Here is a 144179-nt window from a genome sequence, read left to right on the forward strand (position 1 = left end):
TACAGTCATTTTTTTGTTGGAGAGGGGCGTGCTTGGGGAGGATTTCTATGAGAAGAATCTTCCTTGGGAGGGAAACTTCTGTGGAGTGAATATTCCAGGGGAAATGTTACACTTGGGGGAGGGGGTTGACAGAATTACTATTCAAAATTATTTTTAAATGTTTTACATTATCTTTTCTAAATTTTATATGCAAAGATGTTGCGGAAAATTAACCAGGGGCTTTTTTTCCCGAGTTTTGTTTTCTGAGAAATAATTTACAAGGAAGGGGGCATATTTGGAGTGATGGAGAGACCTAATAGAGATTAAAGTTTTTTTCAAATGAAAGAATGCTCAGGAGAATTTCTCAGGGTGGATCGTCCACAAACAATTTTAAAGGGAGAGGGGATTCTCAACGAGCATGAAATTTCTACACATTTCTGTGAGGGGGAGGGGTATATTTCATACAGGATGCGCCATATTTACAGGAATTATTTTGAAAAAAGAAAAGAAATTATACCATATATGACGGGTTGCCCCATCCTTATTACCTTACTCTTTACGCTAAAGTTTGACTATTTACTAGAATTGAAACACGATAGCCGTTTAATTAGAATAGGGACCTTTTTTAAAAGTTTTTTTTTATTGTTTTAAAAAATAGAGTTGTGAGAAAGAGTCAAACTTTAGTGTAAAGAGCGGGGCATTGAGGAGGGGACAGCCCCTTTCATATATGGAATAATTTCTGTTCGTTTTAAGTTTTACGGTCGTTCCTTACTTTCCGCTAAAAAAAAAACCGAACAAAAACTCAAAACGAACACAAATTACTTTTCAGGAATAAATGAAACCAAAAACGAAAAGAAATTAAATAAACAATCATAGCCAACAAAATTATAACTGGATCTAATATAAACGAACAATTAAATATTAAAACTAGTAAAACTTCAATTAAATATGGAAATTAAACTTCACCGCTAACATTAAAGTGCCTATCCCCTTTCAAATTTCCTTAACTGCGGCGCTCAGCATAGGAGACTCAATCTTGCAGTTGAACTATGCGCAATTACAGCAGTCCCATGCATTGATGGGGTTTTAACCTCCCGGGATGTCGGTCCAACTCCTAAGAAACATAATGGAAATGAATAAAAACACATTTTGGTTCGCTTTTTCATGCTTCCGTAAAATATACCCCCCTAAACAGAATTCTTGGATACAGTCCTGTACAGAACCCATCCTTGTAAAAGAAGAGAATCTCTTTTTTACATGGTCAGTGCTGATATGCCTTCTTTTTTCTGCTCCTTCATGTTCATGTAGTTCAACAGTTCATGTAGAACTGTTGATATCCAAAAAATTAAAATAATTCTTTATAGCATTGGAGCAGAAAACTTGGATTGATTTTAACTTGCCAACGATACCAATTAAAAGAGAAAGATTAACGTCTAGAGTTTGAAAATTACATTCCCCTTCTATTTTTACAAAATAACTAATCTAGAAAAATTACACAAATTTTTTTCAGGTTGAATCAGGGTATGGGGGAGGTATACATTTCCGAAGGGGGGTACTCTGAAAAATGTTTTATGTCTAAAATTCCCTTCACAAAGCGAAGTTCGATCCCTTAGTATTGCATGTCCAAACTGATAACAGTAGAAAAAGATTATTTGAGAAAAATATACCTATATTATTCCAATTCACTCTGTCATACTTGAAGGAGACATTTCGTGAAGCACGCTGATCGTGAAGCGCTGGTTTTGCGTGGAATGCGACTAATTTAAGCAATAATCCTTAGTATATTTACGTCAATTCTATTTTTGGGACTGGTTAAAATAAATATATAGAATAGCGTAAATAAAGAGAAGTCAGTACGTTACTATAAATGGAAGCTTTTTAAACGTAAAGAATAGGACGGTATCTTATTCAGCGTTTTAAATAAAAATATAAGAATTTGGAGCATTATTAGAGCTTCGATTAAATTTTGGAAGCAAAAATCAAATTAATAAAATGGTTTGTTGAACAGACCCCCCTCCCCACCCCAATCCCTTCTGACTTTCATGATCAAATTATAACCGATTTGGCCTCTCTAGTTACAGTACAATATTATTATAAGATCACTAAGTCTTTTTTTTCTCAATTTTTGTCAAAAACAAGAAAGTCTAATAATGAACTGATTGATTTTAAAGAATTTAGAAACCATGAATATCAGAAAAACATTGAACTGATCAAACGTGTGGTGTGAAACAAGAAGTATAAAACATTTTTTTCGTAGTTTTTCCGTTAATAACGATAACCTATTTTACTTGATTAAATAAAAAACAAGTTTTTTCAACTGAAAGTAAGGAGCAACAGTAAAACTTAAAACAAACAGCAATTATTACGCGTTTGAGGTGGGTTACCCCCTCGTCAACACCTCGTTCTTCGCGCTAAAGTTTTTAGTACTTATAAGATAACTTCTTATTGTTTTAATCAAATGACCCTTGTCTTTCAAGAGTAGTTCTTAAGGAATTGGAACAAAATCAAAAATTTTGCGCAAAGAGCGAGAAGTTTAGGAGGGGAAAACTCTTCTCGTATGCGTTATAATTTCTGTTCGTTTTAAGTTTAAAATTTTTAACTGGAAGTGATTTCGGTTGAAAAACTTTTTACCATTTTTTTATTTAATTTCTGATCGTTTTTAAGTGATGCCAGGAAATCTGGCTCCAACCCCACATAATAATCCCCCTCCACACGGAATTATCTTCTAAGAAATTCAGCCGCGGTGAAAATTTACCCTGGACAATTACCTTTAACATCTTCACGTGTAAAATTGAGTCGGCAAAGAGAAACCAAGACATATAAAAACGATTTTGTGTAGGAATTCTGGCAAATTGCCCCATTATAAGATTTTACCTCAGAATTTCACCTCCTTGAAACTTCCCTCTCAATGGAAAAGCCCTAAAAGAGAAAATTAGCCCCCCCCCCAACACCTCCGAAAATGTGCGCATGCTTCCGAATAACAAATACTATAAGTAAACAATGGAGAAATTTACAACTTAAAAACCTTCCCTCTAGAGCTGTGGGGGTCATATTATCTTAGAAGGTATAGTTGTTGGGCCTTTCAGCTATGCTGAACAAAATGGTTCTCTTATAATTTTTATCGGATGAATTGTGAGAAAAAAGGACGTGGGAGATGACCTAGGTACCCTCCAATATTTTTTTTCACTTAAAAGGGCGCCAGGATTTTTAATTTCCTTTCACATGAGCCCTTTTTCGATATTCTAAGAACACTGGGTCGACACAATCACCCCTGAGAGAAAAAACAAAACAACCAAATAAACACGCATCCATGATCTTTCTTATGGCAAAGAATAGGAAATTCTACTTTGTGGTAGATAGGAGCTTGAAATCTCTACAGAAGAGTCCTCTGTTATGCTGAATCTGATAGTGTGATTTTCATTAAGAGTCTTTGACTTTTCAGAAATTTTTTCCCTCTTTTTTTAAATTGGGCAAATTTTATCAGGCTCCTACATTTTGACGGTTAACATTAAACTTAATGAATCTCATATATTTGGAATCAGCATAAAAAGCCAATTGTTTTGATTCATCTATTATTATCAAAACCCGTTTTTTTAAGCTTTGGTTACTATTGGTTGAGCCGAGTCGCTTCTTACGTACAGTTCGTTACCACAAACTGTAAGTACTTTCACTGTTAGGGATTGTGTGCCTTTTTCAAAAATCAAGCAAATTCTTTCAGGCTCGTAGCATTTTGATAAGTAACTCAAAACTTAAAGAACTTGTATATTTGAAATCGACATAATAAGCCACTTCTTTTGATGTATATATAAATACACACACACATATATATATATATATATATATATATATATATATATATATATATATATATATATATATATATATATATATATATATATATATCATGAAAAGAGAAATCACCAATGCAACAGCACAAACACAAGAAAAAAAAAAAAAAAAAAAAAAAAAAAAAAAGAGAGACAGAAGGAGAAAAGGAAGACTGTTTTCCTAAATTAGTGATTAATATAGACCAGCACTTGAATGAGGCCTTAACCCTACTCATCCATACAATCACATAGGTCAAACAGCATAGCCACACACAATCAACCATAAAGAATATATATATATATATATATATATATATATATATATATATATATATATATATATATATATATATATATATATATATATATATATATATATATATATATATATATATATATATATATATATATATATATATATATATATATATATATATATATATATATATATATACACCGTACATATATACACCTTACCTTACCGATATGTTTAAAAATTAACTCTTAAAGTTTATTTTGCCTGTGAAACACACGATTTTGTGACAAGCCCCCAGCTCTAACTTGCATCGAAAAGATAAGCTACTTATGTCACTTATACCATTCGATTCATTATTTTCACAATCATCATTCACCAGCCCATAATTACGATATTACTATATCTTTTCTTACAGAATGATCTGAATTCCTTTCGAAAATAGGGTATTTGTTTCCATTTTTACACTCTTCAACACCCTTTTTAATGCATTTTTCAATCAAAGAGGACATGCACACTGGATTATGAAAAATAATATGAAAGTTGAATGTGAGCTCCCAAAAGATAAGCAAAATTTTGTCTTACGCTGATACATTCATATCATGGGACTAAAGAACAATAATAGAACAGTAACTTTCAAAGAACATAACCTTTAAAAACGGCTAATAACATTAAAATGTGTTTGCTCAAGATTGGCAATGATAGTCCATCTGCAAATAATCAAAGCTGTTTCTAATGAAGAAATAGCAAAGGTAATTTTTATCGATTTTTTAATTATCATTTCATTTGTCTAACAATAGCAAAAATTCCAGTAAATTATCCATGAGCAATTTCATCGATAATTTCGTAAGCATACTATATTTATGAGTAACTTATTTGGACAGTACTAAACTTCGGTCTGTTAGTAATCCATTTATTTTTGCAATCAAGGAGCCATTAAAACGACGGATTTGCAGGACTTAAACAACATACTAGAATATTTTCTTGAGTGTTAACTATATTGGCAGTGTAACTTTTCATAGTTTACTGTGAAAATCTTTAAACTAAGAATAAACGAATTGTTTGGTTCGTAATTACAAATTTTTAATCAAATATAATTTTACAAAGAAACTTTATTTTGTTCAATATATATATATAAAAATAAGTTGTCTGTCTGTGTGTCTGTCTGTCAGGTGACGTCATGTTTCTGTGTCGACTGACGTCATGAAGCTAGTTGTCGTCATTTTTGCTATGACGGTGACGTCATTAAAGATATTTAAGACATATATGTTCACGTAGAAATCTATTAATGTTTAAGTTTAAAATGACTGATGAACTTACAATGACAAAAGCCGATGAAGATGCTCAAAGAGTCTATGCCAAAAAACTTGCTTCTGATAGAGAAAGTCAGAAAAGAAAGCGTGCCGAGGAATCAAAAGAACAGCAAGGAAACAGGCTTGAGGCTGATAGAGAAAGAAAGAACAGAAAGCGTGCCGAGGAACTACCAGAGCAACGCGAAAGCAGACTTGCTGCTAAAAGAGAAAGTGAAAAAAGAAGGCGTGCCGAGGAATCACAAAAACAGCAAGAAATCAGGCTTGCTGCTGATAGAGAAAGTCAGAAAAGAAAGCGTGCCGAGGAATCACAAGAACAGCAAGAAATCAGGCTTGCTGCTGATAGAGAAAGTAAGAAAAGAAAGCGTGCCGAGGAATCAGAGCAACCTGAAAGTTATCGCCTGGCATTCAAGTACAGCCCAGTCGATGAATATAGCTTGAGTAGATGTGTTCAAATCGGGACAATGTCTAAAATTTGTCCCTATTGCAAGGCCTTGAAATTCAATGGTGAAACAATGGGAATGTGTTGCGCCTCAGGAAAAGTTAAACTTCCTCTATTGGCTGCACCACCAGAGCCATTGAAGACTTTCCTTACTGGAACTACGTCAGAATCTAAACGTTTTTGTCACAAATCAGAAAATACAACTCATGTTTCCAAATGACGTCGTTTGGAGCCCAAATCGAAAATCCAGATCAATTTATGTCTACTTTCAAAGTAAAAGGGCAAATTTATCATAGAGCAGGGTCCCTTCTACCATTCTCAGGCGAGAATCATAAATTTTTACAATTGTACTTCATCAGTGATAGAAATTCTGAATTGAATGCACGTTGCGAAATTTCTCCCAACGTTAAAAGGACAATCGTTTCCCAATTGCAACATCTTTTCCACGAAAATAATAATTTAGTGCGTCTGTTCAAAATAGCCATCGATTTGATGCCTACTGATACGCATAAAATTGTTATTTCCGCTGACAAAACGCCTCCTGGCCAACATGTGCGTAGATACAATGCTCCAACTATCGACGAAGTGGCAATCGTTATGGTCGGTGATCATTTTTTACCTCGATATATTATTCTTCATAAGCGAAACGCTCAGTTGTTAAGAATTGCTGAAACTCATCGATGCTAGGATGCCCTACAATATCCTATCATTTTTTGGGATGGAGCCGACGGCTATCACTTTAATATTAAATTGATGAATCCAGCCACTAACAAAGAAATGAATAAGAAATGCAGTGCAATGCATTATTATTCCTATAGACTAATGATTCGGCAGGATGAAGAAAATTATATTTTAAAATGCCGTGAATTGTTTCACCAATTTGTCGTTGATATGTATGCTAAAATTGAATCAGAACGTTTGCTATATATCCGCCTGAATGAGACCAAGTTCCGCTCTGAACAATACATTCATTTGCGAGATGCAGTTATAAATGACGGTAATACCACAAACGTTGGAAGATTAACAATTTTACCTTCGTCATATGCTGGTAGTCCCCGTCATATGCATGAATATGCTCAAGATGCTATTGCGTATGTTCGTCTCTATGGTCGTCCAGATTTATTTATTACATTTACATGTAATCAATCTTGGGACGAGATACTGCAGCTTTTACTTCAAGGACAATTGGCGGTTCATAGGCATGACATTACGGCCCGTGTCTTCCGTCAAAAGTTGAAATCACTGATAAACTACAGAGTAAAACTTGAAGTGTTTGGGTCAGTGCGATGCTGGATGTACTCAGTGGAATGGCAAAAACGAGGTTTGCCACACGCACATATATTAATCTGGCTACATAAAAAAATTACTTCGAACGAAATTGATGATTTGATTTCCGGTGAAATACCTGATAAAAATGTCGATAAGGGGTTACATGATATTATTGTAAAAAATATGATACATGGACCTTCCGGTGCACTGAACGAAAAATCACCATGCATGGCCAAAGGAAGGTGCACAAAGCAATATCCTTGACTTTTAGTATCCAGCACAATTACTGGCAATGATGGTTACCTACAATATAGAAGAAGATCTACTGAAGATGGTGGTAAAACAGCAATAATAAAGAAGCGTAACGGTACCACCATCGAAGTAGATAACCAGTGGGTTGTTCCATATTCCCCATTATTATCAAAAACAGTTAATGCACACATAAACGTTGAATACTGTAACTCCGTAAAGGCAATCAAATACGTATGTAAATACGTCAACAAAGGCAGTGACATGGCAGTTTTTGGCCTGCAGCCCGAAATAAAAGATTTCGACGAAATCGTACAATATCAGGCTGGAAGATACATAAGCAGTAATGAAGCTGTTTGGTGAATTCTTTCATTTCCGATACATGAACGTAGTCCAGCTGTTGTTCACTTAGCGGCACATTTACAGAATGGTCAACGTGTTTATTTCTTGGAAACCAACGTGCAACAAAGAGCCCTGAATCCACCGGATACAAAGTTAACCGCTTTCTTTTCGCTTTGCAAAAATGATTCTTTTGCAAAAAAAACTGCTGTATACTGAGGTGCTTTCGTATTACACGTGGAATACTAAAAATAAAGTATTTGAACGTCGAAAACAGGGTAAGTCAGTCGACGGCCAACCTACCATCTTCAAAGATACCACGATAGGAAGACTCTACACCGTTCACCCCAATCAACATGAATGCTTCTTTCTACGCCTGCTTTTGGTGAATGTACCCGGTCCGACATCCTTTGAGTATTTGAGAACTGTAAACGGTACTATACATGACACTTACCGTAGTGCATGCCAAGCTCTGAATTTATTGGAGAATGACAAACACTGGGATAACTGCATCAATGACATGTGCGAAACGTCAACCCCAAGTCAAATTCGTGCATTGTTTGGCATCATTTTAACAACTTGCTCTCCATCAGCTCCTACAGAGTTATGGAAAAAATATAAGTCAAAAATGTCCGAAGATATACTCCATCGAAAACAGTTAGAGACGTCAGATATGACTTTTGATTTTACATCAGAAATTTATAACTACACTTTAGTTATTATAGAAGATTTGTGCGTACGTATGGCAAACAAACCTCTTCAGGATTTGGGAATGCCTTCACCTAACCGTATCGCTGCTGTTTCGACATGTGTAGAATTGGATCGTGAACAAAGTTACAGTACGAGTATGTCGTATGTACAAAATAACATTTCCAAGTTAACGTCGGAACAAAAAGACATTTATGATACGATAATGCATTGTGTCGGTAACAACGTTGGAGAAATTTTCTTTTTGGATGCGCCAGGAGGTACTGGTAAAACGTTTGTGATAAAACTGATTCTGGCATCAATTCGATCAAAAAAAGATATAGCGTTGGCAATTGTGTCGTCCGGAATAGCCGCAATATTGCTGCCTGCTGGAAGAACTGCTCATTCCGCTTTGAAATTGCCTCTGAATTTGCATTCTACAGAAACTCCCACGTGCAATATTTCCAAATCATCTGGGATGGGTAAAGTATTGCAGCAATACAAACTTATTATTTGGGATGAGTGCACAATGGCACACAAAAAATCGCTCGAGGCTCTGGATCAAAGCTTGAAAGATTTGAGAGGGAAGTCGAAACCCTTTGGCAGCACATTAATATTGCTTGCGGGAGATTTCAGGAAACATTACCTATAATACCTAGATCAACTCCTGCAGACGAAATGAATGCTTGCCTGAAAAATTCTAATTTATGGGCACACGTAAAAATATTAAAATTAACTACAAATATGCGTGTCCGATTGCAAAACGATGACTCTGGTCAAACATTTTCAGATCAATTGCTGGCAATTGGAAACGGAAAGCTCCCAGTAGACTCAATTTCGGGACGTATACAACTACCTGCCGATTTCTGTAATTTAGTGACGTCCAAAAATGAATTGATTGAAAAAGTATTTCCGAATATTCTAAAAAATTATTAAAATAATAAATGGCTAAGTGAAAGAGCGATTCTCGCACCCAAAAATATAGACGTCCACAAAATCAACAATATTGTTTTGACCAAGATTCGAGACCAGGCAGTCCTTTACAAGTCAGTCGACACAGTTTTGGAATCAAATGAAGCGGTTAATTATCCATCTGAATTTTTAAATTCCATAGATCTTTCAGGGTTTCCACCACACGTGCTACAACTAAAAATAGGCGTACCAATAATACTTTTAAGAAATATCAACCCACCAAAGCTTTGCAATGGCACGCGACTTGCCGTAAAAAAAAACAATGGAAAACCTAATAGAGGCCACAATCTTGACAGGGCCTTTTGAGGGTGAGGCTGTTCTTATTCCTCGCATTCCCATGATTCCAACGGATCTGCCTTTTAAATTTAAAAGATTGCAATTCCCAATTTGATTAGCATTTGCAATCACCATTAACAAAGCTCAAGGTCAATCATTAGAAAAATGTGGTATAGATCTTAATACTGATTGTTTTTTCCATGGACAGTTGTACGTTGCATGTTCGAGGGTCGGTAAACCTGACAATCTATTTATATGCAGCGACAATTGGACAGCGAAGAATGTTGTATATTCGCAAGTTTTACGCAGTTAATTTGTATTGTATCTATCTATCTATCTATCTATATAAAAACGAGTTGTGTGTGTGCATGTTTGTTTGTTTGTAAAAAGAGCGTTTGTATATGACGTCATTATTAGTACATACGGCTTTGTATATGCACAGACAATGGGAAAGCCAAGAATGTTGTATATTCGCAATTTTTACGTAGTTTAACTCCTGCAGACGAAATGAATGCTTGCCTGAAAAATTCTAATTTATGGGCACACGTAAAAATATTAAAATTAACTACAAATATGCGTGTCCGATTGCAAAACGATGACTCTGGTCAAACATTTTCAGATCAATTGCTGGCAATTGGAAACGGAAAGCTCCCAGTAGTGGGAAAGCCAAGAATGTTGTATATTCGCAATTTTTACGTAGTTTGAAACACATATATAAATCTATCTATATTCACAGGTGGGACACAGGGACACAACTACAATGGCGCGTAACTAATATGGCACGTAACGACTTACGCGCACGGGGGGCTTGGGGGGGGGGGCGAAGCGCCCCACCAACTAGCTGTTGGGGTGGCGCGAAGCGCTACCCCAACAGCTAGTACTGTATAAACATCGTCTTGCATACGAAGATCAATATAGGATTTCATTTTCAACATTAGTATTATAGTATTATTATAGTATTTAATCGATCATTATAATTAACTATAAATTAGGATCATTACGATCATTAGAAGAAGAAACTATTGCATATATTGGACTTAGCTAGCTGCCTGATTTTTTGAGGTTCTTCTCTTATTATTCTAAAGAACAAAAGGCCGTAGACTTTTTCCTGTTTGTAATCAGGGTTTACATAAAGCATCAGTTTTCATAATTTTTTTATTCATAATTTACATGTAGCTGTAGGTTTTTTTTTCCTGTAGTTGTTGGCTTAGTTGATCTTTAGTCAAAGGCGAAAGATTAACTCGATATGAGGCGAGGCCAGAACTATTAAAACTGCTAGAGTTGACTTGAGTCTTTAAAAATAAATTCTAGTAATTCATTATCAGTCTTTTAACAAGGTTTGAAAGCAATAAGGATTTCAATATACAATCAAGTAAATACGGGCAAAAAAAAAAAAATCATAGGATGAGAAAAAATAATTCAATGAGCAGCAATTCATGGACAACTTTAATGACATGGTACTAATTTGTGCTTATAGGCCATCTATTCTTCAGTACAGTCTTGCTCCTACATAGCTAGTAACAGAATAGAAATATAGAATAAATAAATTAAATGGAAAAATCAAAAGGATATATAACAATAAGGCTGAAGGAAGTAATAATTTATTTTGATAAAGTCTCACTGTTTCGTGTCTGTGTATTTTTCTTAAGTGATTAAAAATTCGGCTTTTGTGTCCATATTTGAAGCAAATTTAGTGATGTCACAATTTAACTTGCATTGCTAACAAGTAGCATATATGAATACCAGTGGCTTTAATTGGGGGAGGGTGATTATTTCTACAAGATGTATTTCCTGCATCGCCCCTCTTAGATTCAAACAATCTTTTTGTGGTATTATCACTGAAAAGGAGCTTGTTTTTTTTCGTGTTTTTGTTCAAGAAATTGAAAAGACATCGAAATTCTCCTCCGAGAATTCTGAAAAATACTCTTTTGCCCCCCCCCCCCCTCCCAGGGCAATGCACAGAATATTGTTTTGAAGGGATGGGTATGAAAAAAGTTGAAAAACTCATCGGAAATTTGTTTAAATGCATTGTGTTACGTTTTAATGAGTTGAACAAAAATATGGGAGGGAGGAACTGGATCCAGCCTTGCTCCCTAATTTCCTTGAATTAACGTTCTTGATGAATACCAGGGATGTTTGACGGCGGAGTGATAATTTTCATTACAAAAGAGCTGGTTTTCTTGCGTATTTTTGTAAGAGAAATTGAAAACATGAGAGAATTGTCGTCTCTGGATTTTGAAAAATACATTTCTCTGCCCCTCCCCCCTTAATTACTGTGAAATTAACACCATTCATCAATGCTATCTCTGAATATTGTTAGCTAAAGGGCCAAGATCATATATATTTGATTTAGGGCCTATCTTCTCTGATTTTGTTTTTTTGATGACAGTTATATTCAAGTCTTGATTGGAAAATTTTCCGTTTAGCATTAAAATTCTAACGTCCCTGAAGGCTGTAAAATCTAAGAATGGAGACAATAAACTAGAAAAATTCTGTAGTTGTCTTAGTAAGTGTAAAAGAATTAAAACAAACTATTACGCATGGGGTACGGGCCCTCAAAACCATTTAAGAAATAACATGTTTGACCAAAGAGTAGACAAAACTGCTAACAGAGGAGAAACTTATGTTTATTTTTGTGAGGAAAAAAAACTACAAAAACCAACTGGTGCAGAAATATGCCTTTTAGAACGATCATGGTTAATTCGTTGTGATGTATTATCAATACGCTCCTGGTTTGATGTTCGGTGAATTCTAATTGCCAAGCCATTCGCTTTGATTGCATTCCGAATGGTTAAATTATTCTATACACATCCCGCAAAGAATATCTCGATTATTTGTTAGCTAAACAAATACCAACATAAAAAAATATCCCTAGTGTGGGGTTGAAAAAGAATCAATTTAGCAAGGATCCAAATGAGGTAGAAAGGAATAACGTGGAAGCACTTTTCAAAAACTGTGAAAAAAAATACTAGTATGAATTCTAAAAAAAGATGAGTAAAAATAACTTTCTCAGAATAATCGTAATAACTCAGAATAACTTCCATGCTCAAACGTTATCTAGCCCCATACTGTTAATTATTGTATGGGCTTGGTAAATATTTGGGAGAAACTTGCTATTGCCGACTTAGGACTACTTTTTAGGCGAAAAGATGGCCAAAGGAGGTTTAATAGAGTAATCAAAGCTATAACTAATGAAAACCGGTTAAATACTATAAAAAATCAGCACAAAAATGACCAAATAGTACAAACAAATCGGGGAGATTACTCATGAAATCTGATAGGTTTTCAAGATCGTGATTCAGACAATCGAAGGTAAAAAAAAAAATATGCTTTCAGAGGTGACGTGATGCATAAAGACCAAAGAGAAAGGGCTATAAATTATGCCAATACCCCCCATATATGAAAGAGACTGAATAAGTGGGTAACTTTGTCAAATAGCTCACAATAAGTGAAATATTAAATTAGAAAGTCTGAAAATACTGTATAAATTTTGATACTTCAGGGGAGGGGGGACTTGGTTCGTCGACAGTCTGCTTTAATATGGCAAACAAACAAAAAAAATTTACCGACTGTCGCAAAAATTACAGAGACACCTGTAAAAACCCTAGCATTTCAAGGGACCATACACCAATGCTTATGGTTGTGATTACATGCTCTTAAAGTTACCATTTCAGCTCTGCTTATGCAGAGCCAATGCCCCAGATTCTTAGACGGGGAGAAATATGGTAAAACAAGGCCTTAGTTCAATTTTGTTTAATGTTTCTGTACCGCTTCGATTTTTTCTAAACATTCTAAGATAGTGTCTTCCTCCTTCCAACGCAATTTGTTGTCATTGTTATATATACTATGGTTAACTAAGTCCCTGCCATTTTTAATTAACTACAAAAACAATCCGGAAATGTTAAGGAAGACAAAGGGCATTTTGATTAGCCTGAAAGAGGATTTTCAGAATCTTCAAAGCACCGCTGAACACAGCGACTACCATTTTTTTAAGGTCTTTAACCTTATTTGCAATTAAATAAAACTGAGTGGGTTTCAAGGTCTGAAAAAATTATAATTTCCGTATATAAGCACCTGAGTAGTATCTTTTTTGCATTAGAACTGAAACTGCTTTTAAAGAAACTTACCGATTAAAACTACCAATTATGATGAAACTATTTGTAAGTCGTCCTTTTTTCAATGGTTGCTTACACTTTAAAAGAAAAATTGAAAAGCTGACGCTTTAAGGCTGTTTTAAGTTTTCATTTTATCAAAAAATTCTATTAAACTATGACATTTATTCTATAATACGTTGACATATCTCCTGTCTATACTCATGTGTCTTCTGTATTTATTATATGTCTTGTTTTACTAAATTTCCAGGGAATAATTTACATTAGATATTATTTAGAAAATTAATAGTTTATTTCCATTAATATGTCTTCAATTAAAATGAAAAAAAGGCTGAATAGTGGGGCATTCAATAAGAACGTCTTTTAAAGTAAAATACAATATATACTTATTGCAGAAAAGTTGATTACATCTACATCATCACTAATCAGTTTCTCTTTTTTAGGTTTTCCTCTCTCTGTTCGCAATTGCTTTCTGTGCACCAGCTGAGGAAAAAAAGGAGGCCACAGACATTCAAGGAAGCGAATCATTCCTTCCAAGCTATGGCTTTGGCTACGGTGCTGGACTTGGCTACGGACATGGTGGACTCTATGGAGCTTACGGTGCTGGACTATATAGAGGAATTTACAGTCCTTATTATGGTGGTTATGGCTATGGCCGTGGACTTGGCTACTGGTGAACTTTTGAGGCCTTTTGTATTTTTTTGGTTTTAAATAAACTTTGATGTCAAAATTTTATTATTTTTCCTAAGACAAGAGTGACGGCAAACTCTTTACGTATTGATTTAGTTTTATACAGTAAGACTTAATATTTCCCTATATTAAGCAGAATCAAGACAGATATCCAGAAAGTTTGCTTATGTACATTACCACACATAGAAATAAGATAGCAGGAAGGGTAATGGGCTAGTTGATAGGGAGCGACACAGCAATAAAAGAGATACTTTGATGGGCGCTTCAATTCTTCTACTTCCTTGTTAATGTTTACATATAAAAACTAATACTGACGAAGACCAAATTTTCTCTGAAAATTTCAACTTCATCCCAAAATCCGGACTACATAGAGGCATTTATAGTCCTTATTACGGTGGTTTCGGCTACGGCCGTGGACTTGGCTACTGGTGAACTTATTGAGCTCCCTTGTAATTGTTATATAAAATAAATTTTGAATGTCAAAAGTTTTTTTTTCAAGAACGAAAGTAAAGACTGACTTTTTTGTATTTTTTTTTTTTTTTTTGTTTAAAATTATAAAACTTGAAGTTCCCTATTTTGCGCAGTATTCAGACATAAACTGAAAAGGTTAGGTTTTCTTCACAGTCAGACAAAAGAAAGGTAGCAGGAAGGTTAAGGGGCTAGTTGATAAGAAGGTACAACTGTAAAAGAGACGCTCTGAGGGGCAGTTGTGTCCCCTCTTCCTTTTCGTTAAAGTTTATACATAAAGAAATATAAGCGAAATATAAAAAGCTCATTCATTTTGCTCACACTTTCATCTAGAATGCTAAAATCATCAGTAAAATCTAAGTCCAGAAATTATTTTCCTCTCCTTTTGATCCTGCACTCTTTCATTGCCTTTCCCGTGTTCCTTGAGACTAAGTCCATCAAAATGATTCATATAAAAGAGGATAGAACACAACCCTGATTAACTCCTGATTTAATACGCTACCCGCTGCAAACCTTATTTCCCACCTTAATCGCAGCAGTGTAAATAATTCTCATGCATAGCACTAATCACTTTAATGGATTTGTTCGGTATACCATACAAAGATAATACCTTCTACCTTTGTCAAACAGTTCGTGGTAACGAACTGTAGTAAGGAGCGACCCGGCTCAATAGTAGCCAATACTTTAAAAAACGTAATTTTTCATAACAATAGTTAAATCAAAAGAATTGCATTTTAATGCTGATTTTAAACATACATGTTTCATTAAGTTTAGACTCACCCATCAAAAGTTACGAGACTGAGAAAATTTGCCTTATTTTAGAAAATAGGAGGAAAAACCCCTTAAAAGTCATAGAATCCTAACGAAAATCACAGCATCAGATTTAGCGTAACAGAGAACCCTACGATAGAAGTTTCAAACTTTTATCTCCAAAAATGAGGAATTTTGCTTTTTTTGCAACAAGACTGATCACGGATACGTGTTTATTTGTTTTTTTTTGCTTTTTCCCCCCTGGGGCTATCGTATCGACCGAGTGGTCCCATAATGTCATGAGAGGGCTCATTCTAACGGAAACTGAAAGTTCTAGTGCCCTTTTTAAGTGACTTAAAAATTGAAGGGCACCTAGGCCCCCTCCCACGCTCATTTTTTTCCCAAAATCAACGGCTCAAAATTCTGATATAGCCATTTTATTCACCATGGTCGAAAAACCTAATAACTATGTCTTTGGGGACGACTTACTCCCCCAAAGTTCCCGTGACTTACTCCCCCTAGGTTGCAAGTTGCAAACCTTGACCAGTGTTTACATACAGTGATGGTTATTGGGACGTGTACAGACGCTTTCAGGAGGATTTTTTTCGGCTGGGGGAGGAGTTGAAGGGAGGGGGTTATGTGGGGGAAATGTTCTTGGAGTAATTTGTTATGGGGAAAGAAAATTTCCATGAAGGGGGCGCAGGATTTTTTTATTATTTTTTTAAAGAACAATGAAAAAATAAATATGAAAAAGGTTTTGCAACTAAAAGTAAGGAACAGCATTAAAACTTAAAACGAACAAAAATTATTCCGCATATGAGGGGTTCACCTCCTCCTAATACCTCGCTCTTTACGCTAGAGTGATTTTATTAATTTCAATTATTTATTCTACTGCCTTTGTGATTCAGGGGTCATTCTTAAGGAATTCGGACAAAATTTAAGCTTTAGTGTAAAGAGCGAGGTATTGATTAGCGGGGAATCCCCCATATACGTGATAAAAACATGCAAATATATAAGTTTGTTACGTAAGCCAATTCGTAAGTTACGTATATTTTTACTAATAAAAACGTTCGTAAAAATTTAAAAAAATTTATTTGCCTTTTAAATAACCAAAAAACTGGAGTGTAACTAGGTCTACTCCCTCGCTCCTTTTTTCTCAAAATCGGCCGATCAAACCTATGAGAAAGCCATTTATCCATAAAAATTAATGAGTACGCAAACAGAGCCAAATCAAAACATGCATTAATTCAAAAACGTTCAGAAATTAAATAAAAAAAAAGTTTTTTAACTGATAGTAAGGAGTGATATTAAAACTTAAAACGAACAGAAATTACTCCGTATATGAAAGGGGCTGTTCCCTCCTCAACACCCCACTCTTTACGTGAAAGTCTGACTCTTTCTCTCAACTCTACTTTTTAAACAATTAAAAACTTTAGCGTAAAGACCGAGGCGTTGAGGAGGGAACAGCCCCTTTCATATGTGGAGCAATTTCTCTTCGTTTTAAGTTTTAAAATCGCTCCTTACTTTCAGTTAAAAAAAACTTTGTTTTTTTTATTTAATTGATACAAAGATTAACAGAATCGAATACCTGCTCACTATCTATAGAACTAAGGACTAAATGTGTTTGATAACTCAGGCACTTCTCAATTATTAATCTAAGAGTGAAAATTTGGTAGTTGCAGACAAAATTGCAAGCTATCAAAGTCGTAGCAGGTAGTTAAAGTCTCAGTCGCAGATGATAGTATTCAATGTTGCAAATAGTCGCAGCCATAAGTGGACGAAAACGCAAGGATATGCAGTTACAAGTAGTCAAAGTTATAATCGCTAGTTTTCGCTGTCAAAATTGGTTGCAGCAGCAAATAGTTGCAGTTGCAAGTAGTCAGAGTCACAAGAAGATGCAGCCAAAGTCGAAACCCTAAGTAGATCAGTTATAAGTAATCGCAGTCGTAAGTGGTCACAGCCCTAGTGATAATAGTCGTAGTCAAAGTGGCAGGTATTCGTAATCACAGTCGCAAGTATTCAGAGTCATAATTAGTCGCGGTCACCAGTAGTAGCAGTAGTTTTGTATTAGTAGTAAGATTAATTGCTATATCTCCTCAACATTTCCAGAAAGTTTTACCCTAATAACTTTAGCCTTAGCAGTAGTGATAGCAGTAGTAGCAGTTTGTTTAATCTCCAACAATCTGAATGCGCATAGTGCATTTTCATTTAGTTCTATATCCCCAGATGATTCCTTATAAGCTTCTGTCTTTTAACCTTAGCCCCAGTAGCAATAGTAGTGGCAGTAATAGCAGCAACGGTAGTAGCAGTATGCATAATTTTGGTTAGCTCAATGATTCTCTCAACATAACATGAAAGTTCCAGCTTTATGCTCTAATTGCTCTAAGCCTATCCTGAGATAATATTAATACACCTTTTTGACCACCTGCATGCACATAACGTATTTTGATCTAGTTCAACATCCCACTCAACGCTCCCTGCAAGTTTCACCTTAATACCCTTAGCCTTGGAAGTAATAATAGAATAGTAGTAGCACTATTCGAATTGGAATCAGTGGCAGTAGTACCAACAGCAGTAGCTCTAGCAGTATGCACATAGCACCTTTCGGTTAGTTCAAATTTCCCCTCAATGCATCCCGAAATTCCCAACTTAATGCATTAGGTCATTTCTGAGATATTACTGGTATACCTTTTAGACCACCTGCATCCACATAATGTCTTTCGATTGACTTAAACATTCCCTGAAAATTTTGCCCTTTTAACCTTAGTAATAGTAGCAATAGTAATAGCAGCGGTAGCAGTTACAGTAGCAGTATACATACAAGTCGTTTGATTAGTTCAATATTCCTGTGAACAAGCCTGTGAATTTTCAACTTAATTTCCTAAGCCATTCCCGAGATATATTGCCTGTGCGCCCTTTTGATATCTTGCTTGCCCTTAGAAGCAGCAGTAAGTCTGCATGTAGTAGCTGTGGCAGAATATGCACACGGTGCACTTTTCATTATTTAAACATCACCCAAAACCGGCCCTGAAAGTTTCAACTTAATGCAATAAGCAAATACTGAGATGTTGCTGATTCGCCTTTATGATAACCTGGATGCATATAGTGTGTTTTGATTTGGTTTAATATTGGTTCATTATTTGGTTTAATTTTTTTTTGAGGGAGGGGGGCGTGCTTGGGGAGGATTTCTACGAAAAGAATCTTCCTTGGGAGGGAAACTTCTGTGGAGTGAATATTCCAGGGGAAATGTTACACTGGGGGGGGGGGGTTGACAGAATTACTATTCAAAATTATTTTTAAATGTTTTACATCATCTTTTCTAAATTTTCTATGCAAAGATGTTGTGGAAAATTATCCAGGGGCTTTTTTTTCGCGAGTTTTGTTTTCTGGGAAATAATTTACACGGAAGGGGGCATATTTGGAGTGATGGAGATACCTAATAGAGATTAAAGTTTTTTTCAAATGAAAGAATGCTAAGGAGAATTTCTCAGGGTGGATCGTCCACTTGCAATTTTATAGGGAGAGGGGATTCTCAACGAGCATGAAATTTCTACAAATGAGTTTTCTGTGAGGGGGAGGGGTATATTTCATATAGGATGCTCCATATTTACAGGTATTATTTCGAAAAAAGCAAAAAAATTATACCATATATGACGGGTTGCCCCATCCTTAATACCTTACTCTTTACGCTAAAGTTTGACTATTTACTAGAATTGAAACGCGATGGCCGTTTAATTAGAATAGGGAGCTTTTTTAAAAGTTTTTTTTTATTGTTTTAAAAAATAGAGTTGTGAGAAAGAGTCAAACTTTAGTGTAAAGAGCGGGGAATTGAGGAGGGGACAGCCCCTTTCATATATGGAATAATTTTTGTTCGTCATAAGTTTTACGGTCGTTCCTTACTTTCCGCTAAAAAAAAAAAAAAAAAAAAACGAACAAAAACTCAAAACGAACACAAATTACTTTTCAGGAATAAATGAAACCGAAAACGAAAAGAAATTAAATAAACAATCATAGCCAACAAAATTATGACTGGTTCTAATATAAACGAACAAATAAATATTAAAACTAGTAAAACTTCAATTAAATATGCAGATTAAGCTTCACCGCTAACATTAAAGTGCCTATCCCCTTTCAAATTTCCTTAACTGCGGGGCTCAGCATAGAAGACTCAATCTCGCAGTTGAACCATGTGCAATTACAGCAGTCCCGTGCATCGATGGGGTTTTAACCTCCCGGAATGTCTGTCCAACTCCTAAGAAACATAATGGAAATGAATAAAACACATTTTGGTTCGCTTTTTCATGCCCCCGTAAAAAATGTATTTTAAGTAATAAGCTACCAGAGGGAAGCTGAGACATATTTTTTGTACTTAAAAATGTAAACGACAATTCCGACACACTAAGAGAACCAAACCGAAAATAATAGTAATAACAACCATAATGCTTCTGAAAACAGAACTATTTCTTTTTGGAGTTGTAAAATATTATTTTGTTCCTTTTTTTTGTGTTCATAGATTTATCTTTTTCTTCCTACTTTTAGGTTCCTACTAACTATTTTTTACTGTTTATAGTTATATCTTATAACAGATTTTTCATTGTCGTTTCTTTGCCACGATGACGTGTTGGATATATTATATTTCCCATTGAGGCTTATAGTGATTAAATAAAAAAAAGTCTTTTAACCTGAAAGTAAGGAGCGACATTAAAACTTAAAATGGACAGAAATTACTCCGTATATGAAAGGGGCTGTTTACTCCTCAACGTCCCGCTCTTTACACTAAAGTTTGACCCTTTTTCAAAACTCTACTTTTTAAAACAATAAAAAAACTTTAGCGTAAAGAGTGGAGCGTTCAGGATGGAACAGCCCCTTTCATATACGGAGTAAGTTCTGTTCGTTTTAAGTTTTAATCCATGTAAAGATCATCAAACGTAATCCCATCCCCTCGACCCCCCTCCCCAACCCAGAAAAATCCACCTGAAAACGTCTTTACACTTTCCAATAACCATTACTATATGCAAACAATGGTCAAAGTTTGTATCTTACATCCCCTCCCCCGGGAACTGTGGGGGATTCAGTCACCTCCAAAGACATAGTTATTAGGCTTTCCGACTATACTGAACAAAATGGCTATCTCAAGATTTTTATCTGTTGAATATGGGGAACAATGAATGTGGGAGGGGCATAGGTACCCTCCAATTTGTTTGGTCACTAAAAAGGGCACTAGAACTTCTGATTTTGCCTGAATGAGCCCCTTCACGACATTCCGGGACCAGTACGTCAATACAATCAGCCCTGAGAAAAAGAAAAGAAAAGAAAAAAAAAAACACACTCCCGTGATCGGTGTTCAGGGAAAAAATACAAAATTCCACATTTTTGTAGATAGCAGCTTGAAACTTTTACAGTAGGGTTCTCTGATACGCTGAATGTGATGGTGTGATTTTCTTTAAGATAATATGCCGTTTAGGGGTGTTTTCCACTATTTTCCAAAATAAGGCAAATCTTCTCAGGCTCATAACTTTTGATAGGTAAGATTAAATTTGATGAAACTAACATATGTAAGATCAGCATAAAAATTCAATTCGTTTGATGCATCTATTAGTATCAAAATTCCTTCTTTTAGATTTTTGGTTACTATTGAGCCGGGTCGCTCCTTACTACAGTTCGTTACCACGAAGTGTTTGACATAATGCTGACACATATCGAACTGACATTCTTTTAAATTTCTCCTTCCTTAACCTCTTCTCCCTGAAAGTTCCCTATTCTCCCTGAAACTCTATTACCCAATCCAACTGAAATATGTTGTACTTAGAAAATTCTCAGTTGATTTACCTCACTGCTTAGACATTAAAAGATTTTATGTCCAGGGGTACTATAGTACAAGAAGGTTTAGATGGATTGGAAACATAACATTTTAGGTACCCTCCTAGAAACCAACAAATTTTGTTGCTCAATATACCCCCTCCTTTCCCCTCAACGGGACCTTAAAGATTTATCTTCAACCCCCAGTCCCCCCTGATGTATTTCGCATAGTGTATTTGATGACATTGGTACACATAAAAAAGGAAAGGAAGCGGCACTAGACTTAATCCCATCCAGCGGTGCTGTTTACCTAATTTCAATTGTTTTTTTTCGAAGCAACTTTTTTTTATCATGGGCAGCACATAACCTGTTTCTTTCTTCTTTTCACCAAAATACTTCATACGGAAGGTTTTGTCGCATAAACTCCCGAAGGAGGCTCGTTCGATTGGAAATTGAATTATTTAGTCCGGAATTTCGATTTTCAAAGGTATGGTAGGCATTGATGACCACCTGTGTTTCTTTTAGTTGTCTCGGTGGTTGGACATAAGACAAGCCACGGCTTGTCTTATGTGATTATTAAATATTTTTTTTTTTTTTTTTTTACAGAAATAAAGGAACGACATTAAAACTACAAACGAATAAAAATTATTCCGTATATAAAAGGGGCTATCCCCTTCTCAACGTCCTGCTCTTTACGCTAAAGTCTGGCTCTTTCTCAAAACTTTAATTTTTAAAACAATAAAAAAACTTTAGTGTATAAACTGGGGCGCTGAGGAGGAGACAGCATCTTTTATATTCGGAATAATTTATGTTCGTTTTAAGTTTTAATGTCGCTCCTTACTTTCAGTTAAATAAAATTGTTTCTTTCTATTTAGTTTCTGAACGTTTTGAATTAGTGCAGGTTTTGAAGATTGCTCACCATGCATAAATATTTAAAACGAAATTTACATATAATTTTATTTTTTCAAACTAATAATAACCTTATAATAACCTAAGTTTGATTTTGTTGCAGTTTTTAGAATAATAAGCTCTTTTAAAAGTAAATAGCGTAAGAGCGATTTATTTAGGAGAGGCAATACCCCTCATATAAGTAATATTTTCTGTTCGTTTTAAATTTAAATGTTGCACCTTACTTTCAGTTGAAAATTGTGTTTTTTATTTAATATCTGATCTTTTTTAAAATAATGCTGGGAAATCTGGTGCCCCCTTCATCGAAAATTTTACTTCCCATATGGAAAATCCTCCATAGAAGGATCCTTCCACTTATCCTTCTCTCCTCGAACCCCCCCCCCTTCCTAAAATATCCCCCTGAAAAGTCTGTAAGCTTTCCGATAAACTATACTAAATGTAAATAATGGGCAAAGTTCACAAATAGAAGCCCATTGGCCAGGTATTGTAGGGTAAAAAGTCTTCTTAAAAAACAAAGTTACTGGACTCTTCGATTATTCTGAATAAAATGATAATCTCAAAAATTTGATCGGGCGACTTTGGGAAAAATGAGCTTGGTAAGGGGCCTGGTCAACCTTAATTTTTTTTTTCGCTTAAAAAAAACACTAGAGCTTTTAGTTTCCGTTCAAATGACCCTTCTCGCCATATTCTAGTACCATTGAACGATACAATTACCCCTGGGGAAAAAAACAACAACAAATAAACACGCATCCGTGATCTTTTTTCTGGCCAAAGATAATAAATTCAACATTTTTGCAGATAGGAGCTTGAAACCTCTGCAGTGAGGCTCTCTGATACGCTGAATCTGATGGTGTAATTTTGATTTTGATTCTACGACTTTTAAGGGGTGTTCACCCCTTTTTTGCAAATAAGGCAATTATTCTCAGGCTCGTAACTTTCGATGGGTAAGACTAAACTTGATGAAACTTTAAATTTGAAATAATCATAAAAATGCAAATTCCTTTGATGCATCTACTGGGATCAAAATTCCATTTATTTAGAGTTTTGGTTACTATTGAGCCGGGTCGCTCCTTACTTCTAGTTTGTTACCAAAACCATAGTGGTGGACTCTAGGGAGGCTATGGTGCTGGCTTAGACGGATTGTTTTATAGTCCTTATTACGGTGGTTATGGCTATGGCTGTGTATTCAATTATTGGTGAACTTATTGAGCCCTTTTTAACTTTTTGATTTGAAAAAAACTTTGATGTCAAAAATATATTATTTTTCCTAAGCCATGAAGGCAAACTTTTTATGTATTTATGGAGTTTCATACTATAAAACTTAAAGTTCCCGTATATCAGGCAGCATCCAGAAAGAAATCCAGTAAGTTTGGTTTTGTACCACATAGAGAAATAAGATAGCAGGAAGGGTACAGGGTGAGTTGACAGGGGGGGGACACGGCAATGAAAGATATATTCTGAGGAGCACTTCGATCCCCTTACCTACTTTTTAAGTTTTATGCATAAAGGAAAATACTGACAAAGACCAAAAGCTCTCTGAAACTTCCTAATTCATCCCCCAAGCCTTTCCCAACATATTGCAGATCCATCATTTTGATAACCTGGCTGCACACAGTGGTTTTTTTCAATATTTCACGATTTTATACAGAATATTTAGGCCAAGATTTGATTGGGATGTTTTTAGTGGGTGGCTACGTAGCAAATAAGGCACAGGAAGGGGGTGCTGCCCTACAATCCTTTTGATTCTCAAAAAAGGGGAAGTGAACTGTTTATTTCAAATCTAAAGCCATTTCTAGAGTTAAGACCACCACTTCCATACAAAATCGCAAGAAACAAAAAAAATTAGCACAAAGTAGGCACCAAGCTCTTTCATCAGGCAGTACTAGAACACTCTTTATGGTGTTAATTTTATTAACACCATATACCACATACACCACATACACCACAATATTTATTAATGACCATTTGTCATTTACTTCAATTATGGACAGTCAAGAGGTCTCAAATATAGAAGCTATTGGTGTTCAAGTTGATACCAAATGCAGAAATTGATCACAGCAATATGTGCATACAGTAAATATTTCGGCGCAACTGGAGAATTTTTGATAAATACCTTTGGCCTGTCTCTATCACTACTCAATTGGATATTCAGTATAATTTTCACATATCCAAAGTAACTTCTACTATACATTGTATATTGTCCTATCTTGCAAAACCAATTATAATATAACTTACATACGTCTATTGTTGATATTACAACCCATTACGCTTCCATGATTGTATTTTTTCTCATCTTCATCTAATTTAGAATAAAAGTTCGGAAAAACATGGGGGAGCTACACAACTCTAATGTATCAAAACTTAAACACGCCGTTCTTATTCAAAAAAATCGAAACGTCCAAAAAATTGTCCTTAAATGAAATGATTTAAAGTGAAATGATTTTTCATGGCGTAAAACTAACTTAGATCAACATCAATTAATAAATGAAAACCAAAATGAGCACAAATTATAATAAATAAGTAAACCAAACTTAAAACGAGTAGAAACTACGAAAATTATGGCTGATAACCCCTCCCCCCATTTGTGGCTCTTAAGGAAAAGAGAATGATACGCACTTTTCTGAAAACAATCCATATTTTACACTGTGTGTTTCTATTTCTCATATTCTCGGGAAAAAAAAATCACCATCACAACCAAAATCAAACAGATCGTGGTAACAAACTGTAGTAAGGAGCGACCGCCTCAATAGTAACCAAAACTCTAAAAAACGGAATTTTTATAACAGTAGTTACATCAAAAGAATTGCATTTTAATGGTGATTTTATTTATATAAGTTTCGTTAAGTTTAGACTTACCCATCAAAAGTTACAAGCCTGAGAATATTTGCCGTATTTTAGAAAATAGGGGAAAACACCCCTTAAAAGTCATAGAATCTTAACGAAAATCACACCATCACATTCAGCGTATTAGAGAACCCTGCAGTGGAAGTTTCAAGCTCCTATCTACAAAAATGTGGAATTTTGCATTTTTTGCCACAAGACAGATCACGGATGCGTGTTTATTTGTTTGTTTTTTTTGCTGTTTTTTTCCCAGAGGTGATCGTATCGACACATTGGTCCTAGAATGTCGCTAGAGGGCTCATTCGAACCAAAATTAAAAGTTCTAGTGCCTTTTTTAAGTGACCTAAAAATTGGAGGGGACCTAGGCCCCTTCCCACGCTCATTTTTTCCCAAGGTCATCCTATCGAAATTCTGAGATTTTATTCAGCATAGTCGAAAAACCTAATAACTATGTCTTTGGGGACGAATTACTCCTCCGCAGTCCCCGTGGGAGGGGCTGCAAGTTACAAACATTGACCAGCGTTTACACATAGTAATGGTTATTGGGAAGTGTATAGACGCTTTCAGGGGGATTTTTCTTGATTGGGGGAGGGATTGAGGGGAGGGGGTTATGCGGGGGGATCTTTTCATGGAGGAATTTGTCGTGGGGGAATATAATTTCCATGAAGGGGTTGCACGATTTCTTAGTATTTTTTAAAGAACAATGAAAAAACAAATATGAAAAAGTTTTGCAACTGAAAGTAAGGAGCAGCTCTAAAACTTAAATCGAACATAAATTATTACGCATATGAGGGGTTCACTTCCTCCTAATATCTTTCTCTTTACGCTAAAGTAACTTTATTAATTCAACTATATATTCTACGGCCTTTGTGATTCAGGGGTGACCCGGCCTTTGTGACTTAAGGAATTGGGACAAAATATAAGCTTTAATGTAAAGAGCGAGGTATTGACAAGGAGTGAACATCCTCATATATGTAATATAAACATATGAATATAGAAGTTCGTTACGTAAGTTACGCATATTTTTACTAATAAAAACGTTCGTAAAAAATTAAATTTCTAGTTGCCTTTTTAAATAATCAGAAAATTGGAGGGTAACTAGGCCTACTCCCCCGCTTCTTTTTTCTTAAAATCTTCCGATCAAAACTATGAGAAAGCCATTTAGCCAGAAAAATAAATTAATATGCAAATTTTGTTTTAATTATTCATGTGTGGAGAGCCAAAATCAAAACATGCTTTAATTTAAAAACGTTCAGAAATAAAAAAAAAAACAGTTTTTTTTAACTGAAAGTAATGAGCGATATTAAAACTTCAAACGAACAGAACCTACTCTGTATATGAAAGGGGCCGTTCCTTCCTCAACGCCCCGCTCTTTACGCTAAAGTTTTTTACTGTTTTAAAAATTAGAGTTGAGAGAAAGAGTCAAACTTTAGCGTAAAGAGCGGGGCGTTGAGGAGGGAACAGCCCCTTTCATATACGGAGTAATTTTTGTCAGTCTTAAGTTTTAATATGGCTCCTTACTTTCAGTTAAAAAACTTGTTTTTTTTTCTGAAAAGGAACAAATGAATGCGGATTGACAGTTAAATATATAAATACTGACATTTGGTTCTGAACGTCTTAATAATCTTGGATTTATCAAAGTTAAAAATGAAAACATTTGAAATGTATTTTGTTTTCAGTAAAGTTTAAGTTATGTTCTGGTCTTCAGAAGACACGGGGCGTCAGCCCTACTCTTTTAATTCCTGCTCGTTTTAAGTTTGACTCGGTCGTTTATTGTAACTTCTGCTGATTTTGGTTTTCATTTATTGATTGATAAATTTTCGAGCTTAAAACTACCATAAGATAGTTTTACGCTTGAAAAATTATTTTACTTTATGTCATCCTCATATTTGGCTTAATGTAAATCTTTCCCTTTATTTGAAAAACTTCTTTTGCGGAATTTCTTTTATAAACTTAATATCTGTTCGATTTTAATTGACATGTTCCTATTGCCTTTTGTTTAATTAAACATACCATTCATAGTTCCCTGAAAGTTGCAACTTTATTCCCAAGTTATTCGTAAGATGTGCCATTTGACGTCCCGCATGAATAGTGTGTTTTGAATTAGTTCAAATTTCCCCTCAGGATTCCCAATAATTTAGCTTGACATCTGCGAATTCCCTCCCCCCCCCACTCGACACTCCCTGAAAATGGCAGCCTGATACCCAAAGGTATTGCAAAGAAATAGCGGATGTGTCATTTTTGATAACCTGGCAACCCACAGTGTCTTTATGGCACTTGGTATTTATCGAGTGACATGTAGTGATCGCAAATTCTGCCAATCGCTGTCGGTCTGTCTGTCTCGGTTTTGTTACTTTAGGCACTTCCAGGTAAGTTAGGAAGATGAAATTTGGCAGGCGTATCAGGAACCAAAACAGATTAAATTAGAAATTAATTAAATTAGAAAAAAGTGGGGGGACGGTTATATCGGAAAAATTAGAAAAAATGAGGTATTTTCAACTTACGAATGGGTGATCGAATCTAAATAAAATTTGAGGTTTGGAAGGATATCGTGTCTTAAAGCTCTTATTTTAAATCCCGACCGGATCAGGTGACATCGGGGGAGTTGGTGTAGGGAAACTGAAAATCTTGGAAAACACTTAGAGTAGAGGGACCGGGATGAAACTTCGTGAAAAAAATAAGCACAAGTTCTAGATACGTGATTGACATAACCAGAACGAATCTGCTCTCTTTGGGGGAGTTGGGGGGAGGGTTAATTCTGAAAAATTAGGAAAAAGAGGTATTTTTAACCTTTGAAGGAGTGATCGGATCTTAAAGAAATTTGATGTTTAGAAAGATATTGTGTCTCAGAGCTCTCATTTTAAATCTTGACCGGACACGTTGGCATTGGGGGGCTCAACCTAAAATCTTAGAAAACCCTTAGAGTGAAGGGATCGGGATGAAACTTGGTGGGGAAAATAAGCACAAGTCCTAGATACGTAATTGACATAACCGGAGCGGATCCGCTCTCTTTGGGGGAGTTGGGGGGAAGGGTTAATTCTAAAAAATTAAAAAAATGAGGTATTTTCAACTTACGAAGAAGAGATCAGATTTTAATGAAATTTCATATTTAGAAGGACCTTGTAACTCAAATCTCTTATTTTAAATCCCAACTGGATCCAGTGTCATTGGGGAAGAGCGGAAATCTTGGAAAACGCTTAAAACGGAGAGATCAGGATGAAACTTGGTGGGAAGAATAAGCACAAGTCCAAGATAAGTGACAGACATAACCGGAACGAATCCACTCTCTTTGTTGGATTTGGGGAGGGGGAGCAATTCAGAAAAATTAGAAAAAATTTGGTATTTGTAACTTACGAACACGTGATCAGATCTTAATGAAATTTGATATTTAGAAAGATCTTGTCTTTCAGAACTCTGATTTCAAATCCCGACCAAATCTAGTGACATTGGGGCGATTTGGAGGGATGGAAACCGGAAATCTTGGAAACTGGAAATCTTGGAAAACGCTTAGAGTGGAGAGATCGGGATGAAACTTGATGGGAAGAATAAGCACAAGTTATAGATACGTGATTGATATAATTGGACCGGATCCGTTCTCTTTGGGGGAGCTAGGGGTTGTTAATTTGGAAAAATTAGAAAGATTGAGGTATTTTTAACTTGAGAACGGGTGACTGAATCTGAATGAAATTTGATGTTTAGATGGAATCATGTATCAGAGCTCTTATTTCAAATCCCAATCAGACCTGTTGACATTGAGGGGAGTTGGAGAGGGAAAACGGGAATCTTCAAAAACACTTATAAATGTCGTAGATTCGTGATTGATGAAATCGGACTGAATCCACTCTCTTTGGGGGAGTTACGGGGTGGAGTTCAGTGCCATGGCGAGTTTGGTGCTTCTGGACGTGCTAGGACGATAAAAATTGGTAGGCGCGTCAGGAAGCTACACAAATTGACTTGATAAAGTCGTTTTCTCCGATTCGACCATCTGAGAGGCTGAACGGATAGAAAAAATAGGAAAAATTGAAGTATTTTTAACTTATGAGTGGGTGATCGGATCTTAGTGAATTTTATATTTAGAAGAACCTCGTGACTCAGAACTCTTATTTTAAATCCGAACCAGCATTAAGCCTTTGATTTTCCTTTTAAAGCAATCTATAAATTCTTAGAATGTTGCTAGAGCTCATACCATACGAGCCAGATCATTCCACATTGTAAAACAGTTCATCCTTGGGTCGTAAACACAAACTATCCAGTCTATAGTTCAGTTCAGTTCAGTTAAGAAAGTTCACTCCTCCCTACGACATACAATGGGAATTCAATATACCCATTCCCCCTTGTTTTCTTCAGCAGTGCCTGAAAGTTGGAACTTTATCCCCCAATTCACTCTGAATATGTCATAAATACGCCATTTCGATGACTTGAATACACTTAGTGTCTTTCGACCAACCTATGCCCATACCCAAGTCTAAACTCAAAATATAATTGAACCCCCCCCCCTTCCATCAAGTCTTAGCTATGTCTCTGAAGCCTTTACGAATTGAAAAAAAAAACGAGAGGACCTAGTCATATTTGATTTACTCAGATATGCATGTGACAGACTATGCACTTGGATAAATCTGGGAATCTTCCCCTAGAGATTGAATCTAGAGAGAGAATCTTCCTGAGATTGTAGGTATGACGTCAATCCTGGAGGCATACTTATTAGCCCTTTTGACTTTTTGAGTAAAATGACTGTCTATAAACTGTAAGGTGATATACAGGGGTCTATAGAGGCTCGGGTAGCAAAAAAGGGCATAGGGGGGAGGCTGGATCCTGGTAAGGGAGGGAGGCTAGATTTCCTACTATGAGAAAAACATTAATTACTGGCTAAAGCACAATTTATTACGAAATTGGCAAACATCCTTATATTTCAAAGAGCCACACCCTGATTCCTATGTGTTGCCACAGATTCTTAGAAGAGGGAGAGATGTTGCGCAACACAAGCTTAAATCAGTTTTTATCTAGTGCTTTTAAAATGCTTACTTTTTTCAAACACTCTAAAAGCTTGTTTTCCTTTTTCTAGTATATTTTGTTGTAAAAGTTATGAACTTGGCGCTTAACCAACTGCTTGACCTTATTTACAATGAAATAATATAGTGCAGATTTCAAGGTTTCAAAGGATGAAGATTTCTAAATATAAGCAACTAAAAAATATCGTTTCTGCATCAGAACTGAAACAGTTTTCAAAGAAACTTGAGATTAAAAATATAGACAATGATGAAACTATTTGTAAGTCATCCTTTTTTCAAAAGTTGTTGATGTTATTAAAACAAAATTAAATTGCTGACTTACGAAATTATTTTAATTTCATCTTATTCCAAAGCTTATTTCTTTTTGTGTCATTTTTATCATGTCTATATATGCTACGTCTATAGGTATTTTGTTTTTATTATGTTTCCTCATTTAATAAATTTTATAGGGATCAATTTTGATTAATACTGACTAGTAAAACGTAGATATTTCTTTCCTTTAATGGTCTTTTCTGTATAATAAAAGAGAAAAATAGTACACGAGTAGTAGAAAGAATAATAGGAAAATAGAAGAAGAAAAAGAAGAATAGTAGGGCATACAATGAGAATGTTAATAAAATGTTGATTATGATATATATTTTTTACAGAAAAGTTGATACATCCACATTGTTACTAATCAATTTCTCTTTTTCAAGGTTTTGCTCACCCTTTTCTCAATCTCTATGTGCGCGCCAACAGAAGAAAAAAAGGAGGCCACAGACATTCAAGGAAGTGAATCATTCCTTCCAAGCTACGGTTTTGGCTATGGTGCTGGACTTGGGCTTGGATACGGTGGATTTTATGGTGCTTACGGTGCTGGATCATACAGAGGCATTTACAGTCCTTATTACGGTGGATATGGTTATGGCCGTGGACTTGGTTACTGGTGAACTGATTCAGCCGATTTGTCATTCTTAAATGTGAAATAAATTTTTATATCAAAAGTATTACTATCTGTAGAAAGAGAGAGAATGCAGACCTTTTTTTATTATTTATTTATTTATAGATTACAAACCTTAAATTTTCCCATCTCAGGTAGTATTCGAATAGGAATCTAGAAAGTTGTTTTTCTTATTTTTATTGACACACATAAATGTAAAATAGCAGGAAGGGTGCGATGTGTGTGACTTGAAGTAGAGACAGATGAACTAGTACCAACGTGAAGGGTTCGTTTTCCCCTACATTCTTGTTAATGTTTACCCACAAAGAAATAAACACTATAGAATATATAACTCCATTAAATACTTTAAAATATTGCCAAATGCTAAAGAATGACAGTGATCACACAGGAAGTGAGAACAATAGACGCTTATATTTTTCCTATGTGTGAAATCGGGTTAAATTGAATAGAAACACGTATTTCAGTTATTAAGGCATAGTCCATTATTGAAAGTTAAAGCGGGGAGTTTTTCGTTTTCGTAAAATAAAATCTAGACAAAAAATATACAGTCCACTATTAATACTTACTAACTTTTGAAAGTTGTATTTTAAAGAAGCTTCCAGAGAGAAAGCTGAGACACGTTCAATATTTAAAAGACATTTCCGACAAAATTAGAGAAGAAAAGAGCAATAATAATAATGGCTAAAAGTTTCGAAAAACAGCTGCTTGCATTTAAAAAATATTACTTTGTACCTTTTTTGAGGTTTAAATAACCTGATTAATCCTTTTCTTCCTTGTTATAGGTTCATACTAACTATTTCCCTACAGCTTGTTGCTATGTTTTATAATGGATATAGTTCTGACTTTAACCAGTTCATTGTCATTTCTTTTTCACAATGACCTGTTGAATAGGCTATATGTCTCATTGAGGCTTATTGTGCAAAAACATTGAGATATACATCGAACAGATATTTTTAGTGGACTTATGGTCCACTTGCCAACATCCCTGAACACTCAAAATATACCTCTCCCTAAAACTCTTTAACCTCATACAACCCCGAGATTTACTGTTTTAAATTTTATCTGGTTATTTACCTCACTATTTAGACGTAAGTAGATTATAATGCCCATTGGAGACAATAGTACAAAAACGTTTAGGCAAATCACAAACATAAAATCTTAACCCCTTCCCCTTAGAAAACAACATTTTGAAGCTCCCAATCCCCCCTGTTCCCCCTTGACAGTACTTCAAACTTTTAACCTCAACCCCCATGTCACTCTCAATATATTGTCAAGGGTATTTTGATGACATGAGTACAAAAAAGGAAAGGAAACGGCACTAGACTTAATCCAAACCAGCGTTGCTATTTAAGTGTTTCAATTTTTCTCCTATTTTTCTTTTTACAACAACTTGCTTTACCCCGGGCAGCGCAATACCGCTATCTGAATAAAGAGCGAAATGGGCTCTCTACTATATACAGCTTATTTCTCTCTTTTTTTTCACCAAGATACTTTCTTTGGAAAGATTTGTCGTAGAAACTTCAGAAGGTGGCTCGCACCATTGGAAATTGAAAGTTTTAATATCCTTACCAGAGTCAAAACAGACTAAGGGGCAATCAGTCTCCCTCCAACACCCCTTTTTACTGTGATCAAATCTAATCAAAATTTTTAGATAGCCATCTCGCTTAGCATGGTTGAAAGGCCAGATGAATATGCCTCTATGAATGGCATGACCCCGCAAGGCCCTTGTGGTAAGGGTTGTAAGCTATTCAATTTTCCCTTTCTAATATATAGTATTTGTTGCTGGTAAAATGATGTAAATGATAAGGGGGTGTTCTATTGACAAAGAAAAATGACTGCCGGTACGCTACTACTACTGCAAATACTTCTACTGCTACTGCTGCTACTACTACTTCAACTAGTGCTGGTGCTTCAGTTGTGATTACCAACAAGGTTAAAGCTTTTCAGGTAAAGTTTTTCACATATCAAACAGTTCGTGGTAAAGAACTGTAGTAAGGAGCTACACGGCTCAATGATAACTAAAACTCTAAAAAATGGAATTTTGATACCAATAATAACATCCAAAGAATTGTATTTAAATGCCGATTTTAAATATATAAGTTTCATCAAGTTTAATCTTACCCATCAAAAGTTACGAGCCTGAGAAAATTTTCCATAATTTAGAAAATAAGGGGAAACAACCCCTAAAAGTCAAGCTCCTATCTACAAAAATGTGGAATTTTGTATTTTTTGCCAGAAAGCAGATGACGGATGCTTGTTAATTTGTTTGTTTGTTTTTTTGTTTTTTGTAGTTTTTTCTCCCAGGGGTAATTGTATCGATCTAGTGGTCCTAGAATCTCGTGAGAGAGCTGATTCTAATGGAAATCAAAAGTTCTAGTGCCCTTTTTAAGTGACCAAAAAAATTGGAGGGCACCTAGGCCCCCTCCCACGCTAATTATTTTCCCAAAGTCACCGAATCAAAATTCTGAGATAACCATTGTATTCAGCGTAGTCAAAAAATCTTATAACTGTGTCTTTGGGAACGATTTACTCCCCCAAGGTCCCCGTGGGAGGGGCTACAAGCTACAAACTTTGACCAGTGCTTACATATAGTAATGGTTATTTGGAAGTGTACATACGTTCTCAGGGATATTTTTTGGTTTTGGGGGGTTGAGAGGAGGGGGACATGTTGGGAGAATTTTCGATGGAGCAATTTATCATGGGGGAAGAAAATTTCCATGATGGGAGCGCAGGATTTTATAGTATTTAAAAAAAAAAACATAGCAGAATTAAAACTTAAAACAAACAGAAATTATTATGCATATGATGGGCTCAGCTCCTCCTAATACCTCACTCTTTACGCTAAAGTATTTTTTGTAATTTCAACTATTTATTCTACGGCTTTTGTGATTTAGGGGGTCATACTTAAGAAATTGGGACAAAATTTCAGCTTTAGTGTAAAGAGTGAGTTACTGACGAGGTGGTGAACCCCCTCATATATGTAATAAAAACATGAGACTAAAGAAGTTCGTTACGTAAGCTAATTTATAAGTTACGTATAACTTTTACTAACAAAAACATTGGTAAAAAATTAAAAGTTCTAGTTGCCTTTCTAAGTAACCAAAAATTTGGAGGGCAACTAGGCCTTCTCCCCCGCTCCTTTTTTCTCAAAATCCTTCAATCAAAAATATGAGAAAGCCATTCAGCCAAAAAAATAAAAAAAACAAATTTCGTTTTAATTATTCATCTGCAGAGAGTCAAAAATCAAAACAGGGATTGGTTCAAAAACGTTCAGAAATTAAATAAAAAAAACAATTTTTTGTAACGGAAAGTAAGGAGCCACATTAAAACTTAAAACGAACAGAAATTACTTCGTATGAGAAAGGGGCTGCTTCCTCATCAACCCCCTGCTCTTTACGATAAAGTTTTTTACTGTTTTAAAAAGTAGAGTTAAGAGAAAGAGTCAAACTTGCCTTTTCGCTAGTTTAACATCCCCTCACTATGCCCGAAAAATTATCAACTTAATACACTAAGCCGTTCCTTCTATTTTATTGATGCACCCTTTTGACAACCGACAAACGCATAGTTTGTATATATTTAATTCATCACCTCCTTGAAGTTTTTCATGAAAATTCTGTCTTATTACCCTCACCCTTAGTTAAACTAATAGACAAGCAGTATTTCTTAGCCGGTCCTGAAAAATTCCTGATACGCCCTTTTGACAATCTTTTTGCACATTCTGCGTCTTGATTTCGCTTTAGTTCTCTGTAAACATTTCTTCAAAACATTTTCTGCCTTAACACCCTTAGCATCATCAGTATTAGTAAGCATTGGTGTGGTAGTTAGAACAGTAGTAGTTTTAGTGGTAGTAGCAGTATGTAAGATATTGCCTTTTGGTCAGTTAAATACCCCCTTCACTATTCCCTCAAATCTTCAAATTAATTCCCTAAGCCGTTCATCAGATATTGCTGAAACAACATTATGCATGCTACCACTGTCATTTCAACTACTGTTATTGTTATAATTACTACCATTACAATGAACAAGGACATTAAGATGCAACTCTTTGGGAATAATGGGGATAACATTAAACTAAATCAAAGCTCACTATGTACTTTCAGGTTACCAAAAGTCTATGTCAGCATTATCCTAGGAATAGCTTGGGGATTAAATTGAAACTTTTAAGGCATCTTGAGGGTATATTGAGCTAACTCAAAAGGCACTATATGCATACTACTGCTAATAGAATTGGTGCTAAAATCATTACTACAAGTACTACAATTACTACTGCTTCTTCTACTATTCCAATGACTACTACTACTACTACAAATACTATTATAAATATAAATACGTTCTGAGACCTAGCTATGCAGCTAGGTCGATGTAGAAATTGCTAGGTCTGAGACCTAACAACGTATTTATTTATCCAACTTAATCGTGGAAAATCAGTATTTGTGGATTATTTAACATTAAAAAAATAGATTTATAATGAAACAGTAAGTTTGAGACCAATGTTTTGAGAAAATAGTAGGAGTACCATAAAAAATTCAAATGATCTTAATGAAAATCAAACTATTAAGATTCAGTATATCAGAGAACCATTTTGTAGAACTTTTAAGCCTCTATCCACAAAAATGTGGAATGTTTATATTATTTGCCAGAAGAAGATCACGTTTGCATCTTTAGTTTTAATTTTTTGTTTACTCTATGGGATGTAGAATCAAAACATCAATCCTACAAGACGGGGAGAGGGTTCATTCAAACGGAGATTGAAAGTTCTACTGCTCTTTTTAAATGACAAAACAGGTTGAAGGGCGATTAAACCCCTCACACGCCCCCTTTCCCCTAAATATATCTGATCAAAATTTTGCGATAGCTGTTCTCCTTAGTATTGTTGATAGGTCCTATAATTATGTCTTTGAGGATACAATAACCTCCTGCAGCCCCTATACCTTTTAGAGAAGTCATGCTACCCATAGATTATGCAAGTGGAGCATTTTCTCAGCTGAAGAATATTTGGAGATGTAGAAACTACTCTCAGAAGTTGAAATTGCGGTTGCTTTGGAGCAATGAGAGCCTTGGAGCCTTTCATAGAATGCTGAGAAATGACTACTCGACTATACAAGTGCCTATGTAAAATCTTTGCAATACATTGGACCGACAGAATAATCAATGCTCAAATAAGGACAGGTACCGAACAACCACCTGTGACCGACAAATTTGGTGCATGACCTATGAAAACAAGAAAGAAGATAATAAATGAAAAGACAAAAATCAAAGAGGTGAAGAAACGAGGATTTTGTCAGCCAGTAGCAAAATATGAAAAACAAGCAAATATTTCGACTAAGACTTCCGCCAAGTCGTCCTCAGTGCTCAAAAAAATTAAAAAGAGGAAAAAGAAAAAAAGAAACAAAGAAGAAACAACAACAAATTCCAACCTTCCTAAGTGAACTGTACGAGAGGAAAAAAGACACTGTCAAAAAGTTACCAATTAGATTGAATAAGTATCCTTTGCCTTGCAACAGATTTTGCCTGTCTACAATTTTGGTTTACATTAGATATGTGGACAGGTTGTCTTAAATTAGACTGGGTGAAAATATTCATGGAGTCTTTTAACATTAAAGTGTTATAAATTGGGCTTAAGAAAATATCTCCCGTGTCTCTATTTATAGCCACATATCTATTTATATGTTTTTTTTATTCTCAATTGCCTCTTTAAAAGATTGCGGTAGGCAATTTACGGTAGATATTAAAGTTGCCTCTTCAAAAAGAACTAAATGGTCAGGATTTTCGTATATATGCTGGGCGAGAGCTGAATCAAAGTTGTCATTTTTATTTTCAAATCTCAGGGACTCATCTATCGAAATTACGTGTTCATGCAATCGTTCCCCTTGTTGTTGATGGGTCCTGCCAATGTAAAATTTTCCACATGAACACGGGACTCTGTAGACACTACTACCTAGTATAGGGTCCGTTTTATTCTTTCCCGAGTTGAAAAAATGTTCAACTTTTTGCTCAGTTTTGAAAGAAGCAGAGAGATTATGTTTTTTTTAAATTTTTCCAAGTTTGTCGCTGAGTTTCGAGACGCATGGTAATGTAGTGAAAGTCTTTTTCCCAATTGCCAGTGTAACTGGATCAAGGGGGACGGGCTCCCTATTTTCCTGTTTTACCTTTTTTAATCGTCTATCTATTATATTTTCAATGAGATTGAATCCTCGTTTTTTCACCTATTTGATTTTTGTCTTTTCATTTATTATTTCCTCTATTATAAATAGTACTTCAAATACTACTACGATTACTAATTCTAATATTGAGGCTGAAGGGGTTAAGGCTAAGCTTCTGGCAATCTTGAGGTGCATGTTGAACTAAATTGAACTAAATTTAGTGGATGCAGGTTATCAAAAGGGTGCATCAGCAACATCCCAAGATCAGCGTGGAGCATTAAGTTTAAACTATCAGTGCATAATGAAAGGGGAATATTGAACTGAATCAAAAGACACTTTTTGTATACATGGTGTCAAAGGAGTGTAACAGTAATGTCTCGGGAACAACAAAGGGTAGTAAGTTGAAACTTTCAGCGCTAATACTATTGTTACTGGTTGTTCCATAAAATAGGCTAAAAAGATTTTTTCAAGGAAAAGTTGACGAGGTAGGTTTATATAGTTAAACATCTCATTATATAATGTCTCTGGAAACAGCTTTTAAAGTTTTATTTTCCTGGAAATTTTGAGGGTATGTAGAACTAAATCAAAAGGTACAATGTGTATCCAGAATGTCAACAGGGCGTATGTGCAATCTCCCGGGAAAATCTTCGAGTGTTATGCTGAAACTTTCAGAGCATGTTACTGCGATGTTGGACTAAACTAAAAGACACTATACGTATTCAAGTGTACCATAAGGGCGTGCTTGTGATATCTCAGGAATAGGCAAAGGTATTGAGTGAAACTTTCAAGGCATGTGAAAAGGGATGTTTAACAGGATATGGTTGTTAGAAGGGCACATCTGCAATACCTCTGAAGGAGCAAAGGGGATTAAAGTGAAGCCTTCAGGGTGTGTGGGGTGTCTGTTGTACCAGATGAAAGCACATTATGTGAATTTAGGTGGTCAAAAGGATATGACACAGATGAAACATTTCAGAAATTTATTAGGGTTTCAAGTTAACAACTTCAAGGGAAGTTGAGGAGGGTGTAAAATTAAATCAATATATACTATGTGTATCCTTATTGTCCAAAGGGCACCTCTACAATACACTAGGCAAAACTGAGGGTATTACTTTGAAACTATAGGGCATGTTTTTAGCAATGTTAACTATATCAAAAGACATTATGTGCATCCAATTTTGTCCATAGGGAACATCTGCGATATTTCGAGAACGGTTAAGGACATTCAGAAAAAAACGGTCCAGGTTTGTTGAGAGGGAAGTTGAATTAGATAAAAACAAACTATGTAGCCTTCATCCAAGGTTATGAAAAGGGCATATCTTTCTTACCTCAGGAAATGCTAAGGGAATTAAGTTGAAATTTTCAAGGCATGTGGGGGATGGCTGATTATTAATTTTCTGTACTCAAGGTTGTGACATGTTGGGGGGGGGGCTATAACCATTAAGCACTTTAGAACCCATAATATCAGGGTTTTTTTCAACTCAATATATTTTAATATTTTCCCAATTGCCCATCCATCCAAATCATTATACTCCGACTATTATTGAAAATTACTGCAAAAATTTTATTCATTATATAAATAGTCAAAATCTGAATTCGTAGAGAAAAAATTCAAGAAAATCTAAGATATCCTTTCTTAACCATTGACAGAGGCCATGTCTATTAAAAACAAACAGAAAATTAAAGTTAAATGATTTTTTTATGCATGAAATGACAATAACTTAGAATCAATAAATTAATTAAACCCAAACAAACAGAAATTACAATAGTCAACCTCAAAACGAGCAGAATTATTGCAAAATGGAATAGGAATAAAGCTTCCTGAGCTTTTTTCAAGAACTTGATTTGTACTTTACTCAAGACAAAACACATTTTAAACGTTTTTTTTTCTTTTACAACTTTAATAAGTATCAAATTTTTGAGGTTTTCAGGATTCAGCTTTGCTTAGGCAGAGTCAATACCAAACGCTTTTAAACTGGAGAGGGGAGAAGAGCAATACACAAGTAAGCAAGGAAGTAAGTAAGACGGCACTAGACCCTTAAGGTCCAAACCGGCGGTGCTGATCTCCGTTTCATGGCCCTTCAGCCAGGAAGTGCAATGGGGGGCTGGGGGCCAACCATCCTGTGCTTTCTTACACCCTTCCTGCTTACTTTCCCCAGATTTCTCCAGGTACCCATTTAGAGCTGGGTCGACTATGGTTGACCTTACAGAGTCACGCCACTGGCCCCCGTCCCAAACTAAATACACGAGATAATTAAAAATTTGAATAACCGTCCATACGACCAAAATCGAGGCAGTACTAGTTTTTTGGTTTTGTTTTCTTTAGGTTTGATAGGATAAGTGTACAAGAAAAGATACGCGTCATTCACACCGGACGCCAAGAATTGGTTGGTGAGCCTCTACCACTGGACGGGTGTGGATGCAGAACTGCCAACTTCATTACTAATAATAGTAACTTTTCTTCGTTACCACTTAAAGAAATATGTTCCATTGAGGACTTGGGGCATGTCCATACCACATTTACTTTTTTACTGTTGGGTGTTCGGTATCCATTATAAAATCATTTCCAAAAATAAGTTTTTAGACAGCTTAAAAACAAATATAGGCTTGTATTTTCCAAAAATTTCTGTGGAAATCCCCTTAAAACTCTTCTTTTGTCTGGAGAGTATCCCATACCTCCAGCCCCCAGTTTTGAACCCTTCCTTACCCCAGTCAAAATGCTTAAATTATGCCCATGCCTTTTTCAAATATTCCGAAGGGGTGTCTTCCTCTTTGCATTATAATCAGTAGTCATCCTTAGGAATATTAAATAAAAAAAACAAGTTTTTTAAATGAAAGTAAGGAGCGACATTAAAACTTAAAATGAACAGAAATTACTCCGTATATGAAAGGGGCTTTTCCTTCTCAACGCCCCGCTCTTTACGCTAAAGTTTGACTCTTTCTCTTAACTCAACATTTTAAAACAGTAAAAAAACTTTAGCGTAAAGAGCGGGGCGTTGAGAAGGAAAAGCCCCTTTTATATACGGAGTAATTTCTGTTCGTTTAAAGTTTTAATGTCGCTCCTTACTTTCATTTAAAAGACTTGTTTTTTTTACTTAATTTCTGAACGTTTTTGAATCAACGCATATTTTGATTTTGGCTCTCCGCAGAGGAATAATTAAAACAAAATTTGTATATTTTTTTTTTTTGGCTAAATTGCTTTCTCATAATTTTGATCGAATGATTTTGAGAAAAAAGAGCGAGGGAGGAAGCCTAGTTGCCCTCTGATTTTTGGTTAATTAAAAAGGCAACTAGAACTTTTAATTTTTTACGAATCTTTTTATAAGTAAAAGATATACGTAACTTATAAATTAGCTTACGTAAAGAACTTTTGTATGCTTATTTTCTTATTACATATATAAGGGGGTTTGCCCCCTCGTCAGTACCTCGCTCTTTACACTAAAGCTTAAATTTTGTCCCAATTCATTAAGAATGACCCCTGAATCACAAAAGCCGCAGAATAAATAGTTGATATTACTAAAAATACTTTAGCGTAAAGAGCGAAGTATTAGGAGGAGGTGAGCCCCTCATATGGGTAATAATTTCTGTTGGTTTTAAGTTTTAATGCTGCTGCTTACTTCTAGATGAAAAAAAAACTTTTTCATTGTTTTTTTTAAGTAATGCTAGTAAATCTTGCGCTCCCTTCATGGAAAATTTCTTCCCCCATGACAAATTCCTCGATGGGAAGTTCCCCCAGCATATCCCCCTCTTCTCAACCCCTACCTTCATTCACAAAATCCTCCTGAAAACGCCTGTACACTTCCCAATAACCATTACTATATGTAAGCACTGGTCAAAGTTTTGAACTTGTACCCCTCCCACAGGGACTGTGGGGGAATAAGTCGTCCCCAAAGACATAGTTATAAGGTTTTTCGACTACGTTGAATAAAATGGCTATCTCAGAATTTTGATCCGTTGACTTTGGGAAAATAATTAGCGTGGGAGGGGGCCTAGATGCCCTCCAATTTTTTTGGTCACTTAGACGGGGCACTAGAACTTTTTATTTCCGTTAGAGTGAGCCCTCTCGCAACATTCTAGGACAACTGGGTCGATACTATCACCCCTGGGAAAAAAACAAACAAACAAATAAACACGCATTAGTGATCTGTCTTCTGGCAAAAAATATAAAATTCCACATTTTTGTATATAGGAGCTTGAAACTTCTACAGTAGGGTTCTCTGATACGCTGAATCTGATTGTGCGATTTTCGTTAAGATTCTATGGCTTTTAGGGGGCGTTTCTCCCTATTTTCTAAAATAACGCAAATTTTCTCAGGCTCGTAACTTTTGATGGGTAAGACTAAACTTGATTAAACTTATATATTAAAAATCAGCATTAAAATGTAATTCTTTTGATGTAGCTATTGGTGCCAAAATTCCATTTTTAGACTTTTGGTTACTATTGAGCCGGGTCGCTCCTTACAGTTCGTTACCACGAACTGTTTGACTAAGGTTAAATAACTGTCTATTGTTTTATTTTAATTCCCAAAACAATCCAGCAATGTAAATGAGAACAACAGGCATATTGGGTAATCCGGAAAAAGATGAAACGCAATTGAAAACAACAATTAAAATTTAGTTTTTCAAGTTCTTCAACTCTATTTACGATAAAATAAAATTGCGCATTTTTCAAGGTTTCGGAGAATAAGAATCGTTGAATATAAGTACCTGAGAGGCACCTTTTTCTGCATCAGAACTGAAACAGCTCTCTAAGAAACTTAATTATCTGAACACCGAAAATGATGAAGATATTTGTAAGTCCAACTTTTTAGATATTTTTCCTCTCTAAAAAAATGAACTATTGACTTTTAACGTAGTTTCTAATTTTTTTTTTTTTTCCCACTGTCCATTAAATTCACGCATCTTATTTTTTATTTTAATAAGCTTTTCATATTTGAGACTCAAATGTCTTCACAATGCAATCTTGATTACGGCTAAGGATGTAGACATTAGGCTAAACCAGTTCTGGGAAAAAGACGGACTTTTTAATTATCTTCTTTCAACTTATTGGTAAAATACTACATTCTCTATTTCAAAAGGTCACAATATTTGCACCCAAAACGGGTGTTAGAATAAGAAAATGTGTACGAACCAAGCAAAGGAGAGAATCATTCCAAAAATTAAGGACTGCTCCAATGAAATGTTCATAAATGTCAGCACCATCTAGTATCTGGTAACACTTGGAATTTTTTTTTAAATCCTTGTAATCATTTTTATGTCAGGATCTGAGATCAGACACTTATTACTAAACTAACTTTACCAATGGCTCTAATTAAAATGATTATCCTAATAATTACATGGAAAAAATACCAAGTGCCGTCAAGCGCTAGATGGCGTTAATAGTTCCTTTGTTGATACTAACAAAAGTCTCCACTCTTATAAGTTACAAATACTGTTTGCCAGCAGGCATAGATGAAACGCTAGGGAATTAACCTTTTTGCTAGAAATGCCAAAGGGGTGTTAACCATGTAGCATCCATATAAGTGATCGTGGCAAAATGTTGGGAAAAGGGGGGATAACTAACAACACTTCTTAGCACCAATTTCCTTACTATGTTGTTACGTTTCCATCACACTTCGCAAAAACCTGTCCGTCTTAAGAATACCAAACTGATATCGGAATAAATTAAAAAAAATTTCAATCAATTAGATGCTTAGAAAAAGAAAAATTTATGTTAAAAGAGGGAGGTAATACCAGTAAACCCTCCCCCCTTGTTCTGTTTTTTTTAAGTTAGTCCTGGTTATAATTAAAGAAATTTCACTCAGTTTTTTTTTTTTTATAGAAAAAGGGAAACACTATACTTTTCGGTGTCTAGAGTGGACGTATACCATCCTACTTTATAATCCATCTCCTTTTAAGGTATTCTCATTGAAAATGTCTCGTTTTGTAATTTTCATCTGAATAAATAAAAAAAAATTGCCCCCCTCCTCTTAGATTTGAAAACTTATTTCAACCTAAATATTTGTGAATTAACGCCACTGATTTTCAATGTAAAGACTTTATTTTTTTATCTCTAAAGTGAAAATTATTGTTTACACAATTGTTGTTGTTGGCAGAGCGATTAGTTGGTACATTGGACTTGCAATCGCAACAAGGGTGCGTCGTCATTCTTTTTATTTGCAGTGGGGGTTGGTAGTGTGACCGCAACCTCAGCCTTCAGGAAACTGTGGAGCTTAAGGTTAAACTTGGAAAAGTATTTGACCCAATGGTCTCAATAACATATATGCTACCAGAATTAAACGCTTTCAAACAATTAGTAGAATAATTTAAGTGCTGTATTTTCCCCCTGGTCGTTCCTTTTGATGGGGTAGTTCTTAATAATTTGTCCTTGAAAAACTTGAACTTTTTATTTCCCTGAATGCAGGGAATATAAGGAGATTCATTTTTATTGCAAAAAAAAACCTGGTAAGGTCCGCAGTACGACTAATTAATTTTACTTTTTAGGTTTTTCTCGCCCTTTTTGCAATTGCTTTCTGCGCACCAGCAGAAGAAAAAAAGGAGGCCACAGACATTGAAGGAAGTGAATCCTTCCTTCCAAGTTATGGTTTTGGTTACGGTGCAGGACTTGGTTATGGTTATGGTGGACTTTATGGAGGCTACGGAGTTGGATTAGGAAGAGGCCTCTACAGCCCCTATTATGGTGGATACGGCTATGGTCGTGGCCTTGGCTACTGGTGAACATATTTAATCCTCTTTTTGACTTTTGTTTTCAAATAAATTTTCATGTCCAAATTACATATTTCTTTTGTATCAAACAATTCGAGGTAACAAACTGTAGTAAGGAGCGACCCGGCTCAATAGTAACCAAAACTCTAAAAAATTGAATTTTGATATCAATAGCTACATCATAAGAATTGCATTTTAATGCTGATTTTAAATATATAAGATTCATCAAGTTTAGTCCTACCCATCAAAAGTTACGAGCCTGAAAAAATTTGCCTTATTTAGGAAAATAGGGGGAAACACCCCCTAAAAGTCGTAGGATCTTAACGAAAATGACACCAGCAGATTCAGCGTATCAGAGAACCCTGTTGTAGAAGTTTCAAGCTCCTATCTACAAAAATGTGGAATTTTGTATTTTTTCCCAGAAGACAAATCACGGGTGCGTGTTTATTTGTTGTTTTTTTGTTTTTTTTTTCCCAGGGGCCATTGTATCGACCAAGTAGTCCTAGAATGTCGCAAGAGGGCTCTTTCTAACGGAAATGAAATGTTCTAGTGCCCTTTTAAAGTGACCAAAAAAATTGGAGGGCATCTAGGCCCCCTCCCACGCTCATTTTTTTCCCAAAGTCAACGGATCAAAATGTTGAGATAGCCATTTTGTTCAACATAGTCGAAAACCATAATAACTATGTCTTTGGGGATGACTTTCTCCCCCACAATCCCTGGCGGAGGGGCTGCAAGTTACAAACTTTGACCAGTGTTTACATATAGTAATGGTTATTGGGAAGTGTACAGACGTTTTCAGGGGGATTTTATTTTGTTTGGGGATGGGGCTGAGGAGAGGGGGCTATGTTGGAGGATCTTTCCTTGGAGGAATCTGTCATGGGGGAAGAAATATTCAATGAAAAGGGCGCAGGATTCTCTAGCATTATTATAAGAAAACAATGAAAAATAAACATGAAAACGTTTTTGCAAATAAAAGGAAGAAGTAGCATGGAAACTTAAAACAAACAGAGATTATTACGCATATGATGGGTTCTAAAAATACTTTAGCATAAAGAGCGAGGTATTTAGGAGGAGATAAATACCTTGCTCTTTATGCTAAAGTATTTTTAGTAATTTCAACTATTTATTCTACGGCCTTTCTGATTCAGGGGTCATTCTTAAAGAATTGGGACGAAACTTACGATTTAGTGTAAAGAGCGAGGTATTAACGAGGGTATAAACCCCCTCGTATACATAATAAAAATATAAGGTTATGAAAGTTTGTTACGTAAGTTAATTCTTAAGTTACGTATATCTATATATATAAAAATAAGTTGTCTGTCTGTGTTTCTGTCTGTGGATCAGGTGACGTCATGTTTCTGTGTTGACTGACGTCATGAAATTAGTTGTCGTCATTTTTGCTTTGACGGTGACGTCATTCAAGATATTTAAGACATATGTTCACGTAGAAATCTATTAATGTTTAAGTTTACAATGACTGATGAACTTACTATGGCAAAAGCCGATGAAGATGCTCAAAGAGTCTATGCCAAAAAACTTGCTGCTGATAGAGAAAGTCAGAAAAGAAAGCGTTCCGAGGAGCTACCAGGGCAATGCGAAAGCAGACTTGCTGCTAAAAGAGAAAGTGAAAAAAGAAGGCGTGCCGAGGAATCAACAGAACAGCAAGGAAACAGGCTTGAGGCTGATAGAGAAAGAAAGAACAGAAAGCGTGCCGAGGAATCAAAAGAACAGCAAGGAAACAGGCTTGAGGCTGATAGAGAAAGAAAGAACACCATCGAAGTAGATAACCAGTGGGTTGTTCCATATTCCCCATTATTATCAAAAACATTTAATGCACACATAAACGTTGAATACTGTAACTCCGTAAAGGCAATCAAATACATTTGTAAATACGTCAACAAAGGCAGTGACATGGCAGTTTTTGGCTTGCAGCCCGAAATCAAAGATTTCGATGAAATCGTACAATATCAGGCTGGAAGATATATAAGCAGTAATGAAGCTGTTTGGCGAATTCTTTCATTTCCGATAAATGAACGTAGTCCAGCTGTTGTTCACTTAGCGGTACATTTACAGAATGGTCAACGTGTTTATTTCACGGAAACCAACGTGCAACAAAGAGTCCTGAATCCACCGGATACAACATTAACAGCTTTTTTTTCGCTTTGCAAAAATGATTCTTTTGCAAAAAAACTGCTGTATACTGAAGTGCCTTCGTATTACACGTGGAATACTAAAAATAAAGTATTTGAACGTCGAAAACAGGGTAAGTCAGTCGACGGCCAACCTACCATCTTCAAAGATACCACGATAGGATGACTCTACACCGTTCACCCCAATCAACATGAATGCTTCTTTCTACGCCTGCTTTTGGTGAATGTACCCGGTCCGACATCCTTTGAGTATTGGAGGACTGTAAATGGTACTATACATGATACTTACCGTAGTGCATGCCAAGCTTTGAATTTATTGGAGAATGACCAACACTGGGATAACTGCATCAATGACGCGTGCGAAACGTCAACCCAAGTCAAATTCGTGCATTGTTTGGCATCATTTTAACAACTTGCTCTCCATCAGCTCCTACAGAGTTATGGGAAAATATAAGTCAAAAATGTCCGAAGATATACTCCATCGAAAACAGTTAGAGACGTCAGATATGACTTTTGATTTTACATCAGAAATTTATAACTACACTTTAGTTGTTATAGAAGATTTGTGCGTACGTATGGCAAACAAACCTCTTCAGGATTTGGGAATGCCTTCACCTAACCGTATCGCTGCTGTTTCGACATGTGTAGAATTGGATCGTGAACAAAGTTACAGTACGAGTGATCTATTGTCGTATGTACAAAATAACATTTCCAAGTTAATGTCGGAACAAAAAGACATTTATGATACGATAATGCATTGTTTCGATAACAACGTTGGAGAAATTTTCTTTTTGGATGCGCCAGGAGGTACTGGTAAAACGTTTGTGATAAAACTGATTCCGGCATCAATTCGATCAAAAAATGATATAGCGTTGGCAATTGCGTCGTCCGGAATAGCCGCAACATTGCTGCCTGGTGGAAGAACTGCTCATTCCGCTTTTAAATTGCCTCTGAACTTGCATTCTACAGAAACTCCCACGTGCAATATTTCCAAATCATCTGGGATGGGTAAAGTAAAGCAATGCAAACTTATTATTTGGGATGAGTGCACAATGGCACACAAAAAATCGCTCGAGGCTCTGGATCAATGCTTGAAAGATTTGCGAGGGAAGTCGAAACCCTTTGGCAGCACATTAATATTGCTTGCGGGAGATTTCAGGCAAACATTACCTATAATACCTAGATCAACTCCTGCAGACGAAATGAATGCTTGCCTGAAAAATTCTAATTTATGGGCACACGTAAAAACATTAAAATTAACTACAAATATGCGTGTCCGATTGCAAAACGATGACTCTGGTCAAACATTTTCAGATCAATTGCTGGCAATGGGAAACGGAAAGCTCCCAGTAGACTCAATTTCAGGACGTATACAACTACCTGCTGATTTCTGTAATTTAGTGACGTCCAAAAATGAATCGATTGAAAAAGTATTTCCGAATATTCTAAAAAATTATAAAAATAATAAATGGCTAAGTGAAAGAGCGATTCTCGCATCCAAAAATATAGACGTCCACGAAATCAACAATATTGTTTTGACCAAGATTCGAGACCAGGCAGTCCTTTACAAGTCAGTCGACACAGTTTTGGAACCAAATGAAGCGGTTAATTATCCATCTGAATTTTTAAATTCCATAGATCTTTCAGGGTTTCCACCACACGTGCTACAACTAAAAATAGGCGTACCAATAATACTTTTAAGAAATATAAACCCACCAAAGCTTTGCAATGGCACTCGACTTGCCTTAAAAAAAACAATGGAAAACCTAATAGAGGCCACAATCTTAACAGGGCCTTTTGAGGGTGAGGCTGTTCTTATTCCTCGCATTCCCATGATTCCAACGGATCTGCCTTTTCAATTTAAAAGATTGCAATTCCCAATTCGATTAGCATTTGCAATCACCATTAACAAAGCTCAAGGTCAATCATTAGAAAAATGTTGTATAGATCTTAATACTGATTGTTTTTCCCATGGACAATTGTACGTTGCATGTTCGAGGGTCGGTAAGCCTGACAATCTATTTATATGCAGCGACAATTGGACAGCGAAGAATGTTGTATATTCGCAAGTTTTACGCAGTTAATTTGTATTTTGGAACCAAATGAAGCGGTTTATTATCCATCTGAATTTTTAAATTCCATAGATCCTTCAGGGTTTCCACCACACGTGCTACAACTTAAAATAGGCGTACCAATAATACTTTTAAGAAATATCAACCCACCAAAGCTTTGCAATGGCACGCGACTTACCGTAAAAAAAAACAATGGAAAACCTAATAGAGGCCACAATCTTGACAGGGCCTTATGAGGGTGAGGCTGTTCTTATTCCTCGCATTCCCATGATTCCAACGGATCTGCTTTTTCAATTTAAAAGATTGCAATTCCCAATTCGATTAGCATTTGCAACCACCATCAACAAAGCTCAAGGGCAATCACTAGAAAAATGGGGTATAGATCTTAATACAGATTGCTTTACCAATGTACAATTGTATGTTGCATCTTTGAGGGTCGGTAAACCTGACAACCTATTTATACGCACAGACAATGGGACAGCGAAGACTGTTGTATATTCACAAGTTTTACGTAGTTAATTTGTATTGTATCTATCTATCTATCTATCTATATAAAAACGAGTTGTGTGTATGCATGTTTGTTTGTTTGTAAAAAGAGCGTTTGCATATGACGTCATTATTAGTACATACGGCTTTGTATATAGACAGACAATGGGAAAGCCAAGAATGTTGTATATTCGCAATTTTTACGTAGTTTGAAACACATATATAAATCTATCCATATTCACAGGTGGGACACAGGGACACAACTACAATGGCGCGTAACTAATATGGCGCGTAACGACTTACGCGCGCGGGGGGGCTTGGGGGGGGGGCGCGAAGCGCCCCACCAACTAGGTGTTGGGGTGGCGCGAAGCGCCACCCCAACAGCTAGTTTTTTACTAATAAAAACGTTCGTTAAAAATTAAAAGTTCTAGTTGCCTTTTTAAGTAACCGAAAAATTGGAGGGCAACTAGGCCTCTTTCTCCACCCCTTATTTCTCAAAATCGTCTGATCAAGACTAAGAGGAAGCCATTTAGCCAAAAAAAGAATTAATATACAAATTTCATTTTAATAATTTATGTGCGGAGAGCCAAAACCAAACATGTATTAATTCAAAAACGTTCAGAAATTAAATAAAAAAAAACTAATTTTTTTAGCTGAAAGTAAGGAGCGACATTAAAACTTAAAACGAACAGAAATTACTCCATATATGAAATGGGTTGTCCCCTCTGCAATCCCTCGCTCTTTACGCTAAAGTTTGACTCTTTGCCACAATTCTACTTTTTAAAACAATTAAAAGCTTTAGCGTAAAGAGCGAGGGATTGCGGAGGGGACAACCCATTTCATATACTGAGTAATTTCTGCTCGTTTTAAGTTTCAATGTCGCTCCTTAATTTCAGCTAAAAAAATTAGTTTTTTTTATTTAATTATGATAAAGAACGTAAGATTGTTTCATACATATTTTCTTAGTTGTAGATTAAAATACTTCAATTGTTCCTATTTCAGGTAGTAGAGGCTAATTCAGAATGACATCTTACCTTACAAGTACGAAGATTTAGCTGCTGTTAATTTGAGCCAATCAGGCTTCACATGGAATTTGCTGATTGGTTGAACCGTTCTATACAAAATATGATTTGATTAAGCTAACGCCAGCTACATCTCAGTGTTATAAATATATCATTATGGATGAGCCTCAGGCGTATTTTAATTTGAGGCTACTAAATTTGATAAGGTAAATGATACTATAAGGGGCACTCGGTTAGTTGGTAGGAAACAACACTGCAATAAAAAAAAATATGTATATAACAAAGAAAATAATATATATTAGCAAAGAAAATATATTCCAACTGAAAATAAGGAGGGAAATTAAAACGTGAAACAAGCATTATTCTGTATGTGAGGGTGCCACCCTTTAGTTTTCAATACCCAACTCAACATACTGAAGTTTTTACCAAATTTAAAATGTTTATGATTCTAGTATAACGGCTCTTGTGTTTCTGGAGTCCTTCTTAAAGAATTGGGACAAAGGTCAAAATTCAGCGCAAAGAGAGGGGATTTAAAGAGAGAGAGTAGTCCCTCCTCGACCAGTGCTGTCACTTACTTGAAGTACTTTTACTTTAAGTACTACTTAAGTAAAATTTTCCATTACTTGTACTTGTACTTAAGTAAAAACTCTAGGGTGTACTTATTACTTGATATTTAAGTAAGATTACGAAATACTTATTACTTAAGATACTTTTAATGTACTTGTTTTTCAAATACTTTTCAAATACTTTTGTGAGCGTGTGCTTTGGCAATGTACAAAAAAACACTGCGTAATAGACACATCTATTATCAAAAACCGTTTTTCACGGTTTTTGATAATGAAAAAATGAGTTTTTCATATAATTCAGTGTGACGTGGTAATGGAATGATGGATATCAATGAAAATTGAACCAAAGATGCCCAAAACCATGAGACGCATCAAGTTTTGAGATGAAAACCCTAGCGCAAATAAAACGAGGGTGAGAGGTTTTTAAATTCTGAAAAATTGAGGTTTTTGTTTAATTTAGTATAACTTGCAAATGGAGCAACGGAGCCAAATGAAAGCTAGACCAAAGATGCCTAAGATTAGGGATTATACCGAATTCTGATATCACAAATACTATTTCAAACAGAGCGAGGGCGGCGGTCTCAAGTTTTAAGAAAGTTGACTTTGCATTCAATTTAGTAGGGCCTATAACTTATGGATGGAGTGACGAATCTAAAGTCAGGTTCTTCTGAATACCTGAATTTGCAGGAATGACTTTGACACACTACCATCGCATTGGATCCCACTAGAATTCACCAGACCTGTTGTTCTTGCTCTATAGAATCTTTTATTTTCAGGCAGGTCATCCCACCGCATACACTGAGTTTATAGCTACAAATTCAAGAAACTCAGGGAAGCGAAAACAAAGTGAAATTCGGGAAAATGTATCAGATGAAACTGAAAATGAAACTGTAAAAGGGGAATTCTTTGGAAAGAAGCTAAGATGCACGAAAGAACAAGCTAACCAGTTGATCATGGAATATGTTGTGACGGATATGCGACCATTAAGCACTGTGAATAGTGAAGCTTTCAAAAGCATGATTTTAGGCCTCAATCCGTATGTTGGCCCAATAATGTCTAGAGAGACGTTAGCAAAAAAGATCGACCAATCGCTGTTCGATACAAAGAAAAGAATTAGTGATATTTTGGAGAAAACCGATTACGTCACAATGACTTGCGATATCTGGTCTAGCAGCAACCGGAGTTTCATGGGTGTTACTGCTCATCTCTTAGATGATAACAATCATTTTGCCAATGATTCTTGCTGTTAGAAGATTTACAGGTTCACATACGTTTGACAAAATAACTGAAATGATCTTCAGCATTTTTCGAGAGTACGGTTTGGACACCACTTTAGAAAAAGTGAGAGCTATTGTGACGGACAATGCATCAAATTTTGTCAAAGCATTCAAACAAAATGCAAAGCTTACTATTGAGCCACAGATTGAAGAAGGTGACTCGGATACAGACATTGATTTTCAAGAGGGAGAGCCATATAATATCAAGACAACTGCTTTGCACGAAATTTTTGATACTTATGGATGTGTTGGTTTAGTGTCACCATCAGTCAACATAAGTGAATTTGCTACCACAACTTTTTCCCTTGTATGTGAAGATAGTGGCATTGTGAATCACGCTTTAGCTTCTGACAATAAACCAGGAACGGAAACTATGAGTGACAACAGTGACCATGCTCATAAGTTTCCAGGTGAAGGGTCTGAGTACGAGCTGGAGATGTATTTGCCACAGCATTTTCGCTGTTGCAGCCACACGCTGAACCTGTTGCCAACAACCGATGCAAAGCACGCCTTAGAAAAAGACCTTAACTTCAGGAGAGCACTGTTAAACGTCAGAGCAAAGTGTCAGTCAGTGTGGAATTCATTAAGCCACTGCTCAAAGAATAACGATCTTGTCATGGATGTTTTTGAGAAAAAGTTGATTCGCCCTAATACTACAAGATGGAACTCTGAATATGATCCTCTGAAAAGAATTCCTGAATGCCAACAAGCAGGAAAACTGACCACAGTTTGCTACGTTACTAAAGAAACCAAGATTTAAGCAAAATGAGATAGACTTTCTAATCGAATATGTCTCTGTACTGGAACCTATAGCAATAGCCCTTGACATGCTCCAGGTAGAAGACAAAGCTTTCTTTGGGATAATTTTCCCTACCGTTCGGTCACTAGAAAGAAAGCTGCAAAAGCTCCAGCTATCTGTCAAGCATACAAAGGCACTGGTTGGGACCCTGTTAGAAGGACTTAAGCAAAGGTTTTCATTTCTCGGTGGACCTCCATCTCTTTATGCTGACTACCACCTGGCCACCAGTTCTCATCCCTATTTTGAATATAAATTTGTAAGAGATGAATACAAGGAGACTGTTGTGAGAATGCTTGTGAACGAGGCAAAGGCATTAGGAAATAAACAGAGTACCAGCAAAGACATAGTTGGATTTGAGTTACTGAGATCTCCACAGAATTTCTTTGAAATGTCTGACGAAAAGGAAGCCACCATTCAGTCGGATGAAATGAAAACGACAAGAGTTGAAGTCTTGAATTATCTAAGTGACTCTAGACAAGATGTGTCGGTTTTGTGACACTATCCTATGGTGGAGTTGGTTTTTCGGAAGTTCAACTGCATACCACCTACATCAGCGCCAGTGGAGCGTCTCTTTTCGAAGAGGGGAGTGATTCTCTGTCCAAGGCGTAGCTCCTTGGCAGATCACAGGTTCGAAAGCCTGGTTCTTCTCAAAGCTAATAGGAGCCTAAAAATTTGAATGTTATGTGCCAACTTTTTATTCCTTCTGCATTAAAATTCTTCATTGTTAAAGATTTCTCAGTTGACAGAGGGGCTATTGTGGTATTGGCCTCTTACGTTCGTTCATACAAATAGGTGGGGTTAAACGTGAAGAAGAGCTCCTGATTCGCTTGGCTCAAGTATTAATCACGGGGTTGTGTTTAGTTTCTGAAAAACAGATACATTTTCTAAAGAAATACCTACATGCCGGCTTTCAATAAAGACCTGGCACTACTAGAAAACAGGGGATTATGGGATTACCTGGGATGTGTCAATAAAATCAGACTGTATTAGTCAGAAAAGATTCAGTCAGTAGATTCCCAATTTCTAGAATAAGGCTTATTATCTTACATACAGTTTACCTATAATCTGGAAAATCAGAAGCAAAAAATATCCCTTTTTCAGAATTGAAAAGCTGTAGTGAAGCTGTAAGATTTTTTAGTCTGGGTGTCATAATTTCATGATTTTTAATTCTACCCATGGCTTGCCCAAAGCCCAGAAATAATCTTTTTCCAAAATGAGCCATACTGAAGCCAACCTTCAACCGAATATTCCATCCCCAGAGAAAAACTACTTTTTTATTCCTTTTTTCTCGGGAGATTTTCGACTCATTTTCATGGTTTTTGCCACTTTGTGGTGTGAAAACTGCTCCTAGAAATAGATAAGTTGCAACTTCTGCAGTTTGACCAACCGTATGGAATGCGTCTGAATCAGTGGGCTTGCTGCAGGCCAGTGATTTACCAATATACGTTTGTAGGGAGTTTTACTGACCATCTGAATTGACTACGCAGCATGCGGCTTGCTTGATTGCTTGCTTGCTTGCTATGGCATGTAGATGCCATACATTTTCATTGCGCATCTGAAATGTAACTTGAAAACTTGAGGCAGTTTCCTTGCAAAGGCGCCGAGGGTAATAAATGTCACCGAAGTAGTAGTAGTAGTAGGCAGGTTCAATAGCAAAACTTGACAGCTACCGATGATTTGCGTTTCTTTAAAATATATTCAAAATTAAGCTACACTTGTAAATATAAATCAAACTAAAAACATTGACTCTTATTGGACATATCGACAAAAACCGAGACGAAAGAATTGTCATATCAGTTTGTTTTTGCTTTAACGGGAGCTAACTTATTTGCTTTCTCGTTCTTGATGGTAGAGGTTGATCAAGTAGTTTGTCACGGTGCTAAGAATTAGAAAGCAAGAACTTTCCAAAACTCATTATCAGTGTTTCGTACCGATTTTCGAGTGACGACAGTCCAAGCACTTTCAGAACCTTTTCGTAGGGAACCTTTTTGTCACGGCGGCCCAAGATGATCGATACCACTCACTTCTGAACCAATTTAAGCTTCTGACAAAGATACATTGTTCCAAGTGCTGAGGGCGCCCAAACAGGGCAAGTATATTCCAGAATGGGGCGGACGTACTTTATGTATGCATACTTGATACTCTCTGTGTTCGCACTGAACCTAAGCATACCGTTTAAAGTCAGTAGACTAGCATTTGCACTTTTAATCACGTTTTCGATATGTGCAGCAAAGCTGAAGTCGTATGAATCAAGACTTCATTTTCGTGACCTTCAGCTAGCTGCCAAAAGTGTGAATTTTTGCTGCTCTTTTTTATTGAGCTTTGATTTCTCTAATTAAAATAGTCTGCAAGTGATTCAATTGACTCCTTACTATTAAATTTGTGTGTTTTTTTTTTGCTAAGGTTTTTGCTTATTGAAGAATGGACTACGTTATTACCTTTTATCTGTTTTAAAGCCAATCCTAAGTTTGTTTTTCTATTTTCCCAATTTTTTCAACCACTCCCAAATGTTTCAAAATAACCCTGTATTTCTTCAAACGCGCCAGATTTGACTGAACACTAATCATCAGAAGTATATATATATATATATATATATATATATATATATATATATATATATATATATATATATATATATATATATAAGTTATGTCAAAATACATAGAGTAAGTACTTGAAGTAGTACTTGAAGTACTACTTAAGTAAAATTTTGGCATGTACTTGATACTTGATACTTAAGTAAGAATTGGGTGATTACTTATTACTTGATACTTAAGTAAAAAAAAATGAGTACTTAATACTTGATACTTAAGTAAAATTTTGGAGTACTTGTTGCAGCACTGTCCTCGACTATGAAATAATTTCAGCTCATTTTGAGACCGAACAGAAATTATTCTGTGTATGAAAGGGACTGTCCCCACCTCAACGCCTCGTTCTTTACACGAAAGTTTTTTTTTGTAAATTAGATCTGAGAGAAAGAGTCAAAATTAAGCGTAAAGAACGAGAAGCTGAGAAGGGGACTGTCCCCTCCTCAGCTCCTTGCTCTTTACACCAAAGTTTTTTTTTTGTTTAAAAAATTATATATGAGAGAAAGAGTCAAACTTCAGCGTAAAAAACGAGACGCTGAGGAGGGGACAGCCCCTTTCATATACGGAATAATTTCTGTTAGTTTTAAGTTTCAATGTCGCTCCTTACTTTCACTAGACAATATTTTTTTTATTTAATTATTGATCGATTTTTAAATACTGCCAGGAAATCTGACCCCACCTCCACGGAGAAACACTCTCACCACGGAAATATCCTCTATAAAATTCAATCCTAGTGAAGTTTACCCCGGATAATTACTCTTAACCACTCAATGCGTATAATTGAGACGGTAAAGAGAAAGCAATAGACATAAAAGGAATTTTGTATACGAATTCTCGGCAATTTCCCCTTGTATAATTTCCTCTGACAAGTTTACTCCCTGGACACTTTCCTCCCCACGGAAAACTCCCCTGTGGAAAAAGCCCCAGCAGAAAATTCCCTCCCCCCTTCAATCGAAAATGTATGCATGCACTCTAATAACAAATTCTATGTGCAAACAATGGGCATCTTTTTAACTTAAAGGACTTTCCCCTGGGGCTTTGGGGGGACGGATCATGTTATACCCGAAGGCATAGTGATTGGGCCTTTCAAATATGATGGACAAAATAGCTATCTCAAAATTTTGGACGATTTTGGGGAAAAGTGGTGGTGGACCTGCCATAGTTGCCCTCCAGTTCTTGTGGTCACTTAAAAAGGGCACTAGAACTTTTAATTTCTAATCAAATAAGCTCTCTTTTCATATGCTACACCACTGGGTTGAGAAAACCACCCCCTGGGGGAAAACAAACAATAATAAAACAAAAAAAAAACAAATAAACATGCATCCGTGATCTTTCTTCTGGTAAAAAATACAAAATTCCACATTTTGGCAGATAGGAACTTGAAACCTTTGCAGCAGGATTTTCTGATGCGCTGAATCTGCTGGTGTAATTTAAATTAAGATTCTATGACTTTTTGGGAGTTTTTCTCCCTTTATTCGAAAATAAGGTAAATTTTCTCAGGCTCGTAGCTTTTGGTGATTTCGACTAATCTTGATGAAACTTATAAATTTAAAATCAGCATAAAAATTCAATTCTTTTGTTATATCTATTTGTATCAAAATTTGGGGTGTAAAAAAGGACGTAGATCAATAATGATAGAGAGCGTAAAGTTGGAACTTTCGGGGAATGATGAGGGGAATGATCAATGGACCAAAAAAGGAATATTTGCAAGCTACCACAGTCACTACTATTACTGCTTCTACTACTACTAGTACTCCTACTACTACTAATACTACTATTACAGCTACTATTAGCAATGCTAATGCTAATGCTATAAAACCAGTAATGCTAAGGCTAAGGCATGAATTTGAAAGTTTAAGAGAAAACGGAAGGGAAAGTTGAGCTAACTCAAATACCCACAATCTACCTGCAGGTTGTCCAAAGGGCATTTTCAGGAATAGCTTAGGGTTGGAACTTTAGGTAAACGCCTAGGAGAAAGATCAATTGACCAAAAGCCAATATATGCATGCTATACTGCTATCGCTACTACTACTATTACTGCTATTCTAACAAATACTCGTTCGTTAAATTATGCTAAAATTAAAAGTATAAGGTTAAAACTTTAGCAAATACAGGGGGGATTTGAGCTAAATTGAAACACAATTTGGCCACATTGCTTACCAAAAGGGCATGTCAGCAAAACTATAGCAACGGCGTATTCTGAAGTTTTGACAATTATACATATCTTCATTATTTGCACTACGGCTAGTAATGAGAGATTATTTTTACACTTAATGGCTGGACAAACGAAGCTTTTTCGGTGCAAATTTACCGAGTCGGTCCCGATTTGCAAAGAAAACGGCTCTGATTTGAACTTGAAAAAAGTTCTAGTTTTTGGTACCAATTTACAAAAAACGGCACTGAATTTTATTGTGATCATTAAAAATAAATCTTCAGTTGTTTCCTTTTCTTCAACAGGAAGATCAAAGGAACTAAATAATAATAAAAATTAAATATTTAATAGTAAAAGAATTTTATGATTTAACACTGAAAGAATATAAGATTTAATTACAACTTTTAAATGACATCAAAATTTAAAAAGACATAAGTTTTAATGATAAAAGAACCTAATAAATGCAACAATAGAAAAACTAAATGATAACTTGAGATCAATTATGCATCGATTTATAAAATGCAGGTGACTAATATTGTCCATGATGTCTATTTTGGAAAGTCTCACACAGAGAGCATTGTTTTTGTACTGCTATTACTTACCCACAGGTCTGCTCAAAACTTTAGTACAAAGAGCGAGGTGTTGAAGAGGAGGCAACCCCCTTCATATACTTAATAATTTCTGATGGTTTCAAGTTTTGATATTGCTCCTTACTTTAGCAGGAAAAAATTCCTTTTTTATTTAATTTCTGATCTTTTTTAAATAATCCCAAGAAGCCTAGTCGCCCTCAAATATTTTCGGTTCCTTAAAAAGTACACTAGAACTTCTAATTTCCGTTTCAATAAGTCCTATCACGCTATTCTAGTGTCAAAGGGTCAATACAATCACCCCTAAGAAAACTAAAGAAAAACACGTCCTATTTCTTCCTTCTTGTAATATATATATATATATATATATATATATATATATATATATATATATATATATATATATATATAAGTTGTTGTTTGTCTGTGGGTCTGTCGAGTGACGTCATGTTTGTGTGTCGACTGACGTCATGTTTGTCGACTGTCAAAACTACAGACCGGGACATCGGGACAAAAATGACGACCGGGACACCGGGACATAGGGAATATAAATGACGACCGGGACACTCAAAGAGAAAGCGACCGGGACACAAGGAATGTTCGATTAGCAATCACCATCAACAAAGCACTGGGACACAAATGACGACCGGGACACAGGGAATATAAATGACGACCAGGACACTCAAAGAGAAATTACAGACCGGGACACCGGAACACAAATGACGAACAGGACAAAATGACGACCGGGACACCGGACACAGGGAATATAAATGACGACCGCGAAACTCAAAGAGAAATTACAGACTGGGACACCGGAACACAAATGACGACCGGGACACAGGGAAACAACAACAACGGGGACGCCGGGGGGTACAGGGGGATATATAAATGACGACGGGGACACAGGGAATGTTCGATTAGCATTCACCATCAACAAAGCTCAAGGCAATCATTAGAATAATGAGGTATAGATCTGAATACAGATTGTTTTTACCATGGACAATTATATGTTGCATGTTCAACAGTCGGTAAACCTGACAATCTATTTATATGCACAGACAATGGGACAGCCAAGAATATTGTATATTCGCAAGTTTTACGTAATTAAATATATATATATATATATATATATATATATATATATAATTCCTTTTTTTGCAGATATAAGCGTGGAATCCTTTACAATAGGGTTCCCTGATCTGCTGAATCTAATGGTGAGAATGTCATTACCATTCTGTGACGTTTAGGCGGTGTTTTTCCCCTTTTAAGAAAATAAGACCAATATTCTCAGGCTCATAACCTTTGAAGGGTATGACTAAGCTAAATGAAACTTATATAATTGAAAACAGCATAAAGATCTGATTCTTTGGATATATTTATTGGTATCAAAATTTAGTTTTTTAGAGTTTCGGTTACCATTGAGCCGGGTCGCTCCTTACTTACAGCTCTTTACCACAAACTGCTAGAAAGGCTCTTGTGAAATTGTAAATTATCTCCCAACGTAGCTTTTCTCTGTATTCATTTTACACTTTCAAATTGCTTGTTAATCTTATGAGACTATTTTGGGAGAGGACTATGCTAACCACTGTGAAGAAATATTGCTGTGAAATTGTCAAGAAATATCCTCTGACTCAGTCAATTCAGAGGGCCCACTGAGGATGCTTAGCCCCCCTTAGTTCCGTATGAAATGACGTCACTGATCCTAGGAATGCCTTGGAGTATTAAGTTGAAACTTAAAGGGCTTGAAGTAGGGGAAGCTGAACTAACCAAAAGGAAATAATGCTACTACTATTTCTACTGCTACCACTGCTACTATTGCAGGTGCTACTACTACCATCACTACTGCTACTACTAATACAGCTAATAAGGCTAAGGGTATAAGGTGAAAATGTTAGGGGATGTATAGATAGTGTTGAACCAAATTAAAATATATTATGTGCAAGCAGGTTGTCAAAAGAACGTATTTACTGAGGCTAAAGATGTGAAGGTTTAATTTTCAGAGAATGTTTTGAAGGATTTTAAACCAAATAAAACACACTGTGTGCATGTGGGTAATCGATTGAGTGTACTGGGAATATCCCAGCAAAGGATAAGGGCATTAAGCTGAAAATTCTAGGACTACCAATATTATTACAACCTTTGCTGGTGCTTTCACTATTACTAGTGGTATTATTACTGCTACTATAGAACTGAAAAAAAAATAAATTCCTCCAGGCTGTTAAGATATCGTGGGGGGATATCTTAGGACTTGAATAGAGTATAAAGTAGAAACTTTCGCGGAAAGTTTATGTTGCTTCAAAACTAAAACAAAAGGCGCTGTGTGTTCGCTGGTTGTGAATAGGACCTCTCAACAATATCTCAAAACGACTGAGGGTTAAACGACTGAGGGTTATTACTATTACTACATCTGCTTACATACTTGAACTAAATTCAAAGAGTAAAAGTGCGTCCAGGTTGTGAAAATAGCAAAAATACAATTTCTTAGATAGGTATTAAGTTTTTTCAGGAAACTTGAGGTGTAAAACTAAATCAAAGGACGCTATGTGTGTCCAGATTTTTTAAAGAGTGTGTAGCTTATTATAGAAAACTGTTGAAAAAATGTTTTCTATTATTTAAATGGTAAGACAAAATATGGATATTTATATGCAAAAAGAAAAGATTGAAGATATTGGGAAAATATATGGAAAACAGCTTCTCCTACAAAGAAAGTTTTTCAATGAAAAGTAAAGAGCTTCATTAAACCCAAAATTAGCAGAAATAAGGTAAAAAAATTACAAGTGTAAGGCTACCCCATTTCCCCAATAATAAATAAATGAAACCCAAAACGAAAGAAATTACAATAAATAATCGAGTGAAACTCAAAACGAGCATAAACTAAGACGAATAATGACGCCCCCCACGCAATGCCTGTGTAGGATGGGGAATACAAATTTGAAATGATAGGAATAAATTTGACCAAATAACTCAAGAAAACAACATTAGTTCAAATGGATAGTTTGAAAAGCTAGAAAAATATTGACTTAAGATGGGCCAGAGCCACCCCTTGGCTCTTGGCTCTTGGGCCAACACCCCTTGCAGATACCTGCCTTTAGATCATACATAAGAGGAAGCTTTTTTTATTTTTATTCTTACTCAGAAATAGCTGTGATTGACTCGGTCAAATTTTTTTATACAGGTAAAATGGAAGTTAATAGTTTATAAAGTTGGCTTATAAGAAATCCTAAAATCCCCAAATTCCAGAGGCTTAAATAGCGGGCAATTAGAGATGAGGGCAATACATAAGCTAATTTTAATCTCATCTAATATTCCTGAAATTCTTTCTCAAATTCGAGAACTCCAATCTGTTTTGCGCTTTCCTGTAGAACTAGCGGTCATTTTTATTAGCCTCGGGGTAAACTAACTGTTTGTTGTTTTAATTTAGATCCCAAATAAATCCAGGATTGCTAACGAATACAATGTGCATATTGGGTAATCCGAAAGAAGATGACAAGGAGATGGAGGAAGAAATTTGTTCCATTGAAGACTTAGGGCAGGTTCATGCCACATTTAAGTTTTTACTGTTGGGTGTAGGGTATCCATTATAAAATAATTTCCTAAAATAAGCTTTCAGACAGCTTACAAACAAATATAGGCTTGTATTTTCCAAAAGTATTTGGGGAAATCCCCTGAAAACTCTTCTTCTGTCTGGAGAGTATCCCGTACCTCCAGCCCCACAGTTTTGAACCCCTCCTAACCCCAATAAAAATGCTGAAATTACGCCCATGCCTTTTTCAAATATTCCAAAGGGGTGTGTCCTCTTTTCATTATAATCAGTAGTCATCCTTAGGAATACTAAGGTTAAATAACTGTCTATTGTTTTATTTCAATTACCAAAACAATCCAGCAATGTCAATGAGAACAACAGGCACATTGAGCAATCCGGAAGAAGATGAAACGCTATAGAAAAAATAATTAACGTTTTGTTTTTCAAGTTCTTCAACCGTATTTGCGATAAAATAAAATAGCGTTTATTTCAAGGTTTCAAAAAATAAGAATCGTTGAATATAAGTATCTTAGAAGTACTTTTACTGCAGCAGAACTGAAACAGTTTTCTAAGAAACTTAATTATCTGAACAACCGAAAATGATGAAACTATTTGTAAGTCTAACTTTTTCAATACTGTTTCAGTCTATATAATAAAAGTGAACTTCTGACTTTTTAAATTAGACTTGTTTTTTCCAGTGTCGATTAAATTTGTGCATCATATGTTTTCTTTTAATAAACTTTTAAAACTAGGGACTCTAATCTTTTTACAACGTACTACTGATTACAGCTAAGGATATAGACATCAGGTCAAGTCAGTTTTGAACAAAGGCGAACTTATTAATTTCCATCTTTAATTTTTTTAATTAAAACTCTGCATTTTCTTATTCAAACCAACACAGTACTTGCACCCAAACATGTATTAAAATTAGAAAATTCGTGTAAACGAAGCAAGGAGGAGAATAATTCAAGAAACAAGGACTGTTCCTATGATTTCCCATCAGGAGATATATCATACATCAGGCCAAAGATAATGTGTAATTTATAAGATTGGAAACGGGTGCTTGTGTCAACAAAAAAATAACACCGCCATTTAACACCTTGCGATACTTGCAATATTTTAAAGAATTGTAATCGGTTTTCTGTCAGGATCTGATTCATTCTAAACTAGTTTTACTAGTTGCACTAGATAAATTAATTACTTCTAATATTACACTGAAAAAAAAAACGAATAGTGTCTCTGGTTAGGTGTCGTTGATAGTTTTTTGTCGATGCTAGCGCGAGTTTCCACTCTTATAAGTAATCCATGCTCTTTGGTATCAGGCATGGATGAAACGCTAGAAAATAAATAAATAATAGCACAAATAAGGACAAAACTTTAATAGACTGTGATAAGTTTCAGAAGAAATACTAGACATTTTGGTCACACATGCTGTGACCGTCATCAGTAGTAGTCTAAAACTTATAGCATTACTACTGATGATGGTCTTACTACTGGGGTATATAATTTAGTACTGATGTCGGTCACTGCATATGTGACCGAAATGTCTAGTATTTTTTCTAAAACCTATCACTCTCTATTAAATGGAAGTTTCCCTATTTTACTTTTTATATACCATCATGGAAAGACAGTGCGGCCTTCAAAATTATCAAGGGAATTAAACTTTATTCCTTTAGAAATTTCAAAGGGTGTTAACCATGTATTCTATGCATGCCGTCCTAGCCGAGTCGGTTGGTGCACTGGTTTTGGGATCCTTTGTCTGAAAGGACGCGGGTTCGAATCCCAGTGTACCCAATTGATGTAAAGCAGTATAAAAGTGAAAATAATAATCGTAGTTATGTTCTTACAGTCATAAGTTATTGTAGTAAATACGTTTGGTATATTCCTTTAAAAGATAAAAGAGGCAAGGAAATTATTAACACTTTTACGGGTTTATTTAAAAATAGAAACCCTAAAAAATTAGAAACATATAAAGGCAAAGAATTTGTTTTGAAAAACGTTGAAAAACGTTTGTTTTGAAAAACCTGAATATGTATTTTTTAAGAGTCATGAAATTCATGGTTTCTCATCTGAAAATGGATTGAAAGCTCAAATTGTTGACCGGTTTAGTAGAACAATTCAAGAGAAATTATGGAAATTATTTACTTATAACTACAGTAGACGCTGGATAGACGAGGATTACCCTCTTTTGTTGATAATTATAACAATTCTTATCATCGATCAATAAAAATGAAACCAATAGAAGCGAGTCAAAAAGGAAATGAAAAGAGGGTCTACACTAATTTATTTCCTGATGTCGAAGCTCAAAACCATCCATAACCAAATTTAATGTTGGTACTTTGGTTAGAATTATTAAAAGTAAGGGAGTTTTTGATAAAGGTTACCAACCAAATTATACAAAAGAAGTGTTTCAAATAGTGCAGTGAAACATTCAACTTCCATAGCGTGTGAACTGTCAGAAAAAACTGATGAAGTCATTATTCGTGGTTTTTACGGAAAAAGTCCTCTGGAAAGTTGTTCAATACAAACTTTCAGTCTATAAATGGATCTTACATAGTTAAATGAATTATTTGCGAGCATAGTGAAAAGTAGAGAAATACAAAGAAATATAATTCAAGAACTCTCCTTAGAGCAACCTGGATTTCGTGACAATGCTGAAAAGTTGGGTTCTCCAATCGCTGAAGCAGAAGATAAAAATACCAATATGAAAACTGATAAATTACATAAAAATTACATAAGTTTAAGTATAGAATTAAAATGACTGGATAAATATTTAAGCAACGCATAAGGTTTACAAGTAAGAAATCAAGCTCACTCAAGTCAAGGTATTTTACCCCAGAATGATTCAAATTTCATTACTAATGTCTTTTCCTGTGGTGGCGTAGTGGGTTTGACCTCAGGTTGGTAGTTTCTCTAATTTCTGTATATTCGTATTTGCTTGTAGATATTTCAAATATCACATTTCAAATATTCCCCAATAAAGAGCAACAACTTGATTCACTGCCATTTATATACATAAAAAAATTATTAAATAAACTTTGAAAGATTTTAAACAGTGAAGGCGGATCTTCAATTGTCACTGAGGGTGTCAATAAGAGCATCACCGGGGGTGTAAGTCCCTTCCCTAAAATCATTGCATCCAATAAGCCTTCCTCTGTTCATCAAGATGTTTATTGCAATATCTCTTATTATTTGGAACTATGTCTTTTAGAGATCTCACATCATTTAACTCTTTGACCATAATCTATCCAATATTGTCCATATTCAATCGCTCTATTTTTAAATAATTCCAGTGGAGGTTTAATCATACTGTTCTACTTGGAACGAGCTTCATCTTTCATATTTCTTATGAAGGTCTTGAATAATTGACGATTGGTGATATTTTTAAAGAAACTACCAATGTTGCTACCGCACTGTCTTGCATACAATTATTGTTTCTTATTGATTAACATTTATAATAGATAAATTTTACTAAATAATGTCATTAAACTCTTTGCAAATCCAAAACATATTCAATTTTTCTCTCCATTCAAATCAATTAATTTACCCATTTGATCAATGATGGTCAAATTTTAGCGAGTTGACATGTTCGTTTCGATTGACTGGAAGATATTGCCTTTCTATAGGAATTTCACAGAGTAGCGTTTCTTTGGCAACGATACTAATTTCTTGTTAAACTCTCATGAAGTAAATTATAAAAATGACCCGAACAACCAGAATCAGGCAGGCAACAAATACTTACAGTCCAGCCTTCAGTGCTACAAACAGGGGCAACAATCCCTAAAATAAAACCCCATCACACCAGACAGTGGATGGGAACACAGTTGATTTGAGAAAGCTTCCAAATCCCCCATTTACTTCACCTGGTAGACCGACACCCAAACTCTCTGCTAAAACCCAGGTGCTGTATGATTTTATTGCAAGATTTGATATTTCAGTCCGACAGATTTCATCTGAAATAACTCTTGCTACGAACTGAGCTTGTCCAGAAGCCTTTCCGGTTCTGTTTTTGGACCAAATCTCTTGATCATATCAGATGATCATATCTGTATTCCCATACTGATTTCCCATACTGATCATATCAGTATTCCCATTTACAATTAAACTATTCACTAATGAGGAGTGAATATACATTTTATCAACATTTAATGTAGTATTAGGAACTTAAGTGCTTTCATTATATTTGTTACTTAGTTCAACTTCACTGTTAAATCCTAAAATATAATATAAATCACTATTAAGCCGAAATTTATAATTCTCTTTCAAAATGATAACAAATTTTATTGTTGCTAGATTGGATGATGTACTGATTGGGCATCGATCTAGGGATGAATTGAAATAACGAGTTAAGAAGAAACTTAAACCCTCTTTATCATACAGCCCATTCGGAATAACAACAGAAGCCCATTCATCTATTTTTCTCTGTATTCAAACGTATTGTTTTTAAATTGATCATTAATATTATACCATGAGTACCATAGTGTACATTGAGTAAAATCTATTTTATAATTACGATTTTTGATCTAACGTGATCGGATTACTTGCATAAGACTGTTTTATTTCACTTTTGGTACCACTAATAATAATCAAAGCGTTTATTAGAAAATATTTTTCTTCATAAAATTCAGCTAAGATAGCTGTTGTAAATAGTATTATATTAATTTTTCTTAATAATTTTGTTTTTGAATAATGAACCAATCTGGTCAATAGCTTTATTTTTCAATTCATCAGATCTATTTCCAGCCGCTCTGCTACCTACCAAACTGTATAATTTTTCAGTCATATCATTTATATTCATGTAAATCCCAGTTCCTTACTGAGCTTGTAATTTTTATGTAATTTATCAGTTTTCATATTGGTATTATTATCTTCTGCTTGAGCGATTGGAGAACCCAACTTTTCAGCATTGTCATGAAATCCAGGTTGCTCTAAGGAACGTTCTTGAATTATATTTCTTTGTATTTCTCTACTTTTCATTATGCTCGAAAATAATTCATTTAACTATATAAAATCCATTTATAGACTGAAAGTTTGTATTGAATAACTTTCCAGAGGACTTTTTTCGTAAAAACCACGAATAATGAATTCACCAGTTTTATCTGACAGTTCATACGCTATGGAAGTTATATGGTTCACTGCAGCTATTTGAAACACTTCGGTTGTATAATTTGGCTGGTAACCTTTATCAAAAACTCCCTTAATTTTATTAATTCTAACCAAAGCACCAACATTGAATTTGGTTATGGATTGCTTTTGAGCTTCGACATCAGGAAATAAATTAGTGTAGACCATCTTTTCATTTCCTTTTTTACTCGCTTCTATTGGTTTCAATTTGATTGATCGATGATAAGAATTGTTATAATTGTCAACGAAAGAGGGTAATCCTGGTCTATCCAACGTCTAGTGTAGTTATAAGTAAATTATTTCCATAATTTCTCTTGGATTGTTCTATTAAACCAGTCAACAATTTGAGCTTTCAATTCATTTTCAGAAGAGAAATAATGAATTTCATGACTCTTAAAAAATACATGAACTTTTTTCAAAACAAATTCTTTGCCTTCATATGTTTTTAATTTTTTAGGGTTTCTATTTTTAAATAAACCCAAAAAAGTATTAATAATTTCCTTACCTCTTTTACCTTTTAAAGGAATATACCAAGCGTATTTACTACAACAATCTATGACTGTAAGAACATAAGTACCATTATTATTTTCACTTTTATACTGCTTCATACCAACCAAATCTGCTTGCCCCTGGTCATCGATACTATGAATGTAAACGCGTCTTCTTTTAAATGTATAATATGAAAAAACTTCGTTTTCTTAAAGAGTTAAAGAGGCTGTGTCCCAAAGTCGAACCTTAAAACGTACAGGAATTAGAAGAGGCAGTTGGGGGGCTGCCGCCCCCCAAACTCCCAGCTTTTAAAGACTCTTTTGTACAGGTTTTTTTTGTGGGGGGACTTCATTGTTACTAATTACTAGTTTCGGCGCAATGGTTCTCCTGTCCTCTTGTGTCTAACATTTTTCGAAGTTATTCCATTATTCATTCATTTCAATTTTTTGTTAATTAAAAGAGGGCCTTTCCGAAGCCAAGAGCGGGGGGTTAGCAAAAAAAAACCTGTACAAAAGAGTCTTTAAAAGCTGGGGGGCCAGTCTTTAAAAGCTGGGGGGTAAAGTTTGACTCTTTCTCTCAACTCTTCTTTTTAAAACAGTAAAAAACTTTAGCGTAAAGAGCGGGATGTTGGTGAGGATGCAGCCCCTTTCATATACGAAGTAATTTCTGTTCGTTTTAAGTTTTAATTTTGCTCCTTACTTTCAGTTAAAATTTTTTTTTTTTTTTTTTAATTTCTGAACGTTTTTCAATCAATGAATGTTTTGATTTTGGCTCTCCGCAGAGGAATAATTAAAACGAAATTTGCATATTTTTTTTTTTTTGCAAAATGACTCATAATTTTGATTGAATGATTTTGATAAAAAAGAGCGGGGGAGGAAGCCTAGTTGCCCTCCGATTTTTTGGTTAATTAAGATAAAGGCAACTAGAACTTTTAATTTTTTACGAATCTTTTTTTTGTAAAAGATATACGCAACTTATAAATTAGCTTACGTAAAGAAGTTTTGTATTCTCATGTTTTTATTACATATATGAGGGGGTTCACCCCCTCGTCAGTACCTAGCTCTTTACACTAAAGCTTAGGTTTTGTCCCAATTCATTAAGAATGACCCCTGAATCACCAAAGCCGTAAAATAAATAGTTGAAAATACTAAAAATACTTTAGCGTAAAGAGCGGGGTATTAGGAGGAGGTGAGCTCCTCATATGGGTAATGGTTTCTGTTCGTTTTAAGTTTTAATGCTGCTCTTTGCTTCCAGCTGAAAAAAAAATTTTCATATTTCTTTTTTCATTGTTTTTTTTTTAATAATGCTAGTAAATCCTCCGCTCCCTTCATGGAAATTTTCTTCTACCATGACAAATTCATCGATGGAAAGCTCCCCCATCCTATCCCCCTATTCTCAACCCCTCCCCCCAACCAAAAAATCCTACCGAAAACGTCTACACACTTCCCAATAACCATTACTATATGTAAGCATTAAATAAAAAAAAACTAATTTTTTTAGCTGAAAGTAAGGAACGACATTAAAACTTAAAACGAACAGAAATTACTCCGTATATGAAATGGGTTGTCCCCTCCGCAATCCCTCGCTCTTTACGCTAAAGCTTTTAATTTTTTTTAAAAGTAGAATTGTGGCAAAGAGTCAAACTTTAGCGTAAAGGGCAAGGGATTGCGGAGGGGACAACCCATTTCATATACGGAGTAATTTCTGTTCGTTTTAAGTTTTAATGTCACTCCTTACTTTCAGCTAAAAAAATTAGTTTTTTTTATTTAATTTCTGAACGTTTTTGAATTAATGCATGTTTGGTTTTGGCTCTCCGCACATAAATTATTAAAATGAAATTTGTATATTAATTCTTTTTTTGGCTAAATGGCTTTCTCTTAGTTTTGATCAGACGATTTTGAGAAATAAGGCGTGGAGAAGGAGGCCTAGTTGCCCTCCAATTTTTCGGTTACTTAAAAAGGCAACTAGAACTTTTAATTTTTAACGAACGTTTTTATTAGTAAAAAATATACGTAACTTAAGAATTAACTTACGTAACAAACTTTCATAGCCTTATGTTTTTATTATGTATACGAGGGGGTTTGTACCCTCGTTAATACCTCGCTCTTTACACTAAATCGTAATTTTTGTCCCAATTCTTTAAGAATGACCCCTGAATCAAAAAGGCCATAGAATAAATAGTTGAAATTACTAAAAATACTTTTGCATAAAGAGCAAGGTATTTATCTCCTCCTAAATACCTCGCTCTTTATGCTAAAGTATTTTTAGAACCCCTCATATGCGTAATAATCTTTGTTCGTTTTAAGTTTCAATGCTACTTCTTCCTTTCATTTGAAAAAACGTTTTCATGTTTATTTTTCATTGTTTTCTTGTAGTAATGCTAGAAAATCCTGCGCCCTTTTCATTGAATTTTTCTTCCCCCATGACAGATTCCTCCAAGGGAAGATCCTCCAACATAGCCCCCTCTCCTCAGCTCCAGCCCCAAACAAAGTAAAATCCCCCTGAAAACGTCTTTACACTTCCCAATAACCATTATTATATGTAAACACTGGTCAAAGTTTGTAACATGCAGCCCCTCCCCCAGGGATTGTGGGGGAGTAAGTCATTCCCAAAGACATAGTTATTATGGTTTTTGACTATGCTGAACAAAATGGCTATCTCAGAATTTTGATCCATTGACTTTCGGAAAAAAATGAGCGTGGGAGGGGGCCTAGATGCCCTCCAATTTTTGTGGTCACTTCAAAAGGGCACTAGGACATTTCAATTCCGTTAGAATGAGCCCTCTTGCGACATTCTAGGACCACTTGGTCGATACGATGACCCCTGGGGAAAAAAAAAGAAACAAAAAAATAAACAAATAAATACGCATCCGTGATTTGTCTTCTGGCAAAAAATACAAAATTCCACATTTTTGTAGATAGGAGCTTGAAACTTCTACAGTATGGTTCTCTGAAACGCTGAATCTGATGGTGTCATTTTCGTTAAGACCCTACGACTTTTAGGGGTTGTTTTCCCCTATTTTCCTATATAAGGTAAATTTTCTCAGGCTCGTAACTTTTGATGGGTTAGACTAAACTTGATGAAACTTATATATTTAAAATCAGCATTAAAATGCGATTCTTTTGATGTAGCTATCGATATCAAAATTCCATTTTTTTTAGTTTTGGTTACTATTGAGCCGGGTCGCTCCTTACTACAGTTTGTTACCACGAACTGTTTGACTGGTCAAATTTTGTAACTTGTAGCCCCTCCCCTTGGGACTGTGGGGGAGTAAGTCATCCCAAAGACATAGTTTTTATGGTTTTCGACTATGTTGAACAAAATGGCTATCTCAAAATTTTCATCTGTTGACCTTAGGAAAAAAATGAGCGTGGGAGGGACCCTAGATGCGCTCCAATTTTTTTGGTCACTTAAAAAGGGCACTAGAACTTTTCATTTCCGTTAGAATGAGCCCTCTTGCGACATTCTAGGACCACTTGGTCGATGCGATGACCCCTGAAAAAAAAAAAAAAAAAAAAAAAAAAAAAAAAAAACACGCATTCGTGATTTGTCTTCTGGCAAAAAATACAATATTCCACATTTTTGTAGATAGGAGCTTGAAACTTCTACGGTAGGGTTCTCTAGTACGCTGAATCTTATGATGTAATTTTCCTTAAGATTCTACGACTTTTAGGGGGTGTTTCCCCCTATTTTCCTAAATCAGGCAAATTTTCTCAGGCTCGTAACTTTTGATGGGTAAGACTAAACTTGATTTAACTTATATATTTAAAATCAGCATTAAAATACGATTCTTTTGATGTAGCTATTGATATCAAAACTCTAAAATTCAATTTTTTAGAGTTTTGGTTACTATTGAGCCGGATCACTCCTTACTACATTTCGTTACCACGAACTGTTTGATAAGTAACACATATTTTATTTATACATTAGTTTTTATATTAATAATAAAAAGTTTATTATAAAATGCCTTAGGCTCTAGCATATGATACACTTTTGAGAGAGAGGGGGTCAATAGTAAAGAACAATATCAAAATTAAAAGTGATCATTTACCAAATTATATGTATTTGTATGTCATATATAGTTGTTAATTTGGAATAGAGCCCCTTCCTGTAAGCCATTATTGAAATGTTAAATTCAATACATGTAATACTATTGAACCTGGACCTGCATGGAACAGTAAAGAGCAATATCAAAACTAAAAAGTGACCAAACTCTCCCTTAGGGTGGCTCACAAGCTTAGCCCTGGAGGAGAATCTTATTTATTTTTGATTCTGAACATTTTGATTTTTGTCAAACCTAGAATTTACTTAACATAGACTAATATTTTTGGAACTTAAAATTTTCTAATGTTTGATAGTAAAATTTGACCAATAAATATCTTTTAGCTTAAACTGTGTTGATTTTTAGACCGCTTAAAAGAAGCAATCCCAGCGCTAGTTTCTGACTATCGTGCTTATTATTATAAAGATTATCAAGGAAAGTAAGGAAAGTATTGCCAAACTCGTGTATGATATTATCACAATCTTGCCGGATGCTATGAAATATATCACACTATATAATCAAAATCTCGACTGATATAATTATAATCGTCTATGGCAATATAAAAACCAAACGTGGTATTATCAGAATCAGATAAATTATTAACGAAATCTTAAATTGTATGGTCATAATCTCGCATGTTATTAACGAAACATTTTCATCAACAAAGAAAACATGATTGCCATGACTATGATCTAATATGATGCCATCAAAATCATGTTACCTATTAACAGTCTGCTATTATCAAAATCTTGTCAAATATTTCTAAACCATACATGATATTATCAAAGTCTTGCATGATATTTTCAAATATTGTTATATATTAAAGAATCTTTTCATAAATTATCAGAGTCTTGTGAGACAAAGTTAAAATCCACTCTGGCATTACCTAAATCAGGCAAGTTATCAAAATCTAGAATTGTTCAAGAAAATTCGTCTGTGTCCTTATCAAAGTTTTACCAGGTATTGCGGAAATCTTTTTTGGTATTATCAAAAACTTGTCTGATATTATCAAACATCCTGCACTACATTATCAAATCTTGCCTGATACAACAAGAATCCTCTATGGTATTATCAAAACATTATGTGGTATTATAAAAATCATACTAGTTATGAACAAAATTTTGCATGTTAACATCAAAATTTTACCTATATTAACGAAATAATTCCTGGTACTATCAAAAGTTTCTGGTATTGTCAAAAATCTCAAATTGTGTCATCAAAATCACGTCTGCTATTTTTAAAATTTAATGTAATACTATGAAATCTCGTCTTCTATTATCAAGATTATCAAACTCTTGCCAAATATTCCCGATGTCATGTGGCTTAGAATCAAAATCCTAACTGACACTGTGAAATATCTTGCACTATAAAGTAACATCTAAACTGATATAACGAGAATTCTCTCAGACATTATCGAAACCTTAGATATTATCAAATTGTTGCAAGTTATTAACAGAATCTTACATGTCTTTATAAAAATCTTAAATGACCTAAACCAAATATTTTCAGCCACAATCAAAACGTGTCTACCATTACAAAAATTTTATATGGTGCTATTAAAGCTATTTCCTCCATTAACAAAATTTATCATAGTACAATAGAATCGTGTTTGTTAATTTCAAGATTATCAAAATCTTATAAAATATTATCTGAGCTTGACTGATATTATCTAACATGTTATATTGCAGAATATATGTCTTACGTGATATTACTTAAACTTGTCTTGCATTACCAAAGTCTTGCCAGATATTATGGTATTACCTAAATACTCTCTGGTATTACCTAAGTCTTTCAAATTAAAAACAGAATCATGCATGGTATTATCAAAATCTAACATAACATTAACAAAATATTTTCTGTTACTATCTAAGATTACCGAAACTCTGCATGGTGATTCCAATTTTGTGTCTGTTACTATCAAATCATAGCAGTATTATATAGTAATCTTGAGCAACATTATCAAAATTTGGTCAATCACTAGCAAATCTTGTCAGATCCGATATGAATCCTTCCCCTGGCATTAACAAAATATTTTTTGGTTGTTTCAGAACCTCCCTGATGACTTCAAAATCAAAATATATTCTGAAATTATCAAACAACTTGCGCTTGTTTATCAAAATTCCATTGGTATAACGATAATCCTCCATGAGGTTATAAAAATTTTGCATAATACTATCAAAATTATTTGCAAATAATTAAAAAACCTTGCATTATTTTATAAAAATGTTACCTGTTTAAAAAAAAAATTATTTGACTGGTACTATCAAAACCTGATACATACTACCAAATCTGATATGCTGTAATCCAAATAATGTGTGCTATTACTGAATTTAATATAGTGTGATCAAATTATGGTTGTCATTATCAAGTTTATCAAAATCGTAAAATTATCATCAAACTCTGACCAAGTATTACCTAACTCTTGTATGATGTTATCAAAAATCTTGTCTGACATCATGAAAAAATCTTGCACTAAATTATAATAATAATAATAATAATAATCTTTATTCTTTCCTTTATCACGATGCAATAACATGGGTATCGTCAAACAAAAAAAAAGAAAAGAGAAAAACACAAAAAGACGTAACATAAAGAACACACATGATGAGCTATCACTTCGATTTTAGGATATTGTCGTTGTAGTGCTTCACGTAGTATGAAACAAAGGAGTTTAAAAATCTTGTCATTGAGTGTGTAGTCGGGTATTCTAACAGTTCTTTTCCCTCTTTAAAAGTTGCCATCCTCGTCTTTTGTGCGTGAGTCACTGAAGTAAACTGAAGCAAGATATCACGGTGCGTTGGGGACTTCAGGATGTCAGCTCCAAACTTCATCAGTGTTTCGTGCCTCCTTTCATCCGGAGTTGGGTGCCTGAGTTCGTTCAAGCTTTCTTCGTAGTTTTGTAATTTGATCCAAAAATTATTTTGCGTGCTCTTGTCTGAATTGTTTCCAGCTGACTTCTGTCTTTCTCTGTGAGCGATGGGTGCCAGACAGGACAGCCGTACATGACTATGGGTATAAGTTTTGTAGCAGGAAAGAAGGAGTTGTTCTGTCATTCCAAACATTCTGAGATTTGCAAAGGATTTTAGAAGACCAGCTGCTTTTGCTGTGATCTGGTTGACGTGACCTCCGAACCTAAGATCGTCACTTAGTGTGATGCCGAGTATTTTGACTGATTTCTTTGTTTGGAGAGGTGCAGATTCGTCAATTCTCTTCTTCTTTGGGAAGTTTAAACGCAACACAAAGCTTTTCTCGAGACTTAGCTGGAGCTTCAGTTGATCAGCTTGACCCCGAAGCTCTGCAACCAGGGGCTCGAGTTGATTGTGAGTTTGTGAAAGGAATCGTAGTAGACTTATTGAACAGTCATCTGCGAACTTATACCTTTGTTTATGTTGTCTCATCAGTCGGTTGATTACAATGACAAATAAAATGGGACCTAGCCTGCTTCCTTGGGCTGCTCCACATGTGATGTCTTGGAAGTTGGATGCTTCCCCGTTTCCAGGTTGTACGCACTGTTGACGACCAGAAAGGAAACTTGCGATGATACACAGCAGAAACTGCGAAACGTCCAGGGCACGGGCTTCATTGATAACAGTCTCATGGTCAAGGAGATTGAAAGCTTTCACGAAATCAGAAATTATTATATCAGCAAGGGTTTCCGATAGTTCTTGGTGCTCTAGTAGATCATGAAGTAATCTGACCAGATAATGTATTGTGCTGTGCCCTCGACGAAAACCGAACTGCATAGGGTCGATTTTATGTTCTACTTCTGCTAGTAGCCACTGCAGAATAAAGTCTTCAAAGACTTTCGAGATGATGGGCGTCTTCGAAATCGGCCTAAGGTCTGACGGTGAGGTCGGTGATGTTTTCTTCGGAATAGGTGTGATAAATGCCTTTTTAAACTTATCTGGAAAAACACCTTCCAGTAGACACTGGTTATACATCATAGCCAATGGCGTGGCCAGGTAGGATGAGCATGCATGTATCAGCCTTATAGGAATTCCGCCGAGCATTATCAAATTCATGACTGGTATAATGAAAATCCTCCGTGACAATATCAAAACCATACATGTTATTATCAAACTCATTCAAGCTATTAACAAAATCTTTCATAGTAATATCGTAGTCTAACGAGTTATTAACAAAATATTTTCAGCTACAATCAAAACCTGTCTGCTATTACCAAAATCTAATATAGTGCTATCAAAATTATATTACCAAAATCATATTAATGAAGCTTAACATAGTGCAATCAAAATCGTGTCTACTATTATAAAGATTATCAAAAGCTTTTAAAAAATTATCAAAACCCTACATAATATAAACAAAATCGTGCATGATATTACAAAATCCAGTTAAATACTACAAAATCTTGTCTTCCATTATCAAGTCTTCTGAAAGATTATGAGAATTTTTTATAGGATTACCTAAATCTTGCATGTTATTATCAAAAAGAAGGATTTTGAGCAAAATCGTGTCTGGTACTATCAAGACATTGTCAAGCATTATCAGAACCTTGTGTGATTTCTTCAAACATCTAGCACTGCATGTCAAAATATCACCTCATATAATTACATTCCTCTGTTGCCTTATCAAAACGAGGTTTCATCAAAATCCTACATCTTTAGTAACAAAATCTTTCAGGGCTTTATCAAAATATTACCAGGCTGTAACAAAATATATTCTGGTACTGTCAAAATTTGTCTCATATTGTCAAAATCTAAAATAGTATCATCAAAACCATTTCTGCTAATACCGAAATTTAAAGTAGTACTATGCTACCCGGAAATCATACACCTCGATTCACTATTATTGAAAGCAACAGTCGGGCTCAGTTTTTCTTTCTCTTTATATTGATCTTCAATCTTTTCAGAGATTTTTAAACTTATACAGAGAGAAATTAAGACTTTCAATTTTTAATTATGTTATCCAAATCTTGTCTGATATTACTTCATTTAACATAGTGCGATTAAATCGTGTTTGTTATTATCAAGCAAATCAATTGTTACCAAATATTACCAAACTCTGGCCAAGTATTACCAAACTCTTGTTTGATGTTATCAAAATCTTGTCTTATACTCTGAAACAACTTGCACTATATTATCAAATTGTGACTGCTATAATGAGAATACTCTATGACAATATCAAAACCACAAATGGTATTATCAAAATTATGGAAACTATTAACAAAATTCCCCATGGTATTATCATAATTTCGCGAGTTATTAACAAAATATATACTAGAACAATTACTGGAATATTTACTGGAACAAGAAAAAGTTGATGATGTAACTCAAGTGAAGCAAATAATTCAAAACCAGCCGCAACTTCCAGTGCCAACAGTATTGAAGACAACCAGGCAGTGGGGGGAGAAAAAACAAACCTCTCAGAACTATGTTACAAGATACCAACCCCTTCTAATTCAGCTGCAGGAATTAGAAATTGCTCTGAAAAGACAGATGGTGCAAATGTCTTATGTGAAAAGAAAAATTCTACAAATATTCTTTCGTAATGATGTACCCAAACGGTTTAGAACACCTGGTAGCATTACTGAACTTCTCTCAAGAGGACCAAAAAGCTAATTGAGCATGAGACCATGAGCAGCAGCTCTATTGCTGACAAAGGGAAAGAAAACTTGGCTAGTAAAGTGTTTGTCAATAACCCTTGTATGATACGTCAGTCCTCCTACTCATGTCCTAAAATCCTTAGTGCGAACGTATGGTCACTAGTAAATCAAATGGAGGAACTACAGATTATTCTTGACAAAAACCAGATTGATATTGCTTGCCTTACAGAAACATGGTCTGCTACGGAGGATTCTTGCTAATTAAGATTCCCATTTTAAGCCCAGATTGGACAAAGATGGTATTTCTCTATTTCATGATAGAGGAGTGGCTTTTCTTGTAAGTTCATTCTTTCAAATTGGATTCTTTCATTATCTGAAATAGAGAACAATTTCAAAACTGAAGTTTCATGGTTCTGGACCAGACCCGAAAACCTCCCAAAAGAAGTATCTTGCATGATTTTTTGTATTATTTATTACCCTCCTCGTAGTGGATTTAAGAAGGAGCTGACGGCATATCTGCAACTTTATACTGAAAGAATTTGTCGTAAGTACCCCTATGCTGCAATTACATTATTGGCAAGTGACCATCTATGCATCTTTTGGACCCCTTTATAATCCTTTCCCCCTAAACCATTGATCAGTTATTCATATATACCCATTACTGAAGAAAAGATTGCCCATTTCAAAGTAAAACTTAGCTCCAAATCCTTGGCCAATATCCTATGTATTACCAATGGTGACGAAATGGCTTCTAAGTCTTCGGCAGAACTTTTCCAGTTACACTGTGACACCTTTCCAGTAGAAAAAAGTCAATCAAAAATTCAATTGTAGGCCTATACCATTGATAAATGAAAAAATTATGTGCCTAATAAATGAACGTGATAGACTCTTTAAGGAATGATTTGTCCAAGAATCGCGAAAACTTCGAAACATTGCTACTAGTGAAATCCGTAAAGCGAGAAAAGAGCATGGTGCTCACGTGCTCAATACGTTACTGTATTCTAACCCTAAGAATTTCCACAAATGTATCCAAGATCTCATGGGAAAGGTCTCTTCTAAGTTTCTCTTACTGGATAGTGATGGTGATCCAGTGAGTGCAGACATCATAAATGATTATTTTTCTTCGATTTGTAAAACTCGCCCGCCACTCCAAAATATGCCGGCCAACATTTTTTTTTTTTTTTTTTTTTTTTTTTTTTTTTTTTTTGTGCAAAATTTAAAAATTGGAAAGAATTGATAATCCCTATTTCTCCAATGGGATTTCCACTTTTTGGGGTTTAACCCCTAAAAGATAACAACAAATACTTATCTGGCCACGTGTCACTTGAAACGGCATGAATAACTGCGAGAATAACAACATTGGTCACACATATGTCAGTGCAAACAAAACGTGAATTGATTAACTGATTTTTAGAGGCAGCAGTAAGTAAAATTTTTATTGTGTACATCCTAAGTTACAAATACCAGGTAATATAGCATTTTTTGGGGGGAGGGGAAAGATTCTACTTAAGCACAGCTGTTTATGTTTTAGTTACTTTTCTGCTGTTGTTGTTACGAAACTGTTGTATTATGTTATCGATTATTATTAGTTACTTTTTAGCTAGTTCAAAAAAAAATTTCCTAGCTTATCTGGAAGTGCCTAAACTAGTAAAACAGGGAAAGACAGACAGACAGATCGACAGAATTTATGATCACTATATGTCACTTCGTAAATACAAAGTGCCAAAAAAACTTGTTAATACCACAGAAATTTACGAAACTTTTTCTAAGACCTTTTAAGCCCTGAAAGCAAGAGATAAATTAGGGTCTAACTCGGTGTCTTCAAGTATCGCCCCGATTTACGAACAATTAGCTACAACAGAAGCCCAGCTGGAGAAAATAAAAAGTCATCTGCTGGAAAATATAACCAATCAAGCAGTTCGTGGTAACGAACTGTAGTAAGGAGCAACCCGGCTCAATAGTAACCGAAACTCTAAAAAACGGAATTGTGATACCAGTAGTTACATCAAAAGAATCGCATTTTTATGCTGATTTTAAATATATAAGTTTCATTAAGACCAGTTATACCCATCGAAAGTTACGAGCCTGAGAAAATTTGCCTCATTTTAGAAAATAGGGGGAAACAACCCCTAAAAGTCATAGAATCTTAACGTGGAACCTTATTGTTACCTTATTGTTCCCATTACCTTATTGTAGAAGTTTCAAGCTCCTATCTACAAAAATGTGGAATTTCACATTTTTTTGCCAGAATTATTAGTCAGAGTATTATTGCCAGAGTATTAGCAGATAAACCCATCAAGTGTCCCAAATATCTCTTTTGGGTAAATGATCCCAAGGACGAGATACATTTTTAGTGCATGGATGCCAAGACACGTTCCTTCTCAGAATATGTTCATAAAACATTCTTGGAAGAAAAATGATACTTGTATTTTATATTGGGACTGCACCAAGTGAGTACTGAATGGTGATTAAATAAAAAAAAAACAAGTTTTTTTTAACTGAAAGTAAGGAGCAAAATTAAAACTTAAAACGAACAGAAATTACTTCGTATATGAAAGGGGCTGCTTCCTCACCAACATCCCGCTCTTGACGCTAAAGTTTGACTCTTTCTCTCAGAAGAGAGAGAAGACGCTAAAGTTTGACTCTTTCTCTCAGAAGAGAGAGAAAGAGTCAAACTTTAGCGTTTGCAAACGCTTTAGCAAACCTGAGAAAATTTGCCTCATTTTAGAAAATAGGGGGAAACAACCCCTAAAAGTCATAGAATCTTAACGTGGAACCTTATTGTTACCTTATTGTTCCCGTTACCTTATTGTAGAAGTTTCAAGCTCCTATCTACAAAAATGTGGAATTTCGCATTTTTTGCCAGAAGACAGATCACGGATGCGTGTTTATTTGTTTGTTTTTTTGTTTGTTTTTTCCCCCACGGGTGATCTTATCGACTGAGTGGTCCTTGAATGCCGCGAGAGGGCTCATTTCAACGGAAATTTAAAGTTCTAGCCCTTTTTAAGTGACCAAAAAAATTGGAGGGCACCTAGGCCTCTTCCCACGCTCATTTTTTCCGAAAAGTCACCGGATCAAAATTCTGAGATATCCATTTTATTCACCATAGTCGAAAAACCTAATAACTATGTCTTTTGGGACGACTCACTCCCCCGCAGTCACCGTGGGAGGGGTTGCGAGTCACAAACTTTGACCTGTGTTTACATTTAGTAATGGTTACTGGGAAGTGTACAGACGTTTTCAGGGAGATTTTTTTTTTGGTTTAGGGGGGAGAGTCAGGGGGGGTACTTGGGAGGATATTTCCATGGAGAAACTTCTCATGGGGGAAGAAAATATCAATGAAGGGGGCGCAGGTTTTTCTAGCATTATTTGAAAAAACAATGAAAAAATAAATATGAAAAGTTTTTTTCTACTAAAAATAAGGAGCAGTATTAAAACTTAAAACGAACAAAAATTATCATGTATATGAGGGGTTTACCTTCTCGTTATACCTCACTCTTTACGCTAAAGTATTTTTAGTAATTTCAACTATTTATTCTACGGCCTTTGTGATTCAGAGGTCATTCAAGGAATTGGGACAAAATCTAAGCTTTAGTGTAAAGAGCGAGGTATTGACGAGGGTTGAACCCCCTAATAAACGCAATAAAAACATACGAATATAGAAGTTCGTTACGTAAGTTAATTCGTAAGTTACGTATATTTTTTACAAATGAAGACGTTTGTAAAAAAATTTAAATAATAGTTGCTTTTTAAGCCATCAAAAACTTGGAGGGCAACTAGGCCTCCTCCCTCGCTCCTTTTTTCTCAAAATCTTCCGATTAATTGCAATTAATTAATCTGCAAATTTTGTTTTAATTATTTATGTGCGGAGAGCCAAGATCAAAACATGCATCAATTCAAAAACGCCCAGAAATTAAATAAAAAAAAACAAGTTTTTTAAAATGAAAATAAGGAGCAACATTGAAACTTAAAACGAACAGAAATTACTCCGTATATGAAAGGGGCTTTTCCTCCTCAATGCCCCGCTCTTTACGCTAAAGTTTCTTACTGTTTTAAAATAGAATTAAAAGAAAGAGTCAAACTTTAGCGTAAAGAGCGGGGTGTTGAGGAGGAAAAGCCCCTTTCATATACGGAGTAATTTCTCTTCGTTTTAAGTTTTAATGCTGCTCCTTACTTTCATTTACTTTCAGTTACTGAAAAGTTCAATGACCCAAATTCATTGAACAAAAAAGGTACTGAACTGATAATCAGCCAGGTTTATGATTTAATCCCGCTCGAGTTTAATCCAAAGTTTGCAAAAATTGAGCAGGCTCTACTAGGTAGTCTGAGATTTCAAATTGAAAATTTGGAGGAGAGAATTGGTCGAATAGACAAAAAGCTTGACAATTATGATCAAGAGTCCATGCTTAATAGCCTTGTATTTCATGGGGTAAAGTAGTTACCTGGTGTAGACACTCATACGACAATATCTAACATTATAAATAGCAAAATGTCTGTGCTGGGCCCTTTACTTTATTTAGTTTATGTGAACATTGATGCGCGTTTATCTAAAGGATACATATATTTCTAACCTTATTGCTAACAAAATTTACAAAATCTGCAGATAATTTGATAGCAAAAGCTCATATTACTCTCAAAAAATTAAAGATGTTTACAAGTTTTTGCTGTGTGTGAATGTAAAGAAAATCTTTTACTGACATTCTTTAGAGTGGTTGATTTCGTTGATGTAAGTAGTAAAGTTCTATTTGGTGAAAAGCCTATTTTACAAGTTATATCACTGCGGTACCTCGGCTTCCATATTGCTTCTAATCTATCGTTTAAGCATCAATGCGACATTATCTCCACCAAAGTTGCACGTGGAGTTGACATCCTCAAAAGATTGAAGCATATTCTGCCGGAACGTATTCTTCGCACGATATATTTTGTAATAATCTACCCATATACCATACGGATGTTTAGTCTGGAGAAGCAATTTTTGTGTTAATTACAAGCTAAATAGCTTTCTCATAGTTTTGATTGGACGATTTTGCTAAAAAACAGGGGGTGGGAGAGGAGGCCTAGTTACCTCCCAATTTTGGTTACTTAAAAATATAACTAGATTTGTTTTATTTTCTTACAAACGTTTTTGTTATTAATAAACATACGTACCTTACGAATTAGCTTATGTAACGAATTTACATATTTGTATATTTTTATTACGTATATGAGGGGGTTTGTCCCCTCGTCAATACTTCGTTCTTTACACTGAAGCTTGAATTCTGTCCCAAATTTTTCAGAATGACCTTTGAATCACAAAGGCCGTAGAATAACTAGTTAGAGTTACTAAAAATACTTTAGCGTAAAGAGCAAGGTATTTTGGAAGAGACGAACCCCCTTATATAAGTAATATTTTATGTTTGTTTTAAGTTTTAATGTTGATCATTACTTCCAATTGAAAAAAAATATATGTTTTCATTGTCTTTTTATAAATGATGCTAGAAAATCCTGCGACCCCTTCATGGAAATTCTCTTCGCTCTTGAAAAATTGCTCCATGGCAAGACCCTCGCATGTAACCTGCCCCCCCCCCTTTCCACCCTAACCCAAACACAAAAAAGTCCCCCTGAAAACGTCTGTAAGTACACTTCATAATTAACAACTACTATGTGTAAACAATGGTCAAAGTTTATAAGTTGCCACCCTCCCCCGGGAACTTTTGTGGATTTAATCATCCCCAAAGACATAATTATTAGGTTTGTGACCAAGTTAAACAGAATGGCTATTGCAAAATTTTGATCCGGTGGCCTTGGAGAAAAATGTGCGTTGGAGGGGGCCTCGGTACCCTCCAATTTTTTGGTCACTTAAAAAGGACACTAGAACTTTTAATTTACGTTAGAATGAACCCTCTTGCGACATTCTAGGACAACTAGGTCGATGCGATCACCCCTGAGGAAAAAAAAAAATAATAAGCACCCGTTATCTGTCTTCTGGCAAAAATACAAAATTCCACCTTTTTTACGATAGGGGCTTGAAACTTCTACAGTAGGGTTCTCGGATACTCTGACCCTGATGGTGTGATTTTGTTAAGATTCTGTGACTTTTAGAGGGTATTTCCGCCTATTTTCTAAAATAAGGCACATTTTCTCAGGCTCTTAACTTTTGACCAGCAAAACTAAACTTTTTGAAACTTATATATTTAAACTCAGCATTAAAATGCGATTCTTTTGAAGTAACTATTTGTATCAAAACTTCGTTTTTTAGAGTTTTGGTTACTATTGAGCCTGGTCGCTCCTTACTGCAGTTCGTTACCACGAACTGTTTGAAAATGTAACTTGTAAATGAATAAAAGTAATATATTCTACTATAACGTTGAGATAGAACTTACCAATGTCTCAAGTTTTCCTGTCCCTTATTTGTTCTTGTTTTTTTTTTCTGCCCATTGTGAAAATTCAAAAGCTAAATTGCTATCTGACTTGTAACCAACCAAATTTCAATGGTCAGCTGTTACCAATTAGACACGTGAAAAATCTAAATTCCCTTTAAATCCGGTCGTAATACTCAAGGAAGTCAACAGTCTTTAAATATTCTGGTACAACCCTCAAGAGAGCAATTAAGCCAATGAGAAAGGAGAAAATCTCGGTACGTATTTCAATACTATCTCAATAGAATTCGCTTTCAACCTAGGAGATTGACCTTAAATTAAAAGTTTCAAAATATTATATTAAAGAGCGAACAATATTCAATATAAATAAAGTTTTTAAATATATTTTATAATAAAGAACGAACTCTAGCCTCAATTAATTGAAATTTTTAATTTAAAGAGCGACTTCAGAGATTGGTGAATATGGGCTACAGCGGTTGTTTTGAAGAAGAATAGAAAAAAGAAGGGTTATGACTGAGAATTAGCAAAACGAGTCCGTACTGAAATCAGTGCTATGAGGTAAAAAAAAACGTGGAAACTACAAAGCCTTCCTACGAAGATTTTATGACTTTTTGGGGGTGCTTCTCCTTATTTTGTAAAATAAGACAAATTTTTTCATGCTTTTAACCTTTGATGGGCAAGAATAAACTTGATAAAACTTACATATTTAAAATTAGCATTAAAATTCAATTATTTTGATGTAACTATTGGTATCTAAAATTCCTTTTTGTAAAATTTCGGTTACTATTGAGCTGGGTCGCTCCTTACTACAGTTCATTACTACGAACTGTTTGATTACTGTGAAATTACAAACAGGAAAAATTATATAGATCTTTCTTGGTTGGAATAGTAAGAGACGAGCCTCAGTATTGAACTATCTCCCAGACTAGTAACTTTTGAAACGATGCTTTTATTATTTTAAGTTTTAGTTGCTTTGTGCCGCGGTTTGTTCTTTACTAGGTTATAGCTATAACCGATGAAACTTACATAGTCCCTGTTTACAATGAACTATATAGATCCTTTATGTAATCCATCGAGTATATACTAGAGTTTTCTCTATTATAATAATTGTCTTACTAATAATCAACAGACATATGTCACTAGTACAATAGGTTTTCTGCTCTTAATATTCTGATTGGCCAATAAGATATTTTAACACTTTCAGCACTGCAAAAACTGTAATTATCTAACTAATTACCCATAAATGTTTATCACTAGAATAACATATATTTCTCCTCTTTCAATATTCAAATAGGCAAAAAAGATATTTTAAACACTTACAGAACTGTCAATGCTGGAATTGTTTGACTATTAACCCACAAACGTGTGTCGCTATTACAACAGGCATATATCCCCACTAAAGTTAAATTGGCAAAAAGGATGTTCAAGAACTTACAGAACTATAAAAACTGTATTTCATTGACTGCTAAATCAAAAACGAGTGCCATTTACAACAGGTATGTCTCTTCTTTAAAGTCAAATTTGAAAATAAGGCGTATTAAAAATTACCAGAACTGCAACAAGTGTAATTGTCATTTAGTGTAATGTGTCCTTATTACAATAGGTATTTCTCCTCTGTAAAGACAGAAGAAATACTCAAACAATGGCTAAGGTTACACGAAGAACATTAGCACTGGGCAGACACTAAGAGTTGTAGTGCAAAAAAATCAACAATTTCATGGAAAAATTCTGTGTTATTAAGATTCCAATCCCCAATGCTGGTTATCCAGAATATAGTAACCGAAATTCTAAAAAATGGAATTTTTGATACCAATAATTACATGCAAAGAATTCAATTTTAATGCTCATTCTAAATATATAAGTTTGATCAAGTTTAGTCTTACTCTTCAAAGGTTAAGAGCTAAAAAAAAGTTGCCTTATTTTAAGAAATAAGAAGAAAAAACCCCAAAAAAGTCATCAAATCTTAATGATCACACCATCAGATTCACCGTTTCACACCAACAGATTCAGTGTATTAGAGAACAGCCCTACTGTAGAATTTTCAAGCTCATATCTACAAAAATGTGGAATTCTGTATCTTTTGCAAGAAGACAGATCACGGATGCGTATTTATTTGTTTTTTTGTTTGTTTTTTGTTTTTCCAAAAGTGATTGCATTGACCCAGCGGTCCTAGAATGTCACAAGAGGTTTCATCCTAACGGAAATTGAAAGTTCTAGTGCTCTTTTTAAGTGACCAAAAAAATGAGCACACCTAGGCCCCCTCCCACGCTCAGTTTTTTCCAAAAGTCACCAGATCGAAATTCTGAGATAGCCATTTAATCGAAAATAGTCGAAAAACCTATTTATCATGTCTTTGGGGACGACTTACTCCCCCAGAGTCCCTGTGGGAGGGGCTGTAATTTACAAACTTTGAACAGTGTTTACATAGTAATGGTTATTGAGAATTGTATAGACGTTTTCAGGTGGATTTTTTTGTTGGGGGAGAGGAAGGAGGGGTTGAGGGGAAGGGGTTACATGGGGGATTAAATTATTACTTTTTATCGGCAGTATAGGAAAAATGGAATATAATTAAACTCTTATTTCGCAAATTAAACTAATTTTATTTGACAAGACCTGCTTTGATCTTAAAGCTCAGGCTGGGAAACTGTAAAAATGTTGGAAGTTTTTAGCTAAAATGGCGTGAATTCAATTGAAAATGGGGTAAATTGATAGGGGGATCGAGGTGGAGTTTAGAACTCGTGTTTTCATTATGAAAAAGAATAAAAATGAGACCAAATTTGATTTCCGAGGACCTGTTTTGGTTTTGAATGTTGGGATGGAAAACTGTAAAAATTTTGAAAATTTTTGTTTCAAATAGTACAGACTCGATTAAAAGAGGTGTAAATTTAATTGATTTGATGATTGGTCCTGAACATGCATTTACTATGCTACTATTAAATAAAAAAATTAATTTTCAAAAAACCACTCCCCCTGGCTGTTATCTATTTTTTTTAAATAAGTTATTAAAATTTGTTCAGTAGATAAATTAATAGAATATACATAAACTCAAAATTAAACAAAAGAAAAATTTGGATTTTTGTAAACCCTTGTTCCAGGCTGTTATTCATTTTTTTCTAATTTAACAAATTATTGAGATCCTTTCAATAGATAAATTAATATATTATATTTAAACTAAAAATTAAATAAAAAATAAAATTTTCCGATTTTTGTAAGACCCCTCCCCAAGCTTTTATCCATTTATTTATTTTTTATTTTCCTTTTGGTATTAGTAATCTCACATCGGCCTGGGCAAACTACCATTTACGGCTTCCTTCAATAGAGACTATTCTTCTTCTTTTGAATTTTCCCGTCTTTCATGTTACGGTGCGACTTTTCCACAGCTGACAAAGTATATACTTTTTAAATAAACAATCGCAGCTTACTGGATACTATGTAGACATTTATTTAGCCCCTCTTCATCAAAAATTAGTTACAAGTACTAACTGGGTTACAAGTATAATACATATGCAATATTATATTTTTTATTTTTATAACTTTATCTCATAGTCCAGCTGTGAACAAGAATCTTCCTCTAAAGGTGTCTAATAATCGGGGGGGGGGGGGGGGTCATTGCATAAGTGGTGGGGTAAAAGGCCCATCAAAGAGTACACTTTACTGTACAAAGTTAAAAACCTCTATGGGCCTTAAGATAAATATGGAAAAAGGGTCGGGGACTTGTTAATAGTACAAGAGGCAAGGTACAAGAGCCAGTTCCTGGTTATAAGAGAGTTCATTGCTATTTATTTGGCATAAGTTGTGATGCATTAAAGTGGTAAAAATATATACTAATTCTGAAACTTCACTATCAGAATCCGAGCACATAATTTTTTTTCAGAAAAAAAAACAGATGCCTTTTTAATATATTTGGTACATATGATTCGGGGAAAGCCCTTCCGTTTTTTTTCATCACAAACAATGAATTACAATTAGGCTACTTCTCCTGAAGCTAGAGTGGAGTATAAAATCTTCCGAGCAAAAATTTTACCTGGAGGTGAAACCCCCCTGAAATCCCAATATGGTATCTTATTAGTATCCTCCCTGCTGTGGAGCCTCAAAGGAATATGTCAAGTTCCCTTCGCTTTTAACGATCATTAAAATTGCAGTAAAGTTTCACGGTTTAAGCATCTATGTACCATATGTAGCTGTACTCAGTTGATGAGCATAGAATTTGAAACATCAAGAGAGGGAGTTGACTAGCATATTAGTGGTGACCCAAGAAGAGGGAGCCTACGTGCCTATCAATCTTTATTGATTCATATATCTAAATCCACAAAGCATTGCAAAGGTGCCGTTGATGTTGACTGATGAGTCAAAATTAACCCATCGCTCTCAGTTTTTTCCCTATAAGCTTTTTAATTTTTATATTAAAATAACTATAAAATGAAGGATTTGGAGTTCCTTAGGAAAACGAATTTAATTTCTAAAAAGACAATTCTACTGCTGTTTGTGCAAAATTTAGGAAGCCAAACAGATTTGTTCTATGACCCTCAGTTTCTGCTAATTGGATTTTTTTTTATGTCTGAAAAGCAAGCAAACAACCTTAACTAAAATTTTGAATTATAATCTCCCCCCCCCCCCCAAAAAAAATATCCTAATCTCAGAAGAAAAATTTGCAAATGACTTTTTGTAAAATAAATACAGTTTTTCCATTACCAAATAAGTTTGGCAACTTAAAGATTGATAAACCTTTGTAAACCTAATTTTTGCCTAGTTATGGTAAAAGATCGTTCTGTTCGGCAATTTATAGAACGTAAGTGTTAAAACCATCAAAACGTCTTCTGAGAAGATGAACAACTGTTTATGTAATGACTAATTGAAATCGACAAGTTTGAGTATGCTTGATAAACTCACACTTAATGGACCAGTCTTTGAGTGTTTTTTTCAATAAAATGTGACACTATCGTTTGGAAAGAAAAGAAGCAAGTTGCGAAATGTCCATGCGCTCCCCCTCCCCCTGATCCTCTTATATTGAAAAATGTATCATAGGTACTTCATGCAAATCTTTTAAAGCAGTATAATTTTTTATAATCATTAAATTGCTGGATTTATTTAAAGATACAGCACTGATTTTGAATGTTTGCTCATTTGGCATAACGTGGAGTATAGATTTCCTTGACAAGCTATCTATTTCAATACTGCTTCTAGAAAGATCTATAAAGATCTATACTGCTTCTAATAAAAATTATACTCCATCTAATACTGCAATGCTGCAATCTATACTGCATCTAATACTGCTTCTTCTATAAAGAAGATCTATGCTGCTTCTAGAAAGATCTATAAAGAAAATATGAAGCAACGTTGCAGTAACAACGTTTTTGCACGCAGTCCTCTGTTTAAGTATCAGAAGTCGCCGCTATGACGGATAAGTACTAATTTTTTATAATATAGATTTTCCTGTATTTAAAAAATGCAATACCCCTTCATTTAGTTTCATCAATTTAAGTGAAGAAAATTACCGGAGATAAATTTCAATGATTAAAAATACATAAATTTTGAAAATTCATAAAATGCCCTTCGTTTTGGCTTATAATGCTTCCCTTAAACACATCAGAATTGATCTGAAAACTTCCCAAAAAACTTACTGAATATATGAACCTTGATGGTGGGGGTAAAGATGTGAGATACTTCTCTATGGAAGATGAAAAAATTAGTTTAAGGGTCATATATTATGAGGATGCCTCGGTGTATTTTTGCTCGGCTAATTTGCAGAAGGATCCCTATCCCCCCTTTCTCCTATATAAACAACTTAATTCAGTCAGAGACGCCATCTCAGTTTTTGTCTGAGGAGAGGCAAAGGTGCCATGAAAGATAGGAGGAAGAGTGGTCTTAAGATAGGATGCTTACTATTTAACCCTTCCCCCCCCAAATAAAAGGCAAGTCCTTATCGGCTGGTTTTACTAATAGTTGATGATTCAGGAAAGGCTTAGTTTAGAGTGGTGAAGTAAAAGACCCAGTCGTCAAAAAATATTTTTCACACCGTCTTTTGAACTAACAAATTTACAAATGTAATTTTTCCCTTCTCATCGGTCTGAAATTTTGCTGGTTTGCTTTTTTCAATGTTCTTACCACAAAAAAAAGTAAAAAAGAAGAAAAATGAGCCAATAAAGAACAAGATACTAGGAAGTTTACCATTTCAGTATAAGTTTATCCTCATTCTTTTTTTTTTTTTTTACTCCTTTTATTTTCCTTTTGATTACATATTTCTAGAGCCAGTAACAGTAAGTGAAATTATTAAAATTTTTAATGGCTTGGAAAACTCATCCTCATCTAGGCCAGATTCCGTTCCAACTAAGGTAATTAAATCTTTACTTCCTTCAATAGCTGTGCCTGTAACAAAACTTATTAATCTTTCGTTTAAATATGGTGTTTTTCCGGATGCTCTCAAGGGTGCCCGGATTATTGTTCTGTGTAAAGGTGGACAAAGAAATCATCCATCAAGTTATCAAACAATTTAATTTTATCATTAGTTAGTAAAATCTTTGAAAAGGCTATGCTTTCTTGTCTCCTTACTTATATAAAATCTAAACATTTCTTCATCATTTTTAATTTGATTTCCAAATGAAGCTCTCAACTGAACATGCCTGTACGACCCTTTTGAATTTTATAATTCTGTATTAGATTCCGTCTGCTATATTCCTGGATATTCGTAAGGCATTCGATTCTTCTTAAGGCTTTCGATTTTTAATCCATGAAATTCTTCTATCAAAGATGCCTTATTTTGGCATTAGGGGCAGTGTATTTTCTTGGTTTCAATCACATTTCAATGATAGGTTAATTTCTGTCGATCTACTTTTCCGTTCACCCTCAAAGGTGAATTTTGGCGTCCCTCAGGGATCAGTTTTTGGGCCTGTGCTATTTTTGATTTATGTAAACGATCTTTTTTATGTAGTAAAAAAGCAGAAACTTATTAACTGCTGTAGACTGTGTCATTCTAATCCTTCCCTTACCCATAGTGCCAACTATAGTTCACCCTCTTCTGATGTCCGTGTTTGTTCTGCTAATGACAGCGCACTTGGCACTTCGGGAAATTGCGAATCTGAGCATCGATTAAACATGGGAAATTTGTTTGAGAGAGTAATTTTCTGGTTTGATGCTAATTATCTAGTTTTTTTATATTTTCGCATGTTCCTCAGATTTATCCCCAGTTATAAGAAATTCATCAGCCAAATGAGATACATCATAGATCGAAAGATCGATATGTTTGTTTTTGGGGCATTCTTTTTGATGAAAATTTGTCTTTCAATTATCACATTGGTTTGCTTAAAATGACGATATGCAGGAGTCTCGATATTTTAAGGAAACTTAAACATATTTTCCCTGGATCAATTTAGAAAATCACTTTTCACTGCTTGATCCAATCTTACGTTTCTTACTGTCCAATAGTATGGATGTCAACCTTTCCTTCATTGTTAAAACCACTTTCTAAGGTTTACAATAAAGCTAGAAACCTCATTAAGGAAACTAATCTTTCAAGAGTTATCCCAGTACTTGATCTGGAGTCACTGTATATTCTTTCGCCTGCATGTTTTACTCTTTCTCAGCATCCTGGTGACCTCTCCCAACCCCTAAGGGTTCCATCATTTTTCACCTCTGAAAAGAATAATTATAATCTTCGCAATACCGAAAATCATATTCAGGTTCCTTTTACTCCTTTTTTAAGGTCAGATTTTAATCTTTTAATTGCGAGTCATATTGTATGGAATAAGTTGCCCGAATCAGTTCGAAGGTGCCACTCATTCAGTTTGTTTAAAAAATTGTTAAAAACTCTTTGGCTTCTTAGAGGTTATTTATCTACCTTTATTTTATTGGAGTCTTTATTCTACTGATTTACTCAACTAATTTAGTCTATTCAATCCATTAGTTTATTTAATTTTGTTTTCATTAGTTTTTATTTTATTTATATTTTCCTTTCTCCTCATTTTTTGCTCATCTCTCTGTGAGTAAGTGATTATTCTGATTTTTTTTTTCTCATAGTAAGTGACTCGTTAATCTTCCCCCTTTTTTAGACGTCAAAGATCCTTTGGGGGCTCTTTAGCTGTAGCTCTTAGCATTAACTCTTAAGCTGTGCTCAAAGGGCGGATAATCCAGAGAATACAAATTAGGAGTACCTAAATGAGATAAAACTGTCGCACGGATCCTCACTTTAACAAAAGCTGAGCAGAAGGGTTTCAACAATTGTTTTAAAATTTGGAGAATGTCAGATGCGACATTAGGCGTGACAGCGATAATAGTGTCTACATCAATTGTGTCTGCTGAACAGCAAAAAATTAAATGTCGATAATTGCCACAAACTATTCACTAAGCTGTGATCAAATTACGGATAATCGAGGGAATACAAATTAGGAGTACCTAAATGAGATAATTCTGTTGCGTTTTATCCTCACTTTGGATCAAAAATGATCCTCACTTTGAAAACAGCTGAGGAGAAGGGTTTCAACAATTGTTTTGAAATTTGGAGAATTCAAAATTCAAAATTTCAACCCCATAGTATTAAATAGTGAGAGAAGAGCTGGGTCTTGCATGTATTTTTTAAGGCCTCTTAAGGCCTTTTAAGGCCTATACACAATGATTGGTCGTGCAAATTTTAGATTGCAGTTATATGACAAGTTTTGGCACTATTATGTACCAGCTATGGAAATCTGGTATATTATTTCATAAAGCCGGACGGCCAGCAAATTAACAGTTGTTCAATTGCTTTGCAAGGTAGGTGCAACCACCAATCGATGCTTGTTTTCTATTCTTTCCAAATACATCAATCGTTTCCTTCGTAGATTCTATTTTGAGCCCTTGAAGAAACATCTTGTTTATCATTGTCTAGAAAACAGATTCTAAAATTTCTGAAAACTATCGTAAAATCGCCAAAAATTCTTATTTATTTCATTTTTAAAAATGCACTTTTTCACTTTACCGCAACTCTCCTTGGACGGAACTATATATAGCCGATTATGTGTATTCCTAAAGTATCTAGAAATAGTACTACTCTTTCCTCCCCATCGACTGATTAACATCCACCGTGAAATAATAAAGACAAAAATCGTAAAATTTAGTAGGAACATACGTGGCGAGCTGTATATTCTTCAATCATGGGGGGTAGTGATAATTCACGTGATACGAGTTTAGGAATAAGGCAAGAATTTTTATTGTTTTAAACTAAAAACTTGTTTTTTTTTTAAAGTAAATTGTAGGTTTTGTAGGTTTTTTGTAGGTTGTAGGGTGACCACTTGCACTGGCAAGCTAGAAGGGCTTAAGGGCTCAGAATCAAATAATTTTTTTTCCAAAAGATGAGAATTATTCAAAAGCACTATTATTGTTTGCGACAGTCTTTGGGAAGCAAATTTTATCCTTTTTTATGCAAAACAAAAAACAAATCCAAGATCCTTTTTTTTTTAGTTCCTTTAAAATTTAAGTCTTGTTACACCACATTTTTCGATCACCGATACTCAACAACTGGTGTTTGTGTTTTCCACTTAAGTGGGTATTAAGGGTTTCTAAAATTGTTGATTAAACACCCAAGGTTAATAATTCAGAAGATACCTGATTAAAACCAATTAAAATTAATCTTATTAAAACCATTCTGAAGTGGTGTTTTTTATTCTTCAGTTGTTATTTTGTTATTTCTTTTATTATTCATCAGCGAAATTTCTGTTTCAAACCAACTATTTTAAGGAAAGAATTTTTCTCAAGCAAAACAAATTATTGCTTCTTGTCAATACAAAAAAACAACAACTAACTATTGGATTGGCTTTTGGTTGTGAAGCAGAAAACAGGAAGGAATTCAAACTAATAGACAGCAACCAGGCTAAACTAAGGAAAGAAACTCAAGGCTTTAAGAAAAAACAAATCAAAAAAGCAATTTAGATTAGCAAGTAGCATTTACTAGAATTTAGAGTGAGATACAATGCGGAGTGGTCTAGGAGGATGTCTAGGGATGTATAAAATTGTAATTTAAGAGGTAATAGGCTAATAAATATGCTTTTGAGAAGTAATTCAAATCAGCTAGCTGACATGAGGATCCAGAAAAGAATTTTCCAGAAAAAAGTAGCTTCTAGTCTACATTGGGGTTCTGAGGTTTTGGGTTTAGCTAAAGCAGCTAGTTGTTCAGCTGAGATAGTTGTTCAGCTAAGATATTTTAATTCTTATTTGATCATTCAAACCCTTAATGATCAAGAAATTTAATAGTGGCAAGCTCACGGGGACCAATCTATGTCTTTGAGTTTTTACTCCCAAGCAAAAGATTGTTGGAGGGAGGAAGTTTATTTTAAATTTGGGTTGAATAAAAAGGATTTGAAGAATTTGTTGTTGGCAAGAGGGGAGAGCTAGGACATAGGTGAGAGAAGGGAAATTTTGGGAAAGTTTAGGCTGGTGACTAATCCCTATTTTTGTCCTTTGTGTGGATGTGTGAATGAACACCTATTTCCTTTTGTATCCGAGCGTGATGGTTAATTGGGCAGATGGCTCAGAGGAACGCATGCGCTATTTAACAGTTGTGTAAGCTTCTTTGTTTAGGGATTAAACACAGGGAATCATGTTTGAGGGGATAGCTTGTTTTGGTTTTAAGGTATTAAATTTTATTATGATTGGTGTTTATTGGCTAATATGTTGGACCTAGCCATGCTTCTTTTTTCGTCTTTTGTTGTTCTTTTTTTTTCTTTTTTGATTTTTATTATCTAAAGTTTTATTTTGTTGCTGAGATTTGTTTGTATACTGTAATCTGTCCTGCTATGGCCCAAGGACTTTTTGCAATAAATCTTATCTTATAGCCGACTATGTGTATTCCTGCTGCATCTTAGAATAGAACAACTTTTTTTTTTCCCGCCGATTGATTAGCCTCTGCCATGATATAATATAAAAAAAATGTAAAAATAGTGGGAATATACATCGTAGGGTATATATCCCCATAGACTGTTATGAACATAGACCGTTCGTCCACAACGAACATAGACCGTTGTCTAAGTTCGTATCTTCCGCTCTTCATCAGTTGTCTTACTGGAGAGAATCCTCCTACGATGGTATCCTGCAGTACCATGGATATAAATACAGAAACCACCAAGAGCTACCAACTGAAATTGTTAAGGCGACCTGACCTGACGCCCTTTTCTATACTGACGGTAGAACAATATTATATACTGAAGTTATTAAAACGTACGTCATCCCATAGTTTTTACTTTTAACGTCATTTTTGACAACCAATTATTTCATTGTCCATCAAATTGTGTGCGAAGATGCATTTATTTTTCAGCATTTTTTACTTTGAATATTGTGTCTTGTTAATTATAAAAGCGCGTAGATGAACCAATTTACGTTAAATGAGCCATTAAAGAGTTCACTATGATGTTCTAGATTACTCATAACAGCTGAAAAAAAGGGGGCTCATAGATTCTTTCCATTCAAAATAATGATTTTTCTTGTTGCTCAAATCAAAGGACTATATTTTGGTCAAGGCAACTCCAGTGGTGATTTTTTCTCAATCTGATGCAATTTTTAGGAATTTCAGTCTATTTGTTTTGGTTACTTTGGGCCCTGGTTCATACTTTACTCGGTTGTAGCTACCACTGCACCCACGAACCACTATACAGTGTACTTTTATTTTTTTCGACATACTTCTCAATCTTTACTTAAAGTTTCAGCTTAATACCCTGTCTAAACAAAAGGCAACTTGCATAAGCTACAGGCCTAGCCAAGGAAGATATGAGAACAGAAAGGGCCACAGGACAAAAAAAAAAAAACAATCGACAGCTTTATTACCGCGGTGAGTCCGTCAAACATCCATAGGTGACACAATATGCCAACAAAGGAACATAAACAGCAAATAATAAATAAAAAAAGGTCAAATCCACATATAACACCTTCCTAGATTACATTAAGTTTTTTAGAGGAGCGAGATAAGGCTTAGAAATTGAGAAAAAAAAGTAACTGCGAAAAATAAATAGTAAATTCATGGCATTCAGACTCCAACAAAGAACCTGGTCCTAAATTCAGAGATTAAGGCAAAGAACTTCCCCACCAAAGGTAATATTTGTAAAGTGCATCAATGAAAGTTTTAGTTGCCAATAGATTTACACGGGAATTTATTATCACCAAATTCTCATTGTTATTGTCAAATTATCATAAGAATCAGGATTTTAGGATTTAACACTTAGGATTGGATTTTTAAATTTGTATCGCCAGAACATCTGGAATTTTATATTACCCAAGTTGTCATTGTTATTGTCAAATTATTATGGGAACCGAGAATCCAGGATTTATGAAATAGGATTGGATTCTTAAATTCGTATCATCAGGGCACAAACCAGAAGGGGTTACCAAACCTAAACGATCTTGGTCAATAGTATGAGTGAGTGTTCATTTTTTCTTCCTTTTGGATGACCAGATACATTCTGACCTCAGTAAGGGGGAGGGAGGAGAGGAAAAGAGGGTTTTTAATTCATGTTTCTAGGACAGCTACATAACAAGGCGTACTATGGGGAACGGGAAAGGAAAGAGTAATTCTCCTAGTTATTGAGCTCCTTGTGCGTACCCTTGTATGCTATATTCTAAGAAATATTTAGTGAATATTTCTCTTACATACAGTTTTTCAAACTAGATTTATGGTTGCAACTAATAATTTCCCTACATTTAGGTTGGGGTAAATATCTACTTCTCCGGCACTATTTTTGATTAATTTAATTAATCAAACTAGTATAATAAGCCAAAGAAGAGGAATGTAAAAAGAATTATGTATCCATGATCCATACAATGGTGCATGGGCACCGGCAGGGGGGCAGAGGGCACGGGCCCCTAGAATATTGGGCTGAATAGGACAAATAGAAAAGAGCTGAAAAGGGACAAATCATGGAAAAAATGTGTGCTGCCCCATTGTTTTTTTTACTCTTATTTTTTTTAAGAAAAATTTTAAACGAAAATTCAAATTTTTCAACTGAATGTAAAGAGCGACATTAAAACTTAAAACGAACATAAATTATTCCTTATATGAAAGGGGCTGTTCCCTCCTCAATGCCCTGCTCTTTACGCTAAAGTTTGACTTTTTCTCTCAACTTTACTTTTTAAAACAGTAAAAAACTTTAGCGTTCTATGAATCAGTTGTATTCTGGTGGCTCCAAAGCTATTCTGTAAAAATTTCACATTTCTAGCTTGAATGGTTTAGTTGTGAATACTCCAGAACGAGAGATAAATATACACACACTTGGTTTCATATCTATACTACTACTACAACTAAAATTTCTTTTATTCTGCAAAAATTTCTCGTTTCAAGCTTGAATATGTAGCTGCAAACCCATTCCAAGGACAGACAGATAAAAAGACAGATATCAACTTGATTCTATGTGTATAGATTAAATGAAAAAAACAAGTTTTTTTAAATGAAAGTAAGGAGCGACATTAAAACTTAAAACGAACAGAAATTACTCCGTATATGAAAGGGGCTTTTCCTCCTCGACACCCCGCTCTTTACGCTAAAGTTTTTTATTGTTTTAAAAAGTAGAGTAGCGAGAAAGAATCAAACTTTAGCGCAAGGAGCGGGGTGTCGAGGAGGAAAAGCCCCTTTCATATACGGAGTAATTTCTGTTCGTTTTAAGTTTTAATGTCGCTCCTTACTTTCATTTAAAAAAACTTGTTTTTTTCGTTTAATTTCTGAAAGTTTTTGAATTAATGCATGTCTGATTTTGGCTCTCCGTACATAAATTATTAAAATGAAATTTGCATATTAATTCTTTTTTTGGCTAAATGGCTTTCTCTTAGTTTTGATCAGACGATTTTGAGAAATAAGGGGTGGAGAAGGAGGACTAGTTGCCCTCCAATTTTTCGTTTACTTAAAAAGGCAACTAGATCTTTTAATTTTTAACGAATGTTTTTATTAGTAAAAAAAAATACGTTACTTAAGAATTAACTTACGTAACAAACTTTTATATTCTTATATTTTTGATTATATATATGAGGGGGTTGGTCCCCTCGTTAATACCTCGCTCTTCACACTAAATCTTGTTTTATCCCAATTCTTTAAGAATGACCCCTGAATCAGAAAGGCCGTAGAATAAATAGTTAGAATAAAGACTTTTTAGCATAAAGAGCGAAGTATTTATCTCCTCCTAAATACCTCGCTCTTTATGCTAAAGTATTTTTAGAACCCCTCATATGCGTAATAATCTCTGTTCGTTTTAAGTTTTAATACTTCTCCTTACTTTCAATTGAAAAAACTTTTTCATGTTTATATTTCCATTGTTTTTTTTATAGTAATGCTAGAAAGTCCTGCGCCCTTTCCATTGAATTTCTCTTCCCCCATGAAATATTCCTCCAAGGTAAGATCCTCCCATATATCCCCCCCCCTGAACCCCACACCAAAACCAAAAAAATCCCCCTGATAACGTCGGTACACTTCCCAGTAACCATTACTGTATGTAAACATTGGTCAAAGTTTGTGACTTGCAGCCCCTCCCCCAGGGACTGTGGGGGGTAAGTCATCCCCTAAGACATAGTTATTATGGTTTTTGACTATGCGGAACAAAATGGCTATCTCAAAATTTTGATTCGTTGACTTTGGGAAAAAAATGAGCGTGGGAGGGGGCCTAGGTGCCCTCCAATTTTTTTGTCACTTAAAAAGGGCACTAGAACTTTTAATTTCCGTTAGAATGAGCCCTCTTGCAACACTCTAGGACCACTTGGTCGATACGATGACCCCTGGGGAAAAAAAACAAAAAAAACAAAAAAACAAATAAACACGCACCCGTGATTTGTCTTCTGGCAAAAAATACGAAATTCCACATTTTTGTAGATTGGACCTTGAAATTTTTTCTATATGGTTTTCTGATACGCTGAATACGATGGTGTAATTTTCGTTAAGATCTTATGACTTTTAAGGGATGTTACCCCCTATTTTCCAAAATAAGGCAAATTTTCTCAGGCTCGTAACTTGTGATGACAAAGACTAAATTTGATGGAAAATTATATATTTAAAATCAGCATAAAAATCCGATTCTTTTGATATATCTTTTAGCATCGAACATCCGTTTTTTAGAGTTTCGTTTACTATTGAGCCGGGTCGCTCCTTACTACAGTTCGTTACCACGAACTGTTTGACTAGAAAAAGAGTTCTACGTTTGCACAGTTGACGCCTCCACTATGTTCCTTTCTTGCGTGTTTTTTCAAATGAGCCCCATTTCTGAACGTGACTTCAAATGCTTCACATAATAAACTCCCTGCACGCTGTTTCCTACATCCTTCAGTCAATTGCTCTCCATCCAACCCTTCTCTTCGTTCATCTCCTAATAAAAAACGAGGAGATCAAGACATTAAAGGGAAATAAGAAATGTGTATTTCCACAGTTTAAGGGGGTATTAAATTGGGATGGGAAGTGTAGATATATAGGGAGTTGCAATAAGGGGAGGGGGTATTATTCGACAGTTCCAGATGGCGCTAAACGGGAAGGGGAAGCTTAATAAGGAAGATTTAATTGTATAGTTTCAGGCTGCAGGAAATGGGAAAGGAAAACACTTCCAGATTTACATTATGAAAATGACTTAAGTACTCAAAGCTGAAGCCAATTTTTTGGTTAGATTATCATAAACTCACCTAAATAACACCCGATTATTTCTCTTATATAATTAGATGTTCTAGATTTCTCTCGTCAGACCCTACGTCTGAAGGTGTTTTGATTTTATCTGCTCTTCTTTTGATATCCAAGAATGAAAAATCTTCTTCGAAATTCTTGTAATAAAAGTACGTTGAAAAAGGGTCTATCCAACCAAATTTAAGCTTTGTGAAAAGAATGAGCGGCCTAGCTTTACTTTTTGGATGGCTAGACAAAATATTCTATCTGCAGGGATTGGAGGGGGCCTTAAATTAAAGTTTTAACCTTAATTAAATCCTTTATTTAACCTTAAATTAAAGAATTAACAAGAACAAGAAATTATAGGAATGGTGTGGCGTGAAGCGCCACACCAACAGCTAGTATATATATATATATATATATATATATATATATATATATATATATATATATATATATATATATATATATATATTGTATATATATATATATATATATATATATATACGCATACACTCTTTAAAACTCACCACCAAATTTTAAAATATTCTTTCAATCGGTACGTACAATCATTTTATGCTAAAAACTCTTACTCCTCCTCAACTGTTGTCGTGGTTCAGAAGCATCTATGAAATTGTTCAAGCTTTCATTGCTAAGATAGCTCAGTATTTGTTCAGCACATTCATGTGGTATTTTGGTAAATCTATTATATATAGAATTGAAACTTCTATGGGCTAGTTCAAGTAGCACTTTTTTCAAATGAGCCCCATTTCTGAACGTGGCTCCACATGCTTCACATAATAAACTCCCTGCACGTTGTTTTCTACATCCTTCAGTCAATTGCTCTCCACCCAACCCTTCTCTTCATTCATCTCCTAATAAAAAGTGAAGAGATCAAAACATTAAAGGGAAATAAAAAATGTGTATTTCCACAGTTTAAGGGGGTATTAAATTGGGATGGGAAGTGTAGATATATAGGGAGTTGCAATAAGGGGTGGGGTATTATTCGACAGTTCCAGGTGGCACTAAACGGGAAGGGGAAGCTTAATAAGGAAGATTTAATTGTATAGTTCTAGTTGGCAGGAAATGGGAAAGGAAAACACTTCAAGATTTACATTATGAAAATGACTTGAGTACTCAAAGTTGAAGCCGATTTTATCATAAACTCACCTAAATAACACCCGATTATTTCTCTTATATAATTAGATGTTCTAGATTTCTTTCGTCAGGCCCTACGTCTGAAGGTGTTTTGATTTTACCTGCTCCTCTTTTGATATCCAAGGATGAAAAATCTTCTTCGAAATTCTTGTCATAAAAGTACGTTGAAAAAGGGTCTATCCAACCAAATTTAAACTTTGTGAAAAGAATGAGTGGCCTAGCTTTACTTTTTGGATGCCTAGACAAAATATTCTATCTGCAGGGACTGGAGGGGGCCTTAAATTAAAGTTTTAACCTTAATTAAATCCTTAATTTAATCTTAAATTAAAGAATTAACAAGAACAAGAAATTATAGGAATGGTGTTGCGTGAAGCGCCAAACCAACAGCTAGTATATATATATATATATATATATATATATATATATATATATATATATATATATATATATATATATATATATATATATATATATATATATATATATATATATATATATATATATACGCATACACGCATACACTCTTTAAAACTCACCACCACATTTTAAAATATTCTTTAAATCGGTACGTCAATCATTTTATGCTAAGAACTCTTACTCCTCCTCAACTGTTGTCGTGGTTCAGAAGCATCTATGAAATTGTTCAAGCTTTCATTGCTAAGATAGCTCAGTATTTGTTCAGCACATTCATGCGGTATTTTGGTAAATCTATTAAATATAGCATTGAAACTTCTATGGCCTAGTTCAAGTAGCACTTTTCTTTCTATACTCTTTCTGAAACGGCTTTTTATTATTGTATTATACATTGAAAATTTTTCTTCCCAGTTTACTGATTTCAGTAACCTTTTCAAAGAATTTTCTTTCATCGTGTATAGTTCTATTGAGCTTATACCTTTGATAAAAATGTCATAGAACGAAATATTGCAAAATATTGTCTCACTCCTCATTTGTTCTAGTTCTCTTTCTAATTTATCCTTTAACTCATTTACATGATAACTGGGAACAGCCTTGTCTAAGAGCAATATATTTCTTTCACCTATATATAAATTAGCAACTTTCAGTTTTAATATGTGGCTTGCAAGATCAACCGCAATATCATCAACATGACAATCAACAGCCAAATCAAAAGCTGTACAATTGTTTTGATCTGTAATATCTATGTCAGATCCATGCTCTAGAAGAGTCGCAACAAGCTTTTCAACCCTAGAAAAAATAGCAAAATGAAGCGCTGTTCTACCATACTGGTCCTTAGAGTTAACATTGGCTCCATATTTGAGAAGACATTCAACAGTCTTATGTGAAGATTCATTCTTCATTCTCTCAATTCTTGAGAAAAATTCATTCCTAGAGATAATAGAAACATGAAGCGCTGTTCTACCATAACGGTCCTTAGAGTTAACATAGGCTCCATATTTGAGAAGACATTCGACAGTCTGTGAGCATCTAGCGTAAGCAGCTAAATGAAGTGGACTTTTTTCGTTATATCGTATATTAACGTCAGCACCAGACTTTAAGAGACATTCAACACTCTGTGCGTATCCATTCAAAGCTGCTAAATGAAGTGGACTTTCACCATCATTAGTTCTTATATTAACGTCAGCACCATACTTTAAGAGACATTCAATAGTATGTGTGTATCCTTTCGAGGCTGCTAAATAAAGGGGAGTTATACCATATTTATTTCTTATATTATATCGTATATTAGCGTCAGCACCAGACTTTAAGAGACATTCAACACTCTGTGCGTATCCATTCAAAGCTGCTAAATGAAGTGGACTTTCACCATCATTAGTTCTTATATTAACGTCAGCACCATACTTTAAGAGACATTCAACAGTCTGTGTGTATCCTTTCGAGGCAGCTAAATAAAGGGGAGTTAAACCATATTTATTTCTTATATTAACATCAGTGCCAGACTTTAAGAGACTTTCAACACTCTCTGCGTATCCATTCAAAGCTGCTAAATGAAGTAGACTGTCACCATTATTAGTTCTTATAATAACGTCAGCACCATACTTATAGAGACATTCAATAGTCTGTTTGCATCCCATTTCACCATATCTATACATATAAAACTTACTTGCTATATAAACATTAGTGCCAGACTTTAAAAGACCTTCAACAGTCTGTGAGCATCCAGCTGAAGCTGCTAAATGGAGTTGACTTTCAAATGAAGTGGACATTTTATTTTGTTCTGTTTCTGTATTTTAAATTGTTATAAGCTACTGCTTTCATTTTTTTGACATATATAGGGACGATGACGTAATGAGTACTGTACTCACATGATGTGAATGCCCACCGAAATAGTTTTATTTAAAATTACGTCATTTTAAACATATTATTACATCATACCATCTCTGTTGATCAACAAACTGTTATCGCTGTACTGAGCACTATTGTCGCTTATTAGTATACTTATTAGAATTTCAATTAATTCTCATGAATATGCTAACGATTATGATCTGAAAAGAGTTGTTTTCTCATGAATACGTTTTTTGCAAGATATTTAAATTATATATTTTGAGACGTTGCATTTAAAATTTACTGCTCTGACTTTAGAAAATCTTAAAACCTTGCTTCAGAGTAATGAACTAAGTTCAGTGTAATTTCAAGTAATCAGAGTCTCTAAACAATAAGGTGACATTGTTTATGGTGGGCAAACGGATTTTATGCTTGAAGATAGTAGATTCGGAAAGAAACAGAAGTTAAACCTTTTTTTAAATGAAAAATTTCCAAAAATTTGTTTGTCTTGTTCATTTTGAAACCTAAAATGAACAATGTTAAAATAATCAATCATAGCAAATATAAAAGTAACTATTACAAACCTAGATGAATAAATAATTCTTAAAACGAATATAATTTAAATTGATTAGTTAGGTCTAACTTGAATGCAACAAAAACCACCACAAACAATAGTTTGGCTACTTTCCCCTTACCACTCTCCTATCCATAAAAACATTAGGCCTATTGCGTCATTTGTGTATCATAAACTATATTCATCTTCAACAGTATGCTTTATCAAACAGTTCGTGGTAACGAACTGTAGTAAGGAGCGACCCGGCTCTATAGTAACCAAAACTCTAAAAAATGGAATTTTGATACCAATAGCTACATCAAAAGAATCGTATTTTAATGTTGGTTTTAAATATATAAGTTTCATAAAGTTTAGTCTTACCCATCAAAAGTTACGAGCCTGGGAAAATTTACTTTATTTTAGAAAATAGGGAGAAACGCCCCTTAAAAGTCATAGAATCTTAACAAAAATCACACCATCAGATTCAGCGTATCAGAGAACCCTACTTTAAAAGTTTCGAGCTCCTATCTACAAAAATGTGGAATTTTGCATTTTTTGCCAAAAGGCAGATCACGGATGCATGTTTATTTTTTTTTTTTTTTTTTTTCCCAGGGGTGATCGTATCGACCCAGTTGTCCTAGAATGTTGCAAGAGGGCTCATTCTAACAGAAATGAAAAGTTCTAGTACCCTTTTTAAGTGACCAAAAAAATTGGAGGGTACCTAGGCCCCCTCCCACGCTAATTACTTTCCCAAAGTCAACGGATCAAAATTCTGAGATAGCCATTTTATTCAACGTAGTCGAGAAACCTTATAACTATGACTTTGGGGACGACTTACTCCCCCACAGTCCCCGTTGGAGGGGCAACAAGGTACAAACTTTGACCTGTGCTTACATATAGTAATGGTTATTGGGAAGTATACAGGCGTTTTCAGGAGGATTTTTTTGGTTTGGGGAAGGGGTTGAGAAGAGGGGGATATGCAGGGGGAACTTTCTTTCGAGAATTTGTAATGGGAGAAGAAAATTTCCATGAAGGGAGAGCAGGATTTACTAGCATTATTTAAAAAAAAAACAATTAAAAAATAAATGTGAAAAAGCTTTTTCAGCTGGAAGTAAGGAACAGCAATAAAACTTAAAACAAACAGAAATTATTACCCATATGAGGGGCTCACCTCCTTCTAATACCTCGCTCTTTATGTTAAAGTATTTTCAGTAATTTCAACTAATTATTCTACGGCTTTTGTGATTCAGGGGGTCATTCTTAATGAATTGGGATAAAATTTAAGCTTTAGTGTAAAGAGCGAGGTACTGACGATGGGGCGAATCCTCTCATATATATAATAAAAACATGAGAATACAAAAGTTCTTTACGTAAGCTAATTTATAAGTTACGTAAATCTTTTACCAATAAAAAGATTCGTAAAAAATTAAAAGTTCTATTTGCCTTTTTAATTATCCGAAAAATCGGATGGCAACTAGGCTTCGTCCCCCGTTCTTTTTTTCTCAAAATCATTCGATCAAAATTATGAGAAAGCCATTGAGCCAAAAAAAATGCAAATTTTGTTTTAATTATTCCTCTACGGAGAGCCAAAATCAAAACATGCATTGATTCAAAAACGTTCAGAAATTAAATAAAAAAAACAAGTTTTTTTAACTGAAAGTAAGGAGCGACATTAAAACTTAAAACGCACAGAAATTACTTCGTATATGAAAGAGGCTGCTTCCTCATCAACGCCCCGCTCTTTACGCTAAAGTTTTTTACTGTTTTAAAAAGAAGAATTGAGAGAAAGAGTCAAACTTTAGCGTAAAGAGCGGGGCATTGATGAGGAAGCAGCCTCTTTCATATACGAAGTAATTTCTGTGCGTTTTAAGTTTTAATGTCTCTCATTACTTTCAGTTAAAAAAAACTTGTTTTATTTATTTAATCTCTCAAGTACAGAAGGAACTTGGATATTCACTTAGTAAAATTTGTGTATACTAAATGAAAAAGTTTGGAAGCTTAAGAAGAAAATATTGGAAGTATACAAGTAACGTAAGCAAATTACTGTATGATAATGGTAATCGTGATTTACAATTTAAACGATTAACTAATCTAGGTGATTCAAAACCAGAGAAAAATACTATGAATTTAAAAAATTTGAAAATTATTTTAAACGATTTCAAGGGTGAAGCTGCTAACCAACAGATTCTTACTAGTCAGTATTTAAGTGAGGATATTAATAGATTAGCTAAAATTTATCAATTAAAAAATTCGTGTCAATTGCGTGTCAGGATGATTCATAAGAAAACTCTTTTTCTTGTCACAAAAAAAATCATGGATTTCTTGGTCTGATTTTTGGGGAGTGAAAATACTTTCACATGAAGGCATAACAAAATACGGCGTTTTTAGGTCAGCAAAAAATTCTAACTCACGGTCGTTGTTTTAATTCGTTCGTTTGCAACGACAAGGAATTCTGCATCTCTATCATCATATACTTCAACGGGAGTTGCTCCCTTTTCTATGTTTGTCAATGACCAACGATCCACTAGAACTTGTTCACCTCTGAAAATCGACATGCCATGAACCTAAAAACAGTAATTACTTTAACAGTAAGTTCATACAAATTCCAGTATTTTATTGGCTCTACTACAATTTAATTAAAAATCTAGTCTAGGCCATCCTAATTGCCAGCCAGTACGCAAAGTACCCCCCCCCCAGCAAATAAATTGGCTAGTTACGTCTCTGATCACACTTTTGCAGAGGGAAAAGAAGAAATTACCGGAGATAAATTTCAATTATTAAAAATACATAAATTTTGAAAATACATAAAATGCCCTTTGTTTTGGATTATAAAGCTTCCCTTAAACACATCAGAATTGATCTGAAAATTTACCCAAAAACTTACTGAATATATGAACCTTGATGGTGGAGGTAAAGATGTGAGATACTTCTCTATGGAAGATGAAAAAATTAGTTTAAGGGTCATATATCATGAGGATGCCTCGGTGTATTTTTGCTCGGCTAATTTGCTGAAGGATCTCTATCTCCCCTCTCTCCTATATAAACAACTTAATTCAGTCAGAGACGCTATCTCAGTTTTCGTCTGAGGAGAGGCAAAGGTGCCTTGAGCGATGGGAGAAGGATTGGTCTTAAGATACTTAATATTTACCCTCCCCCCAATAAAAAGGCAAGTTCTTATTAAATTAAGTTCAAATAATGGCAATCTTTATAATAGTAAACACGATTTTGATTGTACTATGTTAAACTTCATTAACATGATTTTGGTAATATGATTTTGATAGCACTATATTAGATTTTGGTAATAGCAGACAGGTTTTGATTGTAGCTGAAAGTATTTTGTTAATAACTCGTGAGACTAAGATATTACTATGAAAGATTTTGTTAATAGCTCAAATAATTTTGATAATAACATGTATGGTTTTGATATTGTCACGGAGGATTCTCATTATACCAGTCGTGAATTTGATAATGTATGCAAGATTGTTTTCCTTATGTCAGCCAAGATTTTTGATAACATCATACAAGAGTTAGGAAATGTCAGAGAAAATTATCGTTGTATCAGTTTAGATGTTAACATTATAGTGCAAGATGTTTCATAGTGTCAGTCAAGATTTTGATTCTAAGCCACAACATATCGGGAATATTTGACAAGAGTTTGATAATCTCCTTAATAGAAGTCACGAGTTCATAGTACTACGTTAAATCTCAGTAATAGCAGACGTGATTTTGATGACACAATTTGAGATTTTTGACAATATCAGAAACTTTTGATAGTACCAGGAATTATTTTGTTAACAGAATTCAAATTTTGATATTACAATACAAAATTTTGTTCATAACTTTTAATATTTATATTTAATTATATTATATTTTATATTTATTATATTTTGGTAATGTCTGGTAAGATTTTGATAAAACCAGATACGAATTTTCTTTAACTTCGAAATTTTGATAACTTGCCTGATTTAGGTAATGCCAGAGTGGAATTTAACAATGTCTCACAAGACTCTGATAATTTATGAAAAGATTCTGTAACATACAACTAAAGATTTGAAAATATCATGCAAGACTTTGATAATATCATGTATGGTTTTGATAATATTTGACAAGATTTTGATAATAGTAGACTGTTAATAGGTAACATGATTTTGATGGCATCATTTTAGATCAAAGTCATGGCAATCGTATTTTCTTTGTTGCTGAAGTTGTTTTGTTAATAACATGCGAGATTATGACCATACAATGTAAGATTTCGCTAATAACTTATATGATTCTGATAATACCACGTTTGGTTTTTATATTGCCAGAGACGATTATCAATATATCAGTCGATATTTTGATAATATAGTGTAATATATTTCATAACATCCGACAAGATTATGATAATATCATACACGAGTTTGGCAATACTTTCCTTGATAATCTGTATAATAACAAGCACGATAGTCAGAAACTAGCAATGTGTTTGCATCTTTTAAGCGGTCAAAAAATCAACACAATTTAAGCTAAAAGATATTTATTGCTTAAATATCACAATCAAACATTAGAAAATTTTAAGTTTCAAAAATATTAATTGATGTTAAATAAATTCTAGGTTTGACAAAAATCAAAATGTTCAGAATCAAAAATAAATAAGATTCTCCTCAAGGGCTAAGCTCATAAGCCACCCTAAAGGAGGGTTTGGTCACTTTTTAGTTTTGATATTGCTCTTTACCGTTCCATGCAGGTCCAGGTTCAATAGTATTCCATGTATTGAATTGAACAGTTCAATAATGGCTTGCAGGAAGGTGCTCTATTCCAAATTAACAACTATATATGACATACAAATACATACAATTTGGTAAATGTTCATTTTTAATTTTGATGTTGTTCTTTATCATTGACCCCCTCTCTCTCAGGAGGGTAACATATGCTAGAGGCTGAGGCATTTTATAATAAACTTTTATATTATTAATTGAAAAACACATGTATAAATAAAATAATTTTTACTTATCACCATTCATAAGTCACTTGGTGCAGTCTCAATATAAATAAAAGTTTCATTTTTCTTCCAAGAATATTTTATGCACATATTCTGAGAAGGAACGTGTTTTGGAATCCATGCACTAAAATAGAATACATGCACTAAAAATGTATCTCGTCCTTGGGGTCATTTATCCCATAGAGATATATGGGACACTTGAAGGGTTTATCTGCTATTACTTTGCTACCTCTTGCTTCTGTAAATCCTAGGAACAGTTCCGATTGAAACTTTTGAATAATATCTAAGAATAGCTGAAAGAAAAACTGAGTATGAAACTTGTTGTTCGTTCTATTTAGAATTACTTGCTACGTATAAATCAGGTGAGTTGGTTCATGAGAAATAATGAAACGAAAAAATGAATTACTCAAAACATTTTGAGTAATTCATCAAAAATGTAAAATTAAACAGTTATAAATATCGCGTAAAGTCTATAGATTTTAATATATAAATAAAATCTATCACATGGAATAAAGCTAATAGTCTCAAAGCTAATGTCTCTTAATAATTAAAAATAATTGTCTATAAAAATAATTATTTAAATAATTATTGTTGAAGATACCTTCTAGATTAGTATCTTATTTATTTCTCGTTTGTAGTATTTATTTGTTTATTGTTTTAATAATTGTTTAAATATTTAAAATAATTGTCTATAAAAATAATGTCTATAAAAATAATAATAATTGTCTATAAATAATTAAATAATAGTCTCTAAGGCTAATGTAGGCTAATTAGCCTACAAGTAATTTTGTCTCTGGAGCCACGTGGAAGCTTTTCATGGAAACTAACACAAAGTGACGTCATGGATTCGATTTCAATAATTAATTAGTGTCTTGTAACTGTTAATGCGTTTAGTTAAAGTTCATAAGTTATACATGTTAAGAATCCTGATTCTTAAGAATAATGTTAAGAATCCTAGCGAAATCTGGTGTTTTTGTGAATGAATATCTCACGAAGCAGTGCAAGATTATCCTGGACAGTGCTAGAGATAAGTTCGGAGCAAAGAACGTTTGGTCGGACCAAGGCCGTATTTTTGCTCGCCTACCAGGTGAAGCTTCTTCTAGTAGGCTTAGGAAGGTTGAAGATACCTTCTAGATTAGTATCTTATTTTATTTCTCGTTTGTAGTATTTATTTGTTTATTGTTTTGTCTTCGTTTGTTTGATCTTTTCTTTTTTGTGAGTTATCTTGCTTATCTTCTTTTACCGTTGTTTTGCTTATGATTCGTCTTATTGGCCACTCTCCCCCCCCCCTATGGAGAACCCTTTTTTTTGTTTTTTTTTTTCATTATTATTCCACCTGTCCCCGCATTGCAAAAAAAAAATTATTCATATAGGTTTACTATGCGTTTATAATGATTCGCAAACTGATTATTTACGTATTATATGTCTGATCAGTTGAATGGCATAAATCGGTTGCGACAATTTGAATCTGACCCTTTTCGACTGAATGATATACTTCGCGATGGAATAGTAAATGATTATTTTGCAATTGATTTTGATTGCCAAAGATTGAGTAAATATATTCCAGTTACGTCGTCGTCATGGGAAAAAAGTGAGAATTTTCTTAGTGTATGCCATTGGAATTGTCATCTAACTACAAGTTATAATGACATCTTGCATTTGCTAGATCTGTCTAATAGCTATTTTGATGTTATTGGTTTTTGCGAGACTTTTTTGACTTCTGAGCATTTTCTGCCTTCATTTCAATTTCCAGGTTACCAATTATTTGTGAAAAACCGTGAGCTGATGGCAAGGGGAGGTCTAGCATTCCTTGTAAAAAATGGGATATTTTGCCGTCAAAGGGGGGATGTCGATGTTTGGATAGAGGGTAAGGTTGAATCATTTACTCTTGAACTGGCTATTAATTCAAAAAAACTTATTGTAAGTGAGGCTTATAAACCACCAAGTGCTCGTTTGGAGGATTTCACGGAAGGATTTGAGATATTAATGAGAGCTGCGGTATCTAGCAAGTTAGATTTTATTTGTATGGGAGATTTTAATTTTGATTTGTATGATTTACATGCTATTAATCTTGATTTTTTAAATTTGATGGTTTCAAATGATTTATTTCCCCTTGTTGGGGTTCCGACACGTATAACTAGTCATTCAGCAACTATAATAGATAACATTTATGTTAGTTCGAAGTACCTGAAATCTAGTGCTGCTGATGTTCTGGTATTCCCATGTTCGGATCATCTCCCAGTTGTAGCTTCTGTGCCACTAGTAATTGCCAAGGAGAAAAAGGCAGAAAAAAAAGCAAATGCGGCAATTAAGGAAGCAGAATATGGAAAACCTTGCTGAGGAACTTAGTAAGGTTTCATGGAAACCAGTTTTTGATGAGACAGAAGATGCATCCCATGCATTTGATATTTTTATGAATATTCTCCAGCCGATATATGATAAAACATGTCCACTAAAAGTGTTGAAAAATACAAGGGAATCACCGAGAAAGCCGTTGGTTACATCAGAACTTATTCAGATGATTAAGAAGAGGAATCTACTGTATCAGTCATTTTTAGATTGCCAAAGTGCTGATATGTTTGAAGAGTTAAAAAAAATAAGAAATCAAGTGAATACATTACGAAGATCTTGTGTCAAGAGTTATTATGAATTGAAACTTGGGGAAACAAAGGGGGACTCAAGGGGAACATGGAAGGTTTTGAGAGAAGTGTTGGGTAGTGACAAGAAGAAAAATACACCAACTTCACTAATTGTGGATGGAAAAGTCTATGAAGGCAAGCAGAGCATTGTGAATCACTTTGGTGCCTACTTCTCGACGATTGGTGAAGTGGTTCAAAAGCAAGACCAGCCACTGAGTCAAGGAACAAGTGAGGAAGCTTTCATTGATGATAGAGGCCTGGGACTAATAATGGAGGCTGAAGAAACGAATATGCAGGAGTTGAAAGACATTGTAAATAGTATTAAGTCCAACTCTTCAGGTAGTGACGGTATAAGCCTTAAGACATTCAAGCTTATTATGGTTTATCTCCTACCATGCCTTGTTTACATGATTAATTTATCACTGAAATCGGGAGAATTCCCGCAAAAGCTTAAAGAGGCGCGAGTGATTCCTCTTCACAAAAGTGGCTCAAAGACTGATCTGACTAACCGGAGACCGATTTCTCTACTGTCGGTGTTCTCGAAAATGTATGAAAAAGTTATGCATAAAAAGCTTTATGCACATTTAACAAAACATGGTTTTTTAAGCGATAGTCAGTTCGGATTCAGGAAAGGACATTCTACTGTTCATGCTATGCAGCATTTTCTTGATTTTCTGAATACATCAATGGAAAATGGTGAAATGACTTTATCGGTTTTTATAGATTTTAAAAAAGCGTTTGACACGGTTGATTTTAAAATTTTAATTGATAGGCTAAGGTCACTTGGAGTCACAGGTAGTATTTTAAAGTGGTTTGAATCTTATTTTATAGGGAGGTCGATACGTGTATGTTTTGATGATGTTATATCTAATAAATTTTTATAAGTTGTGGTGTTCCGCAAGGTTCTGTTTTGGGTCCCTTACTATATCTTGTATATGTAGATACTATGCCGTTTTATGTTCCGGGTGTTGTTAATACTTCTTTCGCTGATGACACGGTATTTTCAGCTGCTGCAAGAAATGCTGATGATCTTGTGGAGAAAATTAATCAAGCTTTAAGTCATCTTTTAATTTTTACAAAGATTAGCCGTTTATCAGTGAATGTTTTAAAAACTCATTTTATATTATTTAGTAGGAAAGGAAGTCCAGTTGATTTAAATGGAAAAATATTTCTTTGTAATAGGCCATTGAAACAAGTAGCTGTGGTGAAATACCTTGGTTTCCAGCTTGATCAAAATCTGAATTGGAAAGCACATGGTGATCAGGTGGCAGCTAGGGTATCTAGAGGGCTTGGATTGATTCGGCGTCTGAGAAATCAGTTACCTCATTCTGCCCTTTTAACTCTTTATCATTTTATTGTCATGCCTTATATTTCTTATGGTTGTTTGATATGGGCTGGTGGATTTTATACAAATTTTAAACGTGTTCAGGTTTTACAAAATAAAGTTATTAGACTACTAGGAAATTATGTCCATGGTGAAAATGATACAGTTAATTGCTATAGGAAACTTATGATCTTTAATGTTAGCCAACTTCATGATTATCAACTTGCTATATTTGTATTTCAGAGTATTTATGGTTTGTCCCCTGAGATTTTTCGTCAAATGTTTACAAGGAATTCTTCATACCACAGTTATGAGACTAGAAATATGGATGATTTGGTATATGAGTGTCGCAGCTCTCAGAGGGGAAGTTTTGGTCCCAAGTTTGCTGGACCAGTAGTGTGGAATTCTTTACCAATGAGTATAAGGTTATCTGAAAATGTTAGCCAGTTTAAGAGTAGACTGAAGAATCACCTTCTGAGTAGAAAATAAATAAATAATTTAAATTGGATGGCTTATTGATTTGTTTTTTTAAGTGTTGTTGTTTTTTTTGTTTTTTGTTTTGTTTTTTTCTTATTCTTTGTTTTCCTGTTGTTTTCTTGTTCCCAATTTTTTTGTTTCATTTTTTTTTTTTTTTTTTTTTTTTTTTTTTTTTTTTTTTTTTTTTTGTTAATGTTGTTCGTATTGGTGCTCATTGATGTTTATCAGCCACTACTAACAAGTCTCTGACTTTCTAAAGTGGCTGATGTGTTTTTTTTGTATATTGATGATATGTATAATAAAAGTGTCTCTCTCTGTCTCTCTTTAGGTTTTTGAATAAAACTATTATAATTATATAATCATTAAATAAAATAAAATTTAAGAGTTTTTGTAAAACCCCTCCCCAAAGCTGTTATTAATTTTTTTTTGGTTTTGGTGATCTCGCCAAAGGAATTTTTTTATTGATAAATTTTAGCTAATCTATTAGTATCCTCACTTAAATACTGACTAGTAAGAATCTGTTGGTTAGCAGCTTCACCCTTGAAATCGTTTAAAATAATTTTCAAATTTTTTAAATTCATAGTATTTTTCTCTGATTTTGAATCACCTAGATTAGTTAATCGTTTAAATTGTAAATCACGATTACCATTATCATACAGTAATTTGCTTACGTTACTTGTATACTTCCGATATTTTCTTCTTAAGCTTCCAAACTTTTTCATTTAGTATACACAAATTTTACTAAGTGAATATCCAAGTTTCTTCTGTACTTGAGAGATTCATCATTAGACTCCAAATCAATTAGTAGAAACTCACGATTCTTTCTTGCCTTGTTAAAGTAGTTGATAAATTTTTCTTTTTTCAAGTCATATACACGGTTTTGTCTGATTCTATCAATTTCTTTTTGATTACAATTTAAATTGCAATTACAATTAAAAACAATTGCAATTTACTTCACATTCAAATTTAAACAAATTTTCGGAAAGCTGATCTAACAATGAAGCCATGAAACGGATTGAATCTATGAAACGCACTTCGAATTGGGTTTCACTAACAGTTATTGTTTTAGAAAATGATATAAAACTCTCAGATGAATACTAAATACCGCTATCAGGTACTAATTCTCTAAGAAATAAATGAGTCATATTTTGATAGATTATGCATTATAACAGGGATATGTATAGGAATTTGAAAGTTTTATTACATTTTGCATGAGTAAATCCGCGTATGTAACTAATCACATGACCGTGATCCAAAAGAAAATTTTGGTCCACTATTTCCTGTTCATAAATATGACAGCTTTAATTAGTTTTATTATTCCATTTTGCTCTTACTTGTTCTTGTGTATAACCTTGATCTCTCTGTCTATTTTCATATTCATTGGCTATTTCTGTACACACTTGTGGCAATTACAAAATGCCCGCTAGGATCTTCACCAAAGTATTCATAATTTTATTTTGTTTTGTATCAAAAGAACAACATACTTGGAATCCAGAAACAAAAGGCATATTCGTTGCTACTTTAATTGTCTTTTCGCCTTTCTTTTGATTCAATTCTTCATTATGCGATTCAAAACCAGCAATATTACAATAAAGTACTTTCATTTTCTTAGCCGTAATTGTAAATTCGATTTTAGATCCTGGTTTTGGCATAACTTCACAGCAATTCATTTAAAATACTTTTCAAACTTTTGCTCTTTTGTGAAATGTCTTCCACAGTAAGTGTAAAGATAAATTTTCGATGCATGATTTGTAATTTGAGTTCTCAATGCTGAAATCTTCAATTAAAACATAATGATTACCTAAATAGACTAAATTAATCACATGCATTTTTTCATTTATTATAGTTTTAGTAATATGAGCTCTAATCATTTTATTTTCACTAATTTCAAATAAAAAATTTTAATAATAAATTTGTTTTCAAATTTATAAAGATCTTGAATTTATACTTGAAAATTATTAATCGTTAAAGTTGAATTCATTTTCATGTTTTTGATTGTTTGATAGTATGTATGCATGATTTTGAGCTGGATCAAGATAAGAAAGTATTGACCAAAGAAAGCATTTCATATCAATATTTTTTCTATTAATGAAACTTTTTATTTTTTTTAAATTCAGGCAATTCTTTATAAGTACCTTCCACATAATTTGGAATTCTTGTCATTCAATAATTAAATCCATCGACTCTTTCCAACTGTAAAGATTATATGGGTCTATTCTCTATGACTAATGTGTATATATTCATTTGGCTACGATTTAGATGGCTTTGTTCGATGTCACTATTTTTATTAGAAATCTAGGAGTAGCTATGATAATGAATAGGTTAGAGTTCTTTATTATCCTTCGGAGCATAAAATATTACACGGGTTGTAAATGGAACCCTGTCACTATTTCTATAATTCATTCTATTTTTCTAATCTCTAATAACAGAGTCAAAAAGTCGTTCAAAATCAGTTGCAATTGAATTCACTGAAATATTAACTGTATTCCGTTTAATACTTGGATTATTGTTGTGTTCTTCTTAATTGAACATACTTCTCTGAATCTTCTGAAAATTTTCTTGTCTATTTCTTATTTATAAATAAATTGGAAATGTCTATATTGCATTCTTTTTTAACACTGTTTCTACCAGTTATATCTTGAACATTTCATTCGATTTTGATCAACATCCTTTTTATTGATTTTTATTTAATTATTAGCTGACTCTTTCCACGCGTATCGTATGCAAGATGCTAATTTTTAAGTTCGTAGTTCGTAAGCTCTTTTTTTAGTTCTTTTTATTTTTTTGTATTTCAGTGGGTTTTTTAATTTTTCTGGTGTTTCTTCTTTTCTTTTAGTTTTATTTTGTTTCTCTGCCATTTTCTTTTTTTAGTTTTTTTAAACAATTTTTTTTATATAGATAAAAAGTGTATGTAATATATATTGTTTGTAACAAACAAAGATAAATTTTTGTATACGGAAATTAAAATAACTTATTACTTTATTCTTCACTTCATTATAATTTCCAGCACTTGAAATCTGTCTTGAAGTAAATAAAAAGTAAGTTCAGTTATATATTTTGTTTGTACCCTACCATATTAAAGTTATAAATCTGAAATAATTTGTTCTTTTCTTTTATTTTATTTTCTAGTTTTTCTTTTAATTCAGGTTGAATGTTGTAGTGATACTGCTTTTTGTCTTTTTCTGTTTTTACATTTCAGGACCACTGAGAATAGGAATCGAGCATTGATATTTTATTATTAAGATGATCCTTGATGGTACTGAATATTTTAAGTTTTTTGCCAATAATCTTTAAATTATGGTTTTTGGCAAAAGACAACAATTCATTAATTGTATAATACGACAGTTGATTTTGACCTTGGCGAATTTGAATTTTTGTTGCAAACAACTTTTAATCACTTCTACAATGTCAGCCATTTATTAGGAGCTGATTCTATTAAACAAAATTTTAAATCTAAAAGAACAGTAAAAAAACAATATATAAAAGGAAGTGGTATTTGTACTGCAAGAGTAGCGTAAGAAATAAATTTTTAGATCTCTATTGTTCGAACTTTTTAGGGATTGATTATATACATAGAAAATCAAAAGAATATGATTTTACTGTAACAAAAACAAAAATCAAAAAAGTGTTGCAAAATCAAAATATCAATTCTTTACACCATCCAGCTTATCGTACATTTAAAAGAAGACGCATTTACATTCATTGTATCGATGACCAGGGGCAAGTAGATTTGGTTGATATAAAGCAGCATAAAAGTGAAAATAATAATTGTAGTTATGTTCTTACAGTCATAGGTTGTTGTAGTAAATACGCTCGGTATATTCCTTTAAAAGATAAAAGAGGCAAGGAAATTATTAATACTTTTATGGGTTTATTTAAAAATAGAAACCCTAAAAAATTAAAAACATATAAAGGTAAAGAATTTGTTTTGAAAAACGTTCGTGTATTTTTTACGAGTCATGAAATTCATTGTTTATCATCTAAAAATGAATTGAAAGCTAAAATTGTTGACCAGTTTAGTAGAACAATTCAAGAGAAAATATGGAAATTATTTACTTATTACTACAGCAGACGCTGGATAGACTAGGATTACCCTCTTTCGTTGATAATTATAACAATTCTTATCATCGATCAATAAAAATGAAACCAATAGAAGCGAGTAAAAAAGGAAATGAAAAGAAGGTCTACACTAATTTACTTCCTGATGTCGAAGCTAAAAAACCATCCATAACCAAATCTAATGTTGGTGCTTTGGCTAGAATTAATAAAAGTAAGGGAGTTTTTGATAAAGGTTACCAACCAAATTATACAACAGAAGTGTTTCAAATAGCTGCAGTGAAACATACAACTTCCATAGCCTATGAACTGTCAGAAAAAACTGGTGAAGTCATAATTCGTGTTTTTACGTAAAAAGTCCTCTGGAAAGTTGTTCAATACAAACTTTCAGTCTATAAATGGATCTTATATAGTTAAATGAATTATTTGCAAGCATAGTGAAAAGTAGAGAAATACAAAGAAATATAATTCAAGAACTCTCCTTAGAGTAACCTGGATTTTGTGACAATGCTGAAAAGTTGGGTGCTCCAATCGCTGAAGCAGAAGATAAAAATACCAATATGAAAACTGATAAATTACATAAAAATTACTTAAGTTTAAGCATAGAATTAAAACGACTGGATAAATATTTAAGCAACGCATTATGTTTACAAGTAAGCAATCAAGCTCACTCAAGTCAAGGTATTTTACCCCAGAATGATTCAAATTTCATTGCTAATGTCTTTTCCTGTGGTGGCGCAGTGGTTTTGACCTCAGCTTGGTAATACGGGACCCAGAGATCGAATCATGCTGCAGGAATGCACTGCAGGGCCGACACAGGGACCTTAGTAGTCAAGAAGCGTCGTTAATCTGATACAATACAATCTGGGATAGAGAATGAATTTTTGAGTGAGATTAATAAGGACTATGATCCTAAGGAACCCAATTTTGAAATACCCTAGTTTTATTTAGATAATAATCAATATTTGAAAAAGACAATAGATGAATCAGGAACACTTAATCAATGATACGAAGGAAAAAAACTTAGCGTGGGAAGGGGCTTATGTGAAATCAATTAATTAATTAAATTTTCATTAATTGAATTAATTGATTGAAATTAATTGATTGAAATTTTGATTGAAACTCAATTAATTGAAATTTTTAATTTAAAGAGCGACTTCAGAGATTGGTGAATCTGGGTTACAGCGGTTGTTTTGAAAAAGAGTACAAAAAAGAAGGGTTATGACTGAGAATTAGCAAAACGAGTCCCTACTGAAATCAGTGCAATGAGGTAAAAAAGAGAGTGGAAACTAGGTTTCCTATTAAGATTTTATGACTTTTAGGGGGTGTTTCTCCTTATTTTCTAAAATAAGGCAAATTTTTTCAAGCTCTTAACCTTTGATGGGCAAGAATAAGTTTGATCAAACTTATATATTTAAAATAAACAATAAAATTCAATTATTTTGATGTAACTATTGGTATCAAAAATTTTTTTCTTTAGAATTTCGGTTACTATTGAGCTGGGTCGCTCCTTACTACAGTTCGTTACTTCGAACTGTTTCATTTCTGTGAAATTACAAACAGAAAAATTATATAGATCTTTCTTGGTGGGAATAGTAATAGACGAGCCTCAGTATTGAAATATATCCCAGACTAGTAACTTTTAAAACGATGCTTATATTATCTAAAGTTTTAGTTGCTTTGTGCCGCAGTTGGTTCTTTACTAGGTTATAGCTATAACCGATGAAACTTACATAATCCCTATTTATGATGAACTATATAGATCCTTTATGTAATCCATTTAGTTTATACTAGAGTTTTCTCTATTATAATAATTGTCTTACTAATAAACAACAGACATATGTCACTATTACAATAGGTTTTCTGCTCTTAATTTTCTGATTGGCCAATAAGATATTTTAACACATCCAGCACTGCAAAGACTGTAATTATCTAACTAATTACCAATAAATGTTTATCACTAAAATAACATATATTTCTCCTTTTTCAAGATTCAAATTGGCAAAAAAATATTTGAAACACTTACAGAACTGTCTATGCTGGAATTGTGTGACTATTAACCAACAAACACGTGTCGCTCTTATAACAGGCATATATCCTCACTAAAGGTAAATTGCCAAAAAAGATATTTAAGAACTTACAGAACTATAAAAACTGTATTTGATTGACTGGTAACACGAGTGCCATTTATAACAGGTATTTCTCTTCTTCAAAATCAAATTTGAAAATAAGGTGTATTAAAAACTACCAGAACTGCAACAACTGTAATTGTCATACTAAAAACTAACAGACATGTGTCACTATTACAATAGGTATTTCTCCTCTGTAAAGACAGAAAAAATACTCAAACAATGGCTAAGGTTACACGAAGGACATTAGCACTGGGCAGACATTAAGAGTTGTAGTGCAAAAAAAATCAACAATTTCATGGAAAAATTCTGTTTTATTAAGATTTCAATCCCCAATGCTGGTTATCAAGAATATAGTAACCGAAACCCTAAAAAAGGGTATTTTTGATACCAATAGTTACATCAAGAGAATTCAATTTTAATGCTCATTTAAAATATATAAGTTTGATCAACTTTAGTCTTACCCTTCAAAGGTTAAAAGCTATAAAAAATTGCCTTATTTTAGATAATAAGGAGAAACGCCCCCTAAAAGTCATCAAATCAAGATCACACCATCAGATTCAGTGTATTAGAGAATAACCCTATTGTAGAAGTTTCAAGCTTCTATCTACAAAAATGTGGAATTTCGTATCTTTTGCAAGAAGACAGATCACGGATGCGTATTTATTTGTTGTTTTTTTTGTTTGTTTTTATTTTTCCAAGGGTGATTGCATCGACCCAGTGGTCCTAGAATGTCACGAGAGGTTTCATCCTAACGGAAATCAAAAGTTTTAGTGGCCTTTTTAAGTGATTAAATAAAAAAAACTAATTTTTTTAGCTGAAAGTAAGGAGCAACATTAAAACTTAAAACGAACAGAAATTACTCCGTATATGAAATGGGTTGTCCCCTCCGTAATCTCTCGCTCTTTACGCTAAAGCTTTTAATTGTTTTAAAAAGTAGAATTGTGGCAAAAATTCAAACTTTAGCGTAAAGAGCGAGGGATTGCGAGGGATTTTTATCTTTTAAAGGAATATACCAAGCGTATTTACTACAACAACCTATGACTTTAAGAACATAACTACAATTATTATGTTCATTTTTATACTGCTTCATATCAACCAAATCTACTTGCCCCTTGTCATCGATACTATGAATGTAAACGCGTCTTCTTTTAAATGTATGATAAGCTGGATGGTGTAAAAAATATATATTTTGATTTTGCAACACTTCTTTGATTTTTGTTTTTTTTTACAGTAAAATCATATTCTTTTGATTTTCTATGTATATCATCAATCCCTGAAAAGTTTGAATAATAGAGATCTAAAAATTTATTTTTTACGCTACTCTTGCAGTACAAATACCACTTCCTTTCATCTATTGTTTTTTTACTGTTGTTTTAGATTTGGAATTTTGTTTAATAGAATCAGCTCCTAATAAATGGCTGACATTGTAGAAGTGATTAAAAGTTGTTTGCAACAAAAATTCAAATTCGCCAAGGTCAAAGTCAACTGTCGTATTATACAATTAATGAATTGTTGTCTTTTGCCAAAAACCATAATTTAAAGATTATTGGCAAAAACCTTAAAATATTCAGTACCATCAATGATCATCTTCATCATAAAATATCAATGCACGATCACTATACTCAGTGGTCCCGAAATGTAAAAACAGAAAAAGACAAAAAGCAGTATCACTACAACATTCAACCTGAATTAAAAGTAAAATTAGAAAATAAAATCAAAGAGAAGAATAAATTATTTCAGATTTATAACTTTAATATAGTAGGGTACAAAAAAAAGATATAACTGAACTTACTTTTTGTTTACATCAAAACAGATTTCAAGTGCTGGAAATTATAATGAAGTGAAGAATAAAGTAATAAGTTATTTTAATCTCCGTATACAAAAATTTATCGTTTGTTTGTTACAAACAATATATATTATATAGACATTCTATCTATATAAAAAAAATATTGTTTAAAAAAACTAAAAACAGAAAATGCCAGAGAAACAAAATAAAACTAAAAGAAAAGAAGAAACACCAGAAAAATTAAAAAAACCACTGAAATACAAAAAAAAATAAAAACAACTAAAAAAAAGAGCTTACGAACTACGAACTTAAAAATTAGCACCTTGCATTCGAAACGCGTGGAAAGAGCCAGCTACTAATTAAATAAAAATCAATAAAAAGGATGTTGATCAAAATCGACATTTCATTCAAGATATAACTGGTAGAAACAGTATTAAAAAAGAATGCAATATTGACATTTCCAATTTATTTATAAATAAGAAATGGAAAAGAAAATTTTCAGAAGATTCAGAGAAGTATATGTTCAATTAAGAAGAACACGACAATAATCCAAGTATTAAACGGAATACAGTTAATATTTCAGTGAATTCAAATGCAACTGATTTTCAACCACTTTTTGACTCTGTTATTAGAGATTAGAAAAATAGAATGAATTATAGAGATAGTTACAGGGTTCCATTTACAACCCGTGTTATATTTTATTCTCCGAAGGATAATAAAGAACTCTAACCTATTCATTATCATAGCTACTTCTAGATTTGTAATAAAAATAGTGACATCAAACAAAGCCATCTAAATCGTAGCCAAATGAATATATACACATTAGTCAAAGAGAATAGACCCATATAATCTTTACAGTTGGAAAGAGTCGATGGAAATAATTATTGAATGACAAGAATTCCAAATTATGTGGAAGGTACTTATAAAGAATTGCCTGAATTTAAAAAAAATAAAAAGTTTCATTAATAGAAAAAATATTGATAAGAAATGCTTTCTTTGGTCATTACTTTCTTATCTTGATCCAGCTCAAAATCATGCATACATAATAGCAAACAATCGAAAACATGAAAATGAATTCAACATTAATGATTAATTATTTTCAAATGGAAATTCAAGATCTTTATAAATTTGAAAACAAATTTATTATTAAAATTTTTTATTTGAAATAAGTGAAAATGAAATGATTAGAGCTCATATTACTAAAACTATGATCAATGAAAAAATGCATGTGATTAATTTAGTCTATTTAGGTAATCATTATGTTTTAATTGAATATTTAAGCATTGAGAACTCAAATTACAAATCATGCATCGGAAATTTATCTTTACACTTACTGTGGAAGACATCAAACAGTTCGTGGTAACGAACTGTAGTAAGGAGCGACCCGGCTCAATAGTAAACGAAACTCTAAAAAACGGAATTTTGATACTAAAATATACATAAAAAAAATAAGATTTTCATGTGGATTTTAAATAAATAAGTTTCATCAAATTTAGTCTTTGTCATCAAAAGTTACGAGCCTGAAAAAATTTGCCCTAATTTAGAAAATAGGGGAAAAAAACCCTTAAAAGTCACAGAATCTTAACGAAAATCAAACCATCGCATTTGTCGTATCAGAGAACCCTATAGCAAAATTTTCAGGCTCCTATCTACAAAATGTGGAATTTTGTATTTTTTGCCAGAAGACAAATCACGTGTTTATTTGTTGTTTTTTTGTTTTTTTTCCCAGGGGTCATCGTATCGACCAAGTGGTCCTAGAATGTCACAAGAGGGCTCATTCTAGCGGAAATGAAAAGTTCTAGTGCCCTTTTTAAGTGACAAAAAAATTGGAGGGCACCTAAGCCCCTCCCACGCTCATTTTTTCTCCAAAGTCAACAGATCAAAATTTTGAGATAGCGATTTTGTTCCACATAGTCAAAACCCATAATAACTATGTCTTTAGGAATGACTTACTCCCCCACTGTCCCTTGGGGAGGGGCTGCAAGTTACAAACTTTGACTAGTGTTTACATATAATAATGGTTATTGGGAAGTGTACAGTCGTTTTCAGGGGATTTTTTTTGGTTTTGGGGGTGGGGTTGAGGGGAGGGGGCTATGTGGGAGAATCTTTCCTTGGAGAAATATGTCATGGGGGAACAGAAATTCAATGAAAAGGGCGCAAAATTTTCTAAAATTACTATAAAAAAAAACAATAAAAAAATAAACATGGAAAAAATTTTTCAATTGAAAGTAAAGAGTAGCATTGAAACTTAAAACGAACAGAGATTATTACGCATATGAGGGGTTCTAAAAATACTTTAGCATAAAGAGCGAGGTATTTAGGAGGAGATAAATACCTCGCTCTTTATGCTATAGTATTTTTACTAATTTCAACTATTTATTCTACGGCCTTTCTGATTCAGGGGTCATTCTTAAAGAATTTAGTCAAAACTTACGATTTAGTGTAAAGATCGAGGTATTAACGAGGGTACAAACCCCCTCATATAAGTAATAAAAATTAAAGAATATAAAAGTTTGTTACGTAAGTGTAAAGAGGTTACTTTTTTCAACTATCAGCTCAAGAAGTTCATCGTCAAAGAATTTTTTGAAGTATTTCAGTGGAGTCTCCAAGATGCCTGGAACTTGGCGAGGCTCTCCTTTCCAAGACAGATCGACTTTTTCTGTCTCTACTTTTCTCCAGCCGAATTTTTCTTGGACTTTCAATTTCTTCTTTGATTTCTTTGATTTCTTCTTTGAGTACTTGCTGTTCCTGGTTGCTGTTGGTGACTGGAGGGTCGAGTTTCCACCGAGTAATCGTCGCTGGGTTCAGTGTTAGCGTCCACGTCATCCTGTTCTAAAAAGAAGTGGGGATTGTCCAGTAGAGGCAATAAGTCTTCATCAGGATCATCGATAAGATCTTCTGGAGACAGGAAATCTGGATCATTGTCATCATCATCGTCGGGCAAGTCCGACAACATGTCTTCTGGAATGTCAAAAATATACTTGGTGGCCTCTTCTGCATCAGTTCGGCGATTTTGAGCTCGTTTTCTTAGTTTGTCGTAAGATTCCGCCATCTAGAAAGAAAACAAAAACTATTTAACTTCTAAAATATAATATAGATTATTCCTATGGATTCGCTGGTCTTTAATAGTAACAACCACAAGCCTAAGACAAACAATATCTTTTGTTTATTATCGCATAAGCATTTTTGGTACGCGTTATTCGTTTTACAATTTTGAGCTACGATCGTCCGATGTTGTAGTTTTACAACATGAGGAAATGTATCTTGCTACTGATCCAAATTCTCGCACACTTTGTGAATTTCAACTACAGTAATTTTAAATTGTATATATTTTATAGACATATGACATACAAGGAATCTCCCACCTTTTCGTTTTATTTCCAGTTTCTGGCTTAAAAATTTCCTACCTTTTCATTCGTTTTTCTTATCCTTTGGTTTAGTGACTAACTGCTTAGGCCAGGCGTTACAGCAGCTCCCCGAAGGCATCAATCGACTGCCATCTTTCAGCAAAATCGAAAGATGCTGCTACAAGCAATATTTTTTTACGGCAAGATGTCAGTCTAAGCTCAAAGAGTACAGTTTTGTTTTATACAACAATTGTCTCTATAGGGTTAAAATGATGCCAAACAATGCACGAATTTGACTTGGGGTTGACTCTTCGCACGCGTCATTGATGCAGTTATCCCAGTGTTGGTCATTCTCCAATAAATTCAGAGCTTGGCATGCACTACGGTAAGTGTCATGTATAGTACCGTTTATAGTTCTCAAATACTCAAAGGATGTCGGACCGGGTACATTCACCAAAAGCAGGCGTAGAAAGAAGCATTCATGTTGATTGGGGTGAACGGTGTAGAGTCTTCCTATCGTGGTATCTTTGAAGATGGTAGGTTGGCCGTCGACTGACTTACCCTGTTTTCGATGTTCAAATACTTTATTTTTAGTATTCCACGTGTAATACGAAGGCACTTCAGTATACAGCAGTTTTTTTGCAAAAGAATCATTTTTGCAAAGCGAAAAAAAAGCTGTTAATGTTGTATCCGGTGGATTCAGGGCTCTTTGTTGCACGTTGGTTTCCGTGAAATTAACACGTTGACCATTCTGTAAATGTACCGCTAAGTGAACAACAGCTGTACTACATTCATGTATCGGAAATGAAAGAATTCGCCAAACAGCTTTATTACTGCTTCTGTATCTTCCAGCCTGATATTGTAAGATTTCGTTGAAATCTTTGATTTCGGGCTGCAAGCCAAAAACTGCCATGTCACTGCCTTTGTTGACGTATTTACATATGTATTTGATTGCCTTTACGGAGTTACAGTATTCAAGGCTTATGTGTGCATTAAATGTTTTTGATAATAATGGGGAATATGGAACAACCCACTGGTTATCTACTTCGATGGTGGTACCGTTACGCTTCTTTATTATTGCTGTTTTACCGCCATCTTCAGTAGATCTTCTTCTATATTGTGGGTAACCATCATTGCCAGTAATTGAGTTTGATACTAAAAGTCGAGGATATTGCTTTGTGCACCTTCCTTTGGCCATGCATGGTGAATTTTCGTTCAGTGCACCGCAAGGTCCATGTATCATATTTTTTACAATAATATCATGTAACCCCTTATCGACATTTTTATCAGGTATTTCAGCGGAAATCACATCATCAATTTCGTTCGAAGTAATTTTTTTATGTAGCCAGATTAGTATATGTGCGTGTGGCAAACCTCGTTTTTGCCATTCCACTGAGTACATCAAGCATCGCACTGACCCAAACACTTCAAGTTTTACTATGTAGTTTATCAGTGATTTCAACTTTTGCCGGAAGACACGGGCCGTAATGTCATGCCTATGAACCGCCGATTGTCCTTGAAGTGAAAGCTGCAGTATCTCGTCCCAAGATTGATTACATGTAAATGTAATAAATAAATCTGGACGACCATAGAGACGAACATACGCAATAGCATCATGAGCATATTCATGCATATGACGGGGACTGCCAGCATATGACGAAGGAAAAATTGTTAATCTTCCAACGTTTGTGGTATTAACGTCATTTATAACTGCATCTCGCAAATGAATGTATTGTTCAGAGCGGAGCTTGGTCTGATTCAGGCGGATATATAGCAAACGTTCTGATTCAATTTTAGCATACATATCAACGACAAATTGGTGAAACAATTCACGGCATTTTAAAATATAATTTTCTTCATCCTGCCGAATCATTAGTCTATAGGAATAATAATGCATTGCTTTGCATTTCTTATTCATTTCTTTGTTAGTGGCTGGATTCATCAATTTAATATTAAAGTGATAGCCGTCGGCTCCATCCCAAAAAATGATAGGATATTGCAGGGCATCGTAGCATCGATGAGTTTCAGCAATTCTTAACAACTGAGCGTTTCGCTTATGAAGAATAATATCTCGAGGTAAAAACTGATCACCGACCATAACGATTGCCACTTCGTCGATAGTTGGAGCATTGTATCTACGCACATGTTGGCCAGGAGGCATTTTGTCAGCGGAAATAACAATTTTATGCGTATCAGTAGGCATCAAATCGATGGCTGTTTTGAACAGACGCACTAAATTATTCTTTTCGTGGAAAAGATGTTGCAATTGGGAAACGATTGTCCTTTCAACGTTGGGAGAAATTTCGCAACTTGCATTCAATTCAGAATTTCTATCACTGATGAAGTACAATTGTAAAAATTTATGATTCTTGCCTGAGAATGGTAGAAGGGACCCTGCTCTATGATAAATTTGCCCTTTTACTTTGAAAGTAGACATAAATTGATCTGGATTTTCGATTTGGGCTCCAAACGACGTCATTTGGAAACATGAGTTGTATTTTCTAATTTTTGACAAAAAACGCTTAGATTCTGACGTAGTTCCAGTAAGGAGAGTCTTCAATGGCTCTGGTGGTGCAGCCAATAGAGGAAGTTTAACTTTTCCTGAGGCGCAACACATTCCCATTGTTTCACCATTGAATTTCAAGGCCTTGCAATAGGGACAAATTTTAGACATTGTCCCGATTTGAACACATCTACTCAAGCTATAATCATCGACTGGGCTGTACCTGAATGCCAGGCGATAACTTTCAGGTTGCTCTGATTCCTCGGCACGCTTTCTTTTCTTACTTTCTCTATCAGCAGCAAGCCTGATTTCTTGCTGTTCGTGTGATTCCTCGGCACGCTTTCTTTTCTTACTTTCTCTATCAGCAGCAAGCCGGATTTCTTGCTGTTATTGTGATTCCTCGGCACGCCTTCTTTTTTCACTTTCTCTTTTAGCAGCAAGTCTGCTTTCGCGTTGCTCTGGTAGTTCCTCGGCACGCTTTCTGTTCTTTCTTTCTCTAAACAGCAAGATTTCTTGCTGTTTTTGTGATTCCTCGGCACGCCTTCTTATTTCACTTTCTCTTTTAGCAGCAAGTCTGCTTTCGCGTTGCTCTGGTAGTTCCTCGGCACGCTTTCTGTTCTTTCTTTCTCTATCAGCCTCAAGCCTGTTTCCTTGCTGTTCTTTTGATTCCTCGGCACGCTTTCTTTTCTGACTTTCTCTATCAGCAGCAAGTTTTTTGGCATAGACTCTTTGAGCATCTTCATCGGCTTTTGCCATTGTAAGTTCATCAGTCATTTGAAACTTAAACATTAATAGATTTCTACGTGAACATATATGTCTTAAATATCTTTAATGACGTCACCGTCATAGCAAAAATGACGACAACTAACTTCATGACGTCAGTCGACACAGAAACATGACGTCACCTGACAGACACACAGATCCACAGACAGACAACTTATTTATATATATATATATATATATATATATATATATATATATATATATATATATATATATATATATATATATATATATATATATATATACGCATACACGCATACACTCTTTAAAACTCACCACCACATTTTAAAATATTCTTTCAATCGGTACGTCAATCATTTTATGCTAAAAACTCTTACTCCTCCTCAACTGTTGTCGCGGTTCAGAAGCATCTATGAAATTGTTCAAGCTTTCATTGCTAAGATAGCTCAGTATTTGTTCAGCACATTCATGTGGTATTTTGGTAAATCTATTAAATATAGAATTGAAACTTCTATGGGCTAGTTCAAGTAGCACTTTTCTTTCTATACTCTTTCTGAAACGGCTTTTTATTATTGTATTATACATTGAAAATTTTTCTTCCCAGTTTACTGATTTCAGTAACCTTTTCAAAGAATTTTCATTCATCGTGTATAGTTCTATTGAGCTTATACCTTTGATAAAAATGTCATAGAACGAAATATTACAAAATATTGTCTCACTCCTCATTTGTTCTAGTTCTCTTTCTAATTTATCCTTTAACTCATTTACATGATAACTGGGAACAGCCTTGTCTAAGAGCAATATATTTCTTTCACTTATATATAAATTAGCCACTTTCAGTTTTAATATGTGGCTTGCAAGATCAACCGCAATATCATCAACACCACAATCAACAGCCAAATCAAAAGCTGTACAATTGTTTTGATCTGTAATATCTATGTCAGATCCATGCTCTAGAAGAGTCGCAACAAGCTTTTCAACCCTAGAAAAAATAGCAAAATGAAGCGCTGTTCTACCATACTGGTCCTTAGAGTTAACATTGGCTCCATATTTGAGAAGACATTCAACAGTCTTATGTGAAGAATTATACTTCAATATCTCAATTCTTGAGAAGAATTTATCCCTAGAGAAGCTAGAAACATGAAGCGCTGTTCTACCATAACGGTCCTTAGAGTTAACATAGGCTCCATATTTGAGAAGACATTCAACAGTCTGTGAGCATCTAGCGTAAGCAGCTAAATGAAGTGGACTTTTTTCATTATATCGTATATTAACGTCAGCACCAAACTTTAAGAGACATTCAACACTCTGTGCGTATCCATTCAAAGCTGCTAAATGAAGTGGACTTTCACCATCATTAGTTCTTATATTAACGTCAGCACCATACTTTAAGAGACATTCAATAGTATGTGTGTATCCTTTCGAGGCTGCTAAATAAAGGGGAGTTATACCATATTTATTTCTTGGATTATATCGTATATTAACTTCAGCACCAGACTTTAAGAGACATTCAACACTCTCTGCGTATCCATTCAAAGCTGCGAAATGAAGTGGACTTTTACCGTCATTAGTTCTTATATTAACGTCAGCCCCATACTTTAAGAGACATTCAACAGTCTGTGTGTATCCTTTCGAGGCTGCTAAATAAAGGGGAGTTATACCATATTCATTTCTTATATTAACATCAGTGCCAGACTTTAAGAGACTTTCAACATTCTCTGCGCATCCATTCAAAGCTACTAAATGAAGTAGACTTCCACCATTATTAGTTCTTATTTTAACGTCAGCACCATACTTCAAGAGACATTCAATACTCGTGGGAATTTCACCATATAAATAACCATAAGAATAATTTATTATATAAACATCATTGCCAGACTTTAAAAGACCTTCAACAGTCTGTGAGCATCCAGCTGAAGCTGCTAAATGTAGTTGACTTTCAAATGAAGTGGACATTTTATTTTGTTCTGTTTCTGTATTTTAAATTGTTATAAGCTACTGCTTTCATTTTTTTGACATATATAGGGACGATGACGTAATGAGTACTGTACTCACATGATGTGAATGCCCACCGAAATAGTTTTATTTAAAATTACGTCATTTTGAACATATTATTACATCATACCATCTCTGTTGATCAACAAACTGTTATCGCTGTACTGAGCACTATTGTCGCTTATTAGTATAATTATTAGAATTCCAATTAATTTTCATGAATGTGCTAACGATTATGATCTGAAAAGAGTTGTTTTCTCATGAATACGTTTTTTGCAAGATATTTAAATTAGATATTTTGAGACGTTGCATTTAAAATTTACTGCTCTAATTTTAGAAAATCTTAAAACCTTGCTTCAGAGTAATGACCTAAGTTCAATGTAATTTCAAGTAATCAGAGTCTCTAAACAATAAAGTGACATTGTTTATGGTGGCCTAACGGATTTTATGCTTGAAGATAGTAGATTCGGAAAGAAACAGAAATTAAACCTTTTTTTAAATGAAAAATTTCCAAAAATTTGTTTGTCTTGTTCATTTTGAAACCTAAAATGAACAATGTTAAAATAATCAATCATAGCAAATATAAAAGTAACTATTACAAACCTAGATGAATAAATAATTCTTAAAACGAATATAATTTAAATTGATTAGTTAGGTCTAACTTGAATGCAACAAAAACCACCACAAACAATAGTTTGGCTACTTTCCCCTTACCACTCTCCTATCCATAACAATATTAGGCCTATTGCGTCATTTGTGTATCATAAACTATATTCATCTTCAACAGTATGCTTTATCAAACAGTTCGTGGTAACGAACTGTAGTAAGGAGCGACCCGGCTCAATAGTAACCAAAACTCTAAAAAATGGAATTTTGATACCAATAGCTACATCAAAAGAATTGTATTTTAATGCTGGTTTTAAATATATAAGTTTCATCAAGTTTAGTCTTACCCATCAAAAGTTACGAGCCTGAGAAAATTTGCTTTATTTTAGAAAATAGGGAGAAACGCCCCCTAAAAGTCATAGAATCTTAACGAAAATCACATCATCAGATTCAGCGTATCAGAGAACCCTACTGTTAAAGTTTCGAGCTCCTATCTACAAAAATGTGGAATTTTGCATTTTTTGCCAGAAGGCAGATCACGCATGTATGTTTATTTATTTATTTTTTTTTTTTTTTCCCAGGGGTGATCGTATCGACCCAGTTGTCCTAGAATGTTGCAAGAGGACTCATTCTAACGGAAATGAAAAGTTATAGTGCCCTTTTTAAGTGACCAAAAAAATTGGAGGGCACCTAGGCCCCCTCTCACGCTAATTATTTTCCCAAAGTCAACGGATCAAAATTCTGAGATAGCCATTTTATTCAACGTAGTCGAAAAACCTTATAACTATGTCTTTGGGGACGACTTACTCCCCCACAGTCCCCGTGGGAGGGGCAACAAGTTACAAACTTTGACCTGTGCTTACATATAGTAATGGTTATTGGAAAATATACAGGCGTTTTCAGGAGGATTTTTTTGGTTGGGGGAGGGGTTGAGAAGAGGGGAATATGCTGGGGGAACTTTCCATCGAGAATTTGTCATGGGAGAAGTTAATTTCTATGAAGGGAGAGCAGGATTTACTAGCATTATTTTAAAAAAAAATAATTAAAAAATAAATGTGAAAAAGCTTTTTAAGCTGGAAGTAAGGAACAGCAATAAAACTTAAAACAAACAGAAATTATTACCCATATGAGGGGCTCATCTCCTTCTAATACCTCGCTCTTTACGCTAAAATATTTTTAGTAATTTCAACTATTTATTCTACGGCTTTTGTGATTCAGGGGTCATTCTTAATAAATTGGGGTAAAATTTAAGCTTTAGTGTAAAGAGCGAGGTACTGACGAAGGGGCGAATCTCCTCATATATGTAATAAAAACATGAGAATACAAAAGTTCTTTACGTAAGCTAATTTATAAGTTACGTAAATCTTTTACAAATAAAAAGATTCGTAAAAAATTAAAAGTTCTAGTTGCCTTTTTAATTAACCAAAAAATCGGAGGGTAACTAGGCTTCGTCCCCCGCTCTTTTTTTCTCAAAATCATTCGATCAAAATTATGAGAAAGCCATTTAGCCAAAAAAAAATAATATGCAAATTTCGTTTTGATTATTCCTCTGCGGAGAGCCAAAATCAAAACATGCATTGATTCAAAAACGTTAAGAAATTAAATAAAAAAAACAAGTTTTTTTAACTGAAAGTAAGGAGCGACATTAAAACTTAACACGCACAGAAATTACTTCGTATATGAAAGAGGCTGCTTCCTCATCAACGCCCCGCTCTTTACGCTAAAGTTTTTTACTGTTTTAAAAAGAAGAATTGAGAGAAAGAGTAAATGTTCAATTAAGAAGAACACGACAATAATCCAAGTATTAAACGGAATACAGTTAATATTTCAGTGAATTCAAATGCAACTGATTTTGAACCACTTTTTGACTCTGTTATTAGAGATTAGAAAAATAGAATGAATTATAGAGATAGTTACAGGGTTCCATTTACAACCCGTGTAATATTTTATTCTCCGAAGGATAATAAAGAACTCTAACCTATTCATTATCATAGCTACTCCTAGATTTTTAATAAAAATAGTGACATCGAACAAAGCCATCTAAATCGTAGCCAAATGAATATATACACATTAGTCAAAGAGAATAGACCCATATAATCTTTACAGTTGGAAAGAGTCGATGGAATTAATTATTGAATGACAAGAATTCCAAATTATGTGGAAGGTACTTATAAAGAATTGCCTGAATTTAAAAAAAAATAAAAAGTTTCATTAATAGAAAAAATATTGATAAGAAATGCTTGCTTTAGTCATTACTTTCTTATCTTGATCCAGCTCAAAATCATGCATACATGATAGCAAACAATCGAAAACATGAAAATGAATTCAACTTTAAAGATTAATTATTTTCAAATGGAAATTCAAGATCTTTATAAATTTGAAAACTAATTTATTATTAAATTTTTTTATTTGAAATAAGTGAAAATGAAATGATTAGAGCTCATATTACTAAAACTATGATCAATGAAAAAATGCATGTGATTAATTTAGTCTATTTAGGTAATCATTATGTTTTAATTGAATATTTAAGCATTGAGAACTCAAATTACAAATCATGCATCGAAAATTTATCTTTACACTTACTGTGGAAGACATCAAACAGTTCGTGGTAACGAACTGTAGTAAGGAGCGACCCGGCTCAATAGTAAACGAAACTCTAAAAAACAGAATTTTGATACTAAAATATACATAAAAAAAAAAGATTTTCATGTTGATTTTAAATACATAAGTTTCATCAAATTTAGTCTTTGTCATCAAAAGTTACGAGCCTGAAAAAATTTGCCCTATTTTAGAAAATAGGGGAAAAAACCCTTAAAAGTCACAGGATCTTAACGAAAATCACACCATCGCATTTGTCGTATCAGAGAACCCTATAGCAAAATTTTCAAGCTCCTATCTACAAAATGTGGAATGTCGTATTTTTTGCCAGAAGACAAATCACGTGTTTATTTGTTGTTTTTTTGTTTTTTTTCCCAGGGGTCATCGTATCGACCAAGTGGTCCTAGAATGTCGCAAGAGGGCTCATTCTAACGGAAATGAAAAGTTCTAGTGCCCTTTTTAAGTGACAAAAAAATTGGAGGGCACTTAAGCCCCTCCCACGCTCATTTTTTCTCCAAAGTCAACAGATCAAAATTTTGAGATAGCCATTTTGTTCCACATAGTCAAAACCCATAATAACTATGTCTTTAGGAATGACTTACTCCCCCACTGTCCCTTGGGGAGGGGCTGCAAGTTACAAACTTTGACCACTGTTAACATATAATAATGGTTATTGGGAAGTGTACAGTCGTTTTCAGGGGATTTTTTTTTTGTTTTGGGGGTGGGGTTGAGGGGAGGGGGCTATGTGGGAGGATCTTTCCTTGGAAAAATATGTCATGGGGGAACAGAAATTCAATGAAAAGGGCGCAAGATTTTCTAAAATTACTATAAAAAAAACAATTAAAAAATAAACATGGAAAATTTTTTCAATTGAAAGTAAAGAGTAGCATTGAAACTTAAAACGAACAGAGATTATTACGCATATGAGGGGTTCTAAAAATACTTTAGCATAAAGAGCGAGGTATTTAGGAGGAGATAAATACCTCGCTCTTTATGCTATAGTATTTTTAGTAATTTCAACTATTTATTCTACGGCCTTTCTGATTCAGGGGTCATTCTTAAAGAATTTATTCAAAACTTACGATTTAGTGTAAAGATCGAGGTATTAACGAGGGTACAAACCCCCTCATATACATAATAAAAATTAAAGAATATAAAAGTTTGTTACGTAAGTTAATTCTTAAGTTACGTATATTTTTTACAAATAAAAAAATTCGCTAAAAATTAAAATTTATAGTTGCCTTTTTATGTAACCGAAAAATTGCATGGCCTCCTTCCCCATCCCTTATTTCTAAAATCGTCTGATCAAAACTAAGAGAAAGCCATTTAGCCAAAAAAGGAATTAATATGCAAATTTCCTTATAATAATTTATTGGTGGAGAGCCAAAATCAAACATGCATTAATTCAAAAACGTTCAGAAATTACATTAAAAAAACTAGTTTTTTTTTACTGAGAGTAAGGAGCGACATTAAAACTTAAAACGAACAGAAATTACTCCGTATATGGAATGGGTTGTCCTCTCCGCTATCCCTCGCTCTTTACGCTAAAGCTTTTAATTGTTCTAAAAAGCAGAATTGTGGCAAAGAGTCAAACTTTAATTTTATTTTGGATCTCGGTCATGTGATTACTTATATACGTGGATTTACTCATGCAGAATGTAATAAAACTTTCGAATTCATAATCATATCCCTGTTATAATGCATAATCTATCAAAATATGACTCATTTATTTCTTTGAGAATTAGTACCTGATAGAGGTATTTAGTATTCAGCTGAGAGTTTTATATCATTTTCTAAGACAATAAATGTTAGTGAAACCCAATACAAAATGCGTTTCATAGATATTTACTTAGTAAAATTTGCGTGTACTAAATGAACAAGTTTGGAAGCTTAAGAAGAAAATATCGGAAGTATACAAGTAACGTAAGCAAATTACTAAATGATAATGGTAATCGTGATTTACAATTTAAACGATTAACTAATCTAGGTGATTCAAAATCAGAGAAAGATACTATGAATTTAAAAAATTTGAAAATTATTTTAAACGATTTCAAGGGTGAAGCTGCTAACCAACAGATTCTTACTAATCAGTATTTAAGTGAGGATATTAATCAATTTATCAATCACCTGACAATGTATTGACTAGAGTTGATGACAAAGGAACATAATAAAAATATCTTAAAAGTAACAAAAGAAGATATTAATGCAGAAAATAGAAGAATTAGAGATGTTGCAAATCCCAAAAATGCGGCAGATGTAGTTAATTTTTCAACTTTATTGGTGTACTCGAAGGAATTTTCGCAGTTATCTGAACGTTTCGACAATTTGGAAAATGTTATAATAAGCATTTTTAAAAAGATCCTGATGAAGCATTTGAGAAGAAAATAAAAGGACAGTTGAATTAAATATAAAGCCTATGAAGTTTTTTGAAAATTCTTTTACGAAAATCTTTACCTTGGATTATTGCCTAGTTGGTCAAGCAATTAACTGATCATTGGCTGCTAACCCAGCAATTTGAAACTCACTGCTACCTGTGTAGCAGTTAACGATGTCAAAAGGATCGGACCAGAGGGACCTAGATCGAGAACTAAGAAGAAACTAACTTCTGTCCAAGCAAAAACCCTTCAGGGTTTGCCTCAGAACCCAAGGTGAGATCACCAAAACCAAAAAAAAATTAATAACAGCTTTGGGGAGGGGTTTTAGAAAAACTCTTAAATTTTACTTTATTTAATGATTATATAATTATAATAGTTTTATTCAAAAACCCAAAGAATTTATTGGAAGAGAAAATAAAAATGAATAACAGTGTGGGGGAAGTTTTGCAGAGAAGCGTGTTACATACGCCATCTTTGAAAAGATGGCATTCGTATTTGAAAATAAACTAGCCTATTTTGTTTTCCCAGTTTTTTTTTTTTTTGGTTTGAATGATGGAATTTTTTTTCAATATAGCCTACATATCCAACAAATTTTCTTTTAATCAGGATTCTTAATATGTATAACTTATGAAGTTTAACTAAACCCATTAAAAGTTACAAGACACTAATTAATTATTGAAATCGAATCCATGACGTCACTGTGTGTTTGTTTCCATGAAAAGCTTCCACGTGGCTCCAGAGACAAAATTACTTATATGCTAATTTTAATAAAGAGACTATTAGCTTTATTGCATGTCTCTGGTTTTATCAAAATCTTACCAGACATTACAAAATTTAATAAATATAAACTATAATATAATTAAATATAAATATTAAAAGTTATGAACAAAATTTTGCATTTTAATATCAAAACTTGCCTATGTTAACAAAATAATTCCTGGTACTATCAAAAGTTTCTGATATTGTCAAAAATCTCAAATTGTGTCATCAAAATCACGTCTGCTATTACTGAGATTTAAATTAGTACTATGAAATCGTGTCTTTAATTATCGAGATTATCAAACTCTTGTCAAACATTCCCGATATGTTGTGGCTTAGAATCAAAATCCTGACTGACACTATGAAACATCTTGCACTATAATGTTAACATCTAAACTGATACAACGATAATTCTCTCTGACATAATCGAAACCTTAGATATTATCAAATTTTTGTAATTTATTAAAACAATCTTACACGTCATTATAAAAATCTTAAATGACATAAACCAGATATTTTCAGCCACAATCAAAACATGTCTACCATTACAAAAATTTTATATGGTGCTATTTATCGTGTTTGTTACTTTCAAGATTATCAAAACCTTATAAAATATGATCTGAGCTTGATGGATATTATCTAACATGTTATATTACAGCATACATGTCTTACATGATATTACTTAGCCTTGTCTTGCATTATCAAAGTGTTGCCAGATATTATGAGCATCCTCTCTGGTATTACCTAACTTTTGCAAATTAAAAACAGAATCATGCATGGTATTATCAAAATCTAACATAACATTAGCAAAATATTATCTGTTACTATCTAAGATTACTGAAACCTTGCATGGTGATTCCAATTTTGTGTCTGTTACTATCAAATCATAGCAGTATTATATCAATCTTGAACAACATTATCAAAATTTGGTCAATTATTAGCAAATCTCGCTATATCCGATAGGAATCCTCCCCCTGGCATTAACAAAAATATTTCCTGGTACTATCAGAACCTCCCTGATGGCTTCAAAATCAAAATACTGTCTGAAATTATCAAACAACTTGCTGTAGTTTATCAAAATCCCATTGATATAAGGAGAGTCCTCCATGAGGTTATCAAAACTTTGCATAATATTATCAAAATTATTTGCAAATAATTAAAAAAATCTTGCATTGTTTTATGAAGATGTTACCTTTTTTTTTTTTAAATATTTGACTGGTACTGTCAAAACATGTTTGATACTACCAAATCTGATATGTTGTAATCCAAATAATGTCTGCTAAAAAGTATCATCAAACTCTGGCCAAGTATTTCCTAACTCTTGTACAATGTTATCAAAAATCTGGGCTGACATAATGAAAAAAATTTTGCATACATTATCAAATTCACGACTAGTATAATGAAAATCCTCCGTGAAAATATCAAAACCATACATGTTAATATCAAAAACATTTGAGCTATTAACAAAATCTTTCATAGTAATATCTTAGTCTCACGAGTTATTAACAAAACACTTTCAGCTACAATTAAAACCTGTCTGCTATTAACAAAATCTAATATAGTGCTATCAAAATCATATAATCAAAATCATGTTAATGAAGTTTAACATAGTACTATCAAAATCGTGTCCACTTTTATAAAGATTGCCTTTATTTGAACTCAATTTAATAAGAACTTGCCTTTTTATTTGAGAGGGGGGTTAAATAGTAAGTATCTTAAGACCACTCCTTCTCCCATCTTTCAAGGCACCTTTGCCTCTCCTCAGACGAAAACTGAGATAGCGTCTCTGACTGAATTAAGTTGTTTATATAAGAGAGAGGGTAGATAGGGATCATTCAGCAAATTAGCCGAACAAAAATACACCGAGGCATCCTCATGATATATGACCCTTAAACTAACTTTTTCATCTTCCATAGAAAAGTATCTCACATCTTCACCCCCACCATCAAGGTTCATATATTCAGTAAGTTTTTGGGGAAGTTTTTATATCAATTCTGATGTGTTTAAGGGAAGCTTTATAATCCAAAACAAAGGGCATTTTATGTATTATCAAAATTTATGCATTTTTAATCATTGAAATTTATCTCCGGTAATTTCTTCATTTCCCTCTGCAAAAGCCAATTTATTTGCTGGGGGGGAGGGGTACTTTGCGTACTGGGTGGTAATTAAGATGGCCTAGATTAAATTTTAAATTAAATTGTAGTAGAGCCAATAAAATATTGGAATTTGTATGAGCTTTTGAAGTAATTACTGTTTTTAGGTTCACGGCTAAGAGTTTTTTTTATGAATCATCCTGACACGCATTTATGTCATGACTTTAAAAAACAAGCAATTCCAACAAGGTTGAACACGTAAAGATTCTAACTTGTGTTTTATCTAATAGTATTGCCTCACACTTGTAGAAATATGAAAAAACTGAGTACGGTGGTACAGTTGCACGGGGATTCAGTTACAAGGGGGTCCAGCTACGTTGAGGTTAAGCTGCAAGGTGTTTCAGTTGCACAGTGGTTCAGTTACATGGTGGTTTAGCTAAACTGGGTCCATTCCGTAAGGATTCAGTTAAATGAGGGATCATATGCTCAGTGATTCACTTACACAGTGGTTTATTTAGACGGGGATTTAGTTACACGGAGCTCAGTTAGATTGGGATGGTTCGGATGAAAGGGGGTTCAGCTACACGGAGGTTGAGCGGCGAGATGGTTCAGTTGCACGGGGGTTCAATTTACACGAGGATTTAGTTAAATTGGGTCAGTTGTACAAGGCTTTAATAACACCAGGGATCATATGCTCGGTGATTCACTTATACGGTGGTTTATTTAGACGGGGGTTTAGTTACAGGGGTTCATTGCAATGGAACCATGATCACCATTATATAGGGAAGCATTCCTACAAGTTTCTCCCATTCCTGATAAACATAATTGAGCAAGCTGATGATATGCTGCAAAAATAAAAGTATATGTTCAATTCAGTCAGACGGAACAATCTTGAAATGGAAACATTACGTGGAACTCTTAAAACAAAATAGTGTATGAAGTGTATCAAAGAAAGTGCCGTATGTATTTAGGGGTACGAGCAGCTACTGCCTCATATGAAAAGTGGCAAGGTATCAGCTACCATCGTAAATAAAGACGAAGGTTCTATCTGATTCTAATTAAAAATATAATTTTTCGATTTTTTATTATCAATTTAACGGTATTTTGAGGCAACTTATGGGTTTTTTCACATTGGTGTGATAAGCAGTGTGGCCTTACAATACAAATTGCGAAAAATAACCATATAATAAAATATTTATTTATTTTGACCTCCATATCCAATGACCTGCTGACGCAACCAATTAATCAATCTGGTTGTTCATGCGTTACAGAAAACAGATTTGAAATATATTTTTCTTATTTAATCTATTTTGCCTTTCTGTACCTTACTACACAAACGTGAACAATGCCTAAGTATTTTTCTATATTTTACCTTTTCTGTATTACTCACAGTACATTTTAGGCAACTTTCCATCCTTGAAGTCTGTATTTTCAATCACCTTTTGATAGATCAGTCGACAGATAACTTTTTTTTACATTTTTATTAACATAAACACAACTCAATACAAAAAGAAATCAGAACAAAAAATAATGCTGCAGGAAGTGACCGGGATATCTTTCATGCCAATTCATCGAGTCAATTAAAATTAAAACGAAACCGTTGCAAAAATAGTTATAGAGAAGGAAAAAATAATGGCAAAGAAGAATAAATAAATAAACTATTGTCATGCAGTCCAGATTGTAAAATCGGGTACCGAAATCAATGAACCAAAGCCAAATTTAACGAGTCGATAAATACATAGCATTATTTTAAATGTCAAAAGAAGATATATTAGTACAAGTAAAAGGTATTGAATTGCAAAAAATGTCGTGTTGAAAAAATGATAGGAAATGTATATTCTATGAAGTTAAAAAGAAAAACCAAGATACTGTTAAATTCCAGAGAAATTTTATTTACCTATCAGATGAAGTTATTCAATCCTCAGAGTCTTTTTTTTTTCACTCGAAACACTTTCAAATCTCGACATTCGTTTTTCATTCAAACTTTCTGATCGTGGAAGCTTTTTTATATTATGTGAAATAAGGGAAGTTTGACGACATATAAAAATTGATAATATACAAACATTTGATGTCACATAAAGATGTAATACTATACAGAAGATCCTTGAAAAGCAACAAAACGTGTTTCAATATCTTCTTTTTAATCTTTTAATGTCCTAGTCTTTTAATGTCCTATTATTATTTTTAGAAGATTAATCCTCCAATTGAAGATGTTCAAAAGAAGCTTGAGAAGAAAACAATATTCTCTGTTTAATCCTTTAATGTCCTAGTCTTTTAATGTCCTGCTATTATTTTTAGAAGATTAGTCCTCCAATTGAAGATGTTCTAAAGAAGCTGGAGAAGAAAACGGGTCTTTCAGTTACAATAGAAGAACTGATACTCATTGAAAGGAAGAAACAGGCAAAGCAAAAATTGAAAATATCTTGAAAATGCAAATATATTCTTTGGGATGGAATAAATTTCAATTAAAGGACTATAGGGGTTAGTAGTTCTTGCTTTTGCAAAATAAATTTTCTTTTGACAAAAATTATACTATTTGATATGAAAACCCTTTCTAGTATTTTTTTTTACAGTGCATCTGAATATTTTTTAGATAATATCTATTTTTCTACAGTGTTGTCTTCTGAGAGGAAAATTGAAGTATTAGTTAATCCAATAGTTGTAGTTAGTCGAAAAGAGGTAGGAAACTATATTATTTGGTTTACAGTAACTCAGAAGTCGGTGATTTTGTGAACTGATTTTTTTTTTTATGAAAAAAAACAAATATTTTATGAAATTATAAGTTCTAGTTGGGAAACATCTCTGTCGTCTTCATGTCTGTACTCTGAATATTTTTGTGCCTTATTCGATTCCTTGATGGAACAGCTAAAACTGTTATTATTTGCACTGTAAAAAGTGTCGCCGAATCTAGTCTGTCAAATATAATAAAATATAAACCCATAGCAGCGGCTCAAAAGAGATTTTTCTCTCTTTGCCTGCTTGCTGAATTGTCAAAGCTTTTATGCAGCCCAAAAACAGACTATTGGCCAATTAAAGGACAATGCCGGCAGTTGCAAATCGGCAGTCATAATTAAAAGTGCGGCATATGCCTTTGTAACTTTTCAGGAAAGCCAAAAACGGAAAAAAGTTTGTTAGCTGTGGTGGTCTGAAGGATGGGGCTAATGAAGATAAAAGGAATATCTGCTTGATCAACTTCTTATGCTATTTTCAGTGGTATAAGTTAGATTCAAGTATTTTGAGTGAATTCAAAATTGTTTGATTTTATGACGTATGTCTCCTGTTTCCTCGACAAAAAAAAAGGATACAAACGCCAGATCCCAATTTTTCGGCTCTATAAGATAATCCTGTTCTTTCATTGTAAATTGCAACCAGACCTGAAGAAATCTGGCAATTTTTCGCTCTGTCCGATAGAGCTGCCTCCGAGAATCGTTTTGATTTGAAATTCACCTTCGGCCCCAGTTCGGTTGAACAGCGAGAGACTTCAACGAAAGTTCTATTTTATGGCGTATATCTCCTTTTTCCTAGACAAAAAGGAGAAACAGGCAATGTCCCTATTTTATCGCTCCATAAGATAATCCTCATCATGTTGTTCTGAAGTGCAACAAGATCGAAAGAAATCTGGCCACTTGTTTTGCACTGTCCGATAGAACTGTCCCCGAGATTCTTTTTGATTTGTAATCTACCTTCGGCCCCCGTTCAGTTGAACTGTGAGAGACTTCAACGAAAGTTTTATTTTATGGCGTATATCTCCTTTATCCTGGACAAAAAAAAGGAGAAAAAGGCAGTGCCCCATTTTATCACTCCATAAGATAATCCTCATCATGTTGTTCTGAAGTGCAATAAGATCTGAAGGAATCTGGCCATTTTGTTGGCAATGTTCGATAGACCTGCCTCCTAGAATCGTTTTGATATGTGATTTACCTTCAGCCCCTGTTCGGTTGAATTGCAAGAAACTTCGACGGAAGTTCTATTTTATGGCGTATATCTCCTTTTTCCTGGACAAAAAAAAAGAAGAAAAATTCAGTGTCCCTAGTTTATCGCTCCATAAGATAATCCTTATCACGTTGTTCTGAAGTGCAACAAGATCTGAAGGAATCTGGCCATTTTGTTCGCACTGTCCGATAGGCCTGCCTCCGAGAATCGTTTTTTGTATGTAATTTACCTTCGACCCCCCGTTCAGTTGAACTGCGAGAGACTTCAACAGAAGTTCTATTTTATGGCGTATGTCTCCTTTTTTCTTGACAAAAAAAAAGGAGAAAAACATATTGTCCCTATTTTATCACACCATAAGATAATCCTAATCCTGTTGTTCTAAAGTGCAACAAGATCTGAAAGAATATGGCCATTTTGTTCGCACTGTCAGTAGAACTGCCTCCAAAATTTGTTTTGATATGTAATTTACGTTCGCCCCCCGTTCCGTTGAAGTGCAAGAGACTTGATTCAGTCCTACTTTTTCGCACTAGCTTCCTTTTTTCTTTCCCATGGTTCATTTCAAAGTCAATGACAAGAACCTGCCGGAACGTGTTTATTTTTGTTCATTCTATTAGACTTGGCTGAGTGGTTGGCGCGCTGGTGTGGGAATTCTGTGTCCAAGGGGCACAGGTTCAATCCCAGTTGTGACCAGTTATTAGTTTGGGATGGGGGTCAGTTGGCGTGACTCTGTAAGCTCAGCCAGAATCGACCCAGCTCTAAATGGGTACCTGGAGAAATCTGGGGAAGGTAAGCAGGAAGGGTGTGTGAAAGCACAGGATGGTTGGCCCCCAGCCCTCCATTGCACTTCCTGGCTGAAGGGCCATGAAATGGAGATCAGCACCGCCGGTTTGGACCTTAAGGGTCCAGTGCTGTCTTACTACTACTACTATTAGACTGAGCGTATCTGAACCTCCTTTTGAAATCCAATTTCCTAAAGACCATCATTACATTGAATTACTTTGAAACTCGACATCTATTGACTTTACCTGTTCGTAGTCTCTTATTTCTCTTTTTGTAATCTAGAATTTAAGATAATACAATTGTTTTAATTCAAATAAAATAAAAAAAACAAGTTTTTTTAACTGAAAGTAAGGAGCGACATTAAAACTTAAAACGAACAGAAATTACTTCGTATATGAAAGAGGCTGCTTCCTCATCAACGCCCCGCTCTTTACGCTAAAGTTTGACTCTTTCTCTCAATTCTTCTTTTTAAAACAGTAAAAAACTTTAGCGTAAAGAGCGGGGCGTTGATGAGGAAGCAGCCTCTTTCATATACGAAGTAATTTCTGTTCGTTTTAAGTTTTAATGTCGCTCCTTACTTTCAGTTAAAAAAACTTGTTTTTTTTATTTAATTTCAGAACGTTTTTGAATCAATGCATGTTTTGATTTTGGCTCTCCGCAGAGGAATAATCAAAACGAAATTTGCATTTTTTTTTAATTTTTTTTTGGCTAAATGGCTTTCTCATAATTTTGATCGAGTGATTTTGAGAAAAAAAGAGCGGGGGACGAAGCCTAGTTGCCCTCCGATTTTTTGGTTAATTAAAAAGGAAACTAGAACTTTTAATTTTTTACGAATCTTTTTATTGGTAAAAGATTTACGTAACTTATAAATTAGCTTACGTAAAGAACTTTTGTATTCTCATGTTTTTATTACATATATGAGGGGATTCGCCCCATCGTCAGTACCTCGCTCTTTACACTAAAGCTGGAATTTTACCCCAATTCATTAAGAATGACCCCTGAATCACAAAAGCCATAGAATAAATAGTTGAAATTACTAAAAATACTTTAGCGTAAAGAGCGAGGTATTAGAAGGAGGTGAGCCCCTCATATGGGTAATAATTTCTGTTTGTTTTAAGTTTTATTGCTGTTCCTTACTTCCAGCTGAAAAAGCTTTTTCACATTTATTTTTAATTGTTTTTTTTTAAATAATGCTAGTAAATCCTGCTCTCCCTTCATGGAAATTTTCTTCTCCCATGACAAATTCTCGATGGAAAGTTCCCCCAGCGTATCCCCCTCTTCTCAACCCCTCCCCCAACCAAAAAAATCCTCCTGAAAACGCCTGTATACTTCCCAATAACCATTACTATATGTAAGCACAGGTCAAAGTTTGTAACTTGTTGCCCCTCCCACGGGGACTGTGGGAGAGTAAGTCGTCCCCAAAGACATAGTTATAAAGTTTTTCGACTACGCTGAATAAAATGGCTATCTCAGAATTTTGATCCGTTGACTTTGGGAAAATAATTAGCGTGGGAGGGGGCCTAGGTGCCCTCCAATTTTTTTGGTCACTTAAAAAGGGCACTAGAACTTTTCATTTCCGTTAGAATGAGCCCTCTTGCAACATTCTAGGACAACTGGGTCGATATGATCACCCCTGGGAAAAAAAAAATAATAAATAAAAAATAAACACGCATCCGTGATCTGCCTTCTGGCAAAAAATTGCAAAATTCCACATTTTTGTAGATAGGAGCTCGAAACTTCTACAGTAGGGTTCTCTGATACGCTGAATCTGATGGTGTGATTTTCGTTAAGATTCTATGACTTTTAGGGGGTGTTTCCCCCTATTTTCCAAAATAACGCAAATTTTCTTAGGCTCGTAACTTTTGATGGGTAAGACTAAACTTGATGAAACTTATATATTCAAAACCAGCATTAAAATGCGATTCTTTTGATGTAGCTATTGGTATCAAAATTCCATTTTTTAGAGTTTTGGTTACTATTGAGCCGGGTCGCTCCTTACCACGAACTGTTTGATAATACAAAAGTAAAAAATATGCAAATTAATCATTGGTTTGTTCCTTCACATTGTCAAAAACCCAGATCATGTAGTTCTTTCTGATGAGGCAACTTTTATATAAGATGTAAATGGCTTTGCACATTCTTTTAGAAAGGCAATTCAAATTTAAAAAGATCCATTATGCCAGTACCAAGCAAAATTCATATCAATAACTGAGGTGATTTCATCAATTTGTGATCTTGGCCCTGCAGAATAATAATTAGTGTATCATTCTTGCGTTTAAAATTATGCGTTTGACTCAAGTGCACTAATAAAACATAAACATTAAATAAAAATAAAGAGACAGGAAATGACCCTTTTAAGTCATTAACAGAGTATATCTGAGTCGGATTCAGGTAAACTTCAAGTAACTGTCGAGTCGAGAAACTGTTTATGGCAGCGAACGGTGGGAAACAACTGGACCTTAGCCAAGGAATGACTTCATACCTGATATCTGATTTTCATGTTGGGCTTGTTCAAAAACGACAACTATAATCTTTGAACTGTAAGTTTCTGTCAGTTTTCTATAACAATCTGTTATAACAGAGAAGTTACTTTAAATAAAGATAAGGGAGATATTCCTATAAACCTAATTTACAATAACTTAAAATTAAACGATCCAAGTAACATTTTTCTTTAGCTTTAATTAGGATCATCTGACCACACTTTTAATGAAAATTAGGTCAGTAGACAAGCTAAGTCGATCACTAAGCAGATAAT

General features: G+C 34.2%; 2 protein-coding genes and 2 long non-coding RNA genes across 5 annotated transcripts; 3 read left to right on the top strand and 1 right to left on the bottom strand.

Moving 5' to 3' along the window:
- Positions 1-13663: 13663 nt before the first annotated feature.
- On the top strand, positions 13664-14445 carry LOC136025666 (uncharacterized). Its single transcript, XR_010617140.1, has 2 exons — positions 13664-13763; positions 14159-14445. It is a non-coding gene; the product is annotated as an uncharacterized LOC136025666 (long non-coding RNA).
- A 5021-nt stretch (positions 14446-19466) lies between these two features.
- LOC136026498 (uncharacterized) lies at positions 19467-117870 on the bottom strand. Of its 2 annotated transcripts, none has more exons than XR_010617322.1 (3): positions 117800-117870; positions 104708-104860; positions 19467-19875 (listed from the first exon to the last, which is right to left on the bottom strand). It is a non-coding gene; the product is annotated as an uncharacterized LOC136026498 (long non-coding RNA). The 2 variants fall into 2 exon arrangements; XR_010617323.1 differs by lacking the exon at positions 19467-19875 and adding an exon at positions 97805-98060.
- Positions 30341-31154, top strand: LOC136026497 (keratin-associated protein 19-5-like). Its single transcript, XM_065703122.1, has 2 exons — positions 30341-30440; positions 30877-31154. The coding sequence occupies exons 1-2, from the start codon at positions 30426-30428 to the stop codon at positions 31108-31110; spliced, it is 249 nt and encodes an 82-aa protein (XP_065559194.1). The 5' UTR covers positions 30341-30425; the 3' UTR covers positions 31111-31154.
- Positions 41934-44034, top strand: LOC136025667 (shematrin-like protein 2). Its single transcript, XM_065701646.1, has 2 exons — positions 41934-42053; positions 43744-44034. Exons 1-2 carry the CDS (start codon positions 42039-42041, stop codon positions 43975-43977), a joined length of 249 nt encoding a protein of 82 aa, XP_065557718.1. The 5' UTR covers positions 41934-42038; the 3' UTR covers positions 43978-44034.
- Positions 117871-144179: the final 26309 nt, after the last annotated feature.

Source organism: Artemia franciscana, chromosome 4 (assembly GCF_032884065.1).
Source record: "Artemia franciscana chromosome 4, ASM3288406v1, whole genome shotgun sequence".
Taxonomy (NCBI): domain Eukaryota; kingdom Metazoa; phylum Arthropoda; class Branchiopoda; order Anostraca; family Artemiidae; genus Artemia; species Artemia franciscana.